We start from the raw sequence: 106,941 nt of genomic DNA on the forward strand, positions 1-106,941 counted from the left end.
GCTCCCGCTTGCCCGCCGGCCCTAGCACTTACCCGGAGGGGCGGGCGGCCGCGGCGCCGGGGTGCTCCGCGGTGCCTCCTCGGCAGCCGCGGCGCTCCGGCCTCCGCGCAGCACTTAGGCACCGCTCCGGCTGCGCGCCGGGACGCGCCGGGATCTTTAGCACTTGCCGCTGCTCTCCAAGGCGCTTACGGGGCCGCGGCCGCCCCGTGCCCAGCACTTAGGGCTGCAGCGCTCCGCGTTGCTCCGTGCCGAGCGCCGGCACCGGCAGCAGCGAGGCCAGGGAGCCGGGCGGGAGCGGGGATGAGGAAGCGCCGCCGCCTCCGGGCCCGTCCGCTCCGAGAGCCGCGGAATTCGGCACCGCGCGGCCCGTCCGGGGCAGCCGGGAGCTGCCGGCACCGGTGGCCGCGGCTGGAGGACGCTGCAGGTCACTCCATGGCGAGGCTGCGCTCCGACCGCATCCGTCGCTCCATCCCTGCCCATTGCTCTGCGCTCGAGCCTGTTTGGAGCCGGCATCGTTTGGAGCCGACCCCGGATCCGGGATGCTGCCCTGGACGAGACTCGGAGGCCGCTGCTTCCCCCGAGGAGGCGGGAGCCGCGGGCAGGAGGCTGCGGCAGCTCCACGGCACCGGCAGGATGGCGGCTCCCCCCGCCGGCACGGCTGCTCCGGGCGGCTCCAGGATCCCGGGATGCGCCGGGAGCACGGCCAGGGCTGGATGCTGACGGCTGGGGCCGAGTCAAGGGCACCGGGCCGGGCTGGCTGCCCCAGCCCCGCCAGCAGATTATTATTTACCCCGCGTACCGTCGCTGTGCATAATGTCTTAGCTTGTTTCTGTCCGTCCGTTTCCGTTCTGGGGGGGTTCTGGTATTTTTGTTCCTTTTTTGTGTGTGTTGTTGCCATTGGGGTGCCCGGAGGCCGGGGGACCAGGTCGAGACTCGGGATGGAGGCTGCTGGGCTTGGGGGGGCCCTGTGGTTCCCATTGCGACACCGAAGGGGCCACGGTTGGCGCGGGGGGTTCATCCCATGAGCGAACACAGCACTTGAACACCAAACATCCAGCAAAAAACGTAAAAAATAAAAAATATTTGAAAACTCCAATGGAAGAGTTCAGAGCTTTCAGCTCCCAGCCCTCGCCCGGCTCCCCGGGTGGCTCCCAGGGAGATCCATGGAGCTGATCCCGGTGCCCACGTCCTGCCTGCGGGGCTTGCTGCAGCTGCAGCATCCCTGTGCCGGAGCCACGGAGCGCCGGGGACCTCGGTATCCCTGTGCCGGAGCCACGGAGCGCCAGGGACCTCGGCATCCCTGTGCCGGAGCCATGGAGCGCCAGGGACCTCGGCATCCCTGTGCCGGAGCTGTGGAGCGCCGGGGACCTCGGCATCCCTGTGCCGGAGCCGCGGAGCGCCGGGGACCTCAGCATCCCTGTGCCGGAGCCGCGGAGCGCCGGGGACCTCGGCATCCCTGTGCCGGAGCCATGGAGCGCCGGGGACCTCAGCATCCCTGTGCCGGAGCCGTGGAATGCCGGGGACCTCGGCATCCCTGTGCCGGAGCCACGGAGCGCTGGGGACCTCGGCATCCCTGTGCCGGAGCTGTGGAACGCCGGGGACCTCGGCATCCCTGTGCCGGAGCCGCGGGGCTGCAGCGGAGCGCCCAGCTCGGGAGCAGGGCTGTTCCCGGCAGGAATGCCCATGGCACAGCCGGCCTGGGGCTGAGGAGCTGGGGAACTCGGGGACATCCCGGATAGGCTCGGCCGGGGCTCCCGCGGGTGCCGCGAGGTCTCCGCTCTCGCTGTGCCGGTGCCCACGTGGGCCTGGTCCCCATTTCCCAAGGGGAAATTCCTGGTGCCCGGCCAGGTGCCACCGCAGCTCCGGACCAGGGCCCTGGCGGACCCCGGGCTCAGCCCATCCTTCCTCCTGGCGCATCCTCCTGGAAAAGCCGCTCCCGCGGCCGGCAGGGCCCCGCTCCGCGCGTTCCGCTCGCGCCGGGAGCAGCCGCTTTGCGGGTTGTCTCAGTTACTTCTCCTTGTGTTGTATAAATCACATTTGTTCTGTAACTTGGGTTACTCTCTGTGTATATTATAATAACCTCTGCCTCTGTCCCTGTTCCTTCCTCTTCTTTTTCTTTTTCATTTTTTTTCTTTTTTTTTTTTTTAGACTTTTTGTACAATAAAAAAATTTATAGAGCCAAAAAAGACCAAAAAAAGGGAAAGAGCTGCTGGCCACCGCATTTTGCTTGGGTTGCTTTTCCTCGCCGTGTTTTCCTCACTGGCCCCAGCGGAGTCACCACGAGGGGCGACCCCGGGCTCCAGCGTGTCCCCAGGGTCACGGTGACGTCCCTGGGGTGACGGTGACGTCCCCGGGGTCATGGTGACGTGCCTGGGGTCACTGTGTTAGTGCGGAGGTGTCGAGGCTGGGCACGGAGCGGGGCAGAGGCGGCAACGGCCTCGTGAGCGGCCCCGGGTGCTCCGAGCGGCTCCGGATGCTCCGAGCGGTTCCCGGTGCTCCGAGCGGCTCCGGATGCTCCGAGTGGCTCCGGGTGCTCCGAGCAGCCCCAGATGCTCCGAGCGGCTCCGGATGCTCCAAGCGGCTCCGGACGCTCCGAGCGGTCCCTGCTCCCCTCTGGCCTTGCGAGCGGCTCCGGGCCGAGCCCCTGCGTCACCGCAGCCCCCGGATCCCCCCCCGCGCGCCCGGCCCTGCTCCGCTGACCCCGGCTTCGCCTCCTCGGGAAATCTGTTTCCTGATGCCTCTCATTTTTCCCACGCTCCCTGATGCCGGCTGGAAAAGCGGCCTGCGCCGCGGAGCAGGGGATGGGAGGGGAAGCAGTGCCCCCCGAGCACCGTGCCCGCCTCGACGCCGCGCGCTGCCCGCGGCGTTCCGGCGCTCGTGTCCCGGCTGGGCCCAACGCGTGGGGCCTGGGGCTCCCTTTGGGCCCCTCCGGAGCTGCTTCTCATGGAAAGCAGCACCGAAAAACGAGGGGAAGGGACCCAAAAGCCACCAGGAGACGCCTGGGATGGGCTCGGGCTCCGCAGGGACCATCCATCCCGAGCATCCCGGGTGGCGCGGGAGGCTGTTCCGCACGTCCCTCCTATAGGGACACACAGGAGAGCCCCGAGGCCTCCCACAGGCCCCCGCGCCACCAAATTGTAAAGCCGAGATTTACAAGTGGCCCGAAGTGCCGGAGCAGAGCGGCTCCGGGCAGCCTTTATGGAGCCTCATTAGGAGCTGCAGGTATGCCGGGAATGTCACAGCTAATTACGGGGTGACCGCGGGGGGGTCACTGGCCACGAGCGCAGCCGCCGGCCCAGCCGGAGCCAGCGCGGGGGGACACGGGGACATCGGCACGAGGACGGGGCCCTGCGCCCGCCTCCGCGCCCGCCTTCCCAGCCCCCGCGCTCAGCTCTTCCCGGAGCTCCGCGGGATCCGTCGCGGCGTCGTGGAGGAGCTGCACGTGGAGCCGGGCCCTGGGCCGGCTTCCCATTCCCCTCCATGCTCAGCCCTTCCCAGGAGCTCTGCGAGATCCGCGTTGCAGCACCAGGGAGAAGCTCCACGTGGAGCCAGGCCCAGGCCCGCCTTCTAGTCCCCTCCATGGTCAGCTCTTCCCAAGAGCTCTGCGAGATCCGCGTTGCAGCACCAGGGAGAAGCTCCATGTGGAGCTGGGCCCTGACCTGGCTTCCCAGTCCCCTCCATGCTCAGCTCCACGTGGAGCTGGGCCCTGGCCCGACTTCCCAGCCCGCTATGCTCAGCTCTTCCCGGGAGCTCCACGGGATCCATCCTGGCATTGTGGCAAAGCTCCACGTGCAGCCGGGCCCTGGCCCGGTCCCCTCCATGCTCAGCTCTTCCCGGGAGCTCCATAGGATCCAGGTTGTGGAGAAGCTCCACGCGGAGCCAGGCCCTGGCCTGGCTTCCCAGCCCGCCATGCTCAGCTCTTCCCGGGAGCTCCGCGGGATCCATCCTGGCATTGTGGCAAAGCCCCACGTGCAGCCGGGCCCTGGCCCGGTCCCCTCCATGCTCAGCTCTTCCCGGGAGCTCCGCGGGATCCGTCGCGGCGTCGTGGAGCTGCTCCACGTGCAGCCCGGCCCTGCCGCCGCTCTGGAGGCCGCCGGGAGCGCCCGGAGCTCCGCGGCTCCGCGCGGGGGTTTAAGGAGCCGCCGCTTTTGTTCTGCTGCGGCCGCGCGGGGCTGCGCCCGCGGCACCCCGGCCCGCGCGTGACCTACTTGGGGACAAACTAGGCGGGGGACGTGCGGGCGACCACCCGGGCGACGACCTCCCGCGGCTGCCGCCACCGGGGACACCGAGGGCAGGGGGTGGCCCCAGCGGCGGGAAGCGCATCCGTTAATCCCTCCTCTTGCCCAAACGCACTTCCAGGCTCCGCTCTTTTGTTTCCCCGTTTTGGCAAATTGAAACAAAAGCCGCTTCCCCCCCGCCTCTTCCCGCGCGCGGCGGCGGCTCCGGGGGCAAGAGGCCGCGGGGAGCGCGGGGCAGCGGGCCGGGAGCGCGCGCCGCGCCGGGCGGGCACGCACGCACCCCCCGCCGCGCTGACCTATAGTCCCGCTCGCATTTACAGCCCCAGCGTCTGCTGTGCAAAGTGACTTCATGCTGAATTTGGGCACCGCGCGGCGTCACCAGCTCTCACGCTGCAAGGCCCGGCCCTCCTTTTCTTTCGCTCGCTTTCCCACACTTTCTCCCGCTCATTGTGCGCCCGCTGCTTTTTTTCTGTGCCTATTCAGCCCAAATTAGTCACGAGCAGCCCCCAGCTTGGAGAGGAAAAATAAATTAGGTGGTGTTTTAAACACAGTGTGATTGGAGCGATTCTCCGCTCCGTGCCGGAGGGGAAGGCGCCGCGGGCGGGAGATGGAGAGGCCGCTGCAAACGAGGGCCGGCGCCATCGGGGCTGGTGTCCTACCTGGCACCGGGAGCAGGCGCTGCCAGCGCCACGGGGACACTGTCCCCACGCGCATCGCTCCGCACGGAGGTGGCAGCGCCGCTGGAACGCGGGGACGGCGCCGGGGGCCGCTCGGGGCGCCGCTTCCCCCGGCTGCTCCCGTGCCGAAACGCCAGGAGCTGCTTGGAAAACCGGACACAAAGAGGCCTCCGGCTCCGGGAAAAATCCAGCTCCAAAGCGCCCTCCGACGCCGGCACCGCGGGCACGAGGAGGGAAGCGCGGCCCGAGCGCTCCGCACCGGCCCCGGCGCTCGCCCGGTCGCTTAAGCGGAGCTCGGAGCTTGCGGAGCTTAATGGGGTCAGCAGGAAGCAGGAGTTTTGTAGCCAAGTAAAACAACAAGGTCAATCTGGAGAGGCGAGAGGACACCGAGGAGCCTGCCAAGGCCGCAAGAAGTCAACGTTAGCAATTTTCCGAAGCGCTGGGATGGCCCAGGCACGCAGGGCCTCCGCTCCCCGCGCTTGCACCATCGGCCGCGCTCACAGACGCCACAGTCGCCTGGAAGAAGCAGTTTTATTAGGAAACCGAGAGTGAAATGCAGTGTTTGCCCTGGCACGCCACAAAACATCCCCAGCGAATCACGAGCAGAAAGATCGTGGGCCAAATAGAAAATACATCTTACAAAATCTGACATACAAAATAACCCGAGAACAAACCAGCAAAAAACAAACCCCAACAGTCAGAATGAAGTTATTACATTAAACCAGGAAAGAGCAAGGAAGCTTCGATGCACTCGGCCGCCGCCAAGCAAGACGTAACCCGAACCCTGCGGCTTTTAGCTGCCCTTTGGGAGAGGAAACAGACCCCAAGGTTTGCTCCGTCGCGGGGGACACAGGACACGGAGGACAGGGATGGAACAGGAGCGCTCTGGGGACTGCCCCGTGGGATATTCATCTATTGCTTACTGAGAGTCAGGTATAAGCCTCTGAAAAGCTTCATTTGTAGACAAGCGTGCTGATCTCCAGCATCTGAACCAGACGAGCACGGACAGCGCAAGCATCTTTCCGGCAAGAGGAAATAAAAAAATCCGAGGATACAACAGGATTTTGGACAAAATGCCCATCTCGAAATGCCAGAAGATACCTGGATTTCTGCTTATACCTGGGGTGGAGGTATTAGTGTGAGGGAAAGCACTGCACAGGACGGGAGCTGCAGCAGGAACGCACGCTCCGGGGGTCTCCTCCTCCGGGAAGGCAGGACAAGGGCACCGGGAGCTGCTCCTGCCCTTCCCTCTGCTTCCACCTGGGCAGGGCAGTGCGAGGAATTGCTCTTGGCAGCTCCCTAAGAGCGGAGGTGCCACTTGGAATGCTAAAAGCACCTAAGAGCACTTCCCAAGCTGTGACAACGCTGCCTTTCCTGTGACTTGGCCATTTTCCACCGTTCCACCGAGCCGGTTACTGTTAATGCAGTGGAAGGAACCGTGTTCCTACAGTTACCAAGAACTTCCAAGGCTTTTACAACCCGGGTCCTAGGACAGCAGCGGAGCTTTCCTGCACTGTCTGGCAGCTCGGAGAAGACTGGGGCTCCTTCAGCAAGTCTGGGAGTTATCCAGCTCGACAGAGATCCTCTGAAGCAAGAAGGGGACAAAATAGAATCCAGCCTGAGAATAAACAAGATTTTTTTAAGGAGAGAAATGTATCACTGACCTCGATGGAACTGGAAAGCACGATGCAAGGCCACGAGGGCCAGCGTGGCGGATGGGGGAGCACCTAACAGGCTCTGCTGCTAAATGCACCTTTTCCCCTCCTTGTTTTAGGGCACTGGTCTCGATCTAAGGTTGCTTCTTGCTCTACCAACTTCCCACCAGCTTTGCCACACTTCCATTTTTGGCAGCCTGAGACAATAATCCCAGGGAAAGCCCTTCCCTGACATTTGTCCTGACGGATCTCAGGCTAGAGAGCCAAGCAGGACTGGGCTCACGCACGGCGCCGCGGGGCGAAGGGTCCTGACCGAGCTGCTGCCAAGGGACAGGAACCAGCTCAACCTGACGCTCCGTTTCCAGGAGGGAAAGGGCTGGAAGACCCGGGCAGCCCGAGAGATGGAAACAGAACTGAAACGAACAGACAAAAGAGAGCGACACTTCAAATAGTTCCTTGCTTTAGCAGCATAACTTGAATTCTTGAACTAGAAAAGCAACTGCCAAGAGCACAATAAACCCTGCTCTATCTTCATTCCTGAACGTTTTTCCCTTTCTCGTCATACAGCCTATGGGTCCTATAGTAGCTCCATCTGCCCGTCTATTGAACAGGCAGAACCTGATTCTCTCCTGCACCTGGCACGGACATTTTCCAGCAGGGCTCAGAGGGCACCAGGACATTCTCCATCTGATGCACACGGACAACAGGTCCAGCACGAGGTGCTGTAAATGACCACCCGAGCAGCTGGAAAACAAAACCAGACACGGGACTCCAAGCTACCAAAGATGCAATAAGAACAGTTTCTTCTTTTTGCTCTACGTCTTTTCTTTTTAAAACTTTGCAACTTGAAAAAATAAGTAGCACAATCATACAACTATGGGGGGTTCCCTGTCTACTCATCACTAGGTCCTAGAGAAAGGAAGAGCGTGGGAGTGAGAGAAAGTGAGGAAGAGAGAAAGGGAGGAAGAAAGTGTCTGCACGCACTCAAGAGGCACACTGCAAAGGGGCTGGAGCCGCGCGGACGGTGTCACACAATCCCGAAGCGCTCTGCTCTTTTCCTCTTCTTTGCCTGCAAAGAGGAATTACAAGAAAAATCAGAATCAAAAGAAACAAGGGAACAAGCTCTTTTCGGTCTCACGGATGAAGCGGTTGGTGCAGAGCCCACGCGTGGCAGCTCCAAGGCCTTCGCTGGCGCTCGGGGCAGGTTTTACCCTCGTGTTGGGCAAGCAGCAATGATTTTTTTTTATTTTTTACCCTGGTATTTGAACAAACAGAGCCCCAAAATCATGCAGGAAACATGGAGTGCCCTGAGATACAGTTCTGCTGAAGGCACCTCGTCCTGCGGGCAACGCGCTACAAAAGGGCTCGAGCTGGAAACAATGACGACTTTAGAGGCCTCGAAACCCTTCCAGGCAGTGGGGAGGTGGGAAATGTAAAAGGGCAAAGGGTTAACACTCCTCTATTCATGGAAAAGGTGAGAGGGACACACTAAAACGCATTAAATATACTATTGCGTCCCTCAGATATGCCTTTAAGCCGATACACGAGGGGCGTATAAATCTTAATTTTTAGCAGGATAAATAGCCCGGGGCCAACAGAAGCCCTAATCAAGAATCTCCAGGGGAAAGGTGCATTTGAGTGCACACAATACCAGTAAAAAGACCTTTTTGTTCCAGGCACAATCTATACGTGACCTAACGGGAAAGCACGGAATCCCTCGGCCCGGCCGCCCCCGGAAAGGGGGCTCCTTCTCCGGGCCGGGAACGCCGCTCGCCGGCATCTTGCGGAGCGCTGGGTGGCAGCAAACCCCGAATCAAAGCAATCGAGGCCCCGAGGCACCACCTGGACTGCTGGGATGGCTCCCAGGAACCGCGCGGAATGCGCTCCGCACGCGCGGAATCCATCCGGATCCGCGGTCTGGGGAATCCGAGCGCTCGCCCTCCTACAACCTGCGTCGTTCCCGGTGCCAGAGGAGCCCCTCCGTGTCCAGGCAAAGGCTGTTTGGAGCAGAAGGAGCACGGAACAGAGGAGCGAGCCCTGGGATTGGGTTTCGCCCCTCGTTACGCTGTAGGGCCACAGGATTTATTGCTGAGGACCTTCCATAACGATGTGAGGGGAAGGAGGAGGTCCAGGAGCATCCAGGACAGGGGGGAGCAGTCACAGCGTGTCAGCGCAGGGGGAAATAGCGTGAAAAACTGCCGTTTTGGTGAACTCTGCCTTTTCGGGAGCCCTCCTGCCCCTCTGTCAGCGGAGGAGCCGGATGGCAGCAGTGCTGGCAGGGCCCTGAGCTCACCGCGTTCCAAAGCCGATGATTCCCAGCAAGAGCCCGGGAAAAACCACGTCGGATTGGACGGCAGCAACCTGGGACTCCTCACCGAGGGGCAGAGGACGAGCGACCGCCCGCGCGACGGGGTCAGCCCCACGTCACAGCGCGGGGACGTCCCCGTGCCACCTCCTGGGACACCCGCTTCACCTCTCCGCACTGGGAAACGTCCTTTACCTCTGTGTCCTCTGTAGCTCCGGCCCCGGCTGAACTCGTCACGATGCCAAACCGCTCCTTCCTCTTCTTCAGTTTCTCATCCTCCTCGCTCTGCCACAAAGAAGGACAAAGATGTAACTTCTTGGCAAAGCTTCAAAATGGACAATTTAGGGTCAATCGCCTTCCTGCTACCGCCAACCTTCCCGCCGGCCGCTCCAGGCACCTGCGAGGGAAAAAGCCGCAGGGAGAGAGCGGAGCGGAGCGGGCGCCGGCGAGCGCTCCGGAGGGGCTGCCGAGGAGGCTCTGCCCCATCCGCGGCTCCTCCTGCAGCTCTCCGGGAAGGAAGGGCCTCCGGAGCCGCGGCCATCCCAAGGCTTCCCAAAGCCGGCGTCGGCGCTTGGTGTTTGCAGCGGGAACGGGAAGGCCGGCCTCGCTCCGGCCTCCTGCATCCTGCTTTTTCCTAGCTTCAAGGAGCCAAGTTCCTGCCAAATTTCTACCCCTGGCCTTCAGGTCCCCCCTTCTCGAGGTTCTCCCTAAAATCTGGATGTTTTTATCTGTGCTGCCCCCGCCACCGCTAATAGCCAACGCCATCGTCACCCAGAAAAGCCCCAAAAGAGCCACTTTCCGGGTGGTTATTCCCAGCTCTGGCTCCTTCAGCCCTCGCTGGGGCCTTTCGGCTCGGGCTCTCCCGTTACTTGGCTGCTCTCCTGTCCCTTCTCCCACCCTGTCACGGAGCCCCTTTCCCAGCTCCTGCCCCGTGAGAGGGAAGAAGAACCCAAAGGAGAAAAACCTCCTTCCTAGCCCCAAAACACAGCCGAGGGAGCGGAACGGGGCGGCGGAGCGGGGGAACGCGGAGGTCACGGCGCGGCCCGCGCCACGCGGCAGGTGCCACCTCTGACGCAAGCGCCACGGCAGCGGCCCCGCGGCCTCATTAAGGGGACAGGGCCACATGTTGTGGCAACACAGGCGACCGCAGGGCGTTAATTGAAACGCGGCGGCTCCGGGGGCGGCGCGAACGGCACCTCTGCTTCCCGCGGCTCCGGCCGGGGCTCGGCTTCGCGCTCCCTCCGGGGAAGGGACACGGGGGCGGCTCTGTTGTCACCCGGCTCCTGCTCCCGGCGTCGGCCCTTTCCTGCTCACCAAAAGCAAATTCCGCGGCAAAGGGCAGCGCTACCCGGCTCTATCCCGGCGGCTCCGTGATGGGGATGGACAACAGGTCCCACCCTGACCCTCGTCCTCACTCGGCCCCAGATCTTCGCTTCCAGCTTCACAAAAGCAGCAGATTCCCCCCAAAAAGCAGCAGAGGCTGCAGGCTGAGACAAACCTCCAGCAGGGCCCATGGGCACCCAAAAAGCCCCTCTAAAAACAAACGAAACAAAAATCGGTGCCTTTAGAGAAGGAAAAGAAAGAGGAAAAGCAGAAGCGGCTCCCCGGGCCCGCGCAGAGCTGGAGGTTTTTATTTATTTTTTTGGCGAGCCCCCGCCTCGCTGCCACCCCCAGGGAAAGCATCTGAGCAGGGCCCTAAATCACGGCCGTTCTAACGACGCTGCTCACTTGACCCCGCGCGGCCGCGGCGGCTGCACCACGCGCGCGATCACCTGCGCTCCGGCCGCGGCGGCTCCCTGACAGCCTGTGATTCATGGGGTGCTGAAACCATCCGAGGAAAACGACCTCTGTCCAAACACCGCGACGGCGGCTGGAGCGGGCACGGGGAGCACCCGGGGCCGCGCAAACGGCTGCACCGGGGGCTGCGGGGATGGCGGTGCCGCCGCGCGGGGCTCTGCTGTTCCACGAGGGCTAGTGTGGAATTTAGCAAAAAAAGGGAAGGCAAAATGGGGAGAAAAAGCTTGGAAAAACCTTCCTGAAGGAGCCCAAGGCCAGCAGGCCAAATCCCTACGCTAAGGCGGGCACGACGGCGCGCGCACGCGGAGGCCGGCCGGGTTTGTGCTGTGTCAACCACGCGGCTCCGGCTCCAACGCTGCAATTCCAGGCGTGGGATCCTGGCGCAGCCGGAGGCATCGCGGGGTCCTTGCGACGCAGGGCAGGAGGCCGAGGCAGGAGCCAGGTTTAAGGGCTCGGCCTCTGGCTCCCATCGTTGATTCCCAGAAAAAAGGAGCCCCCTAAAAGCTGCATCGCTCCTTGGCCGCGGGGAGGAGAGGGGAAGGCCGCTCCCAGGAGCAGGAGCGAACGCAAAGGGCAGGAAGTGCGGGATGGCGGAAGGCAGCGTGCGCAGGGCTGCTCCGATCCAACCGCCCGCGTGGCTCCGGCCCCGCCGGATCCGGGAACGTCCCTGCGTGGGAAGGAGGAAGCGCCGTGGAGCCCTGCGGACAAACACGAAGGAGCCAGAGGAACAGGAGGGAACCCTCGGAGAAGCTCCCACCTTCTCCTGCCACGGAGGCCGCTCCAGGCCCTTGTTTCGGATCCGGCACCGCTGCGGCCAGCGCTCCGACGGCTCCGGCCGCGCTCCCGCGTCCCGCTGCCGCGTGACGGATGGCGGGATGAAAAGCAGAGCCCCGAGGCTCGGAGGCGAGCGGAGATTAATGACGACACGGCCTTGACCTCCCAAGGTAGAGGCTAGGAAACACTCAAGGGTAACGGGGCTTCCAATTTCATACCCGGGAGGTGAACGACGGCAACCAGCAGTTTCAATCTCCCAACCGCTTCGATCCTGGACGCCCAGCTGCCGTCCGGCATCGCTCCCAAACGCATCCCGACGTGTTTACTGCTCCTGGCTCTTCCTCCTCGCGCTCGCGCCCATCGGTGACCCGGGGACGCCCAGGGACAGCGGAGGGACAAGCAGCGCCGCCGCCTTTGGCCTCCACCTCCTGCTCCGCTGAAAATCCTCCGGAACGGCCGGGAGAGCCCGTGCTGGTCCTGCAAAGTGGAGCAGCTCCTCCATCTCCGGCTCGGCAGAGGGACGAGGTGACGGTCCCTTCGGCGCAGAGGGACGAGCGTGGAGACGGAGCCAGGAGGTGACGGTCCCTTCGGCGCAGAGGGACGAGCACGGAGACGCAGCCAGGAGGTGACGGTCCCTTCGGCGCAGAGGGACGAGCACGGAGACGCAGCCAGGAGGTGACGGTCCCTTCGGCGCAGAGGGACGAGCACGGAGACGGAGCCAGGAGGTGACGGTCCCTTCCCGCTGGCCGGAGCAGGGCTCCGTTTCGCCCGGCTGTGGGACCAGAGCATCCCTCAAAGCCAGGGCTTGTCCATCGGGAGGAGCCATGTGGAAACGAGCCCCAAAGAGCCCAATTTATACAAATTTACAGCCCCCCGGTTCATCCAAGACCCACGGCGGATTTCCCAAGCCTTGAACGGTCCCTCGGCCACGGAAAAGAGCCGCCACATCCAGCACTGGGTTACGAGAGGCAGCGCTCACCCTAAGCCAGAGCAAAGCTCCGTTTTCCTCCCTTTTTCCACCTCGGAGCGGCTCGGACAAGCCTGATGCAAGGAGCTGGAACCCGCCGCCCTTTGCAGAGCTGATTAATGGAACAAGCTGGGAAAACACGGCCGGCTGAAGCGCTAAACCCGCCCGGCTTATCCCGCGGAGACGGCCGCATCCATTCGCTCACGCCAGCGGATCCGGGCAGCCTGCGCGCCAGGACTCGCCTCTTTGGGAACCGACTACGCTGCTTTTGCGGCCGCTTTTTGTTTGGTTTTATTTAAAAAGTCAAGGGAAACGAGCAAGCGCATGCGCTTCCTCCTAGCCCCTTGTTCCAACCTTGGGAAACGGGTTGGGAAAGCAGAGAACGGGATCGAGGTGGCTGCCAGAGGGCAGAACGGCGGCGGTGATCCGAGACCCCCTGCCACAGCCGGGGCTGCCGCGGCCCAAACGGAAGACGCGAAGCCGCAGGCGGGTGCGAAGAGCTCCCTGCGTCCGGGCCGGACGGCGTTCCCGGCTCCCATGGCAGCGCCGCAGCTCTCCGCACCCCCTGGAATTCCGACTCCCAAAAACATTCAGCCACATAAGGGAGCTCCCCCAGGCCTGAACCGCGAGGAGTAGAGTTTTCCCTCGAGTTTGCCCTCGAGTGCAGCTGTTATTAAAAAGGAGCAATCGGATGCTGCTTAAACATGATTTGAATTGCACAAGAGCCTTGGATTTCTGCAAAAACCCCGCTCTATTCCAACACAACAAGCGCCGAACCGGCAGCACCGCGCAGCATTGACCATCCCCGCGCAGGCAGGCGGCGTTCCCGGGAATGACTGTGCTCCCCAGGCGTCCCCAACCTGCAGGACGTCCCCTGCATTCCCGTGTTCCCAGCGGGACAGGGCTCCAGCCACCGAACCGGGCAAAGCGGCTCCTCGGCGCCGCCGCGACCCGCTCGGGACCACGGAAGGGTTCGGGTCCTCACCCACGAGCACGGAGCCGCTCCCGTTATCTTCATCCTCCTAAGGCTTCTGCAAAGTTTCATCCCGGATCAGCCATTCCGCACGGTCCCTGCGTGTGCACCTGGGGTCATTTCTGGCTGCTGCTGTTGGTGCTTTGTGGCCCGCTCGGATTCCCTCGGGATTTCCTCCCCTCCGTGCGCTTGGCGCAGGGACGCGGGGTCTGGATTTGTGCTGCAGACAAACCCCGAGCTCTGCTTCACCCGGGCGCCAAGGACGGGCGGCAGCACCGGGCGCAGCCTCTCCGGGCTCCACGGCCCATCATTCCATCGCTTCCCATCACCCCGATTCCGTCACAGCAACGGGAGCGGCAGGGAAGGATCTGCAGGAGCCAGGAGGGTTCTGCCTCCCAGCCCACGGAGACGGCGGCCACCTCGGCTTTACTCCCATCTTTTCACACTCGCACGGACAACAACCGCTTAAGAGGTGTCCCCATCCAATCCCAACAAGCTCCGAGTCCTCCTTTATCCCTCCCTCTGCACCAACAGGCCGCGGCCGCCCGCGCTGCTGCGATATCCCGGCCTCCACGGCTGCAGGCGCCGGGACGAGGCCCGGCGGGACGAGGAGCCGGAGCAGCTCCGCGTTCCGGAGCCGCCATGCGGGCGCCTCCTTCCCGGCGACCGTGGTTCCTGCAGGATCCTTCCTTCCAGCCCCCAACTCCGCTGTTCTTTGCCCACATACCAGCGTGCGGCTCTCGAGGACTCACAAGGGAACGGGCCGGCCGGCCAAGACTCCTTCTAGGAAACGGGAGCCCGTCGTTTCCTTGCGCAAGCCCAGGCTGTAGCCGCAGGGGACGGGGAACGGAGACCGCGGAGCTGCCCCTGCTCCTGGAGGAGCCTCTTGCGTCGCCTCCTCGGGGAGGCTGCGGCTTCGCTCCGACGCGGAATGCGAGAGGCGAAGCCGAGGTCTCGGCCTTCACGGAGGCGGCGGCCTCCACCGCCTTCCCAGCCCGCGAGCCCGTTCGTCACGGACGGCCGCGCAGGAGAGGCTGCCGGTAGGAAAACGGCGACAGGGAGAAGGAGCTGCCGGCCAGTGGGGACGGGGACGGCTCTGCGGGTGCCACCGAGCTGCAAAGGAGGCAGCAGGGAGGCCTCGTGGCCAAGGAGGCCAATGGATCCCGAGGGGCGTTAGGAAGAGTCTCCAGGAGGTCGAGGAAGGGGATCCTGCCCCTCTGCTCAGCCCTGGTGAGGCCACATGTGGAGTATTGTGGCCAGTTCTGGGCTCCACAGGACAAGAGGGATGTGGAGCTGCTGGAGAGAGGCCAGCGCAGGGCTACAAGGATGATCAGGGGCCTGGAACATCTGCCCTATGAGGAGAGGCTGAGGGAGCTGGGCCTGTTCAGCTGGAGAAGAGAAGGCTGAGAGGGGACCTGAGCAGTGTCTAGAAGTACCTCAAGGGAGGCAGTGAGGAGGATGGGGCGGCCTCTTTGCACTGGTGGCACCGACACAACTAGAGGAAACGGCCACAAACTGAAGCCCCAAAAGTTCCACAGGAACTTAAGGAAAAATTCCTTCCCAGTGAGGGTGCCAGAGCCCTGGAACAGGCTGCCCAGAGAGGTTGTGGAGTCTCCTTCTCTGGAGATCTTCAAACCCGCTTGGACGCAGCCCTGTGCCACGTGCTCCAGGTGACCCTGCATGTGCAGGGGTTGGACTAGGTGACCTCCAGAGGCCCCTTCCAACCTTCAGCATTCTGTGATTCTATGAAATACAGAGGCGAAAACCCTCCTGATGGCAAAGGGCAAAGACGAACGCGCAGAGCACAACCCCCTGGCGTTCCCGTCCCGCGGGCCTGGCGCTGTTCTCCACCTTGTCCCTTCCCGTTATCCCAGCCCGACAGCCCTGGCTCCAGCGGCTCCCTCGGGCCGGACACGCGGGCGCTGCCGGGGCTGGCGGCTTCCCGGGCGCTCGCCTGCCCCGCCAGCCCTTGCTGGGAGCCTTGTTTTGTACCTGGGTCTTTCCAGCTTTGCTTCCACACATCCATGCAATTCCCTGAACCGCGTCCTTACGTTCTGACCTAACTTCTGTCCTTACGTTCTGACCTACTTTGAAAAACTGCTCCTGTAACGGGCAAAAAAAATAATATTACAAAGATGCTTTAGAGGCTTTGCTTTTATTCTGCCTCCTAAACCAGGACTATTCTTCCCCCTCCTCCTGCCCGCAAACCCAGCTGCCTTAGTTACCAGCAGTCTAACACAGAGGGAGACAGAAAATCCCTTAGGAAATTACCCAAAGCAGCTTTGTGAAATACCTGAAAATATGAAGATTTAAGAGCTCGAGGCGCTGCACACGGCGCCGGAGCCACCGCAGAGGCGCTCGCGACATCGCCCATCGCGACGCGCACGCTGCCCCCAGGCAGGAAACCTCCTTTCTGGGGCTTGTTCGAAGCACTGCCGAGAGCTTGGGGACAAGGCCGGTCCCTGCGGCGCTCTGGATGGGCAGCACAGCGCACACGCTTCCCTGGACCCCTTCTGCAGGTATTTCAGCTCAAAACACTACCAAAGGCGAAAGAGAAAGGGAAGGAGAAGCAGCAAGAAGACAGGGAAGGAGCTGGGATCCGGCCTGGAAGGGGACGTCCCTCCTCCGCTCCGCACCACGGCACAGAGCGGGTACACCGGAGCGGGGCGCAGAACACACAAGGCTGATAAGGAAGCTGCGAAGCGCCGGGGTTTTGGCCAACATTCCCGAGTTTTTCGCAAACGTCCCGAGCTGCAGGCGGGAGCCGCGTCTCGAAAGTGGCACCAAAGTGCATGTCCTGCGAGCAGCCCGGCCGCAGAGGCCCCGAGCGGTGGCTCCGCGCGCCGCCGGCTGCAAGGCCCCTCTTCCAAGAATCCCCGCTCCTCTTTGCCGGCATCAGCACTTTTCCCCCCGGCATCACCCTTTCCTTCGTGGTTAACAGTTTCTCAGCCGGGGTTGGCGGGGGCGTTTAGGAGACTCCAGGCAGAGGAAGCATCCGGGCAAAGGATTCCTCCCCGGCACGTTATTAGCAGCTTGCTGGAAGCCAAACAATTAAGGCGATTGTTTTCCCTCTCTCCCGTTTGGATATTTTGTACTCACACGAGCTTTCTGCTGTCGCCTGACCCCACGCCCGGCAGCGATTCTCCTCCGCATGTAAAACAAAATTCTCATTACGGGGCATTAAATCCGCGTTAGAGCCATGACCGACGGTCGTGTCACCGCATTGAGTCTCCTTTGCGCGGGCGGTGGCACCTGGATGTCACCAGCGCTGCAACAGCCACCCCAGCACAAGGGAAGGGCCAGGGGGACGCAGCGAGGACCCCCGGGACATGGGGACACGGGCGCTCCAAGCGGGATGGGTGGCCCCGGAGCCCCTGGATAGCAGAGGGTTAATCAGCTAATTGCTCACGAGGCCGTTTGAGGGCTCCGCGTTGAACAGGAGATACAAGAGCCAATTATGGGAGTCATCTGCTGCGATCGGGGAACGCTGCTTGATAACGCGGCGCGGAGGTGGCGAGCGGGGCTTTCATGTCCTCCCAAGGGTTCCCGCTGTCCATTTGGTGCCGACGTGTTCCCAGCAGGAGCTACACGGCGCTGTTTTATACATAAAGAGCCCAGGCTGCCCTTGGAGAAACGCTTGGGAATCGCCGCTCCCTCGAATCCTGCATATCAAACACGCGGCTAAACAGGCTCCCCGGGGGAGCGGGAGGGTGACGGGAGCAGCTGCGGCCGAGAGGGAACATTTACAAGTGGGGGGCGTTAAACACAACTCCGGGAGCCGGGGGCGGCAGCTCCAGGTCAGGGACGTGCCGGTACGGGAGGCCGCCGCGGGGAGAGCTCGTGCGCCGGGGAGCTCGACGCCGCCTTGATTTATTTTAAAAATTAATTTGATGGCCCCGTGCTGCCCTGAGACAAACGAGCACCTGCCTCCTGCCCCCCGGCGCCGCTCCGTTCCGCTGCTCTCCCGCTTTCCCTTTAGAGAGGAAGAGGATTTTCAACTTGAAAGATTCCTACCCCAGAGGGCTAACGGAGGGGGAAGGGGGTTCAAAGCTACAGCTGAGTTCACAGCCACTAGCGTGGCTCTGAATCCCCCTTGGCTACGATTCCCCCCCTGCATCCCGAGCCCTTCCCCAAGCAATTTGAATGGGAAATGAAGTGTGGCTCCGGGGAGACAATGCTTTATTGTAAAGTTTTTGCTGCGACGCACAGTCTAAAAACCTGCCAAGCCACATGTAAACAGTCGCAACCGCCAGGCTCCTCCGTAATGAAAAGCTATAAAGAACACCCAGGTGGGAAGCACAATACGAGCAGCTAATTAAAGTAACCAATAATATTCCTCCCAGGAATGCGGGAGTGTGTTCCGCTCAGTGGGAGAAGCCACTTCTAAGCCCATGAACTCGGCTTCCTGGTGGAAGCAAATAAAAAAAAAAAAGGGGGGCGGAATGGGAGAAAGAGGCAGCGGTGCCGCTCCGGGATCCCGGCTCCTGCCGGAGGGTCCGCTCCGCAATCCCACCCCGCGAAGGCCGAGGCCATAAATGTTGACAAGGCATCTATTGCTCCTGAAAAATGGGAGCTCCTAGTGACAGGGTTAATGATGTTTGAGCAGCCTCTCACCCCGAGCTCCACATATCCCAGCTTTAATGCACTGCCCTCCTTCCCCCACCCCCAAAGGGACCGCAGAGGGAAGCGCGGGGGGGGAACAGCGACCTCCAATGCTGGATATTTTCTACATCAGTGAATTCCCAGGGCCGGTGGAATAAAGCAGAACACTCCGACACGGAGAAACAGGCAGCAAAAAAGGTCAAATCCATCCCCCCGAGGAGGAGAGGAGCTCATTTCACAGGGATGAGGGAAGAGAAGCCTCCCTCCGCGCTCACCCTTTCTCCGGAGAGGAGAGGTCTCCATGCCAACATTATCCAGCCGCTAGAGCCGGACGATTCCTTTTTGCTCCCTTTGGAGCCGCGCGGCAGCGCAGGACACGTCAGAGCCCAGCAGAGGAAGAGGCTATTTCGGTGCACAGGATGTTGTATTAATTCCAGAGCGTGTTTATCCTTTCTTCTCCGGGGGAATCTGCTTTCCCTGGACACCCTAAATCCAGCCTCGCCCCAGGCAGCCACAAGAGGCATTCCAGGGATCATCACGCCGGAGAGGAGGCTCCGAGTGCTCCCGCTGCCTTCCCAGCGGATCCGGACGCTTTTCTGGATGGGGATAACGTGCAGTTTTGCCCACCCAACCAGGGCCAACACACGGAAGATGTGAAACAAACTGCCTCAAAAGACGGAAAACTCAGACATATTCCTCTCCTAAAATAAGGAGCTTTTAGGCAAAATCCAGCCCCCTACCAAGCTCATCTCATTTGTACTTCAAAAAGTTATTTGCTACCAGGGAGCTCCGGACTCGTCGTCTTCGGAGAGCTCGTTACCTTGCTCTTTACGCACTTGGCTCCTGCCCCAGCCCAAAACGGGCACCTAAAACACCTGAAAACGAACCGATTCAACCCAAAATGGTCTCTCTTCACATGCGGCAGCTCCAAGGAGCAATCCTAGATTCCTACACCTCTATTTACAGGCCGTAACGTCCACCAAGCCGCGGAAAGGTCACGGGCAGCGCGCGCGAACGGGAGGGAAGACGCAGGGAACGATGCCGGGGCGTCCCCGACCGCGCCGGCGCGCGAGCAGGATGCGGAACCGCAGGGACAGGAAGGTCTGGAGCAGCCTGTGCACGAGCTGCAGCACGGGGCCACGCAGGCGGTGCAAGGAGGATCCTGCAGGCCAGTGCACCTTACCTTCTTGGAGAGCGAAGAGACATTCAACCCAAATCTCTGAGCCCTTTCCTTTAATTTATCCATGTTTACCTATAAAGACATAGGAAACAGTTTATTTCTTTATTATCATTATTTTTTTTTTTAAACCAGCATCACTCAAATTGCAGGACTAGGGCAGACACTGCTCGCTGGGAAAGGCTCCCAGGACACAGACCTGCTCCTGGAAATCCTGCCCCCGGACGCTCCTTCCAGCACTAACGCTCCGCGGCAGCAGCTCCCCTTGGCACCGAGGGGAAGCTGGGCCAATATCCCAAAAAGCTCCATCCAAACCAGCGTGGAATGACCAAGACAGGCGACACTCGCCCCCTCAAAGGGCTCAGACCGGTACCGTCAGCTGTGCCTGGCATTTCTGTAGCAGCTCACCACAAAATGAAGCTTTTCTGGCAAAGCTCACGAGCTTCCCAGGATCTAGCACTTCGCCCTGTCTGCCACAGGCTTAGGAAACCGCTGCTGCATCCTCCCTCTTCCCCAGCTAGTCACACCTGGGTGAAATTCCCCAGGAAAGCCACTACTATGGCACTTATCCCTAAGGAAACAGCTGAACAGATGTGCAGGGAGGGACTTCCATGGAGGACTATCCTGCTTCTCAGGTGTCCAAGCAAAATCTTGGAGCGCTTGGCACAAGAGGAACCTGTAACCTTCCCTAGGGAGGGATCCAGCCTTGGAATGAGTTTGTTGCATCTTCCACTCACCCTGCTTTGCAATGGCCAAGCACTGAGCGAGTTGTTTGGCTGCTTAGAGCGCGCAGCCCTGCCAGCTTTGGTGCTTCCCACTGAAGATTTGGAATCAGACCGGCAAGGCAGCTTTGCTCGTTAGAAGCAAAGAATAATTTCCTACAGATCATTCATAATTCCCATCCCTGAAGCATAATTCAAGCAACTCAAAAGGTAGAGCATGAAAAACAGGCACGTGAAACAAATGAAATACCCTTTTCTGCTCCTTTCAGCATTTCATTCTAAAAAAAAAAAAAAAGCTTACCTAAGAAAATGGCAAGTCACAAGAGGCAGCCAAACACTATGCAGGGATGGGGAGCTATCTGATTTTCAGTACAACAGCAGCATCAAGGTGGGCTGCTCCGTTAAGCTCTCGCCCCACACAGCTCTTCCTCAGCCCATTTGGATAACTCATAGCGTACCCAAGCAGGCAGAAAATCCCAACTCGTTTTAGAGGCCTGGCCAGCAACAGTTAATGACAGTTAACTAGTTATAGTTAATAGTTATAGTTAATAACAGTTAATAACAGTTAAGCAGGTCTTACCGTAGGTTTGCTGTCTGCAGAGAGGCCTGAAACAAAGAGGTGAGAAAACAAAAAAAAGATTAGAAATCAGGAATTAAGAGCAGGAGCTCATCTGAAAAGAGCAACAGCCAAGTCACAGCACAACCACCCATTTTCCCCAGTTTTCTCCTCTGCTCACTACGCGGTTTGTCTCCAAATCGTTTTCACCTCCTAGTCAGCTACTTCAGCTGTAAAACTGCTGCCATTCTCACCTTGCTAAGACTGATAGTTAAACCCAGCATTTTTAAAGAAGCTGAAGAGGGTTTGGTGCTCAAATCTGGCTGGATTCTTCCAGCTGTGCTCAGGAGTAGATGTTGGCACATGTCTAAGGCACTAGGGATTATTTGGCCTTTCATCCCAATTCTACTAGCACCCACTCAGAGCCTCTGAATCAAAAATGGACAGAAATTAATGCAAAAATAGCCCCACCAGTGATTTTTTTCAGGAATAAACATCTGCAGTAACATCACTCCACAACCTGGTTCTGCTTCACCTCCTCACCTTTAGTGGAAACTGGGGCCATTCCAAACCTGTGGAAAGCAAACAAAGCTTTGTCAGAGACTCAAGCAGATTCAAGGAAGGAAAATATCCGATACGCCAAGTCCTGGAGCTGGCAAAGTGTCACCTTTTCCTCCAAACTCTTTTCAAAAGTGCACTCGACTCCAGCTTTCAGGCAGGATTTACTGGAATGCAGGAATAGCAACTAATGTAACTACTGCAGCAACTCTCACCTTCTCTCTGCAAACAGCAACCTCAAAGTCCAGAAAAACTAGACGGATTTACAATTAACACACAAATAGCCACTTTTCCCTTTCATTACTCTGCCTTTCCAGACTACTTGAGCAGTATTTTATCCCTAACAACCAGTAAAACTCTTGTGCTCCGCAACTGGATGCATCCCAGCTTTCAGCAGCAGGTCTCCTGCCTCGCGAGGCCACCTCTGCGTCTCCCCAACCCAACCTGCCACTCAGAAAAGTGTCCCCAGGGGCCTCCAAAGCGAGGGGACAGACTCACCGAGCTGCACGTGCCGCCTTCTTGCTCTCCAGGCTCACCGGCACGTTGAAGCGTTCAGCTCTCTTCTGCATTCTCTGGAGCAGGGAGAGGAAAAGAAGCAGGTGACAAAAGGCCGGAGCACATGGAAAAGGGGGTCGCAGAAGGGAAGAGGCCGCGGATGCAATGCAGGATGTGCCCTGCCAGGTTCCACAACCTCTGGACGCACGCTTGAAAAAGAAGTCTTATGGCTTTTACGCGTGCATAATAAAAATACATGTATTTTTTTCCAGACAAAAACAGCTACAGCCACTTGTGACAGCGAATACTTTTTCTCCTGGGCTCTAGCTGCCTTGGCCTGAAAGATATTTTATTACCCTGTCACTAAGTAACCCTAGGAAAGGGGACGTGCCAAAGGAGAAGAGCAGGGAGCTGACACACACAGATGACTTTTCGCATGAGACAAGGCTGTGATTAGGCTCAGGGTTTGTCATTAGCAGCACAATTTAAGACAAAATTCATCTCCACAGGAAGGACCTGGTCAGATGCCGGAGAGGCTTCCAGGAGCCTGGAGCAGCTGCCCAAGGCATAAAACGCCTGGGGACTCTGGAAGTGCAAGGGTTTGCACCTACAAGGATTAAATCCCTTGAAAAGCTCAAGGGAAATGTTTAGCATTTTATTGTTACACAACAGCACAAAAATGCGTTTGGAGCTTTAAAGGTTAGAGAAACAGATAACAGTTTAATGGAAACATTTACTTGAGCCAAAAACACAGTGAGGAGTGTAATAAATATTTGCATCAAAACATAAGTGTTTAGAAGAGATAGATCAGGAACTAGAGTTCACTTCTGATGGTGTCAAGACTAAAGAACTTCTAATTCAGCTGAAAAGCACACTGAAGACAGAAAAAAAAAAAGTGCATTATTCAGATCAAAGCATATTTCCTTATTCTTTCCCAAATACTTTGAAGAGTAGGAATACTCAAAAGAAACACCAAGCAGGCAGCTTTTAAAAGGACTCTCAGCTACAGAAGGGCCATCCTAGCTCAGAATAAAGGCTTCCTCCACCTTAGCATCCTGTCTGACCATAAGTAGATGTTAGAAAAGCATTAAGATCAAAGCAAAAAGGTGTTTTGCCCCCTGTATTCCTCCCCAGCCCCACGGAATCCACAGCTAATGACATCCTGAGTTATGAGCTGCACTCCCACTTGCGTTCGTTTAACCCTGATGGGTTCTCTGCTGTGAAACTGCCTCTGCTTTTTGAACTCGTCTGCACTTCTGGCACCTAAATATCCTCCTGCAATGCCTCCTATTATGCATTACGTGGAAAAAATAATAATATTTCCTTTTATCTTCAAACATTTACATCAAGACTCTGTTGAGGCTGGTCAACCTTCATTAAAAAGTGGTTTCCCTACGTCTGGCCAAAATTCAGGAGAAAAAAAAATAAGTGTAATTAAGTGTAATTTCAAGTTTGCTTAATGAGCTCTTTAAGCAACTATTGCCAAGAGCAGCCCCCAAGTGTGGGCAACGTCGCTCCTTTAGCAACACTCCTGGTTTTCACCAGGTTCCAACTTTCTCCCCATTCCTCCCTCAGCTGAGGTCCTAATCCTCCACTTGCGACATCACCCCGGTTGCTGGGGAAATGATCGTGTCACAAACAGAAGATTAAGACTCCAAAGTAGTGGCTGAACAGCAGGGAGACAAGAGTCATGTTTTCATACCAAGTCCTTTCTTATCGAGCTTGAGCGGGGAAAAAAAAATAATAATAATGACGACAAAGGGGAAAATTAGAGAAATGGAACCAGATTCCTGAAACTCAAAGTTTTACAAAGCTTTCCCAGAGGAATCAGCAGCTTCCAGGGTGTTTACTTTAAAAAAGCCCAGCAAATATAAGTCATAAAGTTACAGGAGATAAAGACGGGATGATCTGCTAGCTCATATCAGTTCCTCCCTAGCTGATTATTCCCCAAAGCTTTGGAGTTTTGCACATGTAGAGCACTCGCCCTTGCAGCAATTCCCAGGGATGGGAATTCTGGTGAATTCTGCAGCGGTGCTTCCGTGTCAGCTGGAGCAGGAAGGGAAATATGGATCATACCCTAAATAGGTCAGCACTCCGCTAGGGCAGCCTACAGCCAGCAACTGACTGTTAATATAAAAATAATGGAAAATAGAGCAGGTTTGCTATGGAAGCACTGACAGCCCCAGCCTTTTGCAGGTGGAATTTTACATAAACTGGGAAAGAAAATGGACACACTGGGGAAGGGGATGAAGAGGAAGAAAGGTCCTTACCTCCATCTGCGATATTTCTGATGTTATTTTCACTACTTTCTTTTCCGTACTCCTACAGGTGGAGGAAAAAGAGATAAATCAGAACCAGTCCCACTAACTTTGCATGCACGGAGGGTGTCAAGGCTCCCTCCCTCAGCGCCCTTCTCCGGCGGCAGTTACGACAATAACTTAGGATCTGTTTTTAGAAAGACGGGGGCCACGACCATCAATTCCTTATGGGGGCTGTAAAAACCCTCAAGTCTAGAGCTCAGGGGTCAGTGCTGGAGTCTGGGGTGAAAACTGGGGGGTTTATAATCAAAATCTGGGCTGTGTTAGTGGCAGGATGTGTGTGTCCTAGGGAGCACATTGAGCAGACAATATTCCGTTGCCAAGTTCTGCTAGCAGGGATGGGAAGCTGCCTGGAAGCCCTAAAAAATGCTGGAAGCACCAGAGCCATCCCCAACTCGCTCACCCATTGCCCACAGAAGCTTGGAGGCAGAAATACCTTCACTAAGGCAAGAAAAACACCCTACGATTCAAAGAGGGGGGCTGCAGATGCCCCTCAAAACGCTGGGGGGATATTGCAGCAAGAGGCCACGTAGAGCAAATAACCTCCTGCACATCCTAAGGCTCTTAGCAGTAACATTCAGCTCTTGTTAGAAGCCAAAAGCCTCAACTGCAGGCCCTGAAAAGCTTTATTCCTTTATGGCCCTCAAATACAAAGGGTTGCTCTGTTCTAGTTCATGGGACAGCCACAGGCCGCTCTCCCCAGGTCAGCAGCAGCGTCCCCAGCTCAGGCTCCATTTCAAACACACACTTCTTTAACAACGTGCAGCTGACAACAGCAGGACCAGTAAAAAGACTAAACGAAAATATAATGGAGTGGGCGGGCTCCAAAGTTTATGCTCTGAAAACAGAGCTGAGGCTCGAGGGAGAAAACAAAAGGGGAAGAGACAAAGTTCGGAAGTTCCCAGGCTAAATGAAATAGCATCATCCTCCTCCGAACAACTCCCATAAAACAGTGGGTCACAGCCAGCCTCATTAAGGTCTCCCATTTAGAAAAATGTGCTGCTTTTGTTCCAAATTCCTGGACAGGTTTCTCATTTTATGCCCTGAAAGGTAGTAATGGTTTAATGACACTTTCACAGGAAGCAATTTGGCCTGGGAGCTGGGACTTTTCGCTCGCCGGGTGCCCCGGCGGCGCCGCCACCGGCGGGCCCAGGACGCCCCCTCCTGCTCGAGGGCCAGCGGAGCACGCGCCACCCCGCGCGTCCCCGCGCCGTCCCCGCACGCGGGGACACCCAGCGGGCTCCATCTCGCCCTGCTGAGGGCCAGCACAAGGCACTGAACGGGTTCCCATGGCCCAGGGAGGCTTCGTGCCGGCCCCTTGGGCTGTTCACCGCTCCATCCTTTCCCGGCAGGAATCATTTTCCTCGCTCTCCTGTGGCCAAAGGCCGGGGAAAAAACAGGCCCTGGCTGGCGACCCGAGTAAAGCACCTCCTTGTAACACTATCAACACAGGAAATTTGGCTTAAAATAGAGAATTTGAGGCCCCCTTGGTGCAGCGACAACCCCTGTAGCCTCAGGAGAGTCCCACCAAGCCTGGCAAAGGAGACCGGGAGCATCTGCAGAAGGCAAAATTCTCTCCCGGGCACAGAGCTCCTGCTATTCCCCACAGTTTTGCAGGAATAGCTCCTGCTCTTCCCCACAATTTTGCTTTGGCAGAAAGGATAGTTACACATCAGGCGATTTTACAGGAGGCTCCTCGACTTTGACGGGTGGCTCTACCGGCTTCTGCTCTTCTTCCTGCAAGTCAAGGAGTTGGGAAGAGGTCAGGGAATGCCCCGGCATTCTCCATGGCTTAAAAGGCAAGTGCCCAGAGCTCTGACTTTCTATTTAAGGATTTCTGAACTACATAGCAGAGCTGTTAGTAAAACACAGGAGCACTAGGGACAACAACCAGCCAGTTTCTAAACACAACGGACACTCTTTGACCTGCACTTCGCTTAAGCTGCTTTTTTGGACTTGAAGAAGGGCTTAAGTGCTCGAGAACCTGGGTGCCTTTTGCCCCGGGGTTGGTTAAGTTCCTTAACAAGGCAACGTTTGTGCTAAGAAACAATATTATACGGTCACAGTGTCAGACCGCCAGCATTTGAGCTGGGGTAGCTTCCACGCACACAGGCTCCTGCTTGGTTTCTCTAAGGCTAAGCCCTCCTCGGAGAGCTCGGGCTTGGCAAAGCTTTGGGAATCACCTGAATTAAACGTTCCCAAGTTGCAGTCGGAGCCTGCGGACAGCGAGGAAGCTGCGCAGCGCGCACGATGCCTAGCATGACTCCAGCAACCTTGCTTTATTTCCCTTAAATCCTCTTCAGCGAGGTGGGAAAAGTGTATTTTCCATGTAATTTGCACATCTTTGCCACGTAGCAAAAACCTTGACACTAATGAGTGGAAAAAATGTGGGTTTTTTTTCTAGAATTTTATGCACTGAGCGCTTTTTCAGCCCAAATCCCTTTACTCTTCTCACAGCATAAACCCCTCAGCTTTATGGCTCCCTTCCCCAGGTGACTCAGAGCAGCCTGCATCGCCCTCCCTTCTTCCTTAGGCGCATTCTTTTCTAAAAACACAAAAAAATGCTAGAAACGTTAGTTATTAAGGACAAAAATGAGGGACCAGCAGAAGGTGCCTGCTATTCAGCACGGCTACAACTATCAAATAGCAAAATAGCAGCCACAAAACTACACGTTTTCCAGAAACACTTCACAACAACGGGACACGTTCACAATTTCCGCACACTAATGTGGTGACACAACAAGGAGTTATGAGGGTGCTTTAAGGTGAAAGCGGCCCCGGTCGCTGCAGGGTCGTACTGATTGATCACACGTTGTCCCCTCGGCTTGTGCAGTGCCACCCACGGCCACCAGGAGGTGACAGGCGGCAGAACCCGCACGCGACTGCTGGGATCTGCCCACGGGACAACTTACCTCTATTTCTTCTCCCAGGACATCTTCCTCATTTGCCTCTTCTTCAGCTAATGGAAAAAGGCAGCAGCGATTGTAAGGACTTGCAAGTTATCTGAGAAGCGAAAGCTGCTACTTAAAAGTCTTCTGAGGAAAAAATGGGAAATACTGAGGCGAGAAACAGACGGATATAGTTAAAGTTGGCATAATTAGCTTAAAATGAGGCTTCTTTCTCCATGCAGATGTTCCCCACAAACGTTTGCTGGGATGGGCGGCAAAAAAGGCCTTTTCTACAAAACTCCCCCCAGCCAAAGCCCAGAAGGTCTCTCACAAGCAGGAGACCTGACTCAAGGCACAGCAACATCTGCTGCTTGTAACAGCTGCAGAACGGAGGCCCTTAACGGGGCAAACGGAGGCAAGAGAAGCCGCGCTGGCCCTACCGTGCTCCTCCAGGTACGTCTGGAGCCTGTTGATCAGGTCCTGCTTGTTCCCTTTGGCCTCCAGGCCCCGGGCCAGACATTCCTGCTTGAGCTCCGCGAGCTGCGGGGCAGAGACTGGGTTAGCTGGGGCCGCTGACTCGAGGAGAGGGCAAAAAGGGGGAAAGAAACACGGGAAAGAGGCGTCGCGCGGAGCGGGGACACCCTGTCCGCGGGGCCGCCGGGGCTCCGTCCCCAGCGGGCGGAGCGGGCGCGGGGCAGCGCCCGGGGCTGCCCGCGGGGCCCGGTGCCGGTGGCGGCGCCTCCCCCCGGGCCGCGGGCCCCGCTACCTTCAGCTTATGGAGCTCCACGGGCTCCGCCGCCATCTCGTCGCCCCCGCAGCTCGGCTCGTGGCCCCGCCCACGCCAACAAGGCCGCCGCCCAATGGCGCGTTGCAGCCACCTCCCAGCACCGCGCGCGGTGATTGGCCAGTCCTCGCCGGCGCCTTGCGGCTGGTACTGGCCCGCCGGAGCGCGGAGTGGGGGGCGGGACATTCTAGAGCGACAGGGGAAGCAGCCAATAGGAGTGCGAGGGCGTCTGCGGAGCAGCCAATGGGCGCTGCGGACCGGGCGCGCGAGGACTTCCTGGAGACGAGGCCGGGGGTGGCCGGGATCGTGGCAACGGGCGTCGGGGCCTGCGGAGGTGCCGGGGGGGACACGGGTGCGGGGCGGGGGACAGGGACTGTGGAGGGGACACAGACTATGCAGGGGACAGGGGCTGTGCGGGGGACACGGGCGGTGCAGGGGACAGGGGCTGTGGGGGGCACACGCGCTATGGGGTACACGGGCTACGGGGAGGGACGTTGCGATGGCGGGGAGGTGGCACCTGGGAGGTGTGGGCTGGGAGGGGATGGCGCTCTGGGGGGACAGGGGGCGAGGGGACGGGGTCGTGCTCATTTTCTGCCCCCCATGCGCAGGGTCCCTGTGGAGTTGGGGCTGCCGGGGGCTGCACTTGCAACCAGGTGACATGTGGGGACACGCGGGGAGCGGGAGGGGACACGTGGGGAGCAGGAGAGGGAGCTCTGCCGTGAGCTGGTTCTTCCTTCGATCCCGGAGCTCCTGATGTCCGGGTGCTGGAGGGCGGGTGGACGGTTGGGAGGCAGGATGCGCCCTCCTCCGGGAAGCTCCGGTGAGACCTTGCGGAACGAGCTGGGTCGCCGAGTGCGTTTGGAATTAGAGACTTGGGAAAAATCTTTTCCGAAAAGACGTGGGAAAAATGTGTTTATCCGGCAGGATGAACGTTGGCGTGGCGCACAGCGAGGTGAATCCCAACACGCGCGTCATGAGCAGCCGCGGCGTCTGGCTGGCATACGGGATCTCTGTGGGGCTCCTGCACGTCGTCCTGCTCAGCATCCCGTTCCTCAGCGTTCCCGTGGTCTGGACTCTCACCAACGTTATTCACAACCTGCTTAGTCAACGTTGGGCCCGTTTTACGGCACGTAGCTCCCCGGGGTACAAGTGAATCCCTGGTTTCTGCCGGGCACGGAGCGAAACGCCCCCATTCCCGATGTTGCCGTGGGGTTGTCACTACGCGGGAATGGCTGTGGCAGTGCAGAAAGTGCCCTTCTGGTCCCCGCTGCTGCTGTGTCCCCATCGCTGTGGGGGACACGGGCTGTGCTCTGCGCTGCCTTTGCTCGGCCCCCAGGTCATGTTCCTGCTGCTGCACGTGGTGAAGGGGACCCCGTTCGAGACGCCCGACCAGGGCGCAGCCCGGCTGCTCACGCACGGGGAGCAGATGGATCACGGGGCCCAGTGCACCTCGGCCCCCGAGTTCCTCAGCGTCTCCCCGGTGGTGCTGTGAGCGCCGCCGGCGCGTGGCCGGAGCGCCGGGCACGGCCGCGTTCCCGCCTCGGGACCGGAGCGCCGGGCACGGCCGCGTTCCCGCCTGGGGACCGGAGCGCCGGGCACGGCCGCGTTCCTGCCTCGGGACCGGAGCGCCGGGCACGGCCGCGTTCCCGCCTCGGGACCGCGCCGGGGCGAAGGGATGGAAGGAGGGAGGACGAGAGCAGCAGGCAGAGCCAACGGCGGGTGTCTCTGCCCCGCAGTTACCTCCTCACCAGCTTTTACACCAAATACGACGCCGCGCATTTTGTTGTCAACACGACGTCCCTCCTCAGCGTCCTGCTGCCCAAGCTGCCCCAGTTCCACGGCGTGCGGGTCTTCGGCATCAACAAATACTGAGGCCCGGTGTTCCCGGCGCTTCCAGCGGAGACGCGGGCGGAGGCCGAGGAAGGAGGTGGGACGTTGGCCAGGGTAAGGGGCGGCACAGCGGGCGCTGGGCGAGAGGGCTCCTTGGTCCCTAGGGAAGATCCCTCATTTGGGCTGTATCTGTCGGTGTCCTGGTGGAGAGGGAGCCGCAGCCAAGCTGCGAGCGCAGAGCAGACCCCGTCCCACGCGCCTCCAAGCTCCGTGTCCGCCACAGCCACAGGGAGCACGAGGGAAGATCCTCGTTAAGGGGAAGAGTCACCAATCTGCCCCCTCTTCGTCCTCATGTTTTATATATTTGCCCCCAATAAAGAACTTGAAGACGAGAGCAACGTGGCCTCGAACAGCCTTGCGCCTCCCTCGCAGCCCCGTCCCCGCACACACACGACAGACTTCTTGAAACCATCCTTTAATTTAATAAACGTGGTACAAAAGGAGCTCCTCGGGGCCGGGGAGCGCACAGAGGCTCATGGAAAGCAAAGGGGACCCCCCTGGAGCCGCGGGGCAGTTCGGCCCAGGCAGCTCTGCCATTTCCCACTTTCGGACACGCCAAGTTTGGAGCAGACGGTTGCCCCGGCGTGGGCGGCCCACGAGGCTCAGCCTGCGCTTGTGACCCGGCTGCACAACAGGGGAAACTGTTGAAAAAGGGGAAACAGGAGACAAAACAGCCGCGCTGCCAGGAACCACCAACCACAGCATCGTCGGGGGCTCCGGCAGGTCCCGGCCGCGCGTCTCGGCCAGCGCCCGGAGCGCAGCTCGTGGTTTTGGGGTCCTTGTCTTTAACAGCAGCTAGAGGAGCTTGGCCTCCTCAGAGCTTAGTGCAAAGTCGAAGCTGGAAGAGCAAAAACCAGCAAGGGGAGAAGGGCCGGGGGACCCCAGCACGGGCAAACAGGCCCCAGAGCTGCATAGGCTTGAGGAAGGGCACGCGGTGGTAACGGATACGTACAAGCACAAAGGAAACCTTCCTTAAAATAATAATAAAAAACGACCCAGCGGAGCTGGGAGAGGCTTTGCCGCAGCTCCGGGCTTCTTGTGTCCCTGCAGAGGCTCCCCCAGGGCAGCTCCTGGGGGCTCCTGGCCCCACAGGCTGCGTGGGGAGGAAAAGCAGCCGCTCTGTGTCCGTCTCCTCCGCCCAGGTGCGGAAAGGAGCCTGGTGCAAAGCTGGAAACCCTGGATCCCACTGCTGCCGGCTCCAGTCCTCCCTGCCCCGTCCATCCCGGGCAGCAGTGGGAAGAGGCTCTGGCGCCGCGACGGGAAGAGCAGCTGGATGTGCCCAGCTGAGCCCCGGCACACACCGACATCACCCGACTGTTCAACACAACCCGCAGGTGACTCCCTCGGGGCACCGCTCTTTGGTATCGCTGGCTCCAACTCTGCTCTTCACGCCCGTGTTGGCCACGCTGGCCCCAAAACTCCCTGCTTTCTTTCAAATATATAGATTACTTAAAAAAAAAAAATAGATTTCTTTTATTTGAAAGAGCCCTTTGAGTGCCCAGCGGAGCACAGCGTCCCTCGGTGCGGGGAGCACCCAGCCCAGGGCGCCCGTCTCGTCCTTGCGCTCCCGCTCCCAGCGGGGAGCCCCGCGGCGGCGCCGCTCAGCGCTGGAAGGGCCGACGCACCTTCTTGCGCCTCTTGTGCTTCGTGTCCCCCTTGGGGACGGCGCCGTCGGCCTTGGCGGGGGACCCCGCGGGGGCGGCCGCCCCCGGCGCCGCGAAGGTCCCCCCGGGCACCGCTCCGGGGGTGCCCTGAAACACGCGGCTGAAGAAGTCGTGCAGGTCGGTGCCGCCCTTGGCGGGGGCCCTGCGGGACGAAGCGGTGGCGAATGGGGACGTCGGCGCTCGGCGCGGCGCGGCCGGCAGCCCCCGGCTCCGGTGCTCACCTGTGGCGCCCACCGGCGCCGCGCGGCCCGAACGAGATGTGGTAGGGGACGCGGTGCGTGTCCGGGGCGATGCCCACGCGCTGGCAGCCGGCCCACTCTGCGGACACGCGGGGGGCTCAGCGGGGGCTCCCGCGCGCCCCGCGGGCCCTCCTGCGCCCAAACGCACCCGTGATGTCGTAGACCTTCCCGTCCATCATGGCCAGGTAGGTGATCTTCAGCCCCAGCAGGCTGGACTCGGCCCAGAAGTCGCCCTCCTCGGCGGGGTGCAGCTGGCCGCACTCGGCGCAGTAGCGGGCGCTCAGCGGGTCGCGGTCCAGCTCGAACCTCCTGCAGCAACGGGAGACGTTTGACCGCCCCGGAGCCACGGAGCCCGCGCGGGACGGCTCGGATTCCCGTGCTGCTTCTCTTTGGAGCCTCCAGAGAGGCCGAAGTCGTCTCCTCCCATAGCCCCGGGCTCGGCAGGGAGCCGGCACCGCCGGAATCGCGCCTGGCTCCCTCGCAAGAAAAGGGCTCGCGGCGCCCGCGCGGCACCTACTTGTGTTTCCCCTGGCACTTGCTGCACATCATGGTGTTCATGGCCTCCCGCAGGTCGTCCTGCAGCCGGCTCAGGAACTCGCCCACGGAGCGCGAGAGCTCGCCGTGCGCGCGGCGCTTGCTGCGGGCAGGCCGGGCTCAGGGCGCGCGGCGCCGGGGGGCCCCGCGCTGTCCCCCCCGCCATTCCCACTCACATCTCGTGCTCCTTCCTCCGCTCCGGGCTGCTCACGGCGTCCCAGGCCGCCCGCAGCACTCGAAAGGCCTCGGCGGCGCGCGGGTGCTCGTTCTTGTCTGGGTGAACCTGCACGCCAACGGGGGTGACGCTGGCGAGCAGGGGGTCACGGAGGTCCCCACTGCCACCCCGGTCCCCATTGCCCCATCCTGGTCCCCACTGCCCACCTGTTCTTCATTCCAATCCTCCCCTGGTGCCCACTGCTACCCCTTCCCCAACCCTGCCCCATCCTGCTTCCCTTTGCCAGCCCAGTCCCCACTTCCACCCCATCCTGGTCCCCAACGCCATCCCCATCCTGTCCTGGTCCCTTTGGCCACCTTAGTCCCCACTGCCACCTCATCCCTATTCCATCGCAGTCCCCATGGCCATCCCCATCCCTGTCCTCAGCCCCATCCCATCCTGGGTCCCATCCCCATCCCATCCTGGTCCCCATCCCATCCGGGTCCCCTTGGCCACCTCATCCCTATTCCATCATGGTCCCCATCCCCATCCCACCCTGGTCTCCTTGGCCACCCTAATCCCTACTGCCACCTCATCCCTATTCCATCGCAGTCCCCACATCCAGCCCCATTCCCGGCGCCATTCCCGGCCCACCCCGGTCCCCCGCGCGCACCAGCACGGCGAGGCGCCGATAGGCCCTGCGCAGCTCCGCGTCGGGCGCCGCCGCCGCGGCGCCCAGCACCTCGAAGGGGTCCAGCTCCTCGGCGGGGACCTCGGCCAGCGCCAGCAGCCGGGCCAGCTCCCCGGCGGAGCCGCCGTCGCGCCGCGCGGCCGCCGCGGCCCCGCGCACACCGTGCAGCCGGCGCCAGGCGCGGGCGCAGCGCCGCGCGCAGCCCAGCAGCAGCGCCAGCGCCAGGGCGAGCAGGGCGGCGAGCGGCCGCAGCCAGAGCCCCAGCGCGGTGCCCGAGCGCCCGGCGGCTCCGTCGGCGGCTCCGTTGGTGGCTCCATCGGCGGCTCCGTCGTGGGCTCCATTGGCGGCTCCGTCACGGGCTCCGTCGGCGGCTCCGTCGCGGGCTCCGTCACGGGCTCCGTTGGTGGCTCCGTCGCGGGGCGGGGGGCAGCGGCAGCCCCGCGGCGGCGCCGACGCGGCCGCCTCGTCCTCGGCGCGCGGGGACGGGGGGACGGGGGGCGGCTGCGCGCCCGGCCCGGCCTCCATGGGCGCCCCCGGCCCTGCGGCCGCTCTAGGTCACGGCCGCCATGGCCCAACCTCGGCCTGCGGGGGGGAAAGGGGCTGGGGGGCAGAGAGGGCGATGGGGGCGATGGGGGGTGCGGGTTAATTGGGGTTAATTGGAGCGAGAAGGGAGCAAGGGGAGGGGGTAGGACGGCAAAAGGGGGCTGGGGGGCAGAGAGGGCAATGGGGGTGATGGGGGTGTGGGTTAATTGGGGATAATTGGGGTAAGGAGGGAGCGGGGGAGGGGGCGATGCGGGGGGTTGGGGTGGGGGTGACACGGGGGGGTCTCGGGGGCGGCGACAGTGAAGGGGGATGGGACGGGGGGGCAACAGAGGGTAAAATAGATATAGGAGGGGATGGGCCGGGGGGGGGCAACGGACAAGGGGAAGGAGCGGGGGGGGGGGAGGAGACCGCGGGGGGATGCGGACAGCGCGGGGGGGGGGGGGGGGCTGGCGGGGAGGAGGACGCGGTTGGGGGGGTCTCGTCGCGGGGGGGGCGGGGAGGAGGTCGCCGTTGGGGGGGGGTCTCGTCGCCGTTGGGGGGTCGCGGGAGCCCCCGGACTCACCGAGCCGGCACCGCGCGGGGGGGGGGGGGGGGAATCTCCGCCTCCGCCCGCTCCCCCCCCCGGGGCTCTCTCGCCCGCTTCACTTCCGCCTTCCGCCCGCCCCCCGCCCGCCGGCAGCCGCTTCCGGGGGCGGAGCCGACAGGGAACGTCATTGACGCGCGGCCACGCCCACCCGCCCCTTAAAGGGCCAGGCACGGCCGCCTGGCGGGACGGGGACCGCGGGGTGCGGGGAGCCGAGCCGAGCCGAGCCGAGCCGAGCCGAGCCGAGCCGAGCCGAGCCGAGCCGAGCCGAGCCGAGCCGAGCCCAGCCCAGCCCCGCCCCGCCCCGCCCCGCCCCGCCCCCACACAGGCCTGCAGGACCCTCCGGCCCCTTGTGGACGGAGGCCGTGGGGGGCTGCACTAAAGCCCGTAGGGGCCCCCGGCCCCGTGTGCACGGAGGGACCGGGAGGCCCCTCGAAACCCGTAGGGCCCCCTCGGTGCAGTGTGGATGGAGGCCGCCCAAAAGGCCCTAGGGCCCCCGGTGCAGCCCCCCTAGTGCGGGTGGCGGGAGGGCAAGGGGCGAGTGGGGCTGGGCGAGCGGCCGCCATCCCCACGGCGGCGGGGACACCCCCTGCACCAGGCGACCCCTCCAGCGTGGGGCTGCGGAGGGGACGAAGGGACCGGAGCGTTTGTCACACGGAAAGGCGGAGCGAGCGGGGCCGGCCCGGCCTGGAGAACAGGAGGCTCAGGGGGCTCTGACCAACATGTCCTACATGTTGAAGCACCTGGGGGGAGAGCACAGGGAGGACGGGGCCAGGCTCTTCTCTGTGGTGGCCGGTGACAGGACGAGGGGTAACGGGTGCAAGTTGAAACCCAGGAAGCTCCATCTCCATGTGAGGAAGAGCTCCTTTCCCATGAGGGTGCCGGAGCCCTGGCACAGGCTGCCCAGAGGCTCCTCTGGAGATCTCCAACCGCCTGGATGGACCCTGTGCCCTGGGTGTCCCTGCTGGAGCAGGGGCTGGACGGGATGATCCCTGGAGGTCCCCGCCAGCCTCGGCCATCCTGGGATTGCGTGACTGAGAATATGCAGCAAAAGGCCCTTTGGGGACCCGCTTCGTCCAGCATTTGTACAACTCGTTTGGACTTGTTAGTTACTAGGGAGGGACTGTTAATGAAACAACCATTCAATCAACTAATTAACTGTTAATGAGCTGATCATTCACTGGGATGAACTGTTAAAGATGACGTCAAGAGGCAAGTGGTGACAGTGACTGATTTACGACCTTGGCCTTACGACCCCCTTGGTTAGGGGTTAGGGCCATTTAGGGTTAGGGTTATAGAGTTAGCTTAGGGGTTAGGTTTAGAGTTAGGATTTAGGGATTAGGGTTAGGGGTTGGGATTAGGGGTTAGACAGTTGGGGTTAGGGACATGGACTTAGGTTGGGGTTGGGGCTGGGGTTACGGTCTGTCCGTGTCTCTGTCTGTCTGTGTGTCTGTTTCCAGCTTCGTTTCCTCCAAGCGTCGTAACTGTGACGCACCTGACGTATTAATGTATTTTGGGGAGGCGTCAGGATTGCTTGGTCGGGCTGGTGGGCTTTTAGTTTGCTTTTGAGATGCAGAGTAGTGTTCCCAGGGGTTCCCAAAAGAGCTGGAGCAGGAAAGGGTCCTGCCCTAAAGAGAAGAGGAGCTGGCGAGTTGATGGAGAGTGCTTTGGGCCACAGGCTTTCCCGAGGGCTTTTTGCTTCGTGTCCGTAGGTGTCGAGTCATGTGGAGAGCAGGTCGTCGCTCTGTGCGAGCAAGCGGCGCCTTCCCTATGGGGGGTTGTCCCCCCTTTTTTGTTTTATTTGGGTTTTTTTTTGTCATCCCCTCGAGGATTGCTGTTCTCTCAGTGCTTGTAGATGTTGTTTGTGGTTGTTCAGAGAAGCTGAGTGGACACAACAAGCCTGAACAGGTGAGAGGGGCATCTGAGCGTCTGTTTGCTTGTTTCTTTTTGTTCGTTCCAATATTGTTGAGCTGCTTCTCGGTGGTTTGCCTTTCCTCTGCTTTTCCAGGTACCACATGGGCCTTTTCCATCCATGGCTGAGGGACTAGATGATCCCTAGAGCTCCCTTCCAACCTCACCCATTCTGTGATTCTGTGTGATTCTGTGATTTGAGGTGAGGCAGAGTGACTGGATAGAATGGGGTGTCACTAGATCTAGCTGTAGTGACCCCAGTGCAATGGATGACTCACTTTGTGTGTGTTTGCTCCAGGTGTCATCACAGCCCGATACCAGAGGCCCTGACACAGTGCCGGTGAGCAGAATGGCAGCAATACTGTGGGACAGGGCGTTTCTGTGGTTGAGGCCGGAGGTGGCCGTTCCGAGGGTGACCGCTTGTGCTGCGGTTTGGCAGGCGACGGAGGGGAACGGGGCGTCCGCAGTAAGATCGGAGAAGACGCGTCCGCCAGTCGAGGAGGGCTCCAAAGCCCTGCGGTGACCCGGAGCCCTGGGAAAGGTAAGTGAAGGGATTGGAGGCGTTGGGCTGTCTCAGGTCTGTGCGTGTACGTGCTGCCCAGCCATCTAGTACGGTTGTTTCTTTAGGATGAGCGGTGTGTGCGGCAGGCGTTTCGGGTGTCATAGAATCACGGAATGCTGAAGGTTGGAAGGGACCTCTCGAGGTCACGTAGTCCAACCCCTGCACACGCAGGGTCACCTAGAGCACGTGGCACAGGACTGCGTCCAAGCGGGTTTGAAGATCTCCAGAGAAGGAGACTCCACAACCTCTCTGGGCAGCCTGTTCCAGGGCTCTGGCACCCTCACTGGGAAGGAATTTTTTCCTTAAGTTCCTCTTCCGGAACACCAGCCTCTAGGCATCCCTCGTCTTTCTGCCTGGCCCGACTCGTTGTCATAGCGCCAGCAGGCCCCATCTGATGCTAAAAACGCCGTTTCGGGGCATTCCAACCCCCGGCTCCGGGCTGCGCCTGTCTGTGACCGACCATCTCCACCTCCGTCACCGAGGCCCTATCGGCCGCGCTCCCCTCTGTCACCGAGGCCCTATCGGCCGCGCTCCCCTCCTCCGAGGCCGCTCCTGTTGTGCGGATTCCTGGAGCCCCTTCAGGGTTGTCCACCCTGCGCGGTCACAGCACCGGCCCTTGTGTGAAGGCGCCGCCCCCTTCCGCCTGGCGCCGCCCCCTTCCGCCTGGCGCCGCCCCCTCCTCCTGGCGCCCCTCCTCCTGGCGCCCCTCGGACCCGCGCCCCTCCCCGTCTGCCTAGCTCCGCCCCCTCCGTCTGGCTCCGCCCCCTTCTCGGCCCCGCCCCCTCGTTACCTGTCCCCCTTTCGGGCGCTCCCGGTCGTGCCCCGGGGCTGCTTTACCCCGAGATCAGCGGCCAGGGCTGCGCTGCCCGGTTTTGCTGCTCCTCGTGTCTGATCTTGCGCGCGTGGTGGCTTTTTTCCCCCAGGTTGTAGCTCGTATTCAGAAATTTTTAATTCATTTTTTAAAAATCCACTCTTTTTTTTTCCCAGCTGGGTTTTTTCCTCCTCGGTCCTCGGTCCCGATCGTCGCCGAAGTTTGCAGGGAGTTCGGTCCCAGGACCAGGGTTTATCTGATATATCCGGGTAACTCTGCACCCGCTGCAGCGTGTGAGCGTGTTCTGCTCTGTCCTCCCTGTTAACGTAGGCTGTACCTGACACGGTCTTTGTGTTTTGCAGGTGCGGGGTGTGAGGAAGGATCCGGTCACGCATCCCGTGTTTCCTCTCGGGATGGCAAACAGGTTGGCTTCCCACAGCAGCTCGTCAGGAAGGCACAGTTGTACATTTTGTTGAGCAATAAAGATGTTCTGGTTGGAGTCTGTGTCTGCTTTCAAATAAAGATGGTTTTGTGGTCGCTTGTTTCCAATAAACATAGTTCTGGTGGCAGTGGTGTCTTTCTTGAAGTATATACTTCCCCTACTAACCCTTTTTATTTTCTCCTTTTAATTTTACCCCTGTAAAAATAAAAAGCCTGAATTTTCATAGAATCATAGAATCATAGAATCATAGAATGCTTAGGGTTGGTCCCGCTTTGTCCCTGGGATTCCAGCCCCCATGTCCTGCTGCGTCCCCGTGTCCCGCCCGTCCCCATCCCCTGCTCTGTCCCGGTGTCCCGCCCCTCCCCGTGTCCTGCCCGTCGTCGTGTCCTGTTCTGTCCCCTGCTGTGTCCCGCTGTCCCATTCGTCCCCATGTTCCGCTCGTCCCTGCGTCCTGCTCCGTCCCCTGCTCCTTCCCCGTCACCGGGACCCCCCTCACTCCCATGCCCCCCCCCGCAGATCCTGGTGTCGCAGCACTCGGGGGTGGCGGCGGAGGGGGGGGGACCCACAGGTAGGGGCTGCGGGGGGGGCACGGGGCTCCTGACCCCCCCCCAGGGGAAGGGGGGGCCCCCCCGGGCGCTGCCTTGGGGTGCAAACCCCACCCGGGGGGGGGGCATGGAGGAGGGGAGGGTCTGTCCCCATCGCGGGGGGGGAGGGGGGGGACCATGGGGAGGGTCTGTCCCCATGCGAATACAAAGCCCGGGGCGGTTCCCCCCTTCCCCCGGGGGGGGGTCCGTGCTGCCCCCCGACGTGTCCCCACAGGGGCGCCGAGGCGGCTGAGCCCCTCCGAGGCCACCTGCAGCTCACGCTCTGGTACCGCGGGGACGAGCGCAAGTTGGTGGCCGTCGTGCACGGCTGCAGGTAACGCGCCCGGACGCCGGGGCCCCGTGGGATGCGGCGTGGGGGCGGCGCGGGACCCGCGTGCTGTGTGTGTGTCCCCGCTGCAGGAACCTGAAGCCGCTGTCCAAGGAGCTGCCGGACCCCTACGTGTCCCTCGTCCTCCTGCCCGACAAGAGCCGGGCCACCAAGAGGAAGACGAGTGTGCAGAGGAAGACCCTGAACCCCGACTACAACGAGAGGTGGGGGGGGGACTGGGGAGGGCCTCCCCGTGCCCCCCCCATGCCATGTCACAGCCCCTGTCCCCAGGTTCGAGCGGGACGTGTCCCCTGAGGAGGCCGCGCGGCGCAGGCTCGAGGCCGTCAAGTGTCCCGCGTCCTTCATGGCGCGGGACAAGGAGGTGCTGGGCAAGGTAGGGGGCTGGGGGGGGGGGGGCAAGGGGGGGCGGTGCTGGGTGCCCCCCCGCCCCTCCTCAGCCCTTGCTCTATCCATACCCCCCCCCCAGCTCCATCGGGACCTGGGGAGTGAGGCAGGGGGGAGGTGGGACCATGGGGGGGGGGTTGTCCCATGGAGGGGGGAGAGGTGGGACCAGGGAAAGGAGGTCTGTCCCCAGCGTGGGGGGGTCTGTCCCCATGGATCGGGCTCTGCCCCCCCCACGGCCATTCTGCCCCCCTGTGCGGCTCTCAGTGCCCTCCCCCCAGGTAGGAGCTGCAGGAGGAGCGGAGCAGCCCCCGGTGCCACCGCCGGGACCCCCCCGTCGCCGCCGCCGCCTCGCATTGACCAAAGACCGGGGGGGACCGCGCTGCCCCCGCCCGCGCTGCTGCTGCGACTGTTCCTGTTCTCGGGCCTTTTCCACCCATTTCAATGGAGGGGAGGAATCCCTCCCCCCCAGTGCTCAAGTCACCGCTGTGCCACCATGGGGCTGTCCCCTCGCTGCCTGCCCGGGGCCGCGGCCCCCCCGCGAATAAAGGAGGGAGCGGGACGTGGCCTCCGCCTCGTCCCTGGGGGGGCAGCGTGGGGCTGCCGGGGCGGGGGGGCCATGGGGAGACCCCGTTGTGTTGTCCCCTGGGGGGGGGTGACATCCAAGGTGTCCCCTTTCAGGGTGCCATCGGGGGGGGTGTCGTCCATGGGGTGTCCCCTGAGGGATCCTGGATGGGGTGTCCCCTGGGGGGGGGGGCACCAAGGGTTTGTCCTCCATGAGGGGGGTCCTCAGTGGGTCCCCCGTGGGGTAGGGGGTTCCCATCTCCATCCCCAGGGCCACGTCCCCTGCTGGGGTGTCCCCTGTGGGGTGTCCCCCACCGAGGTGTCTCCATTGGCCTCCTGCATTGGTGCCATCACTGGAGTGTCCCCACGGGCGTCTCCCCCCCGGGCTGTGCTATGGAGTTGTCCCTGCTGGGGTGTCCCCAGGGGGTGGCACCTGTGGGGTGTCCCCAAGCCCTTGGGGTGTCCCCATAGGGCTGTGTCCTCATCGCCCCCCCCTCAATCCCTGCTCCGTGTCCATCTATAGGCAAAATATTCCCCCCCGGCACAGGGGCGTGGCCCGCCATGGCCCCGCCCCTCCCGCATGCATAATGAGCCGCTCATTAGCGCGCGGCCCCGCCCCGGGCGCGCGGCCAAGGGGCGGGCGGTGACGCGGGCGCTAGAAAGGGCCGGGCCCACGGGCGCGCGCGCAGAGGCGGCAGCGGGAGCGAGCGCGGCGGGAACGGGAACGGGAGCAGGAACGGGAGCGGCGCCGCCATGGTGGGGAGCGGGGGGGCCGCGGGGGGCGCGATGCACCGGGGGGGGATGCGGGGATGCACCGGGGGGGATGCGGGGATGCACCGGGGGGGGGGATGCGGGGGCGGAAGGGGGGGGGGTGCGGGGGCCGGGATGCAGCGGCGGGCTCGGTGCCGCCGGTGCCGGTCGCGCTCACGGCCGCGCTCTCCCCGCAGTGCGACTTCTCGGAGGAGCAGACGGCCGGTGAGTGCGGGGGACCCGGGGGGGCGGCCCGGGGGCGCCCGCGGCTCGGGCGCTTCCCGGTGCGAAGCGCCGCCCGGTAGCGGGGCGGCGGCGCGGGGCCCGCTTGCGCCATTTGCCCTTATATGGAAATAACGCGGGGCCGGGCCGCGCATTCCTGCCGGGTGGGGCCGCCCGGACGCCTGGGCCCTTGTCGTGCGAGGCGGGGAGCGGGGCGGGAGGCGGCGCGGGGCCCGGTGCTGCTTCCTGCGCGGGCAGCATCCGCCCGGGCGCCTGGGTCCCTTCCCCGGAGGGGAGGGCTGAGAGCGCGGAGCAGGGCGGGAGGCGGCCCGGACGCCTGGGCCCTCTTCCTGCTCCGCAGCTCCAGTCCAGGGGAGGGGACGGGGCGGGGGCGGCGGTGGCGCCCGGACACCTGGGCCCGCCGGGGCGAGGAGCCTCCGCGAGCCGGTTCCCGCCGGGGATCGGATTCCTCCCGGGAAATCGGATCCCGCTCGGAAACGAAACCCGAGGCGGGAGCTGGCGGCGGCCCCGGGCACCCGGCCAGGGCGCTGGGTGCGGGGGGGGGGCAACGTGCACTGAGCAAGGGGGGGTCCCATGGGTGCAGGGCCCTATGGGGCGCAGGGTGCAAGGTGCTATAGGGTGCACGGTGTCCCCGTGGGCTGCAGTGCATGGGATCCCGTGGGGCAAAGGTGCAGCGTCCCCGTGGGCGTCCCATGGGGTGCTGGGTCCTATAAGGTGCAGTGGGTGCAGCATCCCCCATGGGGTGCAGTGCAAGGGGCTGTGGGGTGCAAAGTTCCATGGGGTGCATAGTCCAGTGGGTGCAGCGTCCATGTGGGGCTTGGTGTGCAGGGTCCCATGGGGTGCAGTGTCCCCATGGAGCGCAGTGTAGGGGGGTGGTCCCTTGCTGCGCACGGTGCAGTGAGGTGCAGAATCCCCATGCAGGGGGTCCCATGGGGTGCAGGGTCCTATAAGGTGCAGTGGGTGCAGCATTCCCCATGGGGCGCAGTGCTGCAGTCCCATGGGGGGGGGGGGTCCACAGTGCAGTGGGTGCAGCATCGACGAGGGGCTGGGTGCGCAGGGTGCAGTGTCCCCATGGAGCACAGTGTGTGTGTGTGGGGGGGTTCCTCGTTGCGCTGGGTGCAATGATCCCTGTGGGGGTCTGTGCACAGGGTCCCATGGGGTGCAGTGTTCCCATGGAGCACAGGGTAGGACGGGGTCTCGGTGCAGTGGGGTGCAGTGTCCCTGAGGGGCTTGGTGAACAGGGTCCTGTTGGGCGCAGTGTCCCCGTGGGGCGCAGTGTCCCCGTGGGGCGCAGGGTGCCGTGGGGCGCAGGGTGCCGTGGGGCGCAGCGCCCCGCTCACGCCGCGGTCCCGCAGAGTTCAAGGAGGCGTTCCAGCTCTTCGACCGCACCGGCGATGGCAAGATCCTCTACAGCCAGTGCGGGGACGTGATGCGGGCGCTGGGCCAGAACCCCACCAACGCCGAGGTCATGAAGGTGCTGGGCAACCCCAAGAGCGATGGTGAGCGCCGAGGGGCGCCGGGACCCCCGGCCGGGCTGGGGGGCAGCGCCCGGCCCGTCCTCACCCTCCTGCGCCCCCAGAGATGGCCCTGAAGACGCTGAACTTCGAGCAGTTCCTGCCCATGATGCAGACCATCGCCAAGAACAAGGACCAGGGCTGCTTCGAGGACTACGTGGAGGGGCTGCGGGTCTTCGACAAGGAGGGCAACGGCACCGTCATGGGCGCCGAGATCCGCCACGTCCTCGTCACCCTGGGTGAGCGCCCGGCGGGACCCCCCTGAGTCCTGGGGACCCTCTGGGCCCCCCCAAGCGCCTGCTGGGTCCTGGGGACCCCTGAGCTCCTGGCTGCTCCCAGGGACCTCCTGAGCTCCCCCGAGCCCCTCGGTGGCCCCGGGGCCCCCCTGAAGCCCCTGCTCAACCCTGGAGTCCCCAAGGGACCCTCCGAGTCCCCCCAAACCCTTGTCCACCCCCAAACTCGCCCCCTCCTGATCCCGGTGTCCCCTGCGGATCCCGCAGGCGAGAAGATGACGGAGGAGGAGGTGGAGCAGCTGGTGGCCGGTCACGAGGACAGCAACGGCTGCATCAACTACGAAGGTGAGGCCGGAAAGGCCAGGGGGGCCGGGGGGGCCGGGCTGGGGGTGGCGCGTCCCCTTGTCCCCCCGTGATGATCATGTCTCCTTCCTCCCCCCAGCGTTTGTGAGACACATCTTGTCAGGGTGAAGCCGCGAGGGTAACGCTCCTCCCGCTCTCACCCGCTCACTCGTTCTTCCCCTTCTTCTCTTTTTTTTTCCCCGCTATTGATTGGTCTTTTTTTTCCCTCCTATTTATTGGTCTTTTTTATTTTTTTCCCCTATTTATCGTCCTATTTTTCCCCTTGCCCCCCGCTCCAGCGGCCCCTCCGCATGTGCCCCTGCATGGAGCTGCTGCAGCCGCGTGGGGACGGGGTGTGACGAGCGCGCCCGGCCTCAGCCCCTGCGCCCGGCGGTGCCTGGGGCAGCCCGCGGCTCTTCCCTCCTGTCCCCCCTACATCCGCCTGCATTTTTTTACGTTTTCCTGCCTTTTTTGGTGCTGAGGGGCCGGTGGGGGCTGCGCCTGTGCTGAGCCCCCTCCTCACCCCATTTCTCTCCCTTCTCTCCGCAGAGCTGGTCCGGATGGTGCTGAGCGGCTGAAGACCCCCCGTTCCCCCTTCCCCACGGGGTTATTGGGATTTGATCCCTCTTCCTGGCCCGTTTCCCCCCCGTCCACCTCCCCGCACTGCTTGTCCCCCCCGCCTCACCGGCTCCATCCAATAAAGTGTGGGAAAAGGTGCTGGGCTCCCCGCGTCTCCCTGCGCCCCCGGACACAGACCCGGAGCCGAGGCCGCTTCTTCCCGCCCCGGGGACTTGGAGTTTATTTTTTTTTTGTTATTAAAAAAAGAAAAAAACAAAAGGGGGGGACTTTGGGGGGGGGGCTGCCCAGCTGCCGGGTGGGGGGAGCTGCTGTATAAATAGCTGCGGAGCAGCAGTGGCCCTGACCCCCCCGGGGCGGGGACTGAGCACTTAAATAAAATGGGGACAATTATAAAAAAATACCAAAGCGGGGGGGGGGGGGGGGGTTGGGGGAAGAGGGGCACAGAGCGGGGGGGGGGGCGGTTCCTTGGGGCTTCCTCTTGCTGGCGGGGGGGCGGCGGCGGCGCGGGGGGGTCTCACTGCGTGGGGGGGACGGGGGTGGCCGTGCTGGGACTGGGCGCCAGCGGGTCCGGCTGCAGCGGGGGGCCTTGATCTGCGGGGAGACGAGAGCGGCGGCGTCGGCGACGGGGGCGGGGGCACCGCTCCTGCCCCACGGCGCCCCCTCCCCACACTCCGAGCAGGGGGCGGGGGGCGCGGGGCCCCCCCGGTGCTCACCTGGGCCGAGGCCGGGGGTCGGCAGGAGGCTCCCCTGCACGGCGGCCACGATGGCCGGGCTGTGCAGGGCGGCGGGCGGGGGGGGCATGCTGCTGGCCAGGGCCCCATGCAGAGGGGGGGCGGGCGGGTGAGCGGGGAACGGGGTGGCCCCCATGGCCCCCATGGCCCCCAGGGGGTTAGCCATGCTGAACGGGATGGGGGGAGGAGGAGGAGGAGGAGGAGGAGGCACGGCGGCCGCCGGGGCCGCGGGCGCGTTACCGGGCACGGCGGGGTGCGCGGCGCCCGCCAGGGTCCCCGCGAGGCTCTGGGACGGCGGCTGCTGGCCGGCGAAGGGCGCCTGGGCTGGGGGGGCGCCGGGAGCGGGGTCAGCGCCCCGCGGCGCCCCCAAAACCCGGCCCCGGCCCGGCCCCCACTCACCGTGCGGCACCGGCGCGCTGGGTCCCGGCGGCGCCGGCCCGGGCTGGGGGGCGCCCGGCGGCAGCGGCGGCAGCGGCGCCGGCCCCATGGGCTCGGCGGGCGCCAGGCCGGGCTGCGGCAGCAGGGCCGGGGCGGGCGGCGCGCCGGGCAGCGCGTGCGCGGCGGGCGCCAGCGGGGCCCCCGCGGGCGGCAGCGCCTGCGCCCCGGGCGGCAGCGCCGGCGGCTGCTGCTGCTGCTGCTGCTGCAGGTGCTGGAAGTGCTGCTGCCGCGCGCGCATCTCCGCGTACTTGAGCTGCTCCATGTGGAACGCCTGCCGGTCGGCCAGCAGCTGCTGCCGCTGGTATTCCAGCTGCGGGGAATCGCGCGGCGTTAACGGGGCTCCCCGAGCGTCCCCCCCCGGCGCCCCCTTCGCTCACCGCCTCGCGCTCCCGGTCCATGATGGTCTCCAGCTCCTCGAAGTGCCGCAGTTTGATCTCCAGCTTCTTCATCTGCGTCTCCACCAGCAGCGCCACCAGCGACTTGATCTTGCGCTCCTCCACGGCGGCGAGGTGCTGCGGGGCCGCGGGTGAGCGCGGGGGCTGCCGCCGCGGCCCCGCCGGCCCCACGCGGCCCCGGGCGCCCCTCACCTTGGCCTTGACGGCGGCGGCGGCCAGCGCGGCGGCGGCGGCCGTGGAGAGGTTGCCCTCGCCGATGTCCCGCTCCACCTTGGTCTTGCGCTCGGCCTCGGGCTCCGGCAGCTCCTTGGGCAGCTCCTCCGGCCCCTCCTTGGGCTCCTTGTCTTTCTCCAGCTCTCCTGGGGGTGTGTGAGGGGGGCAATGAGCAGTCATCCTCATCCCCATCCCATGTGCACGCCAGCTCCATCCATCCCCTTCCCTATCTCGATCCTGATCCAAGCACCCTGCTCCGCTCCCTCCATCTCCCTTCCCCATCCCAATCCAAGCAGCTTGCTCAGATCCATTCCCCCTAGATCCATGCATTCCCACTTCCCATCCCAATCCAAGCTCCCTGCAGGGCTCCATCCACCTATCCCCTATTCCCATCCAGATCCCGGTCAGAGCACCCTGCCCCGCTCCCTCCATCCCCATCCCGATCCCGATCCGAGCACCCTGCTCAGCTCCACCCCGCATCGCGATCCCAATCCGAGCACCCTGCCCCGCTCCCCCCATCCCTGCCCCACATTCCCTGCCTGTCCCCGTCCCTGTCCCCGTCCCCGCCGCGCTCACCCAGGCCGTCGCCGTCGCTCTTCTCTGCCTCCTTCTCACCCTCGGCCTCCTTGCCCTTCTCCTCCTCCTTCTTGGGCAGCTCCCCCAGCTTCTCCTTGGCCTCCTCGTCCGCGGGCCCTTCCCGGGGCTCCTGCGCGGGGGCCGGGGCTCAGCGCCCGCCCGGGCCCCCCGCGCCGCCCGCCGGCCCCGCACGCACCTTGGGCTCCTTCTTGTCCTCAGGGGGCTGCGCGTCCGCGCGCGCCTCGTCCGCGCCGCTCTCCTCTGCGGACACAGGAGCCCCGCGCTGAGTGCCGGCTGCGGCGTCGGCCCCCCGCGCTCACCGCCGCGCGTCCCCGCGCTCACCGCCCCGTGCTCACCGCCGCGCTCACCGCCGCGCTCACCGCCGCGCGCCCCTATGCTCACCGCCGCGCGCCCCGCGCACCGTGCGCCCCTACGCTCACCGCCATGAGCCCCCGCGCTCACCGCCGCGCGCCCCCGCGCTCACCGCCGCGCTCACCACCGCGCTCACCGCCGCGCGCCCCGCGCTCACCGCCGCGCTCGGGCTCCTCCGACGCGGTGCCCGCGATGCCGCTGCTCTCCAGGCCGAACGCCGGGTCCGCTTTGCCCGTCACCTTGGCCGCCTCCTCCACCTTGCGCACGTGGGCCTCCACCAGCGCCGTGGGCACCTCCTCCTTCATCTTGGAGAACTCCTCTGCGGGGCCGCGCCGTGAGCCCGGCCCGGGGGCACCGCCGGCCCCAGCCCCTCGGGGTGCCCCATGGGGTCGTCCCGCACCGGTGTCCCCGGCCTTGGGGACACGGCCGGCCTCCAGCACCAATGGCCTCGGCCGGGCAAAGCCCCAGGGTGGTGGCACCAAGCCGTGGTGGGCAACCACGCGAGGGGCAGACATGGGACACAGCCACCGCGCGCCAAGGCCACCGGCGCCACCTTACCCAGCGCCGACTTGGCGGCCGCCGAAGCCACGCGGGGGTCCACGACGGAGGCCAGGAAGGCCACGGTGCTCATGACGGGGTTGCCCGACTGGCTGAAGGGGATGGGCTGGTAGGCCAGGGGCCCCAGCGAGGCCTCCGAGTCCTCCAGGTAGGGATCCTCGATGGGCAGCCGCAGGAAGTGCAGGATGCACTCGTCCTGCGTGCGGCTGCCCACGTGCTCCGACACCTTGTTCCAGTCGTCCTTGTACATCTCCAGGGCCTGCGGGGCGGGCGGTGAGCGCCGGGGTGGGGGGCTCGGCGCCGGGGGGGTCCCCACCGCGTCCCCACGTCACCTCGAGCAGCAGCAGCGTCTCCTGCTCCGTCCACTCCCGCGTGGCGCTGGCGGCCGCTTTGCTCTGCGCGGGGAGAAGCGGCGCGTGAGCGCGTGAGCGCGCGGCGGCGGCGGCGGCAGCGGCGGCGGCGCGGGGGGCACCCACCTTGGAGGGGACGTTCTTCTTGGTGTACATGTCCGTGCGCAGGCCGAAGTTCTGCATGTCGGCCGGCTTCTCCTTGCCCTTGTCCGGGAAGTTGAGCAGCTGCTGCGAGGCCGAGCTCTGCTGTGGGGGGAGGCGGAGGGGGCGCTGGGGGGCACAGCGACACCCCCAGAACGATGTGTCCCTCCCCCCAACACGCTCTAACGAAGCCCCCCGGCGCGTGGCTGCCCCTGTCCCCGCTGTGTCCCTCCTGGCGCCCTCCCCGGGCAGGGCGGCATGCGGGGCGCGAGGAGGGCAGGAGCCTTCCTCTGCCAGCGGCGGGGAGAGCGGGGCACGTCCCCACGGCTCCCGCCTACCAGCTCCGGCTTCCCCTTCACCGTCTCGGTGACCAGCTCCTCCAGGTCTTTGCTCTTGCGCCCGGTCTTGCTGTCGCCATCGCTCTGCCGCCCCTGCGGCACAAAGCCGTGCTCAGCCCCCCCGGCACCCGCCGCGCCGGGCCCCGCGGCCGGCACCCACCTGGGGCGTCTTGGGCTGCAGCGGCACCAGCCCGGAGGGGGTATCGGCCAGCACGTGGAAGTGGGACGTGGGCGGGGGGCCCATGGGGGTGGGCCGGCTCTCGGCGTCCACCTGGTAGTTGATGAGCCCCCACTGCTCCAGGAACGCGTGGACCCTGCGGCGAGCGGCGCTCAGCGCGCGGCCGGCGCGGCCCCCGCGGCCCCGCGGCCCCGGCCTCACCGCATGATGGCACAGACGTCGCCGGCCAGGTTGCGGCGGCACGCCGTGGACGTCAGGTACTCCTGCGGGTTGAGCCGGTACGTGTCGATCATGAAGTTGCGGTAGGCCAGGTAGCTGCGGCGAGAGGCACCCGCCTGAGCGCCCTGCGGCGCGGGGACGCGGCGGGGGACGCGGGCGGGACGCGCGGACGGGGCGGCCTCACATCTCGGGCGTCTTGGATTTGTTCTTGCCGTTGAAGAACTCGGGCAGGGCCCGGCGCTCGATGGCGTGGACGCTGCAAGGGGAAGCGCGGCGGGGGCTCGAGGGCGCCGCGGGCGCCCGGCCCCGCCGCTGCCACCGCGGCCACCAGGCGCCAACCTGTTGTAGTCGAACCAGGCGGCGTAGCTGGGGATGATGATGTGGTGCGTCTGCTCCGTCACGTTGTCCTCGTGCAGGTCGGGGTTCTTGGCCTGCTCCCCCTTGCTCCCGGTGCTGTTCTCCTCCTCGTCCTGCAGGACACGGACCCTGCGTCCCCACGGCCCCCGCGCGGGGACGGGGACAGCGTCCCCAGAGCGGCGTCGCCGGCGCCGTCCCCACCTTGCCGGCCGTCTCCATGCTCTCGTCCTCCTGCTCATCTGAAGGGACGAGGGAGACGCTGGGGGCGGCGCAGCCGGAGCCCCCCCTGCTCCGAGGTGGCTCCGCCGCGGCCCCGGGGCCGTCCCCGCGCGGGACTCACCCAGGTCGGTCATGGTGCCCCCCTTGACAGGCGCAGACTCCGAGTCCTTCTTGGTGTTCACTGCGGCACGGGGGGAAGAGGAGCTGAGCGCCCCGAGCAGGGCGACCCGGCCGCCCCAGCACGGGGTGGGCGAGGAGGAAGAGCAGGAGGAGGAGGAGGAGGAAGAGCAGGAGGAGGAGAAAGAGCAGGAGGAGGAGGAAGAGGAGGAGAAAGAGAAAGAGAAGAAGAGGAGGAGAAAAAAAAGAAGAAAAAGAGGAGAAAGACGAAAAGGAGAAAGAGAAGGAGAGGAAAAAAGAGAAGAAAAAGAGGAAAAGGGGGAAGAAGAAGAGAAAAAGAGGAAAAGAAGGAAGAGTAGAGAAAAAGAAAAAAGAAAAGGAAGAAGAAAAGGAGGAGGAAAAGGAGAAAGAGGAGAAGGAAGAGAAGGAGAACGAGGAAGAGGATGAGCAGAAGAAGGAAGAAGAGGAGGAGAAGAAGGAGGAAAAACAGCAGAAAAGGGAGAAGGAGAAGGAGTAAGAGAAGGAAAATGAGAAGAAGCAGGAAGAAGAGAAAGATGAGAAGCAAGAGGAGAAGGAAGAGGAGGAGGAGGAGGAGGGCTCGCTGCTCCAGCCCCAGCCCGAACCTGTCTTGGGCAGGGTGACCTCCTCCACGTTGGGCACGGGCGAGGGCTCGTCCATGTCCTTGGTGAGATCCTCCTGCTCCTCCTCGCGGTGCCCGCGCTTGGACTTGTTGTAGGGGGTGGAGGGGCTGCGGCAGCGAGAGCCGCTCAGGGCCGCGGCGGGGGCCGCCGGGCCGCGGTGCCGCGCGGCCCCCCGGCCCCTCACCCTTTCTTGGCGTTCTTCTTCTTGGCCTCGGGGGTGGGCGATGGCGAGGGCGAGCGCTTCCTCTTCTTGTAGTTGCCCCCTTTCTTGTCGCGACGGTCCGAGTCGGGGCTATTCACCTGGGAGAGGGACAGGGGGTCACCCACGGGGCCAGCCCCCCCGGCAGCATCGCCCGGCGCTGCCAGCACGGGGGGCACGGGGGTCCCGGGCACCTCGTCCGTGAGGGTCTTGGCAGAGATCTTCTTCCTGCGGGACACGGGGCTCTTCTCGTCCGTCACCTCGTAGTCCTCCTCGTTCATCCACTCGTTGAAGGTGTCCGTGTCCAGGATCCACTTGGCGTGGACCTGCCCGGGAGGGGGCAACGAGTCAGGGCAACCAGCCCGGGCTGGGGACACCGGGCAGGCCAAGGGGGGCACCCGGTACCTTGCGGGGCTTCTCCGGCGCCGGCGCGTCCTCCACGGAGGCTTCGATCTCGCTGGCCGGGATCCAGGTGTCGTAGCTGCGGGGAGCAGAGGGGCCGGGGACGCTGGTGGCCGCCGCGTCCCCGAGGCCCCGTGCGGGCCAGGACGGGCCCGGCCGCCTCACCTGTCCGGGTAGTAGCCCCAGTGCAGCAGGACCTGCTTGTCCCTCTTCATCACCGGCCGGACCCACTCCTCTGCGGGACGCATTGCGGGGGGACGGGTCAGCGCCGGCTGCTCTGAACACCCAGCCCCGCTGCAGGAAGGGCCCCCTGCTCCTCCCCGCGTCCCCCAAATCCCCTTTGGCAGCCGCCCTCCTTGCACCCACCTTCCTCCAGGTTGCTGGGGACGGGGCAGACGACGTGGGACGCGCTGCTCTTGTCCTCGGTCACCGTGCCCTGCGCGAAGGGACACAGGAGGCGTCAGGCGCGGAGGAGACCCCCCCGGACCCCTGCACCGGCCCCGTCACCCACCTGGTGCCTCTTGACGATGTCCTTGAGCTTGCCCAGCAGCTTGGGCTCGATGTCCTGGTGCAGGAAGATGTTGGGTCGCGCCAGGCAGTTGTTCTGCGGGAGGAAGAGGAGGGCGGTGAGGGGGGACCGGGAGCGGGGCCGGCGCGGGGGGGACCGGGGGGCGCCGGCGGGGCCGTTACCTGCACCAGGGATTTCTCGATGGTCATGAACATCTCCACGTTGCGGTCCATGCGCGACGGATTCTGGAAATCGAAACGCCGCCTTATTGGAAGAAAAGAGCGACTCTCATGAAAGCCACAGCTCGGGTCTCCTGCGCGGCCGGCGGGGACGGGCCCCGAGGGGACCGGGGGACCGGCCAGCACCCGCGCAGGACGCGGCGCCCCCCCGCGCTCACCATCCTTGGTCGCTCTTGAACTTATAGGCCGCAGCGAGGATGTGGCACAGGGCTCCCCCCGCCTTGAAATCCAAGAAGCATTTGATCTGCAAGGGAGGCGTCAGGGCAGGGCGCTGCGGGGACCGGGATGGGGACGGGGACGGCGCCGTCCCCGCCAGGCAGCGCGGACCCCGCGCTCCGGGCGCTGTCCCCTGCTCTCGGGGTCCGTCCCCGGGTATTTGGGCTCTGTCCCTGGGTATCTCAGGGCTCAGTCGACAGGGACTGGGATCCGCGTCCAGGATCAGGGCACTGTCCCAGATATCAGGTCCCTGTGCCCGTTTCTTGGGGCGCTGTCCCTGTCCAGATCACTGTCCCCAGCTGCCAGGCCATCGTCCCCAGGTATCAGCTCTTTGTCCCCAGCTATGGAGCTCTGTCCCCGGTCAGAGCCCTGTCCCCAGGTATCGGGACGCTATCCCGGGGTGCTGGCCATGGTCAGGACGTTGTTCCTGGATACTAGGGCTCTGTCCCCAAGTACTGGGGCTCTGTCCGCAGGGCCTGGGGCTCTGTCCCTGCTCAGGTCCCTGTCCCAGGGCTCGGGCGCTGTCCCCAGGGGCCGGGGTGCTGCCCCGGGACGTGGCCCCGGCCTCTCAGGGCGCTGTCCATGGTGGGCACCGTCCCCAGAGCATCGTCCCTAGGCCGGGGCATCGTCCCCTGGGTCCTTGGGGCACTGTCCCCAGGTCACTGTCACGGTCCCCAACGAGGACACATCCCCGCTAGCTCCATGCATTGGGGGCCCCGGTGTCCCCAGGGGCACAGGCCACTGGGACGTTGTCCCCAGGGCATTTGGGGACAGCCCCCAGGCCGCTGGGTGCTGCCATGGGGGGTCTCTGGGGCGCAGGGGGGTCTCTGGGCAGTCCTGGGGGGCGGCGGGGGGGCATTCCCAGTGTCTCCAGGTGGTTTTGGGTCCAGCCCTGGGTATTTTGGAGCTCGATCCTGGTGCCCCTGGGATGCGGTGCCGGGCCGGGGGGTGTCTCCAGCACGATCCCTGCTGTCCCGGGGCCCCATCCCAGGTCCCTGGGCCTCCCCCTGCGGCCGGGGCTCCACCCTGGGGCCATGGCAGGACCAGGGAGGGCACGGCAGGATCCCAGGGCCCCATCGCAGGACCCCTGGTCCCCATCCCAGGCCTGGGCACCCATGCCACGATCCCAGGGACCCACGGTAGGATTGTGGGTCCCATAACATGATCCCAGGTCCCCATCCCAAGCTCTGGGCACCCATGCCAGGATTGCTGGTCCCCATTCCAGGATCCTAGATCCCCATCCCAGGCCATAAGCACCCACACCAGGATCCCTGGTCCCAATCCCAGTCCTGGGGCACCATCGCCAGGATCCCTGGTCCCCATCCCAGGCTCTGCAGCCCCATCCCAGGCCACAGGCCCCACCCCAGCACGCTGAGCACCCACTCCAGATCCCCATCCCAGGCCCTGGGTACCCACACCAGGATGCTGGGCACCATCCCAGGCTCTGGGGACCCATCCCATGCCCGGGCACCCACGCCAGCATCCCGGGTACCCATCCCAGATCCCCATCTCAGCCCCTGGGTGCCCCCACCAGGATGCCGGGCACCATCCCAGGATCCCTGGTCCTCACCCCACGATCCCTGGTCCCCATCCCAGGCCCTGGTGACCCATCCCAGGCCCCAGACATCCATGTCAGGTTCCCACCTCTCATCCCAGCTCCCCATCCCATGGCCAGGCAGCCATGCCAACATCTCAAGTCCCCACCCCAGGATCCTTGGTCCCCATCCAGGCCCCTGGGCACCCACACCAGCATCCCAGCTCCTCATCCCAGCATCCCAGATCCCCATCCCATGACACCAGCAACCCATCCCAGCACCCCAGCTTCCCATCCCAGCACCCCATCCCAGGATCCCAGCTCCCCATCCCATGACCCCAGGTCACCATCCCAGGACCCCAGCTCCCCATCCCATGACCCCAGGTCACCATCCCATGCCCGGGCACACTTGCCAGCACCCCAGCTCTTCATCCCATGACCCCAGCTCCCCATCCCAGGATCCCAGCTCCCCATCCCAGCTCCCCATCCCATGACCCCAGCTCCCCATCCCATGACCCCAGCTCCCCATCCCATCCTCCCAGCTCCCCATCCCATGACCCCAGCTCCCCATCCCATGACCCCAGCTCCCCATCCCATGACCCCAGCTCCCCATCCCATCCTCCCAGCTCCCCATCCCATCCTCCCAGCTCCCCATCCCATGATCCCAGCTCCCCATCCCATGACCCCAGCTCCCCATCCCATGACCCCAGCTCCCCATCCCATCCTCCCAGCTCCCCATCCCATGATCCCAGCTCCCCATCCCATCCTCCCAGCTCCCCATCCCATGACCCCAGCTCCCCATCCCAGCTCCCCATCCCAGGATCCCGTGTCCCCATGGGGCGCTCACGGGCAGCTTGGTGAGCGGCGCGTTGCTGACGTGCTTGCCGAACACCTCCTCCTGGAACTGCAGCAGCTGCACCACGAGGCTCGACAGCGACTTGTTGGTGGGGGGCTCGGCCTGGATGTACTGCGGGGCCCGGGGCCGCCTCAGCGCCCGCACGGGCCGCGGGGAGGGGCGCGCGGCGCCGCCGTGACAGGCCGGGCCGGGCCGGGCCGGGCGGCGCCGGTACCGGCACCGGTACCTTCTTGTAGTTCTTGCCGAGCCACAGGCGCACGTTGTCGAACTGGCTCACGGTGTCCGAGGCCTCGTAGTACTTGACGTTGGGGCCGCCGTCCTTCTTCCGCACCGCCATCTTCCAGCGGGCCGCGCCGCCTCCCGCGCCCGCCCGCGCCGCGGCGCCGCGCGCCCCCTGCCGGGACCGGGGGGAACCGGGGCCGGGCGCCCCCTGCCGGGACCGGGGGGAACGGGGGCCGGGCGCCACCTGCTGGTACCGGGGGGAACCGGGAGCGGGCGCCCCCTGCCGAGACCGGGGGGAACCGGCACCGAGCGCCACCTGCTGGTACCGGGGGGAACCGGGGCCGGGCGCCCCCTGCCGGGATCGGGGGGAACCGGGGCCGCGCGCCCCCTGCCGGGACCGGGGGGAACCGGGGCCGCGCGCCCCCTGCCGGGACCGGGGGGAACCGGCACCGGGCGCCACCTGCTGGTACCGGGGGGAACCGGGGCCGCGCGCCCCCTGCCGAGACCGGGGGGAACCGGGGCTGCGCGCCCCCTGCCGGTACCGAGGGAAACAGGGACCTGCAGCGCCTCCTACCGGAACCGACGGGGAGCAGAAGCCGCTCCGCCGCTGCCAGTACCGGAGAGAACATGGCCGGACGCTTCCTGCCGGTACCGGGTGGGGAGCGACCACAGATCCCCCTGTCGGTACCGGGAGGAGCCTCTCCTGCAGCGCCGCCTACCGGTACCGGAGGGGAGCGGGGAGGAGAGCCCGCACTGCCGCTGCCGGTTACCGGAGGGCGCAGCGGGCGGCGCTGCCGGTTCCGGGGGGGCAGCGGGCGCCCCGGCCCTGCCGGTCCCGGCGGGGCGGCCCCGGGGGCGGCTCGAGGCGGCGCGCGGCGGAGATCGCGGCGGCAGTCACGGTGGCCGAGTGGTTAAGGCGTTGGACTCGAAATCCAATGGGGTTTCCCCGCACAGGTTCGAATCCTGTCCGTGACGCGCGATCGTTTTGGCGGGGGCGGCCGCGGCGCCGCGTCCCGGCGACCCGGGAAAAGGGGGGAAGGTCCCTTAAAGCCCCCCAAAGCGCCCCCCGACTCATTTCCCCCCCCCTTTTTTTTTGCAGGAAAAAAAACGAGGCCCAGCCCTTTCCGGGGGGACACAGCCCCTTTTTGGGGGGCTCCGAGCCTCTTTTTGGGGGGGCTGCTCCTGTTTGGGGGCCGCAGAATAGAGAAGCGCTGGGTGCTGGGGGGGGGGGCGGTTCTCCTTTCCCGTGCCCCCCTCCCGCCCCTCTCGAGCCCTGTCCGGAATGCGGATCGGAATGGGGATCCCCACAGGACATCCGGCCGCCCCGAGGCCGGAAAAGGCCCCCCCTGCCCCAAGGAGGCGGCCAGGCCCCGCGCGGAGCAACCAGAACGCAGTTTATTGAGGATCGCGGTGGCCGGGGCGGCCGCGCGGCGCCGCGCGAGGACCGTAAAAAACAACCGAACGGATGCAAATAAATTAAAGTCCCAACGAGGAAAGGGAAGCGGCTGCTGAGGCGCCCGTCCGCGGTGCTTCCGAAATAAAATAAAAGGGGGATATACAAAGGAAAGAGGCCGAAAGATACAAAATAAAAAGCAGGAAATACAGAACCACAATCACAAGTGTCTGAAAAGCAACAACAGCAACGGCTGAGAGCGCTTTGCCGAACACCCAAGGGACGCGGGACAGAGAGCGGCTTCCCGGGGCTGGAGGCGGCTTTCCCGGGCTCCGGAGGGAGCATCCGCGCGGGAGCAGGTGGCTCTGCCGGCTGCAGAGCGCGGGGAGCCGGAGCCGCGTCCCTGGCTCCGAGTCTCTCCCGCGCGCCGGGAAGGCCCCGGCTCCTTCCCCGCGGCTCCGGGCCCTGCTCCTGCTCCTCCGGGACGGTACCGGCAGGGAGACGAGGCTCCAAGAGCAGCGGAGGAACCTGGGGAGCTTCAGGCGGGAAAGCTCCGGAGGGGGAGCAGAGCCCCGGGGGGGGACCCCGGTGCCGCTCGCACGGGAGCCGGGCGGCAGCACCCGCGGGGCCACCCGGCTCCGGGACCGGCTCCGGGGACAGAGCCGGCGCTTCCTCCCCTGTCCCCCTCGCGGGGCCGCAGGCGGGAGCTGCAGCGCGAGGGGCGGAGGGGACCGGGCCGAGCGGGGCCGGCCGGGACGCGGGGGCCGATGCCCAAAGCCCGGGCGGGCGCCCCGGGCACCCCGCGTCGCCCCGCGCCTCCGCGGCGCCTCCCGCTCGCCCGTGCTCAGATCTCCTCCACGCCGTGGGCGAAGATCATGACGAGTCCCGGCTCCAGCACCATGTCCTCGCCCATGTGCTGGTTCTCGCAGGCCATCACCACCACGGCCTGCTTGCCGGGGATGCGCTTGGCCACATAGTTCTCGTAGTAGCGCCGGTTCATCTGGCGCGTCTCCAGCGTGGCCAGGCCCTGCGGCCAGTTGCGCTCGTGCGCGTTCTCGATGAGCTCGTTGGTGATGGACGCGGGGCAGCCGCTCTCCACCAGCGAGCGCTTGATGACGGCCTGCAGCACCGCGTCCGGCGTGGAGATCATCCCGCCCCAGCGCGTCACGCGCGCCGGCTGCAGCGAGTTCACCCACCTGCGGGGACACGGGGACGCGGCGCCGTCAGCCCCTGCCCAGCGCCTGCGCGCGGCCCGGGCGCCCGCGGGCCCCTTCTGCGGCTCTCGGCTTCCCTCGTGTCCAGAAGGGAGGAGGGGCCGGGAATTCTCCCACTACAGCCTGGCCGGGAGGGTGACAGCCCCGGAACAGGCAGCCCAGAGAGGCTGTGGAGGCTCCTTCTCCAGGGATCTTCAAACCCGCCTGGATGCCACCGGGTGCCCTGGGTGGCCCCGTGACCCATGTGTCCCCCTGTGCCCTGGATGGCCCCCTGTGGCACTTGCTCTAGGTAGCCACCTGTGTCCCCCCTGTACCAAGTGCTCTAGGTGTCCCCCTGTGCCCCGTGTCCACCCCCTGTGCCCCGTATGCTGGGTGTCCCTGTGCCCTGTGCTCCAAGTGTCCCCCTGTGCCCTGTGTATCCCCCTGTACCCTAGGTGTCCCCCTTTGCCTTGGGTGTCCTCCTGTGCCCTGGGTGTCCCCGTGACCCATGTGTCCCCCTGCAGCACATGCTCTGGGTGTCCCCCTGTGCCCTGTTTATCCCCCTGTATCCTGTGCCCTGTGTGTCCCCCTTTGCCTTGGGTGTCCTCCTGTGCCCTGGGTGTCCCCGTGACCCATGTGTCCCCTTGCGCCCTGTTTATCCCCCTGTATCCTGTGCCCTGTGTATCCCCCTTTGCCTTGGGTGTCCCCATGAAGCCTGTTTATCCCCCTGTACCCTGTTTATCCCCCTGTATCCTGTGCCCTGTGTGTCCCCCTGTGCCCTGGGTGTCCCCGCTGGAGCAGGGGGCTGGACTCCATGGTCTCCAAGCTCCCTTCCAGCCTGGGCCCTTCTGCGACCGGCGGCAGGAGGAAGGACCCGGGCAGCTCCCCGTGAGCAGCGGGATGCAGGTGGGAGCGGGACCGGAGCAGCCACCGTCATGCGCGCGGGCGCCAACACCCGCAGCCGCGCGCGGCGCCGGTACTCACTCCAGGATCTCGTTGTACTCGATGGTCTCCTCCAGGTTCTGCAGGTTGGGGTTCACGCTGCGGATGGCGCGCATGTAGGCCTTGAGCAGCTGGATGTCCCGCTTCTGCGGGGGACGGCAGGCGGCGGGTGGGTCCCCGTCCCGCGCGGGCCCCGCCGCCCGCGTCCCCCCGCGTCCCCCCGTCGCTACCTGCTCCGCCAGCTGGTGCTTGTGCTCCGCCGACGTCTTCTCGAGCTCGGCGATGCGCGTCTGCTGCTGCTGCACCACCGAGCGCAGGTGCTTGATGCAGTTGTGGTTGGGCAGCTCGTCCTTGGGCATTTCCAAGCTGCGGAGCGCGGCGGGGACAGCGGAGGCCCCGCGTTAGGGACGGATCTGCCCCCCACAGCACCCCGGGGACAAGCCGAGGGGCACAGCCCCATGGCAGGGGGGACCTGGGGGGCAGGCGGCGGGACTGTCCCCCTCTGGAAGCGGCCAGGGCTCCGGCTTAGGCCCCCTTTGCCCAGCCCACAACTCCCTATCAGGCAGCGTGGATCATTCCCGAGCCGGAAATGCTGGTGCAGGAATTCAGCTCTGCAGAGAAAGACCTGGGCATCCTGGTGGGTGTCAAGGTGACCACGAGGCAGCAGTTGCCCTTGTGGCCAAGGAGGCCAATGGGATTCTGGGGTGCCTTAAGAAGAGTGTCTCCAGGAGCTCGAGGAAGGGGATCCTGCCCCTCTGCTCAGCCCTGCTGAGGCCACATCTGGAGTATTGTGTCCAGTTCTGGGCCCCACAGGACAAGAGGGATGTGGAGCTGCTGGAGAGAGGCCAGCGCAGGGCTACGATGATCAGGGGCCTGGAGAAGGCTGAGAGGGGACCTGAGCAGTGTCTAGAAGTACCTCAAGGGAGGCAGTGAGGAGGATGGGGCGGCCTCTTTGCACTGGTGGCCACCGACACAACTAGAGGAAATGGCCGGAAACTGAAGCACCAAAAGTTCCACAGGAACTTAAGGAAAAATTCCTTCCCAGTGAGGGTGCCAGAGCCCTGGAACAGGCTGCCCAGAGAGGTTGTGGAGTCTCCTTCTCTGGAGATCTTCAAACCCGCTTGGACGCAGCCCTGTGCCACGTGCTCTAGGTGACCCTGCGTGTGCAGGGGTTGGACTAGGTGACCTCGAGAGGCCCCTTCCCACCCTAATGACTCTGCAGTTCCATGAAGGGGCACCCCCCGTCCCCCCGCTCACCCGCAGCCCTGCTCGCACGTCACCGGGCGCTTGGGGTTGTGCTCGCAGTCGTTGAGGTGCGCCATGAGGTTGTCGAGGCGCACGACGGCCGTGCAGCCGAACACGGCGTTGTCGCACGTGATCTGCAGCTTGGAGAGCATGTTCCGCATGATCCGCGGCACGGGGCGCAGGTGGGCGACCGTCACCACGCTGCGGTCCACGGGGCACGTCTGCTGCTGCGAGAACCACTGCGTGATGCAGGCGTTGCAGAAGGCGTGCTCGCAGTGCGGCGCCTGCGGGCACAGCGCGCCCGTCAGCGCCCGCCGCCGGAGGAAAACAGGGATATTTGGCATCCGGGAGGGCCGTCAGGCCAAATATCCCTGTTTTCCTTCCCAGCCCCATTGAGTTACCGTCCTCGGTGCCCACAGCACCTGGATGCCAAATTCAACCCTTGCTCCAGGTTTGGAGTTTTAAAGGTTTTAGCCCCTTTTCCGCATGGGAATGTCGCTCTACTGTGTTTATCCGGCTGGAAGGGCACCGAGCGTGGGGAGAGGGAGCGGGAAGCGGAGCCGGTGCGTTTGGCCAGCACCGGATCCCGCTCCGGGATGGGAGAGTGGCCAAGAGCTGCAGCCGGGCGGGATGGGAACCAGCTGGAGCAGAGCCTGGGAATGGCCCTGGCTCCGGAGGGCACAACTTTGGATCCGGAGCGGACAGCTCCAGCTCCTGAGGGGACAACTTCGGATAGAGAGGGGATGGCTCCAGCTCCTGAGGGGACAGCCGGGCACATTCGGATGTGCCGTTCAGCAACAGGGCTCAAGAGTGGGAATGGGGCCCAGGGAGGCTCTGGAATTGTCTTCCCCCGGGATATTCCCATCTCGGACATGGCCCCGGGCCGTCCGCAGCGGCTCTGGCTGGAGGGCGCCCTGCTCCGAGCAGCTGGATCACGGGTTATTCCACAATCCCTCCATGAGCAGGAATGTCCTCCCCTGTGTCAGGAATGCAGGACACAAGGAGACGGATCCGCGGGAAGCGGAGCCCTTCCCAGGCTGCTCCAGCTACACAGGGCAGGATCCAGCTCCAGGCTGCTTCTCCGCAGGGAGGCTGCTAAGGAAAAGCCTGGGAACAGGGGGGATTTCAGGCATCACATTCTCAAAACGAGATTTAAATAAATCTGCTTGAGAAACCTGCACCTCTCCCCTCTTTTCCACACCGATCCCTGATCCCGGATCCTCTTTCCTTGCACCATCCCAGCTCGTTCCGACACGACGGAGCCACACTTGGAAGGTGCCAACGGGTTATTTTAACCCTGATGGATCGTGGGGTTCGTGCAGTCCTGCTCCAGCTCCACAATCCCGGGCTTCTCCAGGCGTCCGGCTCAGCGGCACGGCTCCAATCCCGCCTTTATCCATTTATTTGTTCCTTATTATGGCAGCGAGCTCCCCCGGGGCTGGGCTTTGGGATTAGCTCGATCCTATTCCGAGCTCTTTTATTTCCAGTGAGGGATTTGCGCCCACAGGCCCCAGCTCCTCCCGCCCTCCTCATCCCTAACGGGGAGCTCGGAGCCGCACGGGGGCCCCCGTTGTCCCAGGAGCTGCGGCCGGGCGGGAGTGGGGATTTTGGGAAGGGCACCTACCTGCACGGGCTCCTCCAGGACCCCGCTGCAGATGGGGCAGATAAGGTCCTCATCGACGTCGCCCTGGAAGCGCGCGACATCATACCCCATCGCTCGTCACCAGCGGCGGCACCCTGCGGAACGAGAGCACTGGGAACATCCCGCGCCGGGATCGGGTTTGCGCCCCCATCCCGGGGCGGCTCCCGCGCGGCCTCGCGATATTTCCCGCTCCGCAGGCACCCGCACCCCCTAAATAAAGGGGGGCCTTGATATGATTTAAAGCAGTTAATGAAACGAGCAGGGCTCAATGAGTCCGTGCTGGAAGGTGCCAGGCGCCCTTCCTCGTTATTCCCAATGGAAGTGTCGTAGCCGATACCGGAGCAGCTCGGAGGAAACCTGTTCCGGGAGCAACTTCCCTAATTCCAGCGGCGTTAGGAGCCAAAGGAAATGAAATTGAAAGCAGAAAGCAAGGAAGAGGGCAGGAAAGGAAGGGAAAACAACACATGGATGGGAGCCCCGCGCCCTGCTCGGACAGGGCCCGATCCGACATTATCCCAGGCTCTGGAAGAGGGGGCAGGGGGGCCCTCGGATCGACGCCGACCTCCTCCTCCCGGCATTCCCGGCAGCTCCGCGGGGCCTTCCCAGCCCGGGAGCAGCCCTGGAGCATCCCTGGCTTTTTATTTTTCACAGTTTCATCTTTTACGTTTCAGTTTTTTATTGCAGGGTCCCTCTGCTTGACAAAGGGCAGAACTTACCATCCAAAAAAACCCAAATAAACTTGGGAAAGGAGGTTTTTTGGAAGTGATTTTCCTTCTTTTTTGCAATAAAAGGAAGCTCTGGCCTTTGCAAGCAGAGGCAAAACCCAGATCAAAAGGGGAAGGGGGGTTAAACGGCCACTCTTAATTTTGTAACGGCAGGAAAACCCGTTAATCGGAAGGTCCCGGCCCTGCTCGAGATCCCGGCGGGAAGGGAATGGGATATGAAGAACTTCTGCTCGCTGAATCCCTGCGGAATGGGGCCCGGAAGGCTTTCCCATCCTTCCCGGATCAGGATGTTCTCTGAGCGAGCCGGGTTCGGAGCCTCCCGGGAGCACCCGCGGCCTCCGTGCCGGCTCCGCTCCCAAATCCCTCGGCACGGAACGGCGCTGCCGGGAGCAAGCCGGGAAACTCCGAGGAAGAGAGGAAGAGCTTCCGCGAGGCAGAAGGGCCACGCGGAAACCGCCCCGGATCCGCAAGGACACCGGGAGCAGCGGGGACAGCCAGGCTCTGGCAGGGACAACAGTCGGGTTCTTTCCCTTCCCGAATATCCCTGTCATGGACGGGAGCGGGACGCCCCGTTCCCGCCTGGGCCCTCTCATCAACGTCGCTGCCACAACCCCAGGCTCCAACGACCCTTTTTTTTCCCAACCATAAAAGCCTCGGATCCATACGGGAATCGCACAGGACTCGGGCAGAGGCGGGAATTTAGTCGTGTCCTTTTTGCCACAAACTTTCCCTCTCCTCCTCCGGGGCGGATCCGCCACGTTCCCTGCAGGAACGGTGGGAATGAAGCCCAGCGCGGTGCTCCAGGCACGAGACGCCGGTGTTGTGGGTGCCGGAGCGGGAATGCGGCTCCGGAATGGGGCCTCCAAGCGGGAATAGGCCTGGAGCAGCCCCCACGCTGGCACCCGGAGGACGGGGAGGACAGCGGGGCCGCGAGCCGCTTCCTTCCCCTTGGAAAAGGGGATGGAGCCCTCGGGAGCCCTTTGCTCCCCGCTGCCTCCAGCCGTCCCAGCAGCGTCTTGGGAAGCCCTTCCCAAATCCCGGAACTGGCGGGAGGTTTTGGTAACAAGCGTTGGCTCCGCAAGTTACAGGGAATCCTGGAACTCCCGGGTCTGCCGCTCTCGTTCCGGAGCCAAGGGAAGTAGATCCGGAACTCGGGCGGGAGCCGGTTTTAAGCCAGTTTGGCAGGGCTGTTTTCGCCTAGTTACGCACCGAAATTTAAGGATTCTGCTACTTCCCTGCAGACATTAATCCGTAGGAAAAGGAAGCGCATCCCAAACATGCGGAGAGCAACACCCGCTAAAACTGCTATAAAAACAGATGGATTTGGGACCACGTGTGTGCGGAGGGGACTCGGACTCATCCTGTGGGTGCAGCGGCAAAAGGGAGTTCCGAAAGGCCTGGAGTTACCTCCCGTGGCGGAATTCCTCGCGAGGCAGCACGGAGACGGGGCTGGGCTGGGCTGGCTCTGTGCTGGGAGCTGCTCCCCGGGTCCCATCTTTCCTCCTTCCTCCTCCTGCCGTCCAAAACGTCCCTTCTCCGCCGGCCGCCGCCGCCAAGGAGCCACGAGGCCGAAGGCGACGGATCTGGTCACGAGGGGAAAAAAAGGGAAGGAAGAAATAAGTTTGGGAAAACCCAACACACGGAGTCGCTCCCTGCCCTTCCGTCACCCTGAAAACCCAGCGAAAACCCTGTTTTTCGTGTGGGAACCCTGGCCTTCACCCCAAGGAGCCCCAAATTCCCCGAGATTTTTCCAAAATGGGAAAGCGGCCGGTGCGGGAGCACCGGAGTTATCCAACGTCTCAAAATAATGCCAAAAAAACAGCGTTACGGAGCCCTCCAAGCAAATTTCGGGAGCCCCCTGCTCATTTCGGCATTCCCGACCAGTTCGTCCACAGCCGTTTACTCCCCGTGGCGCTCGGCTTTGGGAATTCCCGCCGGCAGCCGAGCTCCGCTCACTCCGATCCCTATTTTGGGCAGCGTTCCCGGGAAGGCGGCTGTACCGGACACGGAGGAGCGGTATCGGCCCAGCAGGTAACGCCCGGGCTCTTCAGTGCTGCAACCCCGCTCAAAACAGCTCCCAGGTGCCGCCTTGGAGCCTCCCGACACGAATCCAAGGATTTTTTCCCCTCTTTGATCATTCCCGCGTGACAAAAACCGACAGCGGGGCCGCCCGTCCGCGAAGCCCCGTTCCGGTCCATCCGCTGCTCCGGGCGGCGCTGGGAGACGCGTTACCCCGGGCCGGGGCAGGGAGGCCCCGCGGGGCCCGGCCGGGCGGCACCGGGGCCCGGGACACCGGGGCCGCGCGAGCTCCGGATGCCCCCGGTTCTGCGGGTGCCGCTCGCGCCTGCGGCCCCGCGGGGCTCTCGGAGGCTCCGGACGCCCCGGGCCGGGCCCCGCAGGCCGCTCCCCCGCCTTCCCCCCGCCTCAAAGCGGCCCGGGAGCCCCGCGGCCCCCCCGGTAACGCGGGGACCCCCCGTCCCGTCCCGTCCCCTCCCCCCCGCGCTCACCCGCGGGCCCGGGCGGCTCCGGGCGGCCGCGGCCTCCTCCGCCCGGCCCCGCCGCCCCGCCGGAAGTTACCGCCCTGCGCCTGAGCCGGAAGCGGCGCTCTAGCCGTGCGCGAGGGGAAAAACTCGATGGTTTGTTGGGGGCGGGGTCGAGGCCGGGACACCAGGGAAGGGGCGTGGCTGGCGGGCCCGCGCCCCGCCCTCCTCGACTCCGCACCGCCATTGGCCGGCGGCGTGGGGTGCCCGCCTCCCCCGCGCGCTGATTGGCTGCCGGAGCAGTCGGCAGGGGCCGCTTCCGGGAATGCCCGCGGCGGCGGCGCTCCCGCAGGTCCGTGCGGTGCCCGGGGACGGGGGGGGTGGGGAGCGAGCGCCCCCCAGCGGCGGGGGCGGGGCCCGGTCCGGGGGGTCCGACCCGACCCGCGGACCCGGTGCCGGTGCCGCCTCCTCCCGGTGTCCCGGCCCCGTCGCTCCCTGCACCGGGGCCCCTTCCCGCTCCCCGAGGCCCCTTCCCGCTCTGAGGCCCCTTCCCGGTTCCCGAGGCCCCATCCTGATTCCCAAGGCCCCTTCCCCATCCCCGGGGCCCTTTCCCGCTCCCCGAGGCCCCTTCCCGCTCTGAGGCCCCTTCCCGGTTCCCGAGCCTCCTTCCCCGTCCCCGAGGCCCCTTCCTGTTCCCGGGGGTTCCTTCCCGGTTCCCGAGGCCCCATCCTGATTCCTAAGGCCCCTTCCCCATCCCGGGGGCCCTTTCCCGCTCCCCGAGGCCCCTTCCCGGTTCCCAGGGCCCCGTACTGATTCCCAAGGCCCCTTCCCGGTTCCCGAGGCTCCGTCCCCGTCGCCCCTTCCCACGCGCCGCCGTGTCCCCGTGCCCAGGAGCCGCCGCGCTGCCGCCGCGCTGCCGCGGGGGTCCCCGGGCGCCCGTGAGGGCCGCGGCGGCGCCATGAGCACCGAGACCTTCGTGAAGGACATCAAGCCGGGGCTGAAGAACCTCAACCTCATCTTCATCGTCCTCGAGACAGGTGGGGGCCGGGGGGGCACCGGGAGCGCGCCGGGACCCCCCCCGGCGCCGCCGCCGCCGCTCACGGCGCCGCCGTCCCCGTCCCCGCGCGCAGGGCGGGTGACCAAGACCAAGGACGGGCACGAGGTGCGGACGTGCAAGGTGGCCGACAAGACGGGGAGCATCAACATCTCCGTGTGGGACGACGTGGGCAACCTCATCCAGCCCGGGGACATCATCCGCCTCACCAAGGGGTAGGGACCCGCTGCGCCCCGACTACACCCTGAATGCGCCCCGACTACACCCTGAATGCGCCCCAAATACACCCTGAATGCGCCCCGAATACACCCTGAATACACCTCGAATACACCCCGAATACACCCTGAATACACCCCACAATGCACCCAACAATGCGCCCCAAATACACCGTGAATACATCCTGCAATGTGCCCCAAATGCACCCTGAATACATCCCACAGTGTGCCCCAAACACAGCCCGAATACACCCTGAATACACCCCCAATGCACCCAACAATGTGCCCCAAATACACCCTGAATACACCCCAAATACACCCTGAATACACCCAACAATGCGCCCCAAATACACCCTGAATGCATCCTGCAATGTGCCCCAAATGCACCCCGAATACACTCTGAATGCACCCCGAATACACCCTGAATACATCCCGCAATGTGCCCCAAACACACCCTGAATACACCCCGAGTACACTTCACAATGCACCCAACAATGTGCCCGAAACACACCCTGAATACATCCCGCAATGTGCCCCAAGCACACGCCGAATACACCCCAAATGCATCCTGAATGTGCCCCGAATGCACCCCGAATACACCTCACAATGCGCCCCAAATACACCCTGAATATGTCCCACAATGCGCCCCAAATACGCACTGAATACACCCCGAATGCACCTCACGACGTGCCCCAAATACACCCCACAATGCGTCCCAAATACACCCTGAATACACCCTGAATGCATCCCACACGCCCCAAATACACCCCATGATGCATCCTGAATGTGTCCTGAATGTTCCCCAAATACACCCTGAATACACCCTGCAATGCACCCAACACTGTGCCCCAAATACACCGTGAATACATCCCGCAGTGCACCCAACAATGTGTCCCAAATACACCCCGAATACACCCCATGATGCCTCCTGAATGTGCCCGGAATGCACCAGAATGCACCCCAAATGTGCCCCAAATACACACCGAATGCACCCTGAATACGTGGCACAATTTGACCTCAAATACACCCCAGGATGTGCCACAAATACACCCCAAATGCACCCCAAAAACACTGCGCAATGCACCCCCAAATACACCCCAAATGCACCCCCAAACACACCCCAAGTGCACCCCCATATACCCCCCGCAAATACACCCCAATGTGCCCCCCCAGTGCTCCCCCCAAATACACCCCCCAGTGCTCCCTGCAAGGTGCCCCAGGCCCCCCAGTGCCCCCCAAATACCCCCATTGCCCCCCAGTGCCCCCCATTGCACCCCCAGTTCCCCCGTTAGCGGCAGACGGAGCCGGGTGGTTCATCCTGGAGGAGAGGGGGTCGGGAGACCCCGTTGCTCCCAGCGGGATCGATTCCCACAACAAATCCCGCCGGAACAGCAGGAAGCGGCCCCAGGCGGCGGCTCCCTGTGGCTCCCGGGGAGCTTCGGGTTGGAGAGGAGGGGAAATTCCCGCCCGGGAAGAGGGGGGTCCCCGCGGTGTCCCCCCCGGAGGGTCCCGTTCCCGCGGGAACGCTCCGACGCTCCGGCTGTTCCCCCGCAGCTACGCGTCCGTGTTCAAGGGCTGCCTCACGCTGTACACGGGCCGCGGCGGCGACCTGCAGAAGATCGGCGAGTACGGAGGGGGACACGGGGGGACACGGGGACACGGGGAGGGTGGGATACGGGGGGACACCAGGGACACGGGGGACATGGAGGGGACACGGGCAGACACCAGGGACACGGGGAGACACGGGGGGACACCAGGGACACGGGGAACACAAGGGACATAGGGGACACGGGGAGACATGAGGGACACAGAGGGACATGGGGGGACACAGGGGGACATGGAGGGGACACCAGGGGACACGGGGGGACACGGGGAGGATGGGATATGGGGTGACACAAGGGACACGGGGGACATTGGGGGGACACGGGCAGACACCAGGGACATGGGGAGACACGGGGGGACATGAGGGACACAGGGGGACCTGAGGGACACAGGGGGAGACTCGGGGGACACGAAGGATATGGGGGGACACAAGGGACACGGGGAGGATGGGATACGGGGAGGATGGGATACGGGGGGACACCAGGGACACGGGGGACATGGAGGGGACACGGGCAGACACCAGGGACACGGGGGGACACAGGGGGACATGGAGGGGACACCAGGGACACGGGGGTGGCCGCAGCCCCCCGCGCCCACCCCGCTCCGCACCCCCAGGTTCTGCATGGTCTACTCGGAGGTGCCCAACTTCAGCGAGCCCAACCCGGAGTACGCGGCGGCGCAGGGCAAAGGCGTGAGTCCAGCGGGACCCCCGGGAGCGCCGGGATCCGCCGGGAGCGCCGGGACCCACAGGAGCCCCCCGGGACCCGCTGGGGCCCCCCAGGAGCCCTGGGACCCCCTGGGAGTGCTGGGAACCCCCGGGAGCGCCGGGATCTGCTGGGAAGCCCCCTGGGACTGCTGGGACCCCCTGGGAGCGCTGGGATCTGCCGGGAGTGCTGGGACCCCCCAGGGACCCCTGGGAGTGTCAGGATCCGCCGGGAAGCCCCCCGGAACTGCCGGGACCCACAGGATCAGCCCGGGACCCCCTGGGACCCCCCATGGCCCCCCGGGACGGCCGGGACTCCCAGGATCCCCCCCAGGACCTGCCGGGCCCCCCCGGGAGCGCTGGGGACCCCTGGGCCCCGCCGGGAGCACCAGGCCCGGCCGCCCCGGGGTCCCTGGCACATGGGGCGTCTCCGCGTCCTCCGCAGGCCCCGAACGAGAGCGCGAGCCCGGCCGTGGCGCCGAGCAGCCAGGGCCCCCCCGCCGCCCCCCCAGGTAAGCAGCGCCCGGCGCCCCACACCGCCGTGGGGCAAAGAGGGCACTGAGCCCCCAGTGCAGCACCACTATGGGGCAAAGGGGGCTCTGACCCCCCCAAAATGCTGCTGTGGGGCAAAGGGGGCACTGACCCCCCCCCTCCCCCAATGCTGCTGTGGGGCAAAGGGGGCTCTGACTCCCCACACCACTGTGGGGCAAAGGGGATACTCCCCAATGCTGGTATGGGGCAAAGGGGGCACTGACCCCCCCCCGAAATGCTGCTGTGGGGCAAAGGGGGCTCTGACCCCCCCCCCCCAATGCTGGTATGGGGCAAAGGGGGCTCTGACCCCCCACACCACTGTGGGGCAAAGGGGATACCCCCCAATGCTGGTATGGGGCAAAGGGGGCACCCCCCCAGCACCGCTATGGGGCAAAGGGGGCTCTGACTCCCCCCCAATGCTGCTATGGGGCAAAGGGGACAACCCTCCTAATGCTGCTATGGGGCAAAGGGGGCAGTGCCACTATGGGGCAGAGGGGCTGCCCCCCCAGTCCTGCCGTGATGCTCTGGGGCAAGGGGGGCAGCGCCGCCCTCCCCGGTGACTCTATGGGGCAAAGGGGGCAGCGCCGCCCTCCCTCCCCGGTGCCCCCCCCCCTCCTCGGCCTCTGCCCTCCCCGCAGGCCCCGACAGCCCGAACGGGGCCGGGCCGGGCGCAGGGGGCCCCGCTCACGCCCCCAGCGGCCGCATCACCCGCAGCCAGCCCGGCCACGCGGGCCCCGGCGCCGTCAGCAACGGCAAAGAGACGCGGCGGAGCGGGAAGCGCTGACGGGCCGCGCGGGGCCCCGGCGGCGCCCGGGCCGCGGGCCGCGACCGAACCGGGAATAAAGGGGCTTTTCCTGCCGCCCGCGGCCGCCCGGTCCCTGCGCGCGGCACCTCCCTCGTTGAGCAATTCCCGGTGACCCTTGGTCCCCCCCGCGCGGCTCGGGCGCAGCGGGACGGGGACGGGACGGGGACGGGGACGGGGACGGTCCCCGCGGGCCCCGGCGATCGGCTCCGCGCGGCCCCTTCCCGCCTCGGCGGCACCCGGTGAGACGGGGGGGGGGGGGGGGGACACGTCCCAGTGCCAGCGGGGGGGGCGCGGTGGCCCTGGGAGCTGGATGGGAGTTGGGCTGAACCGGGACGAATGGGGCCGAACCGGGGCCAAGGGGGACGAATGGGGGCGAACCGGGGTGGATGGGGCCGAACCGGGCGGCTGCACCGGGGGTCCCGGCGGGGGTAGGGGGGGCGCCCGGGCTCCCCCCGCGTTATCTCGGCCCGGTGACACATTAACTGCAGGCGCAACAGCCGGCCGCGCCGCCAAGGCCGAGTGTCACCGCGTCCCCCCGCGCCGCCCCCGCGGGGACACGTGGCGGCGCCGCAGCCCTCGCCGGGGGACGCGCACGGACGGTGGGTCCGGACCGGGGGGACGGGGACCCGCCGGGTGTCCCGGGGGCGGCACCGGGGGGGCCTCACGCCGTTTCCCCCCCCCCCCGCGCAGCCTCGTCGCGGAGCCTCGGCCACCGTCGCCCCCGTCCCCGCCGCGTGGGGCGGCCCCATGGCCCCGCGCGGGCGGCTGCTCTGGGGCTGCCTGTGGCTGCTGGCGCTGGGGGCGGCGCGGGGGGACCCGACGGCGGCGCCGCCGGACCCCGGTTACTACGTGCGGCAGCTGTTCGGGCTGTACGGCGCCAACGGGACGCTGCCCTCCGAGGGGCTGGCGCGCCTGCTGCGCAGCCTGGGCCTGGGCCGCGTGCGCGTCGTGAGCATCGAGCACGACGAGCTGGGCCACGGCCACGCCAGCCACCTGGACCTGCTGGACGTGCAGGAGCAGCGGCACCGCCACCGGCACCCGGCCTGGGAGCACGGCGCGGCCCCCAGCGCCGCCGCGCGCCCCGCCGCCACCGCGGCCACATCGCCGCCGCCACCGCCGCACAGGTACCGCGGGGGACGGCCCGCGACCCCCCGCTGCACCGGAGCATCCCCCAGACCGGGACATCCCCCGAGAGCAGCCCCTGCACCGGAGCGTCCCCCAGACCCGGCCCGGGTGCATCGTTTCTGCATGGGAGCATCCCCCAGATCCAGTCCTTGGAGCAGCCCCTGCACAGGAGAATTCCCCAGACCCAGGATATCCGGCCCCAGGAGCAGCCCCTGCACTGGGACATCCCTCAGACCCAGCCTGTGGAGGATCCCCTGCATGGGAGCATCCCCCAGACTCAGGATGTCCCCCAGCCCCAAGAGCATCCCCTGCACCAGGACATCCCCCAGGAGCAGCCTCTGCACTGGGGCATCCCGCAGACCCAGCCCTGGGAGCATCCAGGATGCTCTGGAGCATCCCCCATCCCAGCTCCCTGCACCACCCCCAATCTCCTGCTCCGGAGCCTCCTGCGCTGGAGCATCCCGCTCCCCGGCTCCCCCGGGATCCTGTGTCGCACCAGGGCAACCCCCAGCCTGGCTCCTTGCAGCAGCCCCGGATGCTCTGGAGCTTCCCCATCCCGGCTCCCCAGGTGTTCCCTGTCCCAGCTCCCTGGATCACCCCCGTCCTCTCACTCTGGAGCCTCCTGCACTGGAGCTCCCCCCATCCCGGCTCCCCAGGGCATCCCGCATCCCAGCACCTCAGCTGATCCCTCGTTGCACGGGAACATCCCCCGTCCCGGCTCCCCAGAGCCTCCCCGTTTTCCCTGTGCCCCCCAGCAGCCCCCCCTGCTCTCCCGCAGCCCAGAGCCGCCCTGGAGCCAACAGGGACCGAGGAGCTGGAAGGAGCCGCTGCCGTCGGAGCCGCCGGAGCCGCCGGGCGCAGCGGGGCCGCTCGGAGCCCGGCCGGGGCTCGGGCTGCTGGGCAGGGTCCTGGGGCTGGAGCCCCCGCACGAGGACGTGAGCGGGGGCCGGGGCCGGGGCCGGGGCCGCGCCGGTCCCCGGGCGCCGCCGCCAGCCCGGCCGTGTCCCCGCAGTGCCTCAACGTGTCGCAGCTGCTGCTCAACCTGGGGCTGGCGCCCGTGGCGCGGCTCACGCCCGAGCAGTTCTCGCTGCTCTGCCCGGCCCTGCTCTACCAGATCGACAGCCGCGTCTGCATCCAGCACCACGACGAGGTGGCGCCGGCCCCGCCGCCCGCGGGGCTCTGGCCAGGTAACGGCGGCCGGACACCGGGGAGGACTCGTCTCCGGGTCCCCATTCCTGCATCCCCAAAGGGCCCGTCCTGCAGCTCCCAAACCAGCGCCCCGGCCCCTCTCCCCGCAGGACCCAGGGCCCCATCCTGCAGCCCCCAAGCCAGGGCCGTGTCCCCATCCCGCAATCCCCACAGGACCCGCATCCCCCCAGGACCCATTCCCGCATCCTCCGGCGGCCTCATCCCACATCCCCCCCTGCATCCCAGACACCTCCCTCCTGCGTCCCCCAAGGCAGAGCCTCGTCCCCTGCTCCTGCCTCGCTCCGGGTGCCCATTCCTGCACCCCCCAACGCCCCCATCCCGCGTTCCCCCGTCCCCTGTCGCTGTCCCTGTCCCTGCACCCGCCCCCCGGGCCGCCCCGTCGCCGCCGCCCGCGCGGTGCCCGGTGCTCACGGGCCCCGCAGCGCTGGGCTGGGGGCTGCTGGCGGTCGCCCTGCTCAGCCTCCCGTCCGCGCTGGCCGTGGGGCTGGCGCCGCTGCTGAGCGGCGGCTCCGTCCGCGCGCTGCTGCCCTTCCTGGTGGCGCTGGCCGCGGGGACGCTCTGCGGGGACGCCCTGCTCCACCTCTGGCCCCACGTAGGTAGCGGCGGGTGGGGGGGGGGTGGCGCGCGGGGGGCCCCGGCGTCCGGGAGCCTGAGCGGCCGCTCGCCGTGCCCAGGCGCAGGGGGAGCCGGCGGCGGCGGCCCGGGCGCTGCGGCAGGGGCTGGCGGTGCTGGGGGGCATCTACCTGCTCTTCCTGCTGGAGCTGCTCCTGGGGATGCTGCGGCGGCGCCGCGAGGCCACGGTGAGGGCCGGGCGGGCGCGGGGCGGGCGCGGGGCCGCCGGTCCCGCTCGTGCCCGACGCCGGCTCCGCATCCCCACAGAAACGCAGGGCCGCGAGCGGCCGCCCCCACGGAGAGAGCCCCGGCGCGACCGCCATGGTGCCAGGTGAGGCCCCACGGTGCCCCATGGCGCCCCATGGCACCCTATGGTGCCCCACGGCCCCCAGCGCTCCCCGGCGCTCCCCCTGCAGGGGCTGAGCTGCAGTGTCTGACGGCCCCCGAGCTGGAGCCCCCCGGGGCGGCTGAGCCCCATGGACACCCCCACGGACACCCCCACGGACACTCCCACGGCCCCGCGCTGCCCCCCCAGCCGGGCACCTCCGACCTCGTCTGGATGGTGGTGCTGGGGGACGGGATCCACAACCTGATGGACGGGGTGGCCATCGGTGAGCGCACGGGGACGCCACGGCACAGGGACGCGGCTGCACGGTGCTTTGGGGCGGGGACATGGGGGCACAGGGGCTTAGTGACAGAAGGACATGGTGCATGGGGACACAGGGACCTGGTGACACAAGGACACAGTGCATGGGGACATGGGGTGCATGGTGTGTGGAGACACAGGGATCTGGTGGCAGAGGGACAAGGTGCATGGGGACACAGGATTCACGGTGGCCCAAAGAGACAGTGCATGGGGACATGGAGTGCATGGTGACACAGGGACATGATGGCAGAGGGACACAGTGCATGGGGACCTCAGGAACGTGGTGCATGGTGACACAGGGACCTGGTGGTGGAGGGACACGGTGCATGGGAACACAGGGATCTGGTGGTGGAGGGACAAGGTGCATGGGGACATGGTGTGCATGGTGACACAGGGACATGATGGCAGAGGGACACGGTGCATGGGGACATCGGGGCAGAGGGACATAGGGACAGGCATGGGGACAGTCTCTCCCCGGCGGCTCCTGTGCCCGCAGGCGCCGCCTTCTCCCAAAGCGCCACGGGCGGCCTCAGCACCGCGCTGGCCGTGCTGTGCCACGAGCTGCCGCACGAGCTGGGTGAGCGTCGCCCCCGTCCCCGCGCGGCGCCGCGTGCGTCCCCGCACCCCCGTCACCGCCGCCGCCGTCTCGCGCAGGGGACCTGGCGGTGCTGGTGCGGGCGGGCGCGTCGCCCCGCGCGCTGCTGCTCCTGGCGCTGCTCTCGGCGCTGCTGTCGTGCGCGGGGGCGGCTGCGGGCGCCGCGGTGGGACAGGGCACCGCGCACGCCGCTCCGGCGCTGCTGGCCGCCGCCGCCGGCCTCTTCCTCTACGTGGCCCTGGCCGACATGGTAAGAGGGGGACAAGGGGGGGACCCGGCGGCTCCTGGCGCCGCGGAGGTGCCGCTGACGCCCTCGCGCAGCTCCCCGAGGTGCTGCGGGGCGCCGAGGCCGCCGGCGGCGGCTCCTGGGGCCGCTTCGCGCTGCACAACGGCGGCTTCGTGCTGGGCAGCGGGGCCATGCTGGGCATCGCGCTGCTCGAGGGCCGCGTCAGCGCCTGGCTGCAGCCCTGAGCGCCGGCCGCCTTCCCACCGCCTTCCCGGGGCGCCGGCGGCGTTCCCAGGGCATCGGGGACATCCTGGTGCATCCTGCCATGCCAGCGGCGTTCCCGGGGCGCTGGTGACACTCCCAGGGCATCGGGGATGTTCCTGGTGCACTGGGGACATTCCCAGGGCATCAGTGGCATCCTGGTGCATCCTGCCATGCCAGCAGCCTTCCCGGGGCACCGGCAACACTCCCAGGGCATCGGGGACATCCTGGTGCATCCTGCCAGGCCAACGGCGTTCCCGGGGCGCTGGCGACACTCCCAGGGCATTGGGAACATTCCTGGTGCATTGGGGACATTCCTGGTGCATTGGAGATGTTCCCAGGGCATCTGGGAACAGGGCATCAGTGACATCCTGGTGCATCCTTCAATGCCAGCGGCATTCCTGGGGCCTTGGGGATGTTCCTGGGCATCAGTGACATCCTGGTGCATCCAACTGCACCGGTAGCATTCCCGGGGCACTGGGGACATTCGCGGGGCATTGGGGATGTTCCCGGCGTACATCAGTGACATCCTGGTGCATCCCGCCACGCTGGCGGCATTCCCGGTGCATTGGGGATGTTCCCGGGGCATTTGGGACATCCCCAGGGCATCAGTGACATCCTGGTGCAGCGATGCCATTTCCACTGCACTGGCACCATTCCTGCTGTACCAGTGACATTCCCAGTGCATTGGGGATGTTCCTGGTGCACCAGTGTCATTCCCGGTGCACCGCGTACGTTGGGGACGTTCCTGGTGCACCGGCAACGTTCCCGCTGCACCGGTGACGTTCTTGGTGCACTGGGGACATTCCTATTGCTCCGGGGATATTCCCAGTGCGCCGCCAACACTCCAACCGCGTCCCTTGACTGTTCCTGGTGCATCGGGGACCTTCCCGGAGCACTGGGGACCTTCCTGCTGCCCGGGGACATTCCTGCTGCGCTGACACCGCTCCACGCGCATCGGTGCCGTTCCCGGTGCATCGGCGCTGTTCCCGCCGTGCCGGCGCCGTTCCCGGTGCATCAGCCCCATTCCCGCTGTGCCGGGGCTGTTCCCGGTGCACGGGGGCCCTTCCCGGGAGCAGGGCCCAGCCCGGGCGCTGTGCGAGGCCGCTTCCCACCCCCGGACACAGGAAGCGGAGCGGAGCTAGAAGCAATAGCATTTTAATAAACATAATTGATTCAAAGCCACAATATGAATAACAGGACTTGGTCGCAGCTTACATCGTATAAAATAGATCAAGTCTGAATGCTTTTTTCTTTCTTTTTTTTTCCGTTTTTTAGATTTCTTTTCCGTTCCTTTCCCCCCTCCCGCCCCCCGGGCGATGCGGGACCCTCGACACACATGGACGCGACATCGGAGGCGGCGGCGGCGCGGGTGGGCGCGGGACGAGGCCGGCGGCGGCTCCGCGGCCCCTTCCCGGGTTCTGCTCCGGCGGCTCCGCTCGCGGCCGGGGCTGGGGGTCGGTCCCCCCGTCCCGAGGGCGCCGCAATCCCGGTGCCCCCGGCCGCGCCGGCTCCGGCTCCGGCGGGAAGCGGCGGGCGCGAGGATGCGGCTCCGAGCCGCCGCCGCGGGGCCGTCCCGTCCTGTCCGCGAGTTTGTTTTTTAACATATTTTGCAATTGCACATCAAAACTCTACCCTAGTCGCGGCGGGGGAGCCGCCAGGCAACGCGTTTGTGCTTGAAACCAGGGGGTGGAGGAGGGAGCAGCCGCGGGGCCGCCCGGAGCGCGGGGCATCCCCGGGAGGCTCCCTCCGCGCCGGGACGTCGGGACGTCCCTCCCCACGGGGCCGCGGGGCCGCCCCGCGCGGGGCCGCGCTCCCCTCCGCCTCCCCGCGGGGTTCGGGGCCGGGGGCGGCCGGGGAGGCGGCCGGAGGGGCCGGGCCCGGCGCGTGGCCAGAGGTAGGTGCGAACAGTGCAGAGAGACACAACCCGGCGGGGCCCCCGGCGCCGCCGCCCGCGGCCCCTATTGCTGTAGAGCCCCCGATGCCGGCGGGAGCTGCGGAGCGATCCCGGGAAGGGGGAGCTGCGGAGCGGAGCGATCCCGCACGGATCCCGGGAAGGAGGAGGAGGAGGAGGAGGAGGGGGGACCCGCGCGCGCCCGCGAGGAGGGAGCCCCGTCCCCGTCCCCGTCCCCGCGCGGTGCGAAGCGGGGAGCCCCCCACGCGAACCGGGGCGGCCGTTTCCGCGCGTTCCGTTCGTTTTGCAGCCGGCGGGAAGGCCGGGGCGCCGCTCCCCGCTCCCCGCCCGCTCCCCGGGCGCTCTCGCGCTCCTCCGCGGCGCGGGGCGGCCGTTCCCGACGTTTCCCGCCCCGGGCCGCCTCCTCGCTGCGGATTCTCCTCCTTGCCGAGAGCCGGGAGAAGGGGCTCGAGCAGCTCCTGGCGGCCGTGGGGGAAATAAAAGCAAAAAGAACCGAAAAAAAAGAGGGAAAAAAAGGAAAGAAAAAGAACAGCAAAGCCCAAGGCGCCCCCCGCGCGGTCCGGCCGGGGCTGCCCGCGGACGGGGCTGGTTTTTCCTTTGGTTTCCGACTGAAGGCAAAGGCGGGGGGGGGGGGGGTCACAGTCTGCAGGGCCCGGGACCCCCCCGCGGCCCGTGGTCCCTGCGGGGGGAGCGGGGGTCCCGCGGCGAGGCCCCCGGCCCCGGCAAACAGCGCAAAAACGTAAAAAAAAGGGGAAAAAAACGTTTTTTTTTTTTTTTCAAAAAAAGGTTGTTTCTTGGGTCTCTGCAGTTTGTTCTCGGTTTTGGCTTTGCCCCCTTTGTGGCCGGCCCGGCCCGCGCGCTCGGGGCCAACCTGCCGCCTGCGTTTGGGGGGATTTCGCCTGTTTTTAGTGCTATTCCGCGTGCGCCCCCGGCCCGGCCGCGGGGACGCGGAGGGACCGGGGGGCGTTTTCCTGAAGGGCGATTCCCGCTCCCGCTACATTCAGGCTTCGTCAGCAGTGTCTATGGCTCGGGGCAGTGCAGGGCCCTCCCGCCGCTCCCGCCGTCCCGGAGCCTCCGGGCGGGAAACGCGCGACCTGCGGCCAAGCCCGCGCGCGCCGCTCGCTGCCGGGGGATGCAAAGGGGAGCCCGGACTCATGCTTGAACAAAAGTGCTTATTACTTGAAGCAAGTGCTTTGGACCGAGGGGGCGGAGGGAAACTTCCTTTTTTTTTTTTTTTTTCCATTTTTTCTTTTTTTTTGGAGGAAAAGGGAAGCGGGGGGTGTGAGCGATGCCTGCGTGTTTGAGCCCAAGGCGAAGCAGCGGGGAAGGGGGAGCCGGCGCCGGAGCCGGCGGCCGCAGCGGGAATGGTCCGACTTTGGCATCGAGGCGGGAGCGGCGCCGGCTCCGGAGCGCCGGAGCGCGGGCAGCGGAAGTTTCCCTCCGTCCCTCTTGACAATGCACTAGGGAAACCATCACAAATCTCGTTTAGCAAAATAATGCATTATTACCAAACACTTTGATTATTACTTAAATTGTCAAGCTGTGCTGTCAATGGATACGATACAGCGTTAAAGGAGAACAAGACTGGCACCTGCCAGAGACCTGGCCACGCTCCCGGTGCTTCCCGGTGCTTCCCGTATTCCCAAAGCGCGGCCGCGCCGCTGCAACCTCATTTGGCTCCGTCATTATTATTATTATTATTATTATTATTTCCGATAAGACACAAGGGGAGGGGTGAGAGAAGGAAAAGCCTCGCCGGGAGCGGGGAAGCGCGGAGCGGAGCGGGGATGGAGAAGCCCTTTCGGAGTCACGTTGATTGTCTCGCCCGGGGTCAGGCGTCACGTTGGGGACAGGTGACAGGTCACGGCGCGGAAACGAGGCGGAAAGGGGAGAGATTCTCGAGGGAAGCAACCGAAAACCACCGTCATCCTCCAAAACGCAAGGAGGCCGGAGAGGGGGAGCGGCCCGCGCTGCTCCGGCGGGAATCCGCCTCGGAGCGCGGCGCCCGCCTCTCGCTGCGCCTCGGGAAGTACTTTAGCCCTTGGAAAAAAAGACACCTGGGGACTTTGGACCCATTTTCCTGCCCCGGGGCAGCAGCGGGAAGAGGAAGGAGAGGTGGAAGGGGGCGCGAGAGCGGGCGGCTCCGGCCGGGCAGCGCCGCCGTGTAAACAAGGCTGGTTCCAGTTCTCCGCGCGGGCGGATCCGCGGGAAGGGGCTCTCCGTTGGCGTGCCGGGAGCTGCGGCTCCCGCTGAGGTATTCGCTGCAGAAAGGTAACACTTTCTTTCAAGCCAAGAGGATGCGGGGAGGGGGCCGCTTTGGTTGGGCTTTGGTGGAAGAAGGAAACGGGGGCCGGGAGGGGACGGCCCCGCGGCGCCGGAGCGGAGCCCGCGGGGCCGCGACGGCAGCCGCCGTCACCTCCAAAGGCTTCCGCAAAATAATAATAATAAAAAGAAAGGAATAATACCTTGTTTTGGTTACAGAAATGCTTTTTCCTCTTTCAAAGACGAGAGCCAAAGCGAGCGGCTCCGTCACGGCCTCGCGGCCCGAGGGGGACGCGGCGGCCGCCCCGGCCCCGTCTTTGGCTTTCAACAGGCTCCTGATATGCTGAGAGGCTCTTGGTTTTCTTGCCCGTGATACTGCTACAGTAATCCAGGAAAACAAAAATACAGTGCAACATTCTTGAATGCTTCAAACCTGCATTATAAATATGATCCTTAAAATTAAAAAAAAATAGAGAACACTGATCCCACATACACACACGCTAATAAAACTTGCCAAGATGCTGCAGTAGAAAAATAAACACAGACTGATTTAGGGTTGTGAATAAGGACTTCGAAGTGCATTTTTTTCCTTATTAAAAGGCTAAAAGGTTTGGATTTTTTTTGTCTTTTTTTTTAAGGTAAATGCTCGTTTCTTTATAAATATCTTTTTTTTAAAAAAAAAAAGAAAAAAAAAGCAACACTGACTCTTGCATGGAAACGGCCACGCAACAAGAGAACAAGAGGTCACGAGAAGAGTCGTTCCGTAGGATCCAACGTTTTGCCAAGAGAGAAAGGAAGAAGCCAGGAGAATCCCTAAAGTGCCTGGAGCCGGGAGGTTGCAGCCGCGCGGCCGGGCTCGCCGCGGGCACCGGCAGCGGCGCCCGTTTTTGCATATTCCTGACAGCTGCCAAAAGGGGGTCGGGGTGTCCCGGGTACAGTAGATCGCGATCAAGTGTCTGGATGGGACGAGTGGGACGAGGGCGGCGCGGAGGAGCGGGGCCCTGCGCCGGGACGTCCCCCCCGCCGCCCGCCGGCACCGGGAGTTCAGGCTTCCCCGTCCGGCCGGACGGGCCACGGGGAGCGCGGGGAGAGCGGGGGAGCGTGGGGATAACAGGGAGCGAGGGGGGATAACAGGGAGCGAGGGGGGATAACAGGGAACACGGGGAGCACGGAGAGAGTGGAAAGAGCGAGGAGAGTGTGGGAAGCGCAGGGAGTGTGTGGGGATAACGGAGCACAGGAAGCGCGGGGAACGCAGGGACAGCGGGAAGAGTGGGGACAATCGGGAGTGTGGGAAGTGTGTGGGGATAACAGGGAGCGAGGGGGGATAACAGGAAGCGCAGGGAGCACAGTGAGAGTGCGGGAAGCGCAGGGAGCGTGCAGGGATAAAAGGGAGAGCGCAGGGAGAACATGGGGAGCACAGGGAGAACATGGGGAGCGCACGGGCAGCGGGGATGCCCCGGGGCTGCAGGTGGTTCCTTTTTTAGGTTTGTCTCCAGCCCTGCAGCCAGTGAACGCAGGACAGCGGGGCCAGAGCGCGCAGGAGCGAGCGGGGCCGGAGCGAGCGGGATTGGAGGGAGCGGGGTGGGAGCGAGTGGGAAGGGAGTGAGTGGGGAGGGAGCAAGCGGGGCTGGAGGAAGTGGGGAGGGAGCGAGCGGGAGCGAGTGGGATCCCAGGAAGCGGGACCGGAGCACGCGGGGAGGGAGCAAGGCCAGAGCGAGCGGGATCGGAGCGAGCAGGATCGGAGCAAGCAGGGAGGGAGCCAGCGGAATTGGAAGCGCGCGGGATTGGAGCGCACGGGATCAGAGCGCGCAGGATCGGAAGCGCGCGGGATCGGAGTGCGTGGGGCTGCGGCCGGCCGCGCTCCCTGCTCTCCCGGCCTCGGGAAGCAGATTCGTGCCGCCCGGGCAGCCGGGCGGGAAGGGGAAGCTCTGAACTCCCGGCCTGTGGGGCCGCTCTGGAAGGGCCGCCCAGTCTTGTTCTCCTTTAAAGTGCCCTATATTTATAGAATTTCTAAATAAATATAATAAGATATTAGGTCACCCATCGCTTGCGCTACTCCGAGTAACAGCCGTCCAGGCCGATGGCGCCGTGCCGCTCCTTGCCGTAGGGGCAGCTGCCGCCGTTGGGCAGGGCGCCGCAGGCCGCCGTCTTGGCCGCGATGCCGCAGTTCTTGAGGAGGTTGAAGCTGAACGAGCTGATGGCGTCTTTAGGCGGGAAAGGCTTCATGGTGGAGAGGATAAGTGCCAGGCAGTCGGCAACGTCCTTGTTGGGGGCGCAGGCCAAGGCGGGGGTGTGACCTGCGGCGGGGACGGCCGTGAGGGCCCTGCCGGGTGGCCAAAACCCTCCGCGGCCGGAGGCGGCACCGGCAGGGACGGGGACGAGGCCCTCGCGGCGCCGCCGCTTCCCGCTCGGACGCGGGTGGCAAAGGCTGCCCCAGGGCTGGACCTGCTCCTGCACCCCGGATCCAACCGCTTCGCCCGGGGCAATTCTCGTTTTTGGGAGTGGAGGGGCCAGGGCCTCACTTTGGCTTTATCGCCAAGGCCCCTGCGTGGGAACCCTTGCAGTTCCTGCAAGCGCTCCAGAGCGCGCCCAGAGCCGGGCCAAGGAGCCTCCGGAGCCCCCGCTGTGCAGCACGTGCAAGGACATATTTCCCAACTTAAAGGTATTGGAGCAGAACCAAAGCTCTGCCGGGAGAACAAGCTGCTGGTGCCACCGACCTGCAGGCGAGGCAGGAGAGTGTCCCCAGCGCGGGCCAGCCCGCTTTGGTGGCCTCAAACAGCAGGAGACAGCGGCCACAAGACGCAGGGCAGAGGAAGCCACATGTGAGACGCGGGCGGGACTTGGCGACGCCGAGTGCCAGAGCAGCGCGACGTGGCCAAACCCTCACCCAGCGCCGGCACCGCGGAGCGCGGCTGCAGGGGACGCGGGGATTGGGCCCCGCGCAGGCCCCAGGAGGTGACCAAGGACTCACCTTCTTCATCCACGGCCAGCACGGTGGCTCCTCGGCTGAGCAGGGCCTGCACGACGGCGGCCAGGCCGTTGCGGGCGGCGATGTGGAGCGGCCTGCGGGCAGCAGCGACAGGAAGGGCCTTAGGGGGACAGGGACGATCCCAGGGCTGGGGCTGCTCCCGTGGGAGCAGCGCGGGAGAACCGGGGTTCCCAGCTGGCAAGGCTGGAGCCCGGAAAGGACGGATCCCCACGCGGCTCCGCTCCTGGGAGAGCGGCCGGCCTTCCCAGCACCTGCTCCAGCGCCGCGGTCGGGAGCCGCTCGCGCCGCGTGCCCCGTGCCCCGGCCAACCCGCCAGCTGTGCAAATACTCACATCTGCAGAGCACTGTTACTTGCATTGATAAGGCCAAGGTCGTGGGTTTCCCCCAGGATCAACAAGGCACACTTTTCATGACCCTGGAAAGGAGAGCGGGTTGTTCACACTGCACGAGCACCAGGCTGGCGTGGCGGAGGGCACCCGAGCACTGTCTGAGCGGGATGTGATTCCCAGAAGACGGAGCTATTCCCTAAACTCCTCCTCCCAGCACCGTTTACTACCTTGGGAGGGCCCGAGGGGCAGATGCTGCCTCCTCCATCTCTCTTGGCAGCGCCTGCTGTTTTTTTTGCATTGAATACATGGATTCCAAGCCTGCTGCGTGCACCGTGTCCAGGCCCCGGGAAGCACAGTGGGCTCCGGGCGCTCCCCGAGGCGGGACACCCCTCTCGGCCACGCGGTTGCAAGGCCAGCGCGGGCACGGCCGGCGGGCGCCTGGCTCCCTACCTTGCTGCAGGCCAGGTGAAGAGCTGTGTTCTTGTTGACATCCAGCACAGTTATATTTGCTTTTGCTCGGTACAGCAGGAACTCTGAAATCGAGAGGGGAAGCTGCCGTTGAGGAGAGGAAGCACCAAGCCCAGCAACACGGGGCTGTGGCCATGTGCTGAGGAGCAGGAGTGGGCCCGAGGCCCCAGCGGCCCCAGGAGAGGAGAGGCCCGGGGTCCTGCTGCCACGCAGGTGGGGACAGTCCCCAAAGAACAGCCAGAAACACCACCTTGCCCGAGCGGCAAATCCTCCACCCTGGAGGACCCGGAGCAGGACGGAGCTGCAGGGCGAGCAGCACGTACCGACCGCGGCGGTGTGCCCATTCTCGGAAGCCACCATGAGGGGAGTCCTCCCCAGCTTGTCAGTCATGTCCACCTCGGCCTGGTGGCGCAGAAGCAGCTGTAAACCATGGATGTTGTCTGCAAAGGCAGCAGCGTGAAGGGGAGTCCTGCGGGGAGAGAGCGCGTGAGGAGCATGGACAGCACCAGCCCCGCAACACCGCCCCGGCCCCGGACAGCGCCACGGATTTGCGCTGTAGCAAGGGCAGGGACAGGGGAATTTGCTTTGCGTTGCTGCCACCAGCCAGCCCCTGTCCCGAGGTGGGGCAGGACGAGCGGGTCCGGGTGCTCCTGCAGTCGTCCCGGCGCAGCGGGGACCCCGCGGCCACCCCTGAACAACCCGCCGGGAGCGACGCGGGAGCCGCGGCCACCCCAGGACCCCGCGAGCGGCTCACGGGAGCCGGCTCCGCGCTCACCTTCCTTTGGCATCTCTGCTATTAACAATCTTGGCACCTAATGCTTCCACCAGCATTTCAGCAGTGCCGTCCTGGTTGTTAATTCTGCGGTGGGGAGGAGAAGGGAAGTTAGAGGCAGGCGAAGCGGCTCAACTGCCTCACCCGGCGCGCGGGAGCCTCGAAAGGACGAAACAGCAGCTGCTCTGCAGTGACTTAGGGGCAAAGCCTTGGTCTCCCTGGTGTTACCCAAGGAAACCCAGCACCGCCGGGCTGTGCGTGGCCGCTGCAGAGCTCTGCGGCTCCCAGGGGACCTCCAGTGGCCCAGCCACGGCCTAGCAGCTGCGGAGAGGCCGGGACGAGCGGGCAGTGCAACCCTGAAGGGTGGCAGGGTGCCGAGCAGAAGAGATTCTGCTCTGCCAAGAGCATCAGGGGTTGGATCTCATCGTTCCGTGGGCGCCTCAAGCCGCGCATTCCCTCTCCCGGCCATTCCAAGGGGAAGGACCCCGGGTGCCACTTACACTGCACAGTGCAATGGAGTAAAGGGGTTTCCTTCTAGGTATGCAAATGGATTGTGTTCAAGTAACAATTCAAGACAATCTTCATGCCCTGTGAGAGAGATGGGAATGCATCAGTATCCAGAAGACTGGAGGTGTCTCCGACCTCCCTCGTGCCCCTCCTAAGAGCCTGAGGCCCCAGTGGACCTTGCATGAAGCAAACAGGCCTGAGCGTGCCCCGTTCCTGCCCCTTACCGCTATACGAAGCCCAGTGCATCGGTGAGTAACCACTGTAGTCCACCACGGAGTCCAGAGGGTCAGTAGAGAGGGCTGCCTGCAGCAGGGTCCGCAGGATTTCTAAGTGCCCGCACGCCGACGCAAAGTGGATCGGGGTCCGGCCCTTGAAATCCCGACACAGAACGAAGGCATCGTGGTCCAGCAGGGCGGCCAGGCAGTCCTCGCAGCCCGTCACAGCCTGCGCCGGGATACAGGACCGAGAGCTTCAGCCACTAACGACACGAGCATCCCCTTCTTCCCCAGTCTCCTCCAATGCTGCATTCCAGGAAGGGAAGAGGGGCAGCCTCCACGTGGGAGACCTCTGAGGGGAAGTTACCAAGCCCCAGGACAGCCCCGGAGACGCGCTCACCCCTCGATGCAGGGCGGTCCTGCCCCTCTTGTCTGCGGCGTCGGCCGTGGAGCCCTTCTCCAGCAGGAGGTGGACGCAGTCGACGTGGCCGTTCATAATCGCCAGCATCAGCGGGGTTCTGCGGGGGGACGAGCGGCCGGAGGACGGTGACCTTGGGAGCCACCACCGGCTCCAGCAGCGCCCCGTGCCCCCGCCGCGGCCCTTGCTGGTTTTGCCAGCGGCTCGGGGAGCCGAGCGCTGCCCGGGCGCGATGGGAGCCATGTTTGGGAGCTACGTTTGGGAGCTCTGCTCCCAGCGGGGCTGCCAATTTCCTACTGATTTTCAGGTTTGGTCCCTGCAGCAGAGGAGGCACAGACGGCGCGTCCTGCACAGGGAAATGCCCAGAGAAACTCACTGGCCGTGGATGTCCATGACGTCGGTGATGTCCGCCCGATCCCCGCTGTCTATCAGGAGGTGCAGGGAATCCGTGTTCCCATTGGCAGCTGGAGAAAAGGTGAGGAAAGAGGGAGTCGCACACACGTCCCGCCGGGTCCCCTCCTTCCAACCCTGCCGCGAGCCAAAGTGACGGCAGTGGCACGAGCAAAGCACCGGGCTCGTGCTCGGCAGCGCGCGCAGCCGGGTGGCTTCGTTACGGGTTGCTGGTGCACGGGCACCGCTGCGGACACATGTGCGGGAGCCGCCGCTGGCCCCTGCCACCCGCAGCCACCCCCACCCCATCCCTGCGGCCAGCACCGTCCTCACCTGCAGCCGGGTGACAGGTGCTGCTGTCACTGCTGCCCAAGGCCGCTCTAACACGCTCTTAGCCCAGCAAGCAGCGGAGCTGCAGCCCCTGAGGGCTGCACGAGCCCCCTGGCCACCCGCGGAGCCTTCACCTGCGGCGTGGAGGGGCGTCCACTTCCTCTTCCTCTCCTTGACCAGGGCGGAGGCGCCGTGGCTGGTGAGCACCTCCACGCACTCCGTGGAGCCTCTCTCCGTGGCGAGGTACAGCGCTGTCCGCCCCTTGTGGTCCCGCACATCGAGGTTCACGAGGGTTTCGGCAAGTGTCTTTAGGGCTTCACAGTGACCATTATAGGCCTGAGGGCGAAGCGGAGCCCGTGTCAGGGCCCGGGGGACGGCAGCCGGGAGATCCCGGGACTGGGACAAATCCCCATCGCCGGGTCCCGGCAGCCCATGCTCAGCCGGGGCCTCCCACGGATCCCCCCGGCCTCCCCCACGCGGGAAGGGAGGTGGCTCCAAACAGCAGGAACCAAAGCGCTGAAAAGAGCCACCAGCCCCTCTCCTTCCCTGCCCCGCTCAGCGTCGAGAGCCCCCATGGGTCCCCCAAGGGTCCCCAAGCGCCCTGGGCCGCTCGGGGGCTCGGCCGGCCGCACTCACAGCTAAGTGCAAAGGGCTGACTGGAATGGTGCTTTCCACGTCCTCCAGGCAGTTAAAAGACATTTCCAGGAGCTGCAGAAACAAGGAAAACACGTAAGCATGGGAGATCCTTGACAAGCCTCTATGGCGGAGGCCTCGAGAGGCACCTCTGTCTGCAGTGGGTGACAAGAAGCCTCCCCACTCCTCATGTAGCTTCCTGTCCCCACAGAGCCCTGGGCTGAGCCGTAGCCGTGCAGGCAATTCCAGCACAACCACAGGGCTGCTTCGCCTCCCTGGGACAGGTCTCCAGGCTTTCTTCGGAAAGCCCAACCCGCCCTCTAACCCTCCTCCTCATCAGCAAACCCTCCTCATCATCTAACCCTCCTCATCATCTAACCCTCCTCATCATCCAACCCTCCTCATCATCCAACCCTCCTCATCATCAAACCCTCCTCATCATCCAACCCTCCTCATCATCCAACCCTCCTCATCATCAAACCCTCCTCATCATCCCGTCACCCGGAGGGCCCCGGCACAGCTGTGGGGAGGGATTTCTCTCTCCGGCCAGCACGGGGGTGTCCCTGCCGCACTCACCAGCTCCAGGTTCTGCCTGTTGCCGTACGCAGCTGCATAGTGGACAGCAGTATAGCCCTGCTTGTCCCGGAGGGATGGGTCAGCACCATTATCCAGTAAGAACTCTAAACAACTGCAACGAGCAGGAAAAGGGGGAGATCAGAGAGGCAGAGCTTCCCAGGGAGCTTTGATCTCCAACTGTTCAGAGCAGATGGAACAAATGCAAATGTTGCACTAATTGCTTCAAGACAGGGAGGGTGTGCAGAGACCTGGGAGGACCTGCGGGTCCTCCGGAAATGAGGAGGGCTCCATGGCCAGGTTCTCCTCAGGAATCAAATGTCTCTTCCACCACCTCACTGCTCAATTCAAGGTAAGCAGAAGCAATTTCCAGCCAACTGCATGCAGGGGTCGGAGGGAAGGGGAAAACAGCAGACAACGCGAGCGGGGCGGCGAGGCAGACTCACAAGAATGCCTCCTTCAGCCTCGACTCCTTCAGGGGCTCCTCGTCTGTGTCATGGCTGTTTCCTGAATGAGTCTCTGCTCTGAAAGGTCAGAGGTCTGAATCAGTTTGCTGAGACACAGCGCACAGGGACCGCACGGGAGAGGGGACCCAGGCCACCCAGGCTGCCCCTGCCGGCGGGGGGCAGCGACGGTCCCCGGCGCTCGGCCCTCCATCCCCTTCCAGCGCTTCCCAGGGCACGGCCCATCCGCGCAGCAGCCGCCGGAGCAGGCGCAGGAGCCGCGCGGCCTCGCGGGACGCTCACCTCCTGTACGTGTCCGAAGCAGCAGCATAGTGTAAGGGGGTACAGCCTTTACAGTCAGCCTCGTTAATACTGGCTCCGGCGGTGACCAGCGTCACCGTACACTGGTAGCTGCCGTTGGCGGCTGCGTAGTGCAGTGGGGTCCTGGCGGAGGGAAGGGCAGCGGCTCAGGGGGCGGCACGCAGCCCCGCTCGACGCCTGCCCGACTGCACGGAGCCCCCGGCCCCGGGGGCAGCGGCTCCTTTGGGAAGAGCAGAGCTGGACCCGCTGGGGGGGACGGGCTGGAGGCAGCGGCGTAGCCAGAGGGTCCCCCCGACAGCCCTGGGGGGGGCGTTTTGCTTCCCAATAAGCCCAAATGATCAATCCACCCAGGGCCCGCGACGTCCTCACGCCCCAAAGCCCCGCTGAGTCCCACCCCAGAGCACCAAAAGTTTACATGCACTAAAACCAGGCTTTGCCCTGCAGCCGTTTGAGGGGCTGGAAGAACCCACACACTTACCTCCCAAACTTATCTCTCCTCCTCAAGTCAGCACCACTGCTCAACAGCAAATTAAGACATTCAACGTTCCTACAGGAGTTGGAGACACGTTAGGCCCGGGCCAGGAGGGGATGCAGCAGAAACACCAACTCCTCAGCCCGCAGGACAGCTGCTCTCCTCCCCAGCCCAACCCGGCGGCACAAAGCTCGGATCCGGCCCCTCATCCGGGGTCGGCACACGAGCCACGACCACGGCGGGACGCGGCGCATGGAACGCTCTTCCCTGCTCTCTAGCAAAACAACCCTCGCGTGTTTCCTGCCTTAGCGGAGCCATCAGGTGCCACAAAGAGCTCCCAAATAACCAAGCAACTAATTACAGAGAGACATTGGCCATGGCGTTAGTGCAGCTGGATTTTGTGCTGCAAAAATGATCTGGGATTTCTGGTTTCTGCGTCGGGGCTCTTGGAGGGTTTTCACTCCCCACTAAGAAGGGGTAACAGCACCGTGTGGCCCGGGGCCGCTCTAGCTGCTCCCGAGCGCTGTGCGAACGGGACAGAGCAGCTCCCCGACAGCAGCCAACGCGGCAGCGGCGTCCGTTCGGACGCGCCGCAGGGAGTCAAAGCCCTGCAAACTCGAGGCATTTACACACGAGTTGAACCTCGCTGCTTTTCAGGCTTCGCCGCGGGACCCCTTCCAGACCCCAGCACTACAGGGTCGTTTTAAAGAAGAGCAAAGAGCTGCAGGAGCAGTGACGGGGACAAGGCACAGAGTACAACCAGGGCCGAAAGGTTTCTGTTCTCAGTCCTGGCTCTGAGCATTGGTCCCTGCTCTCCCCCAAAGCCAGGAATCTATCGTATGAGGAAAGACTAAGCGAGCTGGGCCTGTTTAGCCTGGAGAAGAGAAGATTGAGGGGGATCTGATCAATGTGTGTAAATAACTGAGGGGAGAATGTGAAGAGGATGGGGCCAAACTCTTCTAGGTGGTGGCAGTGACAGGACAAGGAGTAATGGGTATAAATTAAAACACAGGCAGTTCCATCTCCATGTGAGGAAGAACTCCTTTCCTGGGAGGGTGCCAGAGCCCTGGCACAGGCTGCCCAGAGGCTCCTCTGGAGATCTCCAACCCACCTGGATGGACCCTGTGCCCCTGCCCTGGGTGTCCCTGCTGGAGCAGGGCTTGGACGGGATGATCCCTAGAGGTCCCTGCCAGCCTCGGCCACTCTGGGATTGTGTGAAATGGTGCCCAGGGTGCCCGACTCGGCCCCGTGCGGGGGTCAGACGCAGGAGCCGCGTGGCGCCGCGAGCAGCCGCCAGCGCCCCGCGCCGCTCACCCTCCGGAAGCAGCAGCGTGGAGGCAAGTCCTCCCGAGGTTGTCAGGTGTGTTGATATCGAAGCCTGCAGACAGCACGTGCTCGTTGCTCAGCGAGGAGACGATACTGTACAACTGACCTGCGGGCGGGACGCAGGGGCTCAGCGCAGCCGGCCCCGGGGCTGCCCCGCGCGTCCCCGCCGCGCGAACCGCTCACCTGAGGAAAGTAGCTTACGACAACAGTCTGAAAATCCAAAGAGAACAGCTAAGTGCAGAGGGAACATGTCGTGGATCCCACGCCTGCCGCCAGACGAGAAAGGAGTCAGGAGAGGGAACGGAAAACGCTGTCCCCTGCCAGCCCCGGCCACCGTCCCGCGGGGGACGGGACACACGGGCAGGGGACGGTTCCTGCAGCCTCCAGGCCAGCACGGGGTGGGGACAGGAAGGGCCTTTCCTCACCTTGCAGTGTCAGCACCATTCGTCATCAAAGTACTAATTAGCAGCTCGTGGCCATATCTAGCAGCAACGTGGAGGGGGGTATTGCCGTATTTGTCAGCACAGTCAATCTCACTGCCTAGAAAGGAAAAGCCGGGCGCTTTGCCTGGGATGTCCAAGTCCTAGCAATAATCCTGGCCTAAAATGGGGCTCGTGGCAGCAGGAAGGGTCAAACGAGCAGCCCAGGGTGCTCCCCCTGCCACAGCCTGTCCTGCCTCTTGGCTGGGGACACAGAAGAACCCAACCCCGTCCAGCACCGCAGAGAACGGTCCAAGCTGCTCTCCGAGCGCAGGGCCCGGGGCCTGAATCTGTGCTCGGCCCGGGGGGTCTCCAGCCGAAGCCCTGGCCCCGTCGGCAGCCCCCGCGCAGCAACATTGTCCTTCAGGGCTGGCCGCGGCAGCGCGAACGGCCTCTGGCCACGGCTCGCGTGACCTGCCTGGAATTCCAGCCCCCTGCTCTGCATTTAGCTGCCCTTGAGAGCCCGAGCGGGCGACGCGCGCGGCCCCGGCCGGCACAGGAGCGTTGGCAAAGGGCCCAAGGGCAAAACGCGGGGGCAGACGCGGGCGATAAGCGAGCGGGAGCTGCTGGAGTGCACAAGGGGAGAGGGCCGAGGCGAGGAGGCAGCCACGTACCGTTCTGGATGAGGATCTGGGAGCGCGTGAACCGCCCGTGAATGGCAGCCATGTGCAGAGGGCTCTTCCCTTCCTTACTCTGCGGGGAGCAGAAACGCACGTTGCCCCGGGCTCCCCCACGGCCACGCGACGCGACGCTCAGCCCCTCCGCTCCCACCTGGAAGTTGACGTCGGCTCCGTTGTTCACGAGGAGCTCCAGGCACAGGGCCCCATTGGTGGAGACGGCAGCAAAGTGCAGCGGGGTGAAGCCCTTCTCGTTGGGCTGATTGACGTTGGCGCCGTAGTTGACCAGCTCGTTGGCCACGGCGTCTTGGCCCATGTAACAGGCAATGTGAAGTGCAGTGTTACCGAAGGAATTTGGTTCATCGATCTGTGGGAGCAGCAAACCCCAAGTGTTGGGGGGATTCAGGGAAAAGAGAGATGGCGGAGGAAGGGCTCCCGGCGGCCTCACCTCGACTCCCAGCCTCAGCAGGTGCCGCACGACGTCGATCTGCCCGCTGGCCGCCGCCGTGTGCAGCAGCGTGTAGCCCTTCTTGTCCTTGCACATCACGTCGGCGCCGCGGGCCACCAGCAGCTTGAGGACTTCCAAATGCCCTGCCCGGGACACGCACGTGCAGCCGGGGCCCTCGGCAAGTGCGGCGGCGGCGCGGAGCCTCCGGAGCGCGTCCGCGGGCCACGCGCGCAGGAAGCACCTACCTAGGAAGGCGGCCCAGTGGATGGGCTGGCGATCCTTCTTGTCACAGGTACTCAGGCTGGCCCCCTTGTTCAACAGCAGGTTCACCATCTGCACGGGGAAGAACCGCGAGGCGGGAGGCAGGGCTGCCGCGTCCCGCCCGGGCCGAACACCCCGCGCGGCGCCGCCGGGCCCGGCGCTCCTACCTCGAGGTGGCCGCTGTGCACGGCGTGGTGCAGCGCCGTGCGGCCCGTGCGGTCCGCCACGTTGACGGTGCTCAGCAGGGGGACGATGGCCTCCACGCACTTGGTGGCCCGGTTGGCAGCAGCCACGTGCAGAGGCGTCTGCCAGAACTTGTCGCGGGCATTGACGTCCGCCGAGTGCTTCAGGAGGAGGTGAAGTGCCTTCTGGCGGGAGCGGAGAGATGGGCGCTGAGACGACCCACGCGAGCCGCCGCGAGGGCAGCGGGGAGGCCGCGCTGCCGGCCGGCGCTGCCAGCACCCCTCAGTGCCACCCCTCGTCCCGCTCCAAGGGACCGGCCTGTTGGCACTCGATGCCCCTTGTCCCCCTCTTAGGGACCGGCCCATTGGCGCTCAATGCCCCCACATTGCTCTAAGGGACCGGCCCGTCGGCGTTCAATGCCCCTCATTTCACTCTTAGGGACCGGCCCGTTGGTGCTCACGGACCCTCGTCCCGCTCTAAGGGACCGGCCCATTGGCGCTCGATGCCCGTCATGTTGCTCTTAGGGACCGGCCCGTTGGCGCTCATGGACCCTCACGTCACTCAAAGGGACTGGCCCGTTGGTGCTCATGGCCCCTCATTTCGCTCTAAGGGACCAGCCCGTTGGTGCTCACGGCCCCTCATTTCGCTCTTAGGGACCAGCCCATTGACGCTCGATGCCCCCCGTCCCGCTCTCAGGGACCAGCCCGTTGGCGCTCGATGCCCCTCATTTTGCTCTTAGGGACAGGCCCGTTGGCGCTCATGGACCCTCACGTCACTCTAAGGGACTGGCCCGTTGGTGCTCGATGCCCCTCATTTCTCTCTGAGGGACCGGCCCGTTGGTGCTCGATGCCCCTCATTTCACTCTCAGAGACCGGCCCGTTGGTGCTCGATGCCCCTCATTTCGCTCTCAGGGACCGGCCCGTTGGCGCTCGCGGCCCCGTCCGCTCCGGCCGCCCCCGCTGCCTGCTGGACCCGGTGCACAGAGCTGCCCCTGGCTCGTCCCCAGCGCGGGGGTGACGGTGCCAGGCGGTGCCGGGGCACCAGGACAGGGCGGCCCGAGCGCCCGGCCGTCCCCGCGAGGCGGCGGTGCCGGTGAGGACAGCGGTGCCACCCTGCCGGGATCTCCTGGCCGGTTCTCGGCTGAGCGCCGGCGCTCCAGGGACACCGGGGACCGTCCCCATGTCCCCAAGCCCCAGACAGCGCCCGTGGGGGCCGGCGCGGACGCGTTCCCCGGCTGCCGTGAGGGGGATCCCTGCGGTCCGGCAGCGTTTGCCGACCGGCCCTCGTGTCCCACATGGGGCTGCTGCTCCCCGGCCCCCGCCAAGGGCTTCTCGCTCCCGTTAACTCCGAGCAGGACAGAGTTAAGTGGGATGAAGTTAAGCCCCCCAAAAGCTGAACGTCAGGAAATCTTTCTAACGAGATCCACTGGAATCATCCTCCGAGAGAGAGGGGCAGAGCCCAACCAGCCCTCAACGAAACGTAAAGCTGGATTAGACAAATCCCTTGGGAAGACGGGAAAGGGAGGGAGGGGGATGCTGTGGGGAAACCCCGCGTGCCGCTTCCCGGCTCCTGGCGGGCAGGGAACCGTGGGGCCCTTTCCCAGCTCTCATTTCCAAGCCTCTGGAATCACCAGCGCTTCCCACCTCCTCCGCGGAACGGGGACACCCCGTTCAGGCCCAACCGGGCGAGGGGGGAACGGAGAAGGAAGTAGAGGCCGCTCCAGCGGTGGCCGCGGCGCGGGGACACCTACCTCGTTGCGCGCGGCCGCCGCGCGGTGCAGGGGGGTCAGCCAGACCGTGTCCTTCGCGTTCACGTTAGCACCTGCGGGACGAGGGAGCGGGGACGGGGCTCAGGGCTCGCGGCACTGTCCCAGCGCAGATTTAAACCAAGCAACCTCAGCCTCAATCCAGCAAAATCCCTTTTTCCTTAACTGATCCCTCTGGAGCACCCTGCGGCGCCAGGCGCCCCGGGCACCCTCCCTGCTCCCTCTTCCAGGTTGTCTTCCCATGCCGGACGCTCCATGCTCTTCCCCTGGCCTGTTCCCACCTTTGCTGTTTCAGTCCCAGCAGGTTGCACAAACCACCCAGGATTACGGCCGCGTTTCCCAACCTTTCGCTCACTGCAACCCCTCTGGTGTAACTACGAGCGCGTGGTTGCTTGGAGCGTGACCAAAGCTATTGCTTTGCACCCTAAAAGCGGAGAGGATCCCCAAGACGCCCTAAGGGCAGCTCTGCGCCGAGCCCCAGCCCTCACCTGACAGGATGAGGAGCTCGAGGATTGCGACGTCTCCTACGTAGGCAGCAGCATGCAGAGGCGTTCGTCTTTCTTGGTCCTGCCAGGGACGTAGGACACAAGATCCATCCGTTACCTTCCGAGGAGACCGGGGGATCCTTCGCGCTCTGATCTGCCCCGTTCGCCCCTGCGGCTCCCCGGGGCCCAGCCTGGCCCCGCTTGGCTGCCCCCAGACTCACTAAGTCCCCACAAAGCGCGGCGCAGGCACCTCTGTGCTCACGGCCAGCAACAAAAAACACTTGGGATTAGGGGCAGCTCTGCCGGGCCTGCTGTGGGCAGCTAGGAAGGTGCAGAAACCTCTCGGATTTAGACCGGATTGGCCACAGTAGAAGTGTCTGTCACTTCTGTTTGCTCAGGGCCGGGCCCTGGGCAGCCTCTTCCTTGAAGCGCTCGGCTCAGCCTTTCCTGGGGGATCAGGCCATGTACTGAAGGCCGGGAGCAAACAAGTAGAAACTAGAAGGGCACAACTTGTTTCACACCCAATTTTGTGTTCGGTGTTTTAAAAAATGGCTTTCATTGTATTAAAAACAGTTTGGAAACTGGTGTGGCTCCAGCTTTTGCACGGCCAGGCGGGAGGACGTGAGAGTGAAGCCAGCTTGCAGCCACTGAACAAGCAAGACCATTCCCAAACCTGCGCACGGAAAGGGAACTGCAGTGTTAACATTGTGGTTTTATTCCTTAGGAAGAGCTCGGCAGGCCGAGCGCGACGCTCCCAACGATCCCGGTGCTGCCGGCAGGAGAGGCCCCAGCCAACGCGGTCATGGAAAACCATCCCCGTGCCCCCTCGGCGTGAGAAGCTCCCATAGGATCTAACCCTTCATGGAGCAGCAGCGGGGGCTGCCCCTGCCCTCCCGCAAGGTGACGCGGAGCGGGGCCGCGTGCCCGGGAATGGCCCTTCCGCGGAGCCGCCGGCTTCCCCGCGCGCCGCCCGGCGCTCCGGGCGTCCGCAGGGATCGGGACGGGCCGTTCCGCACGTCCCGCTCGGCAGCGCCGACGAAGAGGACGGAGCCGCCCAGCAAACGGCAGCCACGGCTGGGGGCGACGCGGGAATGTGCGCTCCGAAGCGCCCGGTTGGCGCGAACACGGGGCAGAAGGGAAGGACGAGGACGCGGCGCTCACCAGGACGTTGATGTTCTCCTTCTGGCTGAGCAGCGAGCGCACCTCCTCCACATCGCGGTTGAAGATGGCTTGGACCAGAGGAGGCTGCAAGGGGAAGGATGGGGCGCTGCGACGCAGCCGGGACGCCGCCGGCCGCGCGGAGCGGTGCCGCCGGAGCAGGTTGTGCCGCTCCACGTCTGCGCTCCGCTTTACCGAAGGACAACTCGCTCCCGAAACCATCTGCACCAGCTGGAGCAGATGGAGCCTCGATAGGAAACTCGGAGGGAACGGAGAGGAGCGCCCAGCGGCACGGGCAGTGCCCACGGAGCGGCCGCGGGGCCGCCGCGCGCGCGGGTCCCTGCAGCACCGGGGACGGCTGAACCGCGACACGAGCACGGCACGGAGCTGGGACAGGGACCCGGCTCCCGGCTGGGGACACCGGCGCCGAGCAACACCGTGCGCATCACCCGGCCTTGAGCATCACCCTGAGCAACAACCAGCTCTGAGCAACACCCCGAGCAACACCCTGAGCAACACCCTGAGCAACACCCAGCCTTGAGCATCACCCTGAGCAACACCCAGCTCTGAGCATCACTGGGAGCAACACCCTGAGCAACACCCAGAGCATCACCCTGAGCAACATCTAGCCCTGAGCATCACCCTGAGCAACACCGTGAGCATCACTTGGCCCTGAGCAACACCCTGAGCAACACCCTGAGCAAGACCCGGCCCTGAGCATCACCCTGAGCATCACTCAGCTCTGAGCATCACTCCGAGTAACACCCTTAGTATCATCCTGAGCAACACTGTGAGCATCACCTGGGTCTGAGCATCACCCTGAGCATTACCCTCGGCATCACCGTGAGCAACACCGTGAGCATCGTCCAGCCTGCAACATCACCCAGCACTGGGCATCACCCAGCGCCGCGTCCACAGGCCGGAATCGGGGGCACAGCCCGTCCGAGCGCCGCACGTCGGCGCCCCAAGGCAGCCCCTGCTCCCGAGGAAACCCCTCCCGGGCCGCCCGGCGATCCGGGCGCCCACCGCATCCCGGGAGCACATCCCGGGGGACAGGGAGCTCCATGTGCGTCTCCCCCATGCCACGCAGCGGGCTCGGCACCCATGGCAGAAAAAAAGGTTGTTTCTTAAATTTTTTAAGAAAAAACAAAATATTAAGCTGGGTTCGCAGGCGACAATTCCGCCCCAAGCGGTGCTGGCTCTGACCCCCCATTCACCAGCAGAGCTCAATGTTTGGGTCTCTCCCAAAAAGAGACCCCCCCCTTTGATTCCAAGCCCAGCTCCATGGCCCATCGCGGCGCTCCCGTCCCCATCCCACAGGAGCCCCCGGTGCTCCCGTCCCCGTCCCGCAGGAGCCCCGGAACCTGCTGCCCGAACGGGGCCGCGGCGGGAGGGACGGGGGCAGCGGCCGCCAGCGCGAGGGGACACGGCGACGCTCTGGGGACGCGCGGAGCCAGGCGGGAGCGGGGGGACGGCGGCGGGGGCAACGCGGGGACCAACGCGACGTCCCCAGGGCGGAGGGGGCCAGGGACGGGGCCGTGGCGGGGCGGCCCCGGGGACGTCCCTGTGTCCCTGGGGACGGGGCGGCCCCGTGTCCCGGGGACACCCCCGGGGCGCCCCCGCGGTGCCGGCCCTGTGGGGGGGCCCCGTCCCGTTCCCTGCGGCCCATCCCGCGGGGGGGGCGCGGGAACGGGGATCCCATCCCGGCGCTGGCGCCCGCATCCCCTCCCCGCCGCGGCCGGGGGTGGCGGGAGGGGGATCCCCGGGGCCGCCGGGGCGGTCGGGCCCGTCCCCGCGGTGCCGGGGCCGGCGGGCGCGGGCAGCAGGTGGGCGCGGGGCCGCGGCCTGGGCGGCGGCCGGGCCCGGCGCGCGCTCCGCGGCGGCCCGCGCTAGGCCGCGCATCCGCGGGCTCGCGTGGCGGCGGCGGCGGCGGCGCGCGCGGCCCGCGGCGGCGGCGCTACCTGCTCCGTGATGCTGAGAACGCCCATGGCGGGGCCGCCTCAGCGCCCAGCTCCCCGCATCGGGCTGCGGCGGCCGCGGCGGCGCCTCCGCTCCGGCTCCGGCTCGGGCGGCTGGCGGGGCGGCGCGGCGCGGAGCCTGGGCCCGCCCACCGCGGGGGAGCGGCCGCAGCGCCGCCAGCGGCCCCGCGCGGCCCCGCGGCGGGGCGGGCGCCCCGGAGCTCCGCGGCCCTCGCGGAGCGGGCGGCGCCGGTGCCCGCGCGCGGCCGCCAAACCCCGCGGCGCCCCCGGTCCCCCCGAGCCCCGCGGCCCTCGCGGCGCCGCCCGGCCCGCAGCCCCCGGCCGCCTCGCGCGCGGCCCCGGCACGTGCCCCGCGGGCTCCCCGGGCGCTCCCGCCTGCGGCCTCGCCCGGCGGACACGGCGCGGCCCCGCGCGCGGCCCCCGCGGGCTCCGTGTCTCGCCCGCGGCGCTGCGGGCCGGGCGGCTCCGCGAGCCTCGGGGGCGGCGGGGGCCGGGGGAGCGCGGCACGCCCGGCCTCGAGCGAGGCCCGCGGGGGGACCGGGCACGGGGACCCCGGTGGTCCCGGCGGGTCCCGCCAGGCCCCGAGCGGGACGGGGGAGGGGGGGAGCGAGGGAGCGGGCCGGGACTACAGCCCCCATGATGCCTCGCGCCGCGCGGGGCCTCGGCGGCGCCCCGTGACGCGGGCGGGCGCCATGGCGACCCGGTGACGTCACGGCGGGGTGAGAGGTCGCGGCGGAGGGAGCCGGCGCGGGCGGCGCGTCCCGCTCCGGTCATGGCGGCGCGGGGGCTGCGCGGGCTCCTGCGGCGGGCGGTGCCGCTGCGGCTGCGCGGGGCGGCCCCGGCCGCGGCCCCGGTCCCGGCGGGCGGGTGAGCGCGGGGGGCGGCGGCGGCGGCGCGGAGGTCACCCGGGGGCGGGGCGGCCCCGCCGCTCACGCCGCCGCCCCGGCAGGTGCGCGGCCCCCGGCGGCGGCGCGGGGCAGCCCGGCCGCTCCTTCCTGAACCTCGCGGGGCCCCTGGGCACCAAGCGCAAGGAGTACTCGGAGCGGCGGATCATCGGGTAGGGCCCGGCCGCGCTCCCGCTCCCGGCCTCCTCCTGTCCTTGATCCCGTCCCTGCTCCCACTGCTGATCCCGCTGCCGGCCGCGCTCTCGTTCTGCTCCCGGCCCCGCTCCCATCCCTGCCCTGTCCCCGCTGCCATCCCCGCTCCTGGCCCAGTTCCCATCCCTGCTCTGACCTTGCTCCCATCTCTGCTCCTGTCCCCACTCCCATCCCGTTCCCGTTCCCATGCCTGCTCCCATCCCTGCCCTGTTCCCATCCCATCCCTGCTCCTGACCGTGTTCCCGTCCATGTTCTGTCAGTGCTCCTGATCCCACTGCTATCCCCGCTCCTGGCCCCATTCCCATCTCTGCTCTTGTCCCCACTCCTGTCCCCGCTCCCATCCTGTCCCCGCTCCCACCCTGTCCCTGCTTCCATCCCCATTCCCATCCCGTCCCCGCTCCCATCCCCCTTCCCATCCCGTCCCTGCTTCCATCCCCGCTCCCATCCCGTCCCCGCTCCCATCCCGTCCCTGCTTCCATCCCCGCTCCCATCCCGTCCCCGCTTCCATCCCGTCCCCGCTTCCATCCCGTCCCCGCTTCCATCCCGTCCCCGCTTCCATCCCGTCCCCGCTTCCATCCCGTCCCTGCTTCTATCCCGTCCCCGCTTCCATCCCGGCCCCGCTCACGGCCGCGCGGGCAGTTACTCCATGCAGGAGATGTACGACGTGGTGGCCAACGTGGAGGACTACAAGGACTTCGTGCCCTGGTGCAAGCGCTCGCAGGTGGTGGGGCGGCGCGCGGGGCACCTCAAGGCGCAGCTCGAGGTCGGCTTCCCGCCCGTGCTGGAGCGCTACACGTCCGTGGTGACGCTCGTGCGGCCGCACCTGGTGAAGGTGAGCGCGGCCCCGCGGGCGCCCGGCCGCGCGCGGCGCCCCCCGACCCGCCGCTCTGCCCTCAGGCCGTCTGCACCGACGGGCGCCTCTTCAACCACCTGGAGAGCAGCTGGCGCTTCAGCCCTGGCCTGCCCGGCTACCCCCGCACCAGCACCGTGGACTTCTCGGTACCGCGCGGGGCCGGCGCGCGGGGCTCCCCCGGGCCCGCGGGGCGCTCACCGGGGCGCCGCTCTGCCCCGCAGATCTCCTTCGAGTTCCGCTCGCTGCTGCACTCCCAGCTGGCCACCGTCTTCTTCGACGAGGTGGTCAAGCAGATGGTGGCCGCCTTCGAGCGCCGCGCGGCCAAGACCTTCGGGCCCGAGACGCGCATCCCGCGCGAGCTCATGCTGCACGAGGTGACGCAGACGTGAGCGCCGCCCGGACCCCGCTGTATTTATTGAGCGCTCCGGGGGCTGCTGCGGCCCCGGCTCCCCTCGGAGCTCATCCTGGTTTTAAGTTTTCTTTTATTTCTTGGGAGCTCTTTCCCTCCCGCGGGCCCTTGGGGAAGCGGCTCCGCAGAGCTCCCGGCTCCGGGACGGCTGCCGGAGCGGCAGCGCGGGGGGAGCGGGGCCGGGCTGCAGGGCCCCCCCCGCTCGTTGAGGAACCAAAGGGAAGGAGAAGGCGGCGGGAGGCGCCCGGCCGCCCTCGCGCAGTTTGCACAAGTCGCACGCACAGCGGGGCCGGGCGCTCCCTGCGCCCCGACGCCCCCCCGGCCTCTCTGCTCCCATCCTGGGGGCCCAGACCCCCCCCAGGAGCGGGAGAGGCCCCCCCGGCCCCGCCGCCCCCCGCCGCGCGGGGCCAATAAAGAGCGTTTCCGAACACGGCGCCCGCCGCCTCCGGCTCCTCTCTGCGCGGGGGGAGCGGGGACACCCCAGCCCCAAAGCAGGCCCGAGCTGGGACCTGGCACCGCATGGGGGGAGGGGGAGCCTGCAGCCCCCCCAGGGCACAGAGCAGCCTGGGGAGGGGGCTCTGGCTCCGGCCCCGGCCCGGCGCACACGGAGGCGCTTTGTTAATAAAAACATTTATTTTGCATCTCGTCGTTTGTACAGAACCGGCCGCCCCTGCGGCGGGGGGGCCGGGTCCGGCTCACACGGGGCGGCAGGGGGTGGGGGGGGCACACAAACACGCTGGGGGGGAGGGGGGCACAGGAGTGTTTCGGGTCCCGTCCCGGCGGGGAGGGGACGTTTGAGACATTCGTGGTGGCGGCGCCGCGCGGCCCCGGCGGCTGCTCTCGCGGCCCGGCGGGACACGGGTCGGGCCTGAGCCCCCGGCACCGGCGGGGAGGGGGCCGGGGTGGCCCCCCCATTCACCGGCACCCGTCACCCCCGGGGGCGGGGGGGACACCAGGGGCTCCCCTGAGCACAGTGCTGCGGGGGGGGGGGGGACAGGCCCAGCCCCTGCCCCATGGCAGGGGGAGATGGGGCTGGGCCCCCTCCTCCCCCAGCAGTGGGGGGGGGACATGGGGCAGGCTGGGCCCCCCCCGGCGCTGCCTCATCCCCCCCCCGTTGGGGTGGGAAGGGGGGGGGAAGAGCAGCGTGGGGTGGGGGGGCCGAGCTGGCACCCGGTGGGGGGGTCAGTGCCGAGTGTGTCCCGGGGCCGGCGCCCGGCGCTGCCCCTGTCCCTTTCTAGCCCGACTTGTAGCCCACGAGCTGCATGAGGCCCCTGGTGCTCATGGACTTGGGGCGCTCGAGCGGGAAGCCGAGCGCCCGGCTCCACACGAGCTGCGCCAGGACGCCCAGCGCGCGCGACACGCCGAACAGCACCGTGTAGTAGTTCATCTCCTTCATCCCGTAGTACTGCGGGGCGGGGGGACAGGCCGGGTGTCAGGGTGGGCCGGGGGGGCTCCCGGCACGGCCCCCCCACCATCCCCGCGCTTACCTGCAGCAGGACCCCGCTGTGCGCGTCCACGTTGGGCCAGGGGTTCTTGGCCTTGCCCTGCTCCAGCAGCACGTTGGGGACGATCTTGTAGAGCTGGGCCACCAGCTTGAACAGGGGGTCCTTGGGCAGGTGCTTGAGCGCGAACTCCCGCTGGCAGGTGTAGCGGGGGTCCGTCTTGCGCAGCACCGCGTGCCCGTAGCCCGGCACCACCTGCAACGGCGGCGGTGAGCGCCCGCCGCACCGCGCCGCACCGCGGCCCTGCGCCACGCGCCCCCCGCGCACTCACGCGGCCCGAGTTGAGCGTGTTCCAGATGAAGTCCCGCAGCTTCTCATCCGACACCTCCTGGCCCAGCTCCTTCTGCAGGTTCGTGAGCCACAGCAGCACCTCCTGGTAGCGGGGGGACAAGGCCCGCAGGTGACATGGAGCCACGCGGGTGACGCGGAGCCGCGCGGGGGACGTGGGCCCTACCTGGTTGGCGAGGCCGTGCAGGGGCCCGGCCAGCCCGTTCATGGCCGCGGCGAAGGCGAGGTAGGGGTCGGAGAGGGCGCTGCCCACCAGGTGGCTGGTGTGGGCGCTCACGTTGCCGCCTTCGTGGTCACTGCAGGGCCGAGGGGGACGTGAGGGCCCCGCGTCCCCCCGCAGCAGCTGCCGCAGGGGGCCGCCCCCGCCACGGCCTTGCAGAGGGTGACGACACCCCAGGGAGCGGCGGTGGCAGCAGCCGGACGGGCCGTGTCCCTTGGGCCACCTCGAGCCCCTGCCACGTCCCACACAGCCAAATCCCTCCCTGCAGACCCTTCCCATGGCCAAATCCCTCCCTGCAGACCCTCCCCGTGGCCAAATCCCTCCCTGCAGACCCTTCCCCGCGTCCTCCCCAGCCGTCGGGCAGGCCCCCCGCTCCGGCCCCTCCGCGGCCGTCACCTGTGGATGGTGAGGTAGAGCCGCATGAGCTCGATGAACTGCGGGTCGCTGTAGCCCAGCATGTTGGTGAAGTTGTGCGACCAGTCGAGGTTGGGGTCGATGGCGCCGATGCTGCTGCCCTCGCGGTACAGGTTGCGGTAGATCTTGGCGGCGATGCAAGGCAGCTTGGCGATCAGGTCCATGGCGTCCTCGTAGACGAACTGCGGGACACGGCGCCACGTGGGGCGGCGGCGAGACCCGGCCCGGGGCCCTCGGCGGCGCGGGGCCGCCCGGAGCCCCCCGTACCTCCCAGTACTTGACGCGGTTGAGGCCCTCGGCGTAAGCGCGGGCGAATTTGCTCTCGCTGTTGAGGGCGGTGATGGCCGAGCTCAGCTGGGACATGGGGTGCAGGTTGGTGGGGAAGTTGTCCAGCATGGTGACCACGTGGGACGGCAGCGCCGCGCGCTTGGCCCACTCGCGGGACACCCAGGCGACCTGCGGGCGGCGCGGGCTGAGCGGGGGCGGCGCGCGGGGCGGCCCCGCGCCCCCCGGCACCCACCTGCTCCTGGCTGGGCACTTCGCCCGTCACCAGCAGCCAGAACAGCCCCTCGGGCAGCGGCTCCTCCCCGCCCGGCGCCTTGGGCAGCAGCTTCTGGCACTCGGGGATGCTGTAGCCGCGGAAGCGGATGCCCTGCGGAGCCGGCGGCAGCGTGAGCCGGCGCGTGCGGCCCCGTGCCGGGGCGGCCGCGCGGGACGAACTCCGGCCTCACCTCGTCGGGATCCAGCACCGAGGTCTCGTAGATGAGCCCCTTCATGCCCCGCATGCCCCCGTACACCTGCGGGGAGGCAGCGGGAGGCGTCAGCGGCGCCGGGGCCGGGTGGGCGCCACCACCGTGTGCCGCGCGCCCCGGCGCTCACCATGTCCACCGTGATCTGCCCGATGGCCGTGCTGCCGTGCTGCTGCCTGAAGCTCTTGATCTTGGCCTGCTCCTTGGGGATGAGCTCGGCCAGGACGTCCTTGAGGTTCTGCGCGGGACACGGGGGAGCCGTGAGCGCCGCGCGGGCTCCCAGGGGCCGCGGCGCCCGCGGGGACCGGCTCTTACCGTGGCGGCGCTGGCGTGCCGGGCTGCGAAGAGGACGCAGGGCGCGTTCTGCGGGAGAGCGGACGCGGGGGCTGAGCGCGGCGCCCGCTCCGGACCCGGCTCCTTAACGGCGACGGGAGCATCGGAGCAGGGGCCGGAGCCGGCCCAGCAGCGGGAGCATCCGCTGGCCACGCGCCAGCGGCTCCGGCTGCCGCAGGAGGAGCCCCGCGAGCCGCAAGGACGCGGCGCCCTGCGGCCCTGCAACCGGAGCCGCGGCCGCCCCGCGGGGCGGGGGGAACCCAAACAGGTTCCGCCGGCCGCCGCGCAGGGGGAGGGGAGCGGGGGCCGGGCGCTTCCCGGGGCTCCGGGCGCTTCCCGGGGCAGGAACGGGCGGGCGGCGCCCGCGGTGCCGATAACGATAACGGGCAGCAGCAAAACTGCAGCGGCAGCGAAACCGGCACCGCACCCCCGCGGGGCCGGGCACCTTCCCAGCAGCGGGAACAAACCGATCCCGAGGGATCTTTGTTCCCGGTCGCGTGGAGCCCCGCGGAGGGCTCCGGTGCGGGGGGCTGCGGGGAGCCGGTCCCCGGCGCGGGGCCACCCGGGCGCCGCTGGCAGCCGCGCGGTGACGTGACGCGGTTTTTCCACGGGTGCGGGAGGGAGCGCGGCAGCCGGGGGGAAGGACACGGCCCCGAGGCCCCCATCCCATGGGAATGCCACGGCACGCAGCCCCCCGCCCCACGGGATCGTTAACCCCCCCGAGCCGCTCCGGGAGCCGCATCCGTTACGGAGCAACGGCCCCGGAAGCAGCCGCGTCCCCGATGGGGAACGTCGGAGGCCCAGGGCCGGCGCGAGCCCAAGGTCGCAGCAGCCGCGCGCCGGGGTCGTTCCCGCCGCTCCGGCACCGGGAGCCGCTCCGGGGCGGCCGGGCATCCGGCCGCGGCCTCGGGAGGCTCCGGCGGCTCCGCGCTGCCCCGCGGCGCCCCGGCCGCGCCGCGGTCAAGGTCACGGGTGCGCGGGGAGGGGACGGCGCGGCCAGGTGGGCCGGGCGGGGAGGATTATCCGGCAAAGCCGCAGGTTCACGGCGGGCACCGGCCCATCTGGTGCCGGGAACGCGGCGGCCAGTCCCGCTGCTGCGGGGCCAAGCGGGGCAGCCCCAGGCGGCCGGGCCGCGAGGGGATCCCAAAATAAAGCGGCATCGACGGCACCGCGGTGGCGGCTCTTGTGAAGGCGCCGGGGTCAAAGCCGGGCTGGGCCGGGGGGGGGACACGGCCCGGGGGTCCCCGCGCTGCCACCCCCGTGTCCCCCGTGTCCCCCACGGCCCCCCGGGCCCTGCATCCGCCTTCCCCCCGATATCGCAGCGGGGGGGGGGGGGGAGCTGCTCTCTGCAATGGGAGGGGGGACAAACAGAGCACGGAGCCCCCCCGGGTGCCTTGCAAAGGGGAAGGGGCAAAGGCGGCGGGGACCCCCCAGCCCCTTGGGGGGCTGCAGCAGGGCGGGAGCCCCCCCAGCACCCCCATAAGGGGGGTGGGAAACAGGGCAGGGAACCCCGCTCAGCCCCCCCTGCCGGGACAAGGAGGAGAAACGGGGGACAGAAAGCAGAGACAGGCCGGACACCCCCCTCAAACAGCCCCCCAGGGGCCCCCCAACAACAAGGGGGGGCCCGAGAGCCCCCCGGCCCCCCCAGACGGGAGCGGAGCTGCAGACGCCGCCCGGAGCCCCCCCCTCATGGGGGGCTGCATTTGGGCAGGGAGCCCCCGGGGCCCCCCCGGCCCGGCGCGCGGACAAAGCGCGGCCGCCACGTGCTGCCCCCGCGCGGCCCCTTTAAGACCGCGCCCCCCCCCCCCCCCCGCCCCTTTAAGAGCGGCGCCCCCGACCAGGGCCCCCACCCCACCCTGCGCGAGGCGTCGCCCCTTTAAGGCGCGGCCCGCGGCGGGCGCCCCTCACCTTGGCCCCGCGGAGGCGCGAGGCCGCCCGGGCGCCGGCGGCCAGGAGCGTCATGGCGGGGGGGACCGGGACGGGTCGGGTCGGGACCGGGACGGGTCGGGACCGGGAGCGGGGCCGGGAGCGGCGGCGCGAGCGGCGGCGGCGGCAGCCGGGGGGTCCTCGGCGCGTCCGGCGGGGCGGGGCAAGGCGCTGCGTAGCTGATTAGCATAACCCCGCCCCCGCGGGAAGAGGCGCTCGCGGTTGGCCGCGCCGCGCGCCACGGGGCGGGGACACGCAAATGAGGCGGCGGGGGCGGCCTATAGGTGGCCACCGCGTTCGCCTGATCCGACGTGGTAGAGGGGGCGCGGGATGCCGGGGAGCGCGCGGGAGTCGCGCCACGCCCCCTTCCGTGACGTCGCATGCCCGCCGCGCGTGACGTCATACTGCGACGTCATCCCGAAGGTGCACTTAGTATCACCCAGATGTGGTGTGGGGCCTCCCTGTGACGTCACCTGTGACATCACCACAGCGACAGGGCAGCGTGCAGCGAGGCCCCCGAGGCCGCGCGTGGCGCCCCCTGCCCAGCGCTGCAGGCGTTGCCGGTGGCATCACCGCCGTGACGTCACGAGTGACGTCCCCGCCGGGCGCAGCCGCGGGGGCAGCCCAGGGCAGCGCGGCCGGACATTGCCCCGCGGCGCTGGCAGCCGCCCCGGCGACGCAGGGACACGGGGACACACACAGACACGCGGGGCCCGTCCGTGGGCGCCCCTGCGCCCGCCCCTTTATTGCCCGCACGGAGGCTCCCGATCCCGCGACTGCCCCCACAGCCCCCCCACGTGCCCCGAGAGCAGGGGCTGGTCCCATGCGGAGCCCCCCGGGACACGGAGAAGCAGCAGGAGCCGGCGCAGGTCCGGGGCCCCCAGAGCCCGCGACACCCCCAGGGACACCCGGCCTCGGGTCCCGCTGCAGCGGGGGCTGCCCCCCGCACCGCAGCTACAGTGGACGGACAGCGAAATAAATAGGACAAAGAAGCACCAGAGTGGGAGCGCGGCCGTGCCCGGCGCCGCCGCGGGGCACGTCCGTCCCTCCGTCCGTCCGTCCCCTGCGGGGGCACCGGGCAGGGCCGCAGCGAGCGCGGGGCTGGCGGCGTCCTCGGTCCCCGCGGCGGGGGCTCGTGTCGCTCGCGGGGCCGCGCGGGCGCTCGGGGCGGCGGCGTCACAGCTCGTCGTGAGGCAGGTGCAGCGCGTGGTCGCACAGGTCTGCGGTGACAGGGGACAGGCGGGTCAGCGCCAGGGACAGGCGGCAGCCCGAGCGCCGGAATCACACGCCCGGCCGCGAGCAGGTGGCCGAGCGGTGACCCGCATGCGGGGACACCCGTGTCCCCCCTCGCTTTGCTCTGTGGTTAATGAGAACCGCGGCTGTTCGGACAGGGCGGGTGGCACATGGGCCCCGCGCGCCCGGCCCGGGGACGCATCTGCCACCGGAGCCCCGGAACGGGACCCTCTGCGGGCAGGAGGGTTGTGCCCTCCGGCCGCCCCGGCACGGAGCCCGTTCGTGAACAGGAAAGCCCAAAGGTCACAGCGTGTCCCGGGCCCTCTGTTTGCCAGCCAGAAATAGCTCCACGCGAAGGGAAATGCCCTGCGGGAATTGGCTGTGAAAGGAGCCAGGCGCCGGAGCAGCCAATGGGGCCCGGGGGCAGCTGCCGTCCTGGCTCCGTCCCAGAGCCCGGTCGGGCCGAGAATCCAAAAAAAGCCGCAGGCGAAAACAGAGGTGTCGGGGGCTGTCGCGCGGGCCGGGCGCCGGGGCCGCTCTGCGGGGCCAAGTGCTGGACCGCAGCCCTCCCGCGCCGAGATGGCAGCGGTGACCGGGGTGCCTGGCTGCTCCTGGCCATGCGCTCCCAGCCGCCGGGCACAAAAAGTGCTTCCTGGCTCCGTTTCCAAAGATAAGGAGAGAAGAGACCCGGCTGGCAAAGCCCGGGTGCGAGCGCAGGGATGGGGAGCCCCGCGAGCCCCGGGACGCCGCAGCCCGGCTCACCCGTGCGCTTGCTGCAGAGCCGGTCCTTGACGTTCTCGGCCTCGTGCGACAGGAACTCGATGAGCTCGTCCTCGTACTCCTCGGCGATGCTCTCGCACTGCAGCGGGAGCCCCGCGTCAATCCCCAGCCGCCTCCACGTCGCAACCGTGGGGGCGGGCGAAGGCAACCGGTGCCCAGGCCCTGCACCCAGCCCCGGGAAGCAGCCCGGAGCCGCCAGAACGAACCCAGCGGACCCGGACGCCTAGAGCCTTCCCCGAACCCCGGCAGACACTGCACGGGACGCGCTCCCCGCACGCACCGCAAACTTGAGGCTGGAAGCCACGTCCCCATCAATTTTGACCCCGGAGAGGTCCGCCTTGGTCCCGTCGTGGGAGATGACGCGCACGTAGGTCTTGCGGTGCGTGGATGGATCCACTTTCTCCCCGTATTCCTTCATCTTCTCGCACACCCGCTCCAGCAGCTCCGTCAGATGCGCCTCGGAGCGGGCGTAGGGCACCTGCGCCAGGAGCGCGGGGTCAGCGGGAGCTCGTCCAGCCCCGGCCTGACGTCCCCGTCCCCAACGCGCGGCGGCTCCTGCAGCCCGCGGAGCCGTCTCACCTCCACCACCGACTGGCTGCCGTCGGGGTTGATGCGGAACGAGCCCATCTGGATGGTTTTCTTGGGGTCCACCTGGGCGATCTCCCACTCCAGCTCATCCACCAGGGCCCGGCACGCTGCGAGGGAGGGAGAAGGGAGCGGCGCAGGGCGCTGAGGGCAGCGACCTGAGCCCGGAGCTCGGCAGAGGTGACGCCACAGCGAGACCCTGAACTGGAACCGCCCCAGGACACGGGGAATACGGCCAGGGGACGGCGAGGAAGCAGGGGGAACCGTGAGGATGCAGGAGTACCAGGAGGATGCGGGGGGAACCGCAAGGATGTGAGACAACTAGGAGGAAGCAGGGGGAACCACGAAGATGCGGGGGGAACCGCAAGGATGCAGGAGAACCAGGAGGATGCGACGGGAACCACGAGGACGCAGGGGGAATCAGGAGGAAGCAGGGGGAACTGCGAGGATGCCAAGGTCGCGAGCATGCGGGACAACCAGGAGGATGCCAGGGGGAACCGCGAGGGTGCGGGACAACCAGGAGGATGCGGGGAGAACCGTGAGGATGCCGAGGGAAACGCAAGGATGCCGGGCGAAACGCAAGGATGTGGGAGAACCAAGAGGATGATGGAGGAACCGCGAGGATGCCGGGGGAACCATGAGGATGCCGGGCGAAACGCAAGGATGTGGGAGAACCAAGAGGATGCCGGAGGAACCGCGAGGATGCCGGGGGAACCGCGAGGATGCCGGGCGAAACGCAAGGACGTGGGAGAACCAAGAGGATGCCGGAGGAACCGCGAGGATGCCGGGGCCGCGAGGACACAGGAGGATCGCGGGGATTCGGCGCACGGGCAGGAGCGGGCGCTCGGCAGGGCCGTCCCGGCCCCGCGCGGCAGACGGGGCCCCGAGGAGCTGCCCCCGGCGCCCACCTCCGCAGTGCAGGTCCTGGCTCCGGCGCGCGCCGGCCGCCGGCAGCAGCGAGGCCAGCGCCGCGGCCAGGCAGAGCGCGGGCGGGATCCAGCCGCTCATCCTGGGCTCCGGCTGCAGGGACCTGCGGGCACAGGGGGCTGCAGCCGGCGCCACGGCCGCCACCCCGGGACCCCCATGGGGCCGGCCGCCACCTGCAGCCCCCGTAGGGCTGGGGGCAGCACCCCCTGCCCATCCCCAATGTGGCCCTGGCCTCAGTGCAGCTCCCCCAGCCCCCGCAGGGTCCCCTTCCCTGTAGCAGGACCTGGGCCCAAGCACTGGACGTGGATGGGACGTGCGGCTTCCCTATGGGACGTGCGGCTTCTCTATGGGATGTGCGGCTTACCTATGGGACGTGCGGCTTCTCTATGGGATGTGCGGCTTCCCTATGGGCTGCTGGGATGCCCTATGGGATGTAGGGCTTTCCTATGGGATGTGCGGCTTCCCTATGGGACGTGGGGCTTCCCTATGGGATGTGCGGCTTCCCTATGGGACGAGGAACTTTCCTATGGGACGTAGGGCTTCCCTATGGGACGAGAGGCTTCCCTATGGGATGTGCGGCTTCCCTATGGGCTGCTGGGATGCCCTATGGGATGCGGGGATGCCCTATGGGCTGCTGTGCTTCCCTACGGGATGCGGGGTTTCCCTATGGGATGCTGGGATGCCCTATGGGATGTAGGGCTTCCCTATGGGACGCTGTGCTTCCCTATGGGATGTGGGTTTCTCTATGGGACACTGGGATGCCCTATAGGATGCTGTGCTTCCCTATGGGACGTTGTGATGTTCTGTGGGATATAAGGATACACTACAGGTTTCTGGGTCGTTCTATGGCATATGGAGTTTCCCTATGGGATGCTAACATGCTTGATGGGCCGCTGTGCTTCCTAATGGAAGGCGGGGCCTCCCTATGGGATGCTGGAATGCCCTATGGGATGCAGGGCTTCTCTATGGGATGCTGGGATACCCTATGGGATGTAGGGATGCTCTATGGCACGTGGGGATTCCCTATGGGCCGCTGTGCTTCCCTATGGGATGCGGGGCTTCCCTGTCGGATGTAGGGATGCCCTATGGGATGCTGGGATACTCTATGGCATGTGGGGGTTCCCTATGGGATGCGGGGCTTCTCTACGGGATGCTGGGATGCCCTATGGGATGTGGGGGTTCCCTACGGGATGTGGGGGTTCCCTACGGGATGCAGGGATGTCCTATGGGATGTGGGGGTTCCCTATGGGATGTGGGGGTTCCCTACGGGATGCAGGGATGTCCTATGGGATGTGGGGGTTCCCTACGGGATGTGGGGGTTCCCTACGGGATGCAGGGATGTCCTATGGGATGTGGGGGTTCCCTACGGGATGTGGGGGTTCCCTACGGGATGCAGGGATGCCCTATGGGATGGGGGGGTTCCCTATGGGATGTGGGGGTTCCCTACGGGATGCAGGGATGTCCTATGGCACCCGGGGGTTCCCTCTGGGCCGCTGCGCTTCCCTATGGGATGCGGCGCTTCCCCAGACCTCGCGGGGCTCCCCCTTGCCCAGCGCCGGCTCTGGCGCCCGCCGCCCGCGCCGCCCCCTCCCCGCAGGGCCGGGTTCCCGGGAGC

The 106,941-nt window shown here is 65.8% G+C and overlaps 12 protein-coding genes and 1 non-coding gene across 16 annotated transcripts; 6 read left to right on the top strand and 7 right to left on the bottom strand.

Annotated features, from left to right (window-relative positions):
* Nucleotides 1-6,417: 6,417 nt before the first annotated feature.
* Nucleotides 6,418-27,561, bottom strand: SARNP (SAP domain containing ribonucleoprotein). 3 transcript variants are annotated; one of them, XM_088520695.1, is made up of 12 exons: nucleotides 27,469-27,548; nucleotides 27,143-27,242; nucleotides 26,727-26,773; nucleotides 25,484-25,551; nucleotides 23,767-23,818; nucleotides 21,500-21,573; nucleotides 20,987-21,015; nucleotides 20,468-20,493; nucleotides 19,172-19,240; nucleotides 9,071-9,160; nucleotides 7,555-7,639; nucleotides 6,418-6,500 (listed from the first exon to the last, which is right to left on the bottom strand). In XM_088520695.1, the coding sequence occupies exons 1-11, from the start codon at nucleotides 27,502-27,504 to the stop codon at nucleotides 7,598-7,600; spliced, it is 633 nt and encodes a 210-aa protein (XP_088376821.1). In that variant the 5' UTR covers nucleotides 27,505-27,548; the 3' UTR covers nucleotides 6,418-6,500; nucleotides 7,555-7,597. The 3 variants fall into 3 exon arrangements, with proteins under 3 accessions (XP_088376821.1, XP_088376823.1, XP_088376822.1); XM_088520697.1 differs by lacking the exon at nucleotides 6,418-6,500 and having other exon boundaries at nucleotides 7,364-7,639; nucleotides 27,469-27,561; XM_088520696.1 differs by lacking the exons at nucleotides 6,418-6,500; nucleotides 19,172-19,240 and having other exon boundaries at nucleotides 7,364-7,639.
* An 850-nt stretch (nucleotides 27,562-28,411) lies between these two features.
* ORMDL2 (ORMDL sphingolipid biosynthesis regulator 2) lies at nucleotides 28,412-29,385 on the top strand. 2 transcript variants are annotated; one of them, XM_088520703.1, is made up of 3 exons: nucleotides 28,412-28,591; nucleotides 28,829-28,974; nucleotides 29,223-29,385. In XM_088520703.1, the coding sequence occupies exons 1-3, from the start codon at nucleotides 28,412-28,414 to the stop codon at nucleotides 29,356-29,358; spliced, it is 462 nt and encodes a 153-aa protein (XP_088376829.1). In that variant the 3' UTR covers nucleotides 29,359-29,385. The 2 variants fall into 2 exon arrangements, with proteins under 2 accessions (XP_088376829.1, XP_088376828.1); XM_088520702.1 differs by having other exon boundaries at nucleotides 28,412-28,584; nucleotides 28,822-28,974.
* Nucleotides 29,386-30,971: 1,586 nt separating this feature from the next.
* DNAJC14 (DnaJ heat shock protein family (Hsp40) member C14) lies at nucleotides 30,972-33,915 on the bottom strand. Its single transcript, XM_088520720.1, has 7 exons — nucleotides 33,847-33,915; nucleotides 32,641-33,126; nucleotides 31,990-32,096; nucleotides 31,797-31,916; nucleotides 31,428-31,588; nucleotides 31,262-31,358; nucleotides 30,972-31,182 (listed from the first exon to the last, which is right to left on the bottom strand). Exons 1-7 carry the CDS (start codon nucleotides 33,913-33,915, stop codon nucleotides 30,978-30,980), a joined length of 1,245 nt encoding a protein of 414 aa, XP_088376846.1. The 3' UTR covers nucleotides 30,972-30,977.
* A 3,566-nt stretch (nucleotides 33,916-37,481) lies between these two features.
* MYL6 (myosin light chain 6) lies at nucleotides 37,482-43,071 on the top strand. The gene is made up of 10 exons (XM_088520721.1): nucleotides 37,482-37,492; nucleotides 38,330-38,428; nucleotides 38,515-38,646; nucleotides 38,714-38,816; nucleotides 39,992-40,144; nucleotides 40,336-40,363; nucleotides 41,737-41,880; nucleotides 41,961-42,134; nucleotides 42,396-42,473; nucleotides 43,020-43,071. Exons 1-10 carry the CDS (start codon nucleotides 37,482-37,484, stop codon nucleotides 43,046-43,048), a joined length of 951 nt encoding a protein of 316 aa, XP_088376847.1. The 3' UTR covers nucleotides 43,049-43,071.
* Nucleotides 43,072-43,563: 492 nt separating this feature from the next.
* Nucleotides 43,564-53,215, bottom strand: SMARCC2 (SWI/SNF related BAF chromatin remodeling complex subunit C2). Its single transcript, XM_088520706.1, has 29 exons — nucleotides 53,073-53,215; nucleotides 52,838-52,957; nucleotides 50,399-50,484; nucleotides 50,184-50,265; nucleotides 50,005-50,097; nucleotides 49,860-49,929; nucleotides 49,659-49,728; nucleotides 49,497-49,572; nucleotides 49,286-49,417; nucleotides 49,077-49,192; nucleotides 48,875-48,999; nucleotides 48,256-48,315; nucleotides 48,117-48,154; nucleotides 47,898-48,028; nucleotides 47,743-47,814; nucleotides 47,541-47,654; nucleotides 47,322-47,475; nucleotides 47,162-47,254; nucleotides 46,809-46,928; nucleotides 46,665-46,727; nucleotides 46,333-46,591; nucleotides 45,932-46,093; nucleotides 45,599-45,663; nucleotides 45,403-45,532; nucleotides 44,806-44,972; nucleotides 44,596-44,730; nucleotides 44,180-44,528; nucleotides 43,763-44,104; nucleotides 43,564-43,640 (listed from the first exon to the last, which is right to left on the bottom strand). Exons 1-29 carry the CDS (start codon nucleotides 53,181-53,183, stop codon nucleotides 43,564-43,566), a joined length of 3,612 nt encoding a protein of 1,203 aa, XP_088376832.1. The 5' UTR covers nucleotides 53,184-53,215.
* Nucleotides 53,216-53,961: 746 nt separating this feature from the next.
* TRNAS-CGA (transfer RNA serine (anticodon CGA)) lies at nucleotides 53,962-54,043 on the top strand. The gene has a single exon. It is a non-coding gene; the product is annotated as a tRNA-Ser (tRNA).
* Nucleotides 54,044-55,282: 1,239 nt separating this feature from the next.
* Nucleotides 55,283-61,677, bottom strand: RNF41 (ring finger protein 41). The gene is made up of 6 exons (XM_088520692.1): nucleotides 61,616-61,677; nucleotides 59,466-59,578; nucleotides 57,854-58,125; nucleotides 56,827-56,962; nucleotides 56,639-56,742; nucleotides 55,283-55,657 (listed from the first exon to the last, which is right to left on the bottom strand). Exons 2-6 carry the CDS (start codon nucleotides 59,553-59,555, stop codon nucleotides 55,306-55,308), a joined length of 954 nt encoding a protein of 317 aa, XP_088376818.1. The 5' UTR covers nucleotides 59,556-59,578; nucleotides 61,616-61,677; the 3' UTR covers nucleotides 55,283-55,305.
* A 1,934-nt stretch (nucleotides 61,678-63,611) lies between these two features.
* Nucleotides 63,612-67,577, top strand: NABP2 (nucleic acid binding protein 2). The gene is made up of 6 exons (XM_088520698.1): nucleotides 63,612-63,725; nucleotides 63,819-63,957; nucleotides 65,512-65,583; nucleotides 66,175-66,250; nucleotides 66,708-66,774; nucleotides 67,432-67,577. Exons 1-6 carry the CDS (start codon nucleotides 63,647-63,649, stop codon nucleotides 67,575-67,577), a joined length of 579 nt encoding a protein of 192 aa, XP_088376824.1. The 5' UTR covers nucleotides 63,612-63,646.
* A 768-nt stretch (nucleotides 67,578-68,345) lies between these two features.
* SLC39A5 (solute carrier family 39 member 5) lies at nucleotides 68,346-72,256 on the top strand. Its single transcript, XM_088520681.1, is given in 10 exon segments — nucleotides 68,346-68,751; nucleotides 69,507-69,658; nucleotides 69,736-69,910; nucleotides 70,355-70,524; nucleotides 70,607-70,732; nucleotides 70,812-70,954; nucleotides 70,956-71,155; nucleotides 71,687-71,767; nucleotides 71,845-72,035; nucleotides 72,107-72,256. Coding segments are annotated over 10 exon segments (1,794 nt in total).
* A 6,200-nt stretch (nucleotides 72,257-78,456) lies between these two features.
* ANKRD52 (ankyrin repeat domain 52) lies at nucleotides 78,457-94,119 on the bottom strand. Its single transcript, XM_088520680.1, has 28 exons — nucleotides 93,993-94,119; nucleotides 92,035-92,118; nucleotides 90,877-90,955; nucleotides 90,374-90,444; nucleotides 88,608-88,808; nucleotides 88,425-88,512; nucleotides 88,180-88,322; nucleotides 87,886-88,098; nucleotides 87,729-87,807; nucleotides 87,061-87,175; nucleotides 86,819-86,901; nucleotides 86,624-86,741; nucleotides 85,316-85,384; nucleotides 84,820-84,960; nucleotides 84,520-84,597; nucleotides 84,077-84,188; nucleotides 83,504-83,575; nucleotides 83,002-83,203; nucleotides 82,524-82,611; nucleotides 82,130-82,247; nucleotides 81,739-81,958; nucleotides 81,508-81,595; nucleotides 81,011-81,094; nucleotides 80,559-80,704; nucleotides 80,218-80,300; nucleotides 79,771-79,853; nucleotides 79,421-79,512; nucleotides 78,457-78,746 (listed from the first exon to the last, which is right to left on the bottom strand). The coding sequence occupies exons 1-28, from the start codon at nucleotides 94,017-94,019 to the stop codon at nucleotides 78,502-78,504; spliced, it is 3,222 nt and encodes a 1,073-aa protein (XP_088376806.1). The 5' UTR covers nucleotides 94,020-94,119; the 3' UTR covers nucleotides 78,457-78,501.
* Nucleotides 94,120-94,702: 583 nt separating this feature from the next.
* Nucleotides 94,703-96,351, top strand: COQ10A (coenzyme Q10A). Its single transcript, XM_088520722.1, has 5 exons — nucleotides 94,703-94,713; nucleotides 94,960-95,067; nucleotides 95,747-95,939; nucleotides 96,005-96,106; nucleotides 96,182-96,351. Exons 1-5 carry the CDS (start codon nucleotides 94,703-94,705, stop codon nucleotides 96,347-96,349), a joined length of 582 nt encoding a protein of 193 aa, XP_088376848.1. The 3' UTR covers nucleotides 96,350-96,351.
* Nucleotides 96,352-97,598: 1,247 nt separating this feature from the next.
* On the bottom strand, nucleotides 97,599-101,869 carry CS (citrate synthase). Its single transcript, XM_088520683.1, has 11 exons — nucleotides 101,784-101,869; nucleotides 99,858-99,905; nucleotides 99,673-99,780; nucleotides 99,525-99,590; nucleotides 99,314-99,445; nucleotides 99,061-99,249; nucleotides 98,776-98,975; nucleotides 98,326-98,455; nucleotides 98,143-98,244; nucleotides 97,857-98,066; nucleotides 97,599-97,774 (listed from the first exon to the last, which is right to left on the bottom strand). Exons 1-11 carry the CDS (start codon nucleotides 101,835-101,837, stop codon nucleotides 97,604-97,606), a joined length of 1,410 nt encoding a protein of 469 aa, XP_088376809.1. The 5' UTR covers nucleotides 101,838-101,869; the 3' UTR covers nucleotides 97,599-97,603.
* A 1,091-nt stretch (nucleotides 101,870-102,960) lies between these two features.
* Nucleotides 102,961-105,412, bottom strand: CNPY2 (canopy FGF signaling regulator 2). The gene is made up of 5 exons (XM_088520699.1): nucleotides 105,308-105,412; nucleotides 104,394-104,509; nucleotides 104,095-104,292; nucleotides 103,797-103,893; nucleotides 102,961-103,021 (listed from the first exon to the last, which is right to left on the bottom strand). Exons 1-5 carry the CDS (start codon nucleotides 105,405-105,407, stop codon nucleotides 102,978-102,980), a joined length of 555 nt encoding a protein of 184 aa, XP_088376825.1. The 5' UTR covers nucleotides 105,408-105,412; the 3' UTR covers nucleotides 102,961-102,977.
* Between the last annotated feature and the right edge of the window lie 1,529 nt (nucleotides 105,413-106,941).

The sequence above is a fragment of the Tinamus guttatus genome, unplaced genomic scaffold, assembly GCF_059628265.1.
Source record: "Tinamus guttatus ecotype Peru unplaced genomic scaffold, ASM5962826v1 Tinamus_guttatus_pri_ptg000096l, whole genome shotgun sequence".
In the NCBI taxonomy this organism is placed as follows: domain Eukaryota; kingdom Metazoa; phylum Chordata; class Aves; order Tinamiformes; family Tinamidae; genus Tinamus; species Tinamus guttatus.

Coding starts and splice junctions, on each gene's coding strand:
- SARNP (XM_088520695.1), bottom strand. CDS start 27,504: ATGGCGGCGGAGCCCGTGGAGCTCCATAAGCTGAAG. Junction 20,494..20,986: donor GGCCCCAGTTTCCACTAAAG/GTGAGGAGGTGA, acceptor TCTTTGTTTCAG/GCCTCTCTGCAGACAGCAAA. Junction 19,241..20,467: donor CTGCAGACAGCAAACCTACG/GTAAGACCTGCT, acceptor ATGTCTTTATAG/GTAAACATGGATAAATTAAA.
- ORMDL2 (XM_088520703.1), top strand. CDS start 28,412: ATGAACGTTGGCGTGGCGCACAGCGAGGTGAATCCCAACACGCGCGTC. Junction 28,592..28,828: donor TTATTCACAACCTGCTTAGT/CAACGTTGGGCC, acceptor CCCCAGGTCATG/TTCCTGCTGCTGCACGTGGT. Junction 28,975..29,222: donor AGCGTCTCCCCGGTGGTGCT/GTGAGCGCCGCC, acceptor TCTGCCCCGCAG/TTACCTCCTCACCAGCTTTT.
- DNAJC14 (XM_088520720.1), bottom strand. CDS start 33,915: ATGACGTTCCCTGTCGGCTCCGCCCCCGGAAGCGGCTGCCGGCGGGCG. Junction 33,127..33,846: donor GGGGCGGGCGGAAGGCGGAA/GTGAAGCGGGCG, acceptor CCGCGCGCCGAG/GACGAGGCGGCCGCGTCGGC. Junction 31,359..31,427: donor GAAGGTCTACGACATCACGG/GTGCGTTTGGGC, acceptor GCGTGTCCGCAG/AGTGGGCCGGCTGCCAGCGC.
- MYL6 (XM_088520721.1), top strand. Junction 38,429..38,514: donor GCCGTCGTGCACGGCTGCAG/GTAACGCGCCCG, acceptor TCCCCGCTGCAG/GAACCTGAAGCCGCTGTCCA. Junction 38,647..38,713: donor AACCCCGACTACAACGAGAG/GTGGGGGGGGGA, acceptor CCCTGTCCCCAG/GTTCGAGCGGGACGTGTCCC.
- SMARCC2 (XM_088520706.1), bottom strand. CDS start 53,183: ATGGCGGTGCGGAAGAAGGACGGCGGCCCCAACGTCAAGTACTACGAG. Junction 49,193..49,285: donor CCAAGACCCTCACGGACGAG/GTGCCCGGGACC, acceptor TCCCTCTCCCAG/GTGAATAGCCCCGACTCGGA. Junction 46,929..47,161: donor TGAAGGGGAAGCCGGAGCTG/GTAGGCGGGAGC, acceptor CTCCCCCCACAG/CAGAGCTCGGCCTCGCAGCA.
- RNF41 (XM_088520692.1), bottom strand. CDS start 59,555: ATGGGGTATGATGTCGCGCGCTTCCAGGGCGACGTCGATGAGGACCTT. Junction 56,963..57,853: donor ACGTGCGAGCAGGGCTGCGG/GTGAGCGGGGGG, acceptor CGCGCTCCGCAG/CTTGGAAATGCCCAAGGACG. Junction 56,743..56,826: donor AGCACCAGCTGGCGGAGCAG/GTAGCGACGGGG, acceptor CGTCCCCCGCAG/AAGCGGGACATCCAGCTGCT.
- NABP2 (XM_088520698.1), top strand. CDS start 63,647: ATGAGCACCGAGACCTTCGTGAAGGACATCAAGCCGGGGCTGAAGAAC. Junction 66,251..66,707: donor CGGCGGCGCAGGGCAAAGGC/GTGAGTCCAGCG, acceptor CGTCCTCCGCAG/GCCCCGAACGAGAGCGCGAG. Junction 66,775..67,431: donor CCCCCCCGCCGCCCCCCCAG/GTAAGCAGCGCC, acceptor CCCTCCCCGCAG/GCCCCGACAGCCCGAACGGG.
- ANKRD52 (XM_088520680.1), bottom strand. CDS start 94,019: ATGGGCGTTCTCAGCATCACGGAGCAG. Junction 84,598..84,819: donor GCTTCGGACACGTACAGGAG/GTGAGCGTCCCG, acceptor CTGACCTTTCAG/AGCAGAGACTCATTCAGGAA. Junction 80,705..81,010: donor AGCAGAGATGCCAAAGGAAG/GTGAGCGCGGAG, acceptor CTCTCCCCGCAG/GACTCCCCTTCACGCTGCTG.
- COQ10A (XM_088520722.1), top strand. Junction 95,940..96,004: donor TGCGGCCGCACCTGGTGAAG/GTGAGCGCGGCC, acceptor CTCTGCCCTCAG/GCCGTCTGCACCGACGGGCG. Junction 96,107..96,181: donor CCAGCACCGTGGACTTCTCG/GTACCGCGCGGG, acceptor TCTGCCCCGCAG/ATCTCCTTCGAGTTCCGCTC.
- CS (XM_088520683.1), bottom strand. CDS start 101,837: ATGACGCTCCTGGCCGCCGGCGCCCGGGCGGCCTCGCGCCTCCGCGGG. Junction 98,456..98,775: donor CTCTACCTCACCATCCACAG/GTGACGGCCGCG, acceptor TCGGCCCTGCAG/TGACCACGAAGGCGGCAACG. Junction 98,245..98,325: donor TGCACGGCCTCGCCAACCAG/GTAGGGCCCACG, acceptor CCCCGCTACCAG/GAGGTGCTGCTGTGGCTCAC.
- CNPY2 (XM_088520699.1), bottom strand. CDS start 105,407: ATGAGCGGCTGGATCCCGCCCGCGCTCTGCCTGGCCGCGGCGCTGGCC. Junction 104,293..104,393: donor GCAGCCAGTCGGTGGTGGAG/GTGAGACGGCTC, acceptor CTCCTGGCGCAG/GTGCCCTACGCCCGCTCCGA. Junction 103,894..104,094: donor CTTCCAGCCTCAAGTTTGCG/GTGCGTGCGGGG, acceptor CTCCCGCTGCAG/TGCGAGAGCATCGCCGAGGA.